General features: G+C 46.8%; 2 protein-coding genes and 1 long non-coding RNA gene across 4 annotated transcripts in view; 1 reads left to right on the top strand and 2 right to left on the bottom strand.

Annotated features, from left to right (window-relative positions):
* LOC306801942 overlaps positions 1–37,202 on the bottom strand; it is a 114,631-nt gene extending 77,429 nt beyond the window's left edge. Inside the window, exons 1-3 of the long non-coding RNA XR_013774229.1 lie at positions 37,076–37,202; positions 34,639–34,886; positions 33,885–34,001 (exon numbers count right to left, since the gene is read on the bottom strand). This is a non-coding gene — a long non-coding RNA (uncharacterized lncRNA). The remainder of the gene's footprint in view (positions 1–33,884; positions 34,002–34,638; positions 34,887–37,075) is intronic.
* Positions 37,203–81,034: 43,832 nt separating this feature from the next.
* On the top strand, positions 81,035–87,745 carry PAQR3 (progestin and adipoQ receptor family member 3). Its single transcript, XM_079305512.1, has 7 exons — positions 81,035–81,368; positions 81,451–81,613; positions 82,607–82,762; positions 83,488–83,685; positions 85,073–85,163; positions 85,456–85,604; positions 85,987–87,745. Exons 1-6 carry the CDS (start codon positions 81,184–81,186, stop codon positions 85,596–85,598), a joined length of 936 nt encoding a protein of 311 aa, XP_079161638.1. The 5' UTR covers positions 81,035–81,183; the 3' UTR covers positions 85,599–85,604; positions 85,987–87,745.
* Positions 87,746–88,198: 453 nt separating this feature from the next.
* BMP2K (BMP2 inducible kinase) lies at positions 88,199–133,697 on the bottom strand. 2 transcript variants are annotated; one of them, XM_079305508.1, is made up of 16 exons: positions 133,285–133,697; positions 116,411–116,529; positions 115,962–116,067; positions 115,467–115,609; positions 115,058–115,179; positions 113,998–114,079; positions 113,244–113,376; positions 111,021–111,124; positions 109,548–109,627; positions 108,852–109,012; positions 107,428–107,588; positions 106,663–106,758; positions 105,849–106,030; positions 104,912–105,069; positions 101,825–101,938; positions 88,199–93,116 (listed from the first exon to the last, which is right to left on the bottom strand). In XM_079305508.1, exons 1-16 carry the CDS (start codon positions 133,430–133,432, stop codon positions 91,720–91,722), a joined length of 3,306 nt encoding a protein of 1,101 aa, XP_079161634.1. In that variant the 5' UTR covers positions 133,433–133,697; the 3' UTR covers positions 88,199–91,719. The 2 variants fall into 2 exon arrangements, with proteins under 2 accessions (XP_079161634.1, XP_079161635.1); XM_079305509.1 differs by lacking the exon at positions 101,825–101,938.
* Between the last annotated feature and the right edge of the window lie 10,482 nt (positions 133,698–144,179).

Here is a 144,179-nt window from a genome sequence, read left to right as displayed (position 1 = left end):
TTGAAGCATTTCTGCAGAAAACTGCCATCCTATTACAGACAGAGAGCCTTCCCTCCAGGCCAGTGGGGACTGCAGAAACACATGCAGAGGCCAGTCAGGTCTGGGCAGCCGCAGCCCAGCGGAAATGCCGCCGGCTGTTAAACACCACTCACGCAGCCTGCGCAAAGCGCGACTCGCAGCAGCTGAGGTGCACGTGAGGGCCAGCAGGACAGCGAGGCTCGGGACAGCTGCTGCAGAGCAGCACAGCACCCGGTTCCTGGGACTGCTCTGGAGGGCCTTGGCAGTGCCTGCCACACACCACAGCAGCAACAGGCAAGGCAGAAGGCTCACCCAAGTGACATTCACGTGCAGGTATTACACACTCAGACACACGCTACCTGCAGCAGACAGTGGGCCTCTCCTGTTCACTGACGCCCCCAAGTCAAGCACTACCCATCTCCTTGATCTGACTACTTCAGAAGTAAAGCTTTACAATTAGCAACTAAAACACAACCTGCTGTGAGCAGCAGCACAGCTGGCCCATATAAGAAGAGACAGGTTATAAACCTGGCTAAACTCACTTTCCCCTTGCTCCTGCAAAAGCTGCTTATCACAAGGCAGCAACATTCACCTCCTCAGTCTGCCTTCGGGTAGTAACTCTTTTGCGTTCTGATACAGCCTCTTCCTCTCCCTCAGCACCTTGTTCTCCCTTCCCTCCTCCCACTCAGCCCACACAGTAAAAAAAAAAAAAACAAAAACAAAACCCCAAAACAATAACCCACAATAATCTTTCCATCCCTCCTGCAACCATGTGTTTATCTCTTTATTTTTAAATGTTACAGCTTCCCAACATCTGTCTCTGTGTGGTATAATCTTACTGATGAAATATTTCATGTTGTCCTTGAGCCCTCATCAATATGTCTCTGTGTTATCAGCTTAGCAGATGGATATGCAGAAGGAATAACCTCAGCTTACCTGGGTGATTTCTTCCTAAGTACATCCTTTACTTTACTCCAGGACAAGACTCACAGTTATTTTAGCAATGTAACATGATACATCTCTGTAGCAAACTAAATTCTCCCCCTAACATCACATACACCCTACTGCACTGCCATCTTCCCCACGGGATATCCAAGTTGTTCTCACTGAAACTTAGTATTTCCAACCTCATTTCATACAGACTGAATAACTCAGGGAGACACTGGGGCCACCAGAAAAGCCATCTGCCTATCCAGGAGGTGGAGCTGCACCTCCTTTTCCCATACTAGACCCCACTGGTACTGTTGATCTCCACAGCTCTTATCCAGGTGACTGTTCCTTATGCTCCTAAAGAAATGCCATTGAGACACCTCTGGGATCTCCAGCCTGCTGCAATGCTGTACAATGCACAAACCCCAAAAAATCACCACTTTTCCCACTTCATGTTTTGGAAGTTCCTCTATTCTCCATGTAGGTCAACACTCCAGTGATTATAGTAAGCAAAGAGGTTGCTTTAATACTATCTCACCACTATGGAACACAGCCTCCAAAAGCCTTGATTCTCTTTTGCAGAGGCAGGCTTTGTGTTAGCCTTCTGACATAATAACCCAAGACACTTGACCATGACATTACCCCTCACCAAACCTGTTCTGTGTAACTAAGAGGAGGCAGGTACAGATCTCGCCTTTACCACTTGGCTGCTCCTAAAGCAGAGAAACACTGTTCTGTACCCAGAAAAGCCCCTACCTGAGCAACCCTGTGACCCTCATTTTCTGAGCACTAAGGCAGGTACCAGCCCAGGGCACCGCCTGCAGCCACAAAGTGTCTGGGAAAAGAAAAGCCATTCTTTGTAGCAGCTCAACAGAGGCTTTGGTCAAGCCACCAAAGGCCGGTCAGCTCATGCTAACTGCTGGCCTCAGTCAGGCACTCAGCGTAGAGGCAAACCCGAGTGCCACCAAGCACTTGGAAGTACTCTAAGGAGGAGGTGCACTCAGCAGCACTCCAACACAGGCCAGCCCACCTGTCTGTGCCTCCAAGGCCATTGGGCACGGGGGTCCACGGCAGCCCCTGCCCCAAGGAGCAGCTCCAGGGCTGGGTGGGCAGCGCTGCTGCGGGGAACCCCAGCTCCAGAGTCAGCAGGAACTGAGCCCAGAGTGCCACAGCTCAGCCCAACACATCACGGAATGAGAGCTCAGCTGAAGGGTATTTGCTGTATGTTAGGGCATGTTGGGGGGAGGGCTTTTATTTATTTGGTTTATAATCCTATCTGAATAAAGGTAAACACATAGGGATTATAAATGAAATAAATCTGAATCAGGATAGAATGGGGGTGGGAGAAAAAAACCTCAAGAGGGTCAGGAGATAATGAAGATTATACCTCAATATTGGGATTATGATGTTAGTTCTTTATTTCAATAAAACTGGATAGAGATCTTTTATATCAGGGACAGAGCTTAGCTGTAAGGACAAAGTAATCTTCTGGGAATTATGCACACAAGCTCGACATCATTTTTATTGGATGGCTGATGAACTGGAAAACTCCAGGATAGCCCGGTTTTAATTTGTAATCTTAATTTTCATATAAATCGGTACAGTTGGAGGAAGGGGGGCAAATGTAGAGGGACTCTGATGCTGTGCTAATATTGCAGCATTAAGACAGCACACGCATTAGGCTACAACTAACTCATCTACTATCTCATCCTGTCTTTCTGTCTATCCATCTGTCTTCCATCTTCACATCTATCTATCATTGCCTCACCAAAAAAATCTCAACAATGACCCAAGAGCAGAAAAGACTCAGTGCAACATTTCATAAAGCAAGGTCCACCCACAAGACACCTACAAACCTCCCGCCTATTAACATCCAGGTCAAACTCCTGGTGTTTGAGATTTGGGGACCCTCACCTTTGGCTTCTCCGAGCACCCATTTAACACAACTGCAACACCACTGGAATGGATCATCTGGCTCCCCGCATCAGCATTTAGTCTCTGCCTCAATCCACTCGGAATCATGGGGCAACTCAGCTTTTTCTTCTGCAGAGTTCGGGTGTTTTTCCCGCCTCCATCACCTCTTTGCTCAGGAACAAGAGAGGGGCCTGTGACAGAGCAGTGGTGGGTCCGAGAGCAGAGCGCCGGTCTCCTCAGCAGCTCTGTCGCGCGGGGTTTGCGCACACAGAGCAACTATTCCCCAGCAGTGCCAGTGCCGAGCCGCACAGCCATCAGCCCCGCAATGGATTTATGCATTTGGCACGCTCGCACCAGCACTGCATTGCAGTAGCCATCACCTGTACTGCTCTGCCTTCCTGCTAAGTACCACACTCATGGCACTGATGGAGCAGCTGCTTTCACAAAGGCACCAATAACCAAAGCAGCTCCCAGAAATTCCCAGCACTTGAGCATCAAAACAAAATCTCCAGGGGGAAAACTGAAGTGCCAAAAAGATTTCTATTTCCTTATGCACGTATCCTGCAATCTTAGCCTTTAAAACATGGCCTATTGGTGCTGAGACAGAGAACAAAAGAAACACCAAATTTCTCCTTCCACTCCCCAATATGCAGGAACTGTGAAACACAGAATGGGCAAAGCCAGTTTTTACAACCTGCTCGACAGCAAAATAGTGAGTTACTCACAGAGGAGAGTCTGACTGACTTGTACATAATCTTATGGAGTAAGTTCATTTATTTTATTCCAGTCAGGAACGTCTTAAACCAGTTCCCACTTCCACTTTTGTTTCTGCGATGGCACGGTGACATGCTGGCAGAAACACTGTGTGAGCAAGTAGGACAAAGGGCTTGTTTGCCTTCCCCTGTTCCTCCTCCACCCCTGCCACATACATCTCTCCAAGTTCTTTCCCCACCTTCATCCTCTCCTCTGGAGAGCCAACAAGACACCAAAAGGAGCAGCAGCAGCAGTCACAGTCATGCAATGAACCACTAGTGAGCCTGGGAAGAGTGTGGAAAATCATGCCAGATAATGCAACTGCATCAAAGCAGGAGATCAAGATGCGTGTGATGACATCTTAGTCTCGGCTCCCAAAGAGCCTCCGAGCATCTCATCAAGCCTTCCAAAAAAAAAAAAAGGAGGCAGTTGTGTGCAGACAGACAATTCTGGCCACAAGTTAGTCAGAGGGATGAAGGGAGAGGCAGGCCAGAGATGAGGATCAAATGCTCAATTAATACAATGGCTCAAGATTAACAAGAAGGTGCCCCAAGATACTTAGACCAGAGTTATTTACAGTCATTATTCATGATTTAGAGAAGAAGCTGAGAAATGAGGTGACAACTTATGCAGATAATACCAACTCATTTGGATTAGTGCAACCCATAGAAGACTTTGAGGAACACAGAATAGATGAAAGACAGAACAATTACAGCAGTAAGTAATGAGCACTGGAACCAGTAATGTCAATGCTCCTGTGCCAAGTCCGAGGCAGAGACTACCACAGATCTGAGAAGTCAGCCAGGGTTTTTGGGACAGCAGGACAAGGAGCCTGTCTCCATAAAGGTACTGACACAAAGAACGGAGAAGTGGGCTGGAATTCATACTGAAACCTGGCTCCAGACCCAAACACGAGCACAGGTGCCCTATTAAGGGGCTCAGACGTTGGTTTTCTTTCCTTTAATGACACGCAATCATTTCAGAAAATTAGAGAGATGATTACCCTCAGCAAAGCTGAAAGCTAGTCAGACAAATTCAAGATGAAAATCCTTTTTTGTGTATTTTTGCTGTTTGTCCTTCAAACCGAAAGTATTCAACTCTATTCTTATAATAAAACCAGGACAATTACACATTTTTCCATCTCAGACGCCACAAACAAGACTTTATCCTTCAAAATAGACACCTATCATCACATATCAAACGTGCTCACACTTGGTTTTACCACTTGGCCTCTGTCACCTTGCAACAGCCCATTCTGGATTTTTTTTTTTCCCCCTTTTTAATTTTTACCTGGAATATTTGGGCTGGTTATCACTAGCAAGAAGTCAGAGGATTGCCACATCATTCAGCGTAATGTTCTCATGTTTCTGCTGCATTACTTCCTGACAGCACAAGTAAACAGAACATATGACACTTCCAAGACATTAATTTTATCACACTGCTGCATCCAGGTATCCATGGATCACGAGTGATGTTACATGAACAAGCTTAAAAAACATTTATAAACAACAAAGCAAGCTGTGGAGATCCAGGGGACAAAGAGAATTCCTTTCAAAATGACCACTAGTCTCTCATTCAGTGCATACAAGTGTAAGCTCCTCAGTTGTGAGAAAATACCCATTTTTCTATCCGTTTTGTGCAGTATTTTACAGCCTCCCAGCATTCCAACCACTTTTAACTTTGTACTAAGAAAAGACACAGAACACAACAATATTTCCTGGTTCCTCTGCCTGCACTTCTCCTTAGGACCATCACACCACTTATCAGCTGACCCAGCCCTGAGCTCCATCCTTAGTGACATTCCAGAGCCCAGGGATCCATGCCCATCCCTCAGCAAGGCAGCAAAGCAAGTGCTAGCACACTGGGACATGCCGGGAGTATGCCGTGGGGACAGATGGTGCACAGGGTCCTGGCAGCAGGGACACCTCAGCTCCAGATCACCTCAACTCTTGCAGCCCAGCTGGGAAGCTGGTCTTGACCTCCCACCTAACTCTCCAGGAAACAGAGTGTTCAGAGAGAAACAACAGGCCTTGCATTTGCACAGCTCAGACTGCACACAAATGGACACCTCACAACAACTCATCACGATGGAGGACGGAAAAATCCATGGCCCCAAAAAATAATACACTAACTTCCTGGAAATATTAAAACACCAAATCAGCTCTCACTCACCACAAACTATTTCTTGTTCTTATCTGTGCACTAGTGAATTACACTGTTTATGGCAATCAAACTAAAGAACTCATTTGAGATGAAATGATGCTTTTCATAGGCTTTACCAAGAATTACTGCCCGTAACACCCCTGCAAGCAGGCTGCCATTGTGAATAGAGAACAAAAACATTTCTCTTGTTTCATCAGGGATCTGGGTTGTATGATTCAGCACCCACAGCTCCCAGCGTAACCCAGGTTTGGTCCTTCCACTCCACTAACCCCTAGAGCCTTATGCCACGGAGGCTTAGCCTGTGCATAGTCTCAGTTACAGCAGCAGTTGGGGTTATGGTGCACTGTCTGTTCCTGGTACTAGTTCCTGTTAAGTTGCCATCAATGGCAAGGAGAAGCTACTAAAAGCTCCTTTGGGTTCCAGCTGTCATCTTGCCTCCTTATGCCATCTTTTCTTGCAATTTCAGGCTTGCTTCTTCCAAATGCGCTTAGTTAAAAGCTTTTCTTTTGGCTCTCGGGGCAAAGACTTCAGTACTAAGTAGCTTTCCCACTGCTTCCATCTAATCTTCCTATTTATCAACCTGAAGATTCCTCAGCTTTGCTAATCTTTCCTGAGACCATATAATCCCGAGAGTGATTTCCTAGGGAAGAGTTAACCAAGCTGCCTGATAATTGCCATTTGGAACTTTGGCTCTGATTTTGCACGCTATGCTCCAGGCTCAACCAGGACTGCATCATTTGGCAGCACACGACTCCATCCTGCTCTCAATTCCTCTTTTTTCTCCTGAAGGATTTCAAGGGACCTCATCTTTCAAACCCAGTATGGAGAAAAGCAATTCCTCGTTAGCCCCTTGACTCCTGCAACCACAGCAGGAGTGTGTTATCTGTGGTTAGCATCAGTACCTGGACAACAGCTTCAGGGGGAGAAAAAAGCATGAAGCTGTTCTTCAATGGAAACCTACCCACTGGAGCCCTTTTCTCAACAAGCTGCCCTCCAGTCAAAGCAGCTTTCCTGCCCACTGCACTAGACAGTGCTTAGATCTCGAAGGCAGGACTGCTTTTGTTCATTTACAAACCTGCGAAAACTTTCTCCCTCGTAAATGCTGGTTGTTCTCTAGGAAGGGTGACCAAGGACAAATCCAGCCCTCACACGGCCACAGATACCCACTGCGCTAGCACATCACCAAAATTCCTACGAGTCTTATGCCAAGTGGACCTGTACTATTTACTTTCCCCCTACTCAAGGGGGGAACAGCAGCAGAACCAAAGAAGACTTTCACGTGGATTTCAGTTGAAATAGAGCACATTATACAGACTTATTCTTTATTTCTATGTAAAATATACACAGCAGTCCCAACACTTCTCTACTAGGCTGAAGACAATGCTAGGTACCATATAAACAGTTAGGCTTTTAAAGCGTGTTTCTATATTAAACACACATATGGAAGTATTCCTTGTATCCACGTGATCCCAAACCATCTCTTCATCCAGCTGGCAGTGGGAGGCAGGCATCCTTGTATCCCACATTCAGCGGCAGGGAACGCTGTCCCTCATGACACCTTTCTTCCACCTGTGTCTAAGGGCTGCTTCAAGAACTGCCTTCCCTGTCATTTTGCACCAAGGCGGAAAAAGCAGCTTGCACAAACCCAGCTTTTTGTTAAGACTTGCTGAGCATCGATCAGCTTCAGCCTTAATGAGGGGCTTTCCGTTGGACACTGAAGTCCCTGACTTGGAGGCAGGTGAAGCCACCCTCAGCAAAGCTGCAAACCACGAGAGCAGATACAGATTCAGCACTGCCATCTCCGAGTATCAGACACAGTGAGCAAAGGCCTAGCTATTGCCAAGCATTCTGCTTCTTCACAAGGAAACTCTCAGGTGTTTCGATAGGTAAAAACAATTCTACCTTCCCTAATTCCAAATTCCTCTACCCTGCCAGCATACTTCCGGGAAAACACCTTCAGTTTTGAAGGGACACAAGCTAAGCAACAATTTCAGTATCCACCCGCATCTGGTACAATATCTTTTTAATCAAGAATCACAGGTTAATCCCAGATTTCAAAATACAATAATCATAAAATTTTTTATACGCTACACTCATTCCACAACTGGACATGAAAATACCTAATCCTGCAAAACTACACAAATTTCTGATCAAAGTATAGCAGGTAAATCAAACCTGAAATGAAAGGATTAGAAAAGGTTACTGTAATTCTTTTCTGTTGAATAACACGGAAGCAGATTTCACTGAATCTTGCTCTGTAATTCCCATCTGGAAAAGCGGCACTGGAGGAATGAACAGGTTTGAAGAAGGCCTTTCCATGACATCTGTAAAGTAAACCCTCGCAATCGGGGCCCATTCTAATCCTTAATCCAGCATCTGTCCTTGGCATACAAGGGCAGTCATGTTGATCAAGCCCCGGTACTTGGGGCAGCTACATTGATCCACACAGCTTGTTCTCTTCCCCCACGACTTTCCCAAGCCAGCTGAGAGCCAGGGTGGCGTTCAAGCTCTCTTTGCCCAGCCAGCACCGAGCCGCTCTCTCCATCAGCGCACATCCCGTCGTGCAGGGACGCCACGGCCAGCGGCGCACCAGAGACTAACAAAGGACGCTCACAGGTGCTGTTCCAAGATCCCCACCAGGGCAAAGAGCCAGCCCCTCCTCCTCCACTCCTCCCTTTTCATTAAGTCACACAAAAGGGACGCCTTACGCTAGCTCCCTCTCAAGAGACACTTGGGAGTGCGGCATGGATCCGAACTCTGCACCCACCTAGCTCCAAGGCACCAAAGGACAAGGAAACCCAAAAGCTTCCCTTCTCCTTGCAGATAATGCGAAACAGAGAAATCACCTTTTTCTTGATTCACCACGATCCAAAACATCCATAGCTGGCCAGCTTAGCACTGCAAAGCATCACAAGGGAATTTCACCTTGCTGTGCGCAGAGATGCAGCACACACAAGTTATTTGTTCTGATGTTACTGGAACCCAGGAGGGCAACAACCATTCGTGTTCCAACTTGAATTTAGACTGTGCCTGTATAAACCACTTCAGCACTCACTTCCAAGCATGGCCTTTCCAACACTTGACAGTCCTCCCGAAATGTCCCCCTCAGCAGTGGCAGAGGAATGCAGCTGCCCTGCCAGGCCTAGCTATCAGCGTGAGGGTAACAGCCTGTTCCAACACCAGCCACATCTGCAGCACTGCAGCCACCCATCCCACACCCAAGAAGCACAAAAGCCCAGCTACTGCTTCTGCATACTGCAAGTACCACATAGCTTCAGTACAACTCTCCCTCTTGCAAATCCAACAAATGCGCTGGCCTTGCATCATTTTATCCATTTCGCCTTCTTCCAATACATTAACTATTGCTCTGGCACCTCGACCTTCTCATGAAGCCAATAAAGCATGAAATGCCTCTGCGCAGAATCACAATTCATATTTTCTGTCTCCTGTGTTAATTACTTCCCTGTTTTTTTCTTCATTTGGGGGGAGAATTGACCCACAGAGCCTGTGAGAATGAACTAATACAGCAAGAAACCTGCTGTACACCTCTACTGTCCATTTCAGAGACTTTCACCCATCTAGTACTTCTTCTCTACTTATAAACTACAATTCAGGAACTAAAGAGATCCATCCCATTCTGACAGCAGCCTGCAATTTATTAACCAGGAAGCCACAGAGATGCCACAACCAGTAAATTCAGCATTTCTTTGTTTTAAAACCATGTCAAAGCCATAAAATGCTGCACTCCTGCACAATGAAAACAATGACAAAAAACAAGTAAACACTGACTCTGAAAAAAAACCAAGAGCAACCATCAGGAAGTAAAAGACACCTGTACAGTTAACAAATAGGTAAGTGCTGCCTGATGTATCCTTTTAAATTTTGTTTTTAAATAACAGAGAAAAACAAATAGTCAACTAAAAGTAGAAAAAAAAAAAATCACCAAACGCTATCAGCCCATCACACTCCATCAGTTCCTTTTCTTCACAAATAATTCAGAAGTATTACTAACAACCCTTCCTACCTAAAGATGATCTTGCTCTCAAAGATTAAAGCAGATACTCTGTACTTCAAGATTCTAGGGCCTTTTTTATTTTCCCATATTTTCCAGAGCTACTGGAAAACTGGGAATAAAAATCACACACCAAAAAAGCTGAAAGCTAACGATTTGATATTAAATGATCCCAATTTTTAATTTTGTTAGATACAACTCATCTAAGTCCCAGCTGAGGACATCAAGAGTGTCATTCTGTGATCCAGAAGGCACAACAGATTTCCTGTCATTTTCAAGGAGGAATAAAGACAAGCTGGAAGACTGCAGCCCACATGTGCTCCAACAGCACAGCTCAGAGGTTACCGAGGGCCAAAATCAGCCTCTATGCACAATACACTTCACTGTCACTAGGTTAGTGTTTGTCGCCAGGGCCTTCTGAGCATACCTGAGAAGCCCTATCAGAGGTGCCAGATCCTGAGCTCGTGGGCTGCTCCTGGTCTTTACTCAAGAGCCTCCAAGCCAGGACCTGATTCCAGCTGTAGGCAAGCCCCGAGATGGACATATAGACGCCTGGCTGAGGCCTCAGGGACACCTGCAGTTCCATCTAAGATGGTATCTGGGCACAAAGTGCCACCACAGACTTCCAGCTCTGGAAGCCACACCATCCCAAAGCTCCTGAACACTGAGTTACCTGCAGGCTGACAGGGAGCTATGGGGCACCTGGCTTCCCTCTGCTGATCCTGAAGGGAAAAACCAATGCCAGCAAGCTCAGATACAGGCTCACTCCACCGTGCTTCACCTCGTGCTCTTCACAGCTCAGTACGAACCAGGCCATAATGCAGTGAGGGTTGCCAGCCCATCCTGATGATGTAGTCATTTCCAATTGGCACTTGGGAGCAGTGAAGATGGGAGGCATTACTCATCGCCAAGAGTGCAGATGTTTCTAATTGCTTTCCATTACCAAGAATAACAGCTGTTTACATCTATCAGCAAATAATTCACAAGAGCTCCAGACTATTAAGATAACACACCCCACCTGGTCACCATCACAAGTTGTCAAGGCCAAGGTAGTGGCTGCCAGAATCCCCTTCTGCATCTCTGTTCATCAAATGACAGCATGTGTCACCTTCAGATATCCTTATGCTACCCCACAAGCCCTGGCGTCTTGGTGGCCTGACAGATCACACGGACATACGGATTCTTCATGGCACTGCAGTAAATGTTTTATGGTTATACCACAGTCAAGGGCAAATGACAGGAGCGAGGGGCTTGCAAATAACCCAGTGAAAGAAATACCCATGCTTGTAATAAAGTGGTTAGCAAGAAAGTGTGCCTTCTTGGCACACATTTGTGTGCAGAACAGCCTCTAGAAACACGCCAAGTAGCTGACAGTGGGTTTAATTTTGCAGCTCTGCTGTGCCTCAGCCAGGGCCCCGGTCAGGGGCCTGCACAAAAAATGGTCAGCACAGGAACTCACTGCTCCCCTCACTGACTCAAGCTACCTTTTCCAAGGCTGGCACAGGCCTTATGAAAATGAACTCATTTTCCTCACACCAGCCCATCTAGGCATGAGGGACTGTCCTTTTCCAGCTCTTCACACCTGGGGGCCCAGGTCTGTGACAGGGGCTCCCCACCACTTAGCCCACACAAATACGTAAGCAGCCAATTAACATTAACAATTAGGAAACAGCCAAGCCAACACCCCATAAGTGACTGGTATTTAATGAGCTGAGCAGTATTAACCATTTCCTGATTATTAAAGCTGCATTTTCATTTACCTCACAGAGCACTAAATCCACACGCCTGCTAACAAAAACCAAATTCAAGTGGATTTCTACCCTTGAATCTAAGATAACCGAGCTGACTTCTTGAGAAAGGAGAGGAAGGAAGGTAAATCCTCCATCAATTTTTTGGGTCCATGCATAAACCCCCTCCGCCAGCCATTCCCTGGCAACTCTTTCTCGTGTATAAATCTCTTGCAGAATGTATCAAATGTCTCTGGCAACAGCACTGGTACATCAGGGTCTTCTTCCAACAGCGTTTTACCCATTGCATGGAACTGTTTCCACTAGAGACAGCTTTCTTGATTATCATTTTACAGCCTAATAACTATCTAAATGCTTAAATTACTGACATACACTTGACCCCGCTGCACTTTGGCCCATGCTGAGCAGCAAGTGCTGCTTTAATTAGATTAGGATCAACGGGGCACCAATCCATCAAAGGGCCAGTGAGCTATTCCAAGGTCAATACACCAAAAACAAAAGGATTTGGACAGAGTACATCATTCAGAAGCTGCTTCTATTTCAGATATGTCACCTGTGCCCCCCTCCCAGACTGCCAGCCAACCCCTGCTCCATCCTTTACATCTTAAAAACTAGTTCTAGTTACAAAGGGTTCCCCTGTGAAGTTGCTGCACTACATGCAGTACCCCCTTTGATCCACTTTTGAGAACTGTGTTCAACCCCTCATGCTCAGGAATGGATCTCTTGTGTTAGTCCATCATGGCTTTCTGCCTTGGGAACATCCAGATGCCTGGTTGCCATCTCCTCTGCAAGTTTCCTTCAACACAGCAATCCCAGAAAAGGAATTACTGATCACTCCATGTTTTGGTCTCCCCGAGTTGTGCAGCTATTGTTGTTCTCATCACTTGTGCTAATTCAGGGCAGTGTCTCCTGCCCAGGGAAGGCTGCCAACAGGAGCAGAATGCCATTATGAGAGGAGGCTGCTGTGAGCTGCCACCATCACAGGGAATTTATCATTGCAAGCCACAAGCATAATGGACTCCTTCACCAAACGACTTTGGATACGCAGAGCTTGGCACCGACTCTGCCATCCACAGGCAATTACTAAACTGCAAACACATGTAATAGGAGCAGGGGACAGGGACATCACATCAGTGCAGACAGCCATCTCTTAGCAGCTCTGCACACACAGGCACAGGAATTCACTCCAAGAGTCCAGACTGCCTGACAGGCGGGCAGGAAAAAAAAAAAAAAACACTGGAAAAAAAAAGAAACTCCAGAGTTTTGCTAAACCCAGCAGCTCAGGAGAGAACTTAATACTGAATGTTTTTGGCTGGGAGAGTGAGCTTGGCTAGAAAAATCCAGATACAGAGGCCACAGCATTATTTATAAACCCCTGATGCCCCAACTTTCCATGTTGCTGTGCCCTACTCTGGATTATGGACCAACCCATGAACTTCATTAGGCACACCGACCTCTCCCAACACTCATTTCCTAAAAAGGCAATTTATTTTCCCAAGTGTTCAGCAGCTCAAAACTCCCACTCCAAGAACAAGTTTTTCCTTCTGTGTGGCCACGTGATCCTTCTAGGCCAAGCTAGGAAGGCAAGCCCTGTACCTGTGAATACAGACAAACAGGTGAATACAGCCAGTGAATCCAGAGCCCAGGAAAACCCTCTAGATGCTGCCACGTGAGCCTGCAGGCCCCACACCTTCACCATCAGGCTAGAAGCTCCAGTTCTTCCAAAATGGCTACTACCATCTCCTATGCTTCCATCACTTCTCTACTTAGGCTGCCTCATTTGGAACCAAACTAGGTATTTTATTTAGGCCTACACAGACTTTATAGTACAATTTCCTAGAGCCCTACCAAACTGTTGCCTTCCCATACATCCAACAAAGGAGGTGAGATCTGGATTTAGGACTCCTGCCATTTGCTTTTCTTCTGTTGCTGAGGCTCTAAGCAATCCCAGATCAGCCAAGTAAACAGAGCTGATACATGAGCAAACATAACTGTCCCTGCACATTTTCCAGCAGCAAATCAATTATAAAGATAGAGCTAAACTCATGAGGCGTGTAGACTACAATGAACTGTTACTTCCTTAATCCCTCCATTCCCCCAGAAATCCTCACTGGTTGGTGAGTGGATCAGCTTCCTCACCTGCTGTTATACAGGCTGCACACTCCCTGTGCCCTGCCCTCATACTCTTTTTTTTTTTCCTGTTGTGACTTTTTGTATCAAATATATTGCTGTTGGACATTGCTTCCTTTTGCTCTCCCATTTTTCCCTGTCTCCAGCACACCTCAGCCACTCTACCCCAACCCACCCATACACTTCTTGCTAAAGGAATGAGCAGAGCTGTGCCTCCACCCAGGGGAGACTCAAAAGATGCAGGCCATGTACACCCATGCTGTATGCATCAGCTTGTACAATCACAGGATAGTAAAACTGTTCCCAGTGGTATTTTTAAGACAATTGTTTAAAATTTAAAAAAAAAAAAAATCTATATAAATATATATAAAATAAAATCTAACAACTTGCTTGTCCTCCTAGCGGCAGCTTCCGAAAAACTTCAGAAAACTGCAACATTTAAAAACTTCAGAAGCAGCAGCTAGCTTAAGTGTTGGATTTTTCTCCCCTCCTTCTCGTCCTGATTTCCAATCCAGGCTCAGATTCCCACGTCCTCAGGCTCCCAGTGTGGCATGCGGGAGGCTGCCACCTGGTGAGAGAGCTCAGACTAGAGCGATCCAAGGGAAACGGCTTACAATTAGCAGGAACCAAGCAGCTGAGTTTCTGTCCGGGGCCAGCTCTCCTTTCCAGCCCAACTTGAGTACAGTGCCCCGGCAGCAGGAGCTGCAGCACACAGCCACAGCCCCCCCTCTACCCGCACAAAGCTCTAGCCCATAGGTTTCTTCTTCGGCACACAGTGCTGTGACCGAGTGGAAGATGGATAGATAAACGTCTGATATGTTGAGCCCTGAAAGACGCCGGCACAACCCGAGCCAATTAATCTTCCTGCAGTGCCTGCGCTCTAATGGGTGCCCAGGCAGACGCCATTCATCACCCCATACGCATCCATCAGGCTGCAGCAGGTACGGGGCCTGGCAGGGCTCTGAAACGCCTGGGGACAGGGCACCTCTGCAGCTGCACAGGGCAGCTTCTCCAGCTCATTACTTAACTTGGCCCTGGAAAAGAGGAGCCAAAGCCTCTTGCCAGCACTACTGAGCTCTTATCAAGACATGCAAAGAACACATTCTTTGACACAACTTGCTCATGTTGACAAAAAGGAGAAGCTTCTTTGCATTGAGTTGTTAAGCTCTTCTTTTTAAGGACAGGACACCCAACACAGCTTCCCAGGACGAGTGGCTGCACATTCACACTGCGTATCAATACAATGACCACGCCATCCTGAGCACTTCCACATGGTCTGGGAAAGCAGCTCCTGACACCTCATTTGCCCTCACAGAACTCAACACAGCCAGGGAATTCCCCCATCAAGGCTTAAGTGGCCAACTGGGAAGCAACTTCTGCTTGCAAATTGTTACCAGGGACCTTAAGAGGAGACTCAAATCCATCCCCATCCCAGTGCATACCATTCCACTTTTACAGCTACATGGAAACACAACCCAGCTAATGGGCACACAATACAGGAGATGCCAGAACATCCCTGTGATTTACAGGATGGCTAATGAGCACATCCAAGGAAGACTTCTTGTCTCCCATAAAACCAGACGGATGTAAGCACTGATTAGAAGCAATTAACTCCATGCAGCACTAAATAACTTCCCATCATTACCATACTTTCTTTGCCACCCCATAAGAAGTACACAGCCAAACACATGAAGTATAAAAACAGATATGAAGCCGAGGAACTTGGTACTCCAAAGACACCTTTACCACATCGGGTAGCCTGCAAGTGACAAGCCTTTTGTTTTGCTCATCCTTATGTAAATAGCCATGTAAACATCACAGTAAAAACCTATTGCTTACGGTAACCTGAGACCCACCACTTGAGTCATCACCAAAAAAGCCAAAAGGTCTGAAAACCGGGGATGGAATACTTGAATACTGACAGTGAAAATGCCATAAAGACACAGTCCAGGGAATTTAGGTCCTGCCTGCTCAGACGAGACAGACAGGAAGTCTCACGAGAGCCATCTCAGGTATTCCCTAGGGCCACCAATCATTTGGGCCTATTTTATAAGTAAGAGATTAAGAAAGAGAAAAGCAGTTAACGAATTACTGCTGCAGGTGAATGTTTAAGAACAAAGGATCCTAGGTATGAACTCTGCTTAGCAGCCCAATGCAATCAGTGCCATGAGCATAAGAATTGGTGTAGCCCCTGGGCTACAGCAGAAATAAGGCTGACATAAAGGAACACCATCATCCCTCAGCTCTAAAGACATTGTTGAATAATAAGCACCTCAGAGACCTAGCTCCCAAAACCAGCAAAAAAATTAACTTATTTGATCATCATCTTTCCCACAGGACTCCTGTCCAGTGTGAGCATCAGCAAGCAGGATAAGAGTTACATTCCAGCTGGAACAAATCTAATCTGCAACAGCAATCCAGAGCACACAGTTCAGGCATCAGTGTGAGAAATTCTGCCATGGACAGTAACCAATCAAACAGTTTTTGGAAGGTGCTTTTCCCTGACTCCAACTGCTGGCATAGCTGGTTTGTGCTGACAACAGCAACATATGAGATTTGGAGTGTTTGCAATGAAGGAATTTTCAAAAGCACTCTGCACTAGCATCTAGCTTTTCCTGTTCCATTAACCAACAGCAACAATTACCCAAAGGAATTGCCCTCAACTACATAACTGTACTAACAATTATGTTTCTACAGTAATTGCAGGATCATTCAGCTGAACTTCCAGTAAGTTTCTACAGAACAAGTGTTTCATACACATTTAAGGCTGGTTAGTTAGTATTCCTAGTGGAGATGGAAGGATTGAATATGATCATTCTCCTGATTACTCTCTGTCACTTTGCAGACTCTGCTGGTGACCAGTAACCACTCAGAGCCAAAGAGCCACTGTTCCAGTCCTACGGCACAGGTACAAGTTCCACAGGACTACTTGGCAAAGTCAGGTGTCAGAGTAAAGCCCGCAGTGCTGCTGCTAGAGGGGTCTAGTGAACACCCAGCCTCTGCTCACGGCTGCTCAATAAGCTGCCATCTGCTTCAGAGGGCCCAGGCTCTGCTTGAACAGCATTACATAAAACCAAGTACCATGACACTGCATGGAGTTTCACTTGGCTGGACCAAAAACCTCTGCAAAACACAGTTGCCCACACAATGAAGACACTGGACCCCTCAGATCATGGGGACCCATCCCCTACACAACAGGCACAAGGAAATCCTGTCTTGAATCAAAGTGCTGTACCCAGCAGTACCAGCGTATCCAGACCACCACACACCTGGAGCTCCCCGCCAGCAAGGGGTGTGTGCTGGTCAGATAGTTCAAAGCAGCAGTAGCTGGTGACATGAAAACCTTTTAGCATAAGGTATTGTGCATACAAGTTCTAGCCCCCGCTCAAATGCTTCACCACCTACCCACGGAATTAATTTCTCCCTTCCATCTAGCTGGGATTCCCCAGCGCTCCATTGGTCCCTCTCACAGGGCACCTCCAGGAGTGTTCAGCTCTGCCTTCTCTCACCTTTCCATTAGCAGCTGCAGACCGCAGCAACATCCCTCTCACTCAACACCTCCAGGTTCCCAGACTCCCTTAGGAGCACCCGCACCCTGCCACTGGAACTCGCCTCGCAGACTGAGCCACGGCAGGGCCTCCAGCGCCCATCCCCACCTTCTGCCTTTGCACACTCCCATACTGTTGTGTCAGTACAGTGAACAGAAGCTCCTGGCAGAGGCCTGTGGCTGCCTGTCTGCTCCAGCTGCCCAGGCTCCTGCAGATGACAGGGAGGTAACACAAGGCTACCGGGAGAGCCCAGTCTTTTTGCAGTGCTGCTCAACACATATATTTCTGCAAAGTCCCAGGACTGCTTGGGACTTCTCCCTACTTCCCTCAGAATAGAAAGCCATAGAGAAATGGCTTGTGGGGGGGAAGCAAAAAGATAGCGTGTGGTGGTTTGAAATGAGCAAGATGTTAACTAATTTTACTTTTAATCTTCCCTTTTGCTGCAAAGTGAGCCATTCAGGCATCACATCTTCTGCATTTTCCTTGCCTCTTTCAGAGAAGCATATTGGGGCAGAACTTGCCAGCTGTCTGCCTCCTTCGCCTTCTGCTACCATTATCCTGAGGTACCACCCCACCTTCTGGCCCTCCAGCTTGTGGGGGGGGGGGGGGGGGGGGGGGAAGAAGGAAGAGGAGGGAGGGAGGATGGGGAACGCAGTTACTCTCACAACACATCCATGGTGGGGAAGCCAGAACGAACCAGACAAATATTCCAATAGGACATGGCATAGATGGAGAGCTCTGATTTCTCCAAGCAGAGTTTACACCTGCCTCCATCCGTCCCCGTGCCCACCCCCCATGCACAGCAAGCCCTGCACGGCAGTTTCACTGTCACTGCCTTGTGACTTCATTAACCCTTCCCCATTAAACCCTCCAGTCAGACAGAGCTGCCCCTGCCCCCACCACGGGAGGATATTCTGATGCCCACACTCAGCCGAAGCAGTGACTCAAGTTGGAATGATGCATTTCACCGGCTGTGGACTCCAAGCACATCCAGCAGCCTGGCAATCCCAGCCCAAATGCTGCCTACAAGTAGGTGTAGCTGTTTGCAAAATATGCAGCACATAGAGCCTGTGTGTGGCAACAGCTCAGCAGCCACAGATGGATTTAAGGGATGTGGAGCATGAGCACATCACACAAATCTAGCATTTTTTCTATACCACTTTACACATTAAGAAGCATGAAAAAAAGGAAACAACACAGGATTTCTGCTTATCCACATGCTCAAATATTCCCCTCTGGTTTGTTGTTTTTTTTTTTTTTTATTTAATCAAACCCTGCCAATCTATCGTTTCACCTCAAACTGCTTTAACCCCTTCGGAGCTACAAGTAAACTGCATTTTAACCACCACATCATGCCCCAGTGGTATAACCAGGCAGCCTTTTTTCAGCAGTAGAACTGCACCAAATCAGACTTCCAGCCCAATCAGTCTGTTAAACTGCACAGAAACCCAAAATGCTTCATGAACAAGTTTCAAGTTTAGAAACAGGTTTTGTGTGCCTTCCCCTAAAGTTCATTTGCTCCTCTGCTTTCTCTTGTCACAGCACTCACCCAAAACCAACACAGCAAATAGAGATTACTCCATTGATGCCTTATGCAGTCAAAGACAACACGTAGGCTTTTGTCTTTTGCTGCTGCTCTTCTTCATACATCCCCTTCTACACCCATCCTCCTTGTCGAGGCCACAGTGCCTCAAAGCTCCCTGGCTGCCCTCTTTCTCTCAGCTGGATATTGTATGGCCATCAACAGTCCCATCTGACCCAACAAGCTGCTCCCACCTCTAAGGACACCACCTCACTTAAGTGCTCTACAGCTTCCAGAACTTAGCAGTAGTTAGACCTGCCACAATTCATCTACTCAATCTCATCTAAACCAGGTTTAAAACTTACGGGGGGCGGGGGGGGGGGGGGGGGGGGGGGGGGGGGAACCCACACTAACAAGATCAGACAGTTGTAATGTAGAATTCTCATCAAAATTATCAAGGTCATCACACACTGGGATGATTCTATCCTTTCTGGAAGAAACTGGAGTTTGGATTTTAAGTCCTGAAGTCTTCCTTGATAAACAATCAGCCTCTCCCATACATCACCAACCAACTAGCAAATGCCCACAAAGATTTCTGCTGACCTAAACAAGCTTTACAGCCAGAATTAGCAGGAGTCTCCAATACTTCCTTAGTGATAAAGACTGCTTCAAATAAGACTAATAAATCCAAAGAATCAGAGCTGAAAGGAAGCTCAAGAGGACCTTTCAGCCCACCCTTCTCCAAAGCAGGGTTTTCTGCACTTTTAACTCCTTATGATGTGAGATGGTATCATATATCTCCAAAGAACTTCTACAGTTTCAGTATTTTGCATTAGCTTCTGCCATCAACTTTGGAAACCCCGGGTAGGTGCCAATATCAGCAAGGGAAAAAGGCCTGGTTTTCCACCCACTCCAGCCATGGGAAGGAGTCTGAACACAAACTGAGAAACAAACCAACTCATCAGGATTTGAAATATTCCACATTCCAGACTCCAGATGCTAGGCAACCTGGAGCTTATCAAACACATCCCAACAGCCTTAAAAAAAGCCTTTCAAGAGTCCACTACATCTTATGAAACCAACTCATAGCTCACTGAATCCATGTGCTTTCCAAACTAGGTATTTGTTAATTCCAAGTAGTGACACCAGTCACAAGGTATAAGCTGTGCTCAGGTGTTACCGGTGGTCTCGTGATAATGCTGAAAACTAGCAATCCTGACCAAATTAACATCCTGAAAATAACAGGGGACCAGAAAACCACAAGTCAGCAGTCAGAGAAGCAGATCATGTGTACCAGTGCTAAAATGAATCATCACCCCAGACTGATGAGAGGACAGAGCCCTCACCCTTTCCCTCTGCACTGCTCCCTGCTTTGAAATCAATTCTTAAACCATCTGCCAGTGCAATGTAAATGAACTATTATTTTAGTGAGCAGAACTAGGAATTTCCCCCAGCTTTGTTTTAAGTACAGGTTTCTTCTCTTCCACTGAGTATATAGTGCCTTTCTTGTCCTTCCGGTATTTTTTAGATATTTAGACAAGTAGAAAACACACAAGAGGTCTTAAATATCAGTCTTCCCTAAATATCACCAGAAAGAAACACCACAAAACTACACTCAACTCCACAGGAAAAATGTGGTTCTGTTACATGCCTCCTCTGACATTGCCACCTCTGCTTGCTTTCATGGATGCCATAAAGCCACTGAAATCCATGAGGTGGCATTCATTTATACCAGCAGACACAGTTTGTATAATGACTAAGTACGGGTTCCTAGAGCTGCAGAACATGCTCCCTTTTATGCACTGTGTATTCCAGGTATGAAGAGGTACAAGTGGCCATCCTTGCCTGCACGTTTTTCTTCACATCAGCGTTTCTGAGCAGCCCAAGCAAGTGACTGCACACACACAGGACACTGCAGTTCAGCCCTGAGGGCGCCACCTTCCAGCAACGATCCAAGAGAGAATCCATGGCAGGTGTCTGAATGCACAGAGAGGTGACCTTCCCCGACACCGGCCCATGAGCTCCTCTTTCTCTCCAGCTGCACACGCACACAGCTGCTGAGTTACCCAGCTTCCTAGGCAAGACTGAGACACTTGATCCCCTACACCAGGCAGGCAGTCATAACCCCTGCGGCCACCCTGTACTGCACTGACAGCAATATTAGGAAAAACAACACAGGAAATACAGGGTGCTAGGTCAGTGAGAACACAACACCCCTCTTGCTTGAGGCTCTTTTCTACACTTCCATGCAGGTTCTGCCCTTGGCATGTTTTTATTTTCCAAACATCTCTTCCTCCAGCCTTTTGAGAACAGAAATGCTTGAACGCTACATTTCCGAGGCCCTTTATCCTAAACCGCTATTGAGCAAAGCAACCCAAGAGACGTTTCCTGCACACAGCGAGTTCTGCAAATGAAGGGTTAGAACTAGGCTCACTGTGAGGAAAACATGGCTGATGCTAAGGGGGACTGACAACCTCTGGTGTTCTTCTCTAGTTAATCTGATTACTTACTCTTAGAGCAGACAACATGAAATCCTTTTCATGCTGTTAAAATTGGGCTCCCACCAATAAGAAAAATTAAGGACTCTTCATTCCCACTGCAGCAAAAAGCATTCATTTTAAGTGCCTGCACCAGGTTTAGGAGTTTCACATCTGGACTCTACCATTAAAAACCTGCCTTGCATTTTTTTACAGAAAAAACAGCATCTATTTATACGTGCACAGAACTTTTGCTGCTATCTTTTTTTCAGCATGACATACTGTCCCTACCAAATTAAGCCCGAGTCTTCTTACCACAGTTCCAATTTTGTTTCTCATATAACACGTTCATAGCCAACTGCATCAGAACTCACCGGAAGCATTTGTTCAAGTCAACACATCTCGCAGACCCCAGACTCATCATTTGCACACAGAAACACAGAACAGGAAGGCAATCCATGAAAAGGCATTTAAAATGACAGGAGGAGTTTCATTTTATGCTTATGAACAGATTTTCAGAAGTGACTACCTATTCCATGTGTTTGGGTTTCTCCATTTTTTTCTCTAAATAAGTATTTAAGAAGCTGGATTTCAAGGCATTCCACTTTAAAGCAGTTCTCTCCATAATGGAATTGCAGCACCTGGAAAATCTTGGCTAAAAGAAATTCAACTTCGTGTGAATTAATGGTGCTCTGGAGAAAAGTAAGCAATCATCCAGATATGAAGCAGTTTTAATCTACCTGGTTCATGCACCAGAAACATATCATGCAAGCTGCGTAATTAACACTTTATATTGCAAGGGAACAAGCTTACCTTTGGAAAAGGCCACCCTCAAACTGAGAACACAGCAAAAAACAGAGGGAAGCCACTGTGCCTCGCCACAGTGTGTGTCTTGCTACTGTCCCTAACAACTCCATTCATTTTATACCTGAAGCACTGCTAAACAAAAAGTTGGAATAATGATGGAATAGCACAAACTAGACTTTTCTAAATGCTGCCACCTCTTAATTTCTTATTTGCCTCCACCACACTGATGTCTTGCAGGCTCCCCTTTAGTGCCTGTGCATGGAGCTATTAAATAAATGACTGTGTGCAGCGGCAGTGGCCCATGACACGCAGCCATTCCACACTCCCGATGCAAATGCAGCGCGATGGATGAAGCTGTCACACTGCATCCTCAAAAGGATATTTGTTAGCCTCATTTTGCTGCTGTCGTGGGCTGTAGATGTTACTCTGGCCTACCCTCATGTCAACAAGAGTTCAGACAGCACTGCAGGAAATGTCAGCATGAAACGCAGCACAGAAAGCATTCAGCTTTTCTCTACATAGCTTTCAGAAGAAAACAAAACCATTTTATTACAATGCAGAGAAAAGGCAGGCTTAGAAACATACATATATGTTCAAAAAGGTGGCTCATGCTAGGTGTGGAGGCTGAATTTCCAAGTGCTTTTGCAGTTCCATGATAGAGTTCTAACATCAGCTGCTCCAGTGCATCTACAATCCATATTGGTTGGGGATAAAGTTAGCATATGAAGCATACAAGGAATTAATAACTACCCCCTAAGTGACAACAAGAATGGAAGAGAAGCACAGCTCAAGAGAGGCTAAGGTGGCTGAGCACCTCCATGCCAGCACCACGGAGCACAGGAACCCATCTGCTATCCCCCTTCATCCATCTGCTGGGCTCTCCATCAGGACTGTTCATCCCAGCAGTGATTTCTGAGGCAAGTACTTGCGTACTCTAAACGGCTGTGATGCAACCAAAGTTACTTAGGGACAGCCACTGGAAGCTGGCAGCTTTTGACAAGCTAACACAGATAGGACTCAAATGTCTCTGAGAGAAGCCAGGATTACTCATTGTATTTCTCCTGGTAATGCAATCCTCACAAAATACCTACTTTTACAGACACCACTTCCCCCAGTCTGACCCAGTCAGCAGCACCTTAATGATCCACACACAGACACACACAACCACTCCACCATACACACACACACGCGCGCATATACAAATTATAAAAGCCAAAATAACTTTGGCACAACACAAAGAGGTGGTTGTCAACAAAAACAGATGGTCAAAGAATTGGGCAAACACTCAGAGTTCCAGAAATGAAGCTTTTGCTTTCATTCTAAATGCCACACTTCTTACCCAGCTCCAGACAAGAGGATACATGGAGCCAGTCACAAGCTCGCTTCCTGCCAGGCTTCTCTGTTTTCATGACAAAATTAAGAGTCCACAGATGGAATAACTCAAAGCTAATTTTTACACAGGTTGGTTTTCCCTCTCTCCCTCCTCCCCACAATTCCAAACAACAAGAATAACATATTGTATGAAATTAAAGAAACAACTACAAGGAGGGGGGAGTAAAGTTGCAGTGAGGTCATTTTGTTGCTATGACTTCAGTCATGCAGGGAGTTCGATTTAATTTGAGAAATTATTTCTTTCGCACCGTGCCTCAGGAAGTCTGCTTCAGCCAAAAGCCTGACAGTATCACACTCCACAATTCCAAGTTCTTATTTCCTCCTAGAAATTCAAGGCAACTATCTTATTCTTGCTCTGGCCTGTGATCCTACTGCTAACAACTTACAACAGGCCAAGCTTTCTCCCAGCCCTCTTACTGTCATTGTTTCCTCCCCTCTCCCAACTCCAGTGTAAGTCGGATTCCCACTCCTGCTGAATTCAACAGAGCCCAGTGGAAAGCAGACAAGGTAAATCCTAGAGGCTGGCTAGAGGATGCCTCCCTCATAGCACAATATATCCCAGGTACTTACTGGACACCCCTCTGAAACTGTGGATACAGGGAATCAAGTTCAATTAAGAAAAACACAGTATTAAGAAGCAGGAATATCTAGCAAAGGACGTGTTCATCCTTACCTCTTAAATAAGTAAAGAGATCCCATTATTTCTTTATCCCATAATTATTTTTCATGTCTTTCAAATGGGCATTCCCAAGAACGTGGCCAGTACCAAGGGTGTTCAAAACCTGTGGGCTGCATTAAGGCTGACCACCTCCAAGAAGCTACCGGCACTGCCTCATCAGGCTTCGCTTAATAGCAGAAAAACTGCTGCAGTGCATTTCAAAACTTAGGTAAAACAGGTTAAAATGACACATTTTAACCTGAACACCCAAAGCTTTGAGCAGAAAGGGAAAGTCACTGGCCAGTTTAACATTAACAATTTCCTGGGGATCAGTTTGGTATAAATCCAGCATCATTTCAAGAAGCTCTGCCCAAATGTCTAATTTTCAAACTGCAAATTTTTTCAGGATGAAATAGTACAGCCCAGTGCTTGATGCTGAGCCTGCACAAAGGGCCAGCAGCTGCCATGAATTTTGGTACAAGTAATGGGTTATTTGCAACTGACTGACACCAACCAACATTTAAAGCACCTGAAGAACAACAGCCTATCAGGAGACTTGGCCACCTTCCCTCCAGGCTGCTGTCAGCACTGACTGCACTGTGTGGATGCAGCAATACATTTCCATTCACCATACCCAAGGAACTACTACTCTGCTGCAGCTTGAAGCCACCATCCTGTTACACATGGCTCCGTGCAGCCCACAAGCCCAAGCAGAAGCTCTAAGACAGCAACAATTTCCCCTCAAGTGTGGGAGTACTGACTCTGTGGTGACATTCCTGGCTCTTAAACATTGCCTTCAGTCACTTTTTCTCTATGTTACACAGAGTTTGCATGTCTCCCCACCCAGCTATCAGAAAGAGCCAGTTTGCCCACACACATCCATTATCTGAATTTGCCCTCCATAAAGCTCCCATTATGGACTGAGCTGAGTGCTCATTAGCCACAGCCAACACTACAAACGACTGAGGTCAGCTGACTGAGAGACTGACCTTTCTGAGTATCATGCCTCCAAAATAAACTGCACCATCCACACCATTTGATGTCCTGGTTAATTGGAACCTCTTTTCCTGCATTTTGTCAAACACAGTAAATGTCACAGCAAATTTTAAGTGACAAGAACTTGGAAGACACATTTAATTTCCCAGTGGCATACAACAAACTAATCCAGTTTGCATTACGCTTGTTAGAGCTGATCTCAAAGGTCCAATGGGTAACTAGAGTTTGAGGAATGTTCATTTACAGATTAGCTCCTGCCCTCTGACCCTCAGCAGGAGCTTAATTTACAGTGATGCAAACTCAGCTCCACAGAGCTCCAAAGGCAGTCATGGGGAGCTGGAAACTCCTGACCAATACACAGATTCTGCTCCAGCATTGCTGCTTTGCCTCACCACAGAGCAGGCAGGAAATCTAGGGATGGGCCAGGTCGGATCCTTCAGGTCACGCTGCATCTCCCTGTGAGATGTACAGAGGCCGATGCACACTTCGGCTTGGGTGTACTCAGATACAGCTCAAGAGTTCTGACCCTCCCCTTTTCTTCCCGATCTAAGAAACCTCCAGGTGTATAAGGGTTGAACACTCTCCCACAGAAAACTAACTCCAAATGTTGATATGGATCAGAAACTTAACTCCTATCCTGAGTCTCATATTTTGTGCCTCTAAGAGCTCCTGAGTATCTTTCCTTACTAAATATGTCTTGTATTAGACCTACTCTTTTCTATCTTGGATGGAGAATTCACCTCCTTCCAAATCCACTGTACTTATTGCAGTTCAGTGACTAACCACAGGAAAACAATCTCAGGCCAGATAATTATTTAGGCAACTGGGAATTTTCCATTTCATTAGCTTTTTTCCCCACTTTCTAACTTCTACACAACTTTGGTCAGTCTGCTCTTGAAGCTGGCCATAATTTACTACAAACCCTCACTTTCAGTATATATAGTTACTTACATAAGCATACGCTCAAATGCCAGACGCAAATTTTAGGATTAGCTGACTGCTCTTAGTATGTTAAATCCCAGTGTATCTCTGTAACACAGAGATCTTCAGCTGCAGAGGGGAAATCCCAAATGTCCTTTGGAACATGAAACTTATTTTAAGCAAGCGTTACCAGGAGCATCTTTTCACAGTCCCAAATGACAGGAAATATGACTCCACATCCATGATAAATTGTCTCCTTACTGGATTTAATGGCTGCCATTGAAGACACTATCTTCCTTCCTATACAAAACCATCCCATAGTCTTTTGCTGGTTTCACAGCACCACGGAGGCAGGGTGCAAACAAGGTTTCACAAAGGACAGACCATATCCTACTCTAGGTACAAAGTCTCACTTAGACATGAAAGAAACAATGACAACCAACAATGGCAGCTCCATCCAGACCAATGCAAGATGGCCCATGGCTTCATCACCTTCCCACAGCCGTGGTTAATGCAGCTTGCTCCTTGGAGATTGCCAAGCTCTGAACAAGTGGTTGGGTAACAAGGAATAAACAAAGCTGCAGCCAGTACATCTGCAAAATCCACTAAGAGCACTTTATGTGTGTGACAGAGCAGGACTCCACAGACAGACCTGGCCACACCTACTCCTCTGGGGCTCATGGGGCTACAGATCACTTAGTCTAGGGAAAAGACAGTTCTTATTAGAAAAATAAGCAGTGAAAGACCACTGCAAAGCTGGGGACAAAGCCATAACTACAACATAAGAGCAAAGTCTTGAATCAAGCTTTTCAGAGTCATTTAGGGAACCAGAACATGACACACTTCATTCACAACTAGCTCTGATATATTTATGAGCTTTTGCATATTCCCAGAGTCATCCACTAATTCCACTATCCCTCTCGCCTTGCAGAGGTCACCTTGATTTACCACTGCGATGGGCCCAGGGTCCTTGAAAGTCAGGGGAAAAGTCATCTGCCCCTCATCTCTAAGGCCCAAAGACCAGAGAGCTTCCTCTGCTTGCTTTCAACAACTAGCGAACCAGGAAAATTTAGCTAAGTCAATTGGAAGTCATCAATGTACTTTTAAGAATTCTAAGCTCCCTTTGTTTTACACCAATTTTGCAGTAGCCTCTTTCAGAAGAATATTTGCTGTAGCTCACACCTAAGAACCACCCAGTCCAGCACACTCTGACAGAGGCCAGCAGCACACACCTTAGCAAGGGACACAGAATAAAGCAGGCCCACAGGGACATTCATGCAGGACACATAACTGGCCCCTAACAATGTGCGGCTCTGGGAGTGCCTGAGCTCAAGATGTCTTTTCTGTGTTTAACAATTCTCCCCAAGTTTCTATTCCAGGGACTCACCCAGACTTCACCCCTGCCTGACAAGCCATCACTCCGCCAAGTCAAACCTGTCTGCAAACCTGCATTCAGCTCCCCGGAGCCTTCCCAGCTGCCTCACTGCTCAGCCACACCTTCATCTCCAGCACACAAAATCATCTGTTCAGATCAGTGCAGACAGCTCACTTGAGGATCCTCTGCCACCAAAACAAAGGTCCCTGTCCTCTCCATATGTGGGAGACAGACAGCAGATGTATGACAGAGAATCCTTCAGTCTTAGGCACAGTTCTGTCACACATTTGGAACCTGCCACGGCGTGGGAAGATTCTGACACAACACGAGCAAGGCAACTACCCAGCACTGTTTCCAACTGTGCTGTCTCACAGTCATCTCAGCTCCTCGCCCAGGCTTTCCTGACAAACCCCCTCATTCCTACCCTCAAGGCTTCCTCCATCTCTCTTCACAGAAGAGTTCATTTCCCATAGGAACTACCCAGATTTCAGCAACTTTATTTCTTTGCAAGAAGATAAAAAGCAAACAGCAAAAGAAACAGGGAGAAGGGAATGGCCAAAACCTCACCGCAAGGTCAGGCACAAATTCACCATCAAACCGGTAACAGAGAAACTCACAATTAACATGTTCCTTCGGTGACATCATGGACATTCCCTTATATCCTTCTCCTTCCCCATCTGTCCCTTTGTCTCTGCGCTGACTCCCAAGAGGCCAGACCTACTGAGACACATCTGACAAGGCCTGCACAATGAGGAATAATGCACAGCAATTTGGTAAACATCCAATGGACACCCCACTTTCTGCTCCACTCCATCTCCACTTGGAAATGGATTCCATCTTTACCCTGCTCAGTAACTGATCCACACTGGTTGCATCCTTTCTCTGTGCAGCTCAATTACTAATTCTAGGCACTTGGCAGCTGGTCCGTTTCCTGTCCCATAGGAAAGGAGGACCCTGTCACATGACCAGAGAGACTGCTCTGAGAGCAGGGAGCCTTCCTGCCCAGGCACCAGGACCCACAGTTCCCAACCAGTAGCAACTGCACACTCCAACTCTTTCAAGCACAGCTTAATCCTTTGCAACTGAAAAAGCTGCAGAAGGTAACTGAACAGCTTGAAACCTCTGCTCAGACTCTCTGCTTGGGATGGAGATCGGATTCCAGCACCAGCACCTGAACACACGACCTTGAGCCTCTGTTCTTTCACTTCTTCACCACCCAGTACATCCAGTGCATACCCACTTACAAGCCAGGGCCCTCCAAAAGCAAGCCTGGCAACTCCACATTTTGCATCGCTTTAAGACCACAGAGGAAGAATTCCCATATCCTCAAAGAGCAAGTGCTCTTGTTCACCTTCTCCACCACACTTCTTCTCTAAGACACCAACTGTTAAGGCCATAAATTCTACTGATATAATTTGAAAGTCCCTTGGAATAATTTCCCTTGTTCACTCATTCTCAGCTGGCAACTTTTAGGACCACACAAAAAAAAAAATTAATAAAATACAGTCTGTAAAATACATAAAATGGACTAAGCTACACTGCTCCAGAGGTGCAAGAGCCTCATGCACTGCAGATAGATTAGCTGGAGTCCTTAGTTCTGTCCCCCTATCCCTTAACATCTTTTTCCCTGGCACAGACCTGCTTCTTCCACTCAGACTGCAGGCTCTGCAGCCCAGCTTGCCTTGCACTCTCATTTCCTCCAACACCTGACACAAGGGACTGGGCTCCAACCACCAGACATGCAAGCAGAAAGGGATCAACTCACCCTACAAAGACTCCACTTTCACCAACACATTGCCAACAACCTCTCTGGCCACAGCACATTCCAGCAGTTTACTACTTCAGCAAGAAACTCTGTAGCCACTGAGCAACAGCCTTACAGAACACAACCCTGTATGTCTCCAGCCATCATGTTTGCTCAAACATCATTTTAAGTCTGCTCGCTTCATTCTGCCTCAGGCCCAGATCACATCAAGCAGACCAAACCCAACCGGAAGCACGAGCTCTCTAAAGCCTCAATTAGCCAAGCAGAGGCTTCTGTACAACTGAAGAAGCCTCTCTAATGAGAGCTTTCCTTTCAGCTCTTTGATTAAGCAAAATGGCCAGAACAGCAAAAGTGACAGAAATGTTCACTGGGGACCTTACATTTAGCCTGTGTAGGCAGGCAAGCCAAGAGCAGCTGATGGAGGATGTCAGCACACGCTCCATGACTGAGAGCCCTGGGAACAGACAAGCAGAGCTCTGCACCACAGTGCTGCCCATTTCTTATAGCAGTTACCCCAAAAATGCCACATGCACAGTCCATTGAGCTTTGAGGTCTCTGCATCATGGATGGTTTATCTGGAAAATGGGAGCAGGACAGAAGTGCAGAGGTTTCCTCTGCTAGCAGGAGCAAAGACAGGAAGGGGAAACAAGCACACAGAGTAAGGAAAACACCATATCAAAGGAAGCAAAAATGACAAATGAAGTACAATTTAGTGAAAACTTAGCTCTTTACCAGAGATTAAGAGATTAGTAACTCTTTACCATAGGACTTTCAGGAGTCAATATCAAGGGCAGCAGGGGCAGAATCATGCTGTGTGGGTCCTGAGACCAGAGAATGGGAGGCTCTTCCATACCAAGACTTAACACAACAGCTCTTTTGGAAGAGAGAAGTGGTGGACGGCCAGGACCCTCTACAGCTCTTGGAATTCCCTTTAAACACCCTAGGCTCACAGCAAATGCAGCACTGGACAGCGCTTTTGAGTGAGGATACACTGGATACCCAGCTGTCTCTCCTTAAAACAGCCATCACCTTATTTAACAGCCCCTGCCTTGATTTCACATTTCTCCACAGCTGTCACTGAGTTCTCCCATACTTGAGCAGTACAGAGCAGCCCAAATAAGTAAGCACTGCCACTTGGAGCAGGTGCCTCCTTCTGAATCCCAACTTCACTATCTCATCCAGCAGAGGTGGGAACAATTTAGTTACTCAAGGAAAACGCCATTAACAGATTCCTTTTACACCATTCTTCTGGAAGCTAGAGTCCACTGAAATCCATGTAAAACATTAGGTTTATCCATAAGGTTCTGCAGAAGCACTGCTATCCTTGCCTCTGGAAGCTGTGGCTGTGTGCAGCAGCCAGAACCAGACGTAGTCAGGCAAGTTGTAAAGAGCTAAATGCTCACTGCCAACAGCCACTCCTGTTTCCTCTCAGGCATCGATAGCCAGAGGGTTAGCATGTACATCCTGCGCCTCTAGAAACAGTCTTAAATCGAACATTTTTGCTGCCTTTGCCCTGTCAGGCAGGATAATTTTGTAAGTCATCGACTGCTGTATGTTACGAATAATTGAAAAAATTATTTCAGATAGCTATTACAATGCTCCAGTGACATTTCTTTCACTTGACCAGCAATATCCGTAACAGCATCTATCCTCCTCAGGATTTGGTGCTGTAGATACTGTCCTACTCGAACAAATTTCCATTGTGATAGGCAATCCGCCCTGCCTTTATTTTCCCCACCAAACATTACTCAAGGAAGCAAAACTTTCCTCCTTGCTAGGCTCTTATGTCTTCCCTACAGGCAGTTCATGTATGTTAAAACATCTATCAGCTCTGTCTTCCCAGTGAGAACAGCCACCTCATGCTTTCCTGAAATTACCATACAGATTGCTTAGAGGGACTAATATGATTTCGCTTATTTAGAAACCAACAGCTGGGTAATATCACAGGTTCTTTTAAGCCTGGTTTGTGCCAAGCTTGAGCTGTCAAAAGCAGACAGGCTGGCCACAGAAACAAAAGCACAGAGTCCATCCCTGGACCACCGGGCTTGCAATGGACAGACCAGAGCAAGTTAAGACATTAACAACTAAAAATATTCTAACATTTGGCTAGGAGCTCCTATGGGAACCATGGCAACAGAGGAGGGTTACAAACTACAAGGCTTGACCTGACTGGGAACACTGGGCTAGCCCATCTTTGGGAGAACCCAGGAAAGGCCAGCTTGACAGGAAACAAATATTGCAAAAGCATCATGGAACCCCCCTGCAGCTTGTCCCAGGGGTGGCTGGAACCCGGTGAACTGGCACCTCCTCACATGTCTAAAACAAAGCTGGAGGACAGACTTAGAGTCAAACATCAGCCTGCAAGCCTGTGTCAAGCTAACAAGGTTACACAGAAGGTCCTGAATCATCACACATTAAATCAAACTCCCCTTTCCCCAGCCTCAAAATTTGTGATCGGAGGCACAAAGTTACTAGCCAAGTGATACCAGAGATATTTAACAAACTCCACCTCCTTGGGAGAAGACTCCCCAGCATAAAGCTAACAGATCACCATGAATTTTTTAAAAACAAAAAAAAAAAAAATCGGTAGGTTTGAACATCCAAGAAAAGCATCTAGAATTTGAAAATAAAGAAGGAAGGGTTTAAGGAACATTTAACACATTTGTGTTATGTGCTAAGATAACATCACATCTCCCAAACAGTTAAGTCTTCCATTGCCTTTCATTTCTCATGTCCGTGCTCAGACACCAGAGACATCAGTCAGAAAAACCCCCTTTGTACCACCCTGGCCCAAGGCACTTCAGAACACAGTTAAGCACCTGCTCAGATTAAGACCAGTCCCAGAATCCTTTTTTTCACCAGTGCATACACTCCACAACCCTGCAGGCACAATTCCTAGCAAGCTGCAAGGTAAAGGCTCCTCTTCTCTCCCTAGTTCTTAAAGCCCAATAAAAATTATTTACAGCCTCCCCGGGTTATCTGATGTAATCCTTTCCAGCTCAAGTATGACACTTGCTGGGACACCATTAAGTTTCTTATGGTGCTCTGACTAGCAATCACATCTGTACCTGACTGTCAGGGGACACTCTTGGCTGAGCCAGCCACCCTGGTCTATGCTGAGAGCTCTGAAATTTCTCAATTGAAACATTTGAAAGTTAATGAACCCTTCTAACACAAAGCTCCCACAGCTCAAGAGCTCTTTTATGAGCCCAGCACACCGTGGATACACAGGAAAAGTGCACTTCAGGCAGGCCTCTCTTTTCAGAACGCACCCAGGCAGAAGGCCTGACTCTCAGGCACAGCACCTGGCAGTCAGGACCAAAAGGCACCACCCACAGGATAGCTCGGTGGCTCTGCCACATTGGTACTCCAGGCCACACCCTGCTCCAAATAGGGTTGCCTATAATCACAGGCCTTCACTGCATGAACACATGACTGCTATAAATGGCAAATCACTCTTAACTCTTTGGAAATAGTCATTAACTCCCAGCCACCGTCCAAATGTGAAACATATATAAAAATCTTCCAGAGTCACCTAGATAGAAATGTCATTGGGAGGAAAAAAAAGACAAGGTTTTCAAAGCAATAATTTACTTACGTGCATCTTCATTTGAACTTCAGTTCCTCGTTCAGGAACACTTTCCTGTCCTGAAACTTCATGCAGTGGGACCTGATGTCAGAGCCCACCCCCTGTACCCCCCACAGTACCACATGACCACTGGTAAGCCCCAAAATCCATTAGTATCCAGAACACAGAGTCAGACACAGAGAACTGCTGCCATTTTTACAGGCATTGAACAGGTTCTTCACAGAAGGCAGGACCAAGAAAACCCAGTGCCTCTTCTCCAGAAGCACAATATTCTTCCGGCTTCCACTCATACCAGCTCATATTCCTCTCTCCCAGGCTGCATACCCAGCCCAAATGATACCATCCGGCCTGGGATACCACGTGTTTAAATGGGAGCATTGGAATGGAGGCCAGCCCATACCCAAGTGCAGGGTAGACTAGGATATCATTGCCACAGCAGAGAAAAGGACTGGCTTTTGTCTTTCAGCTTTTGGGTCTCACTTCTTTCCCTTGTTTTTTAATTGCTAAGCCTGCAGTTGGGGTAGAGCATGGGGAAGGGAGCAGAATCTGGTGAACAGCTGGGGCCTATCACTTTTCATTGCAGGTCTTGGAGAGATGTGGTTGACAGAGTGATGCACAGAGGCTGTCCCAGTTAATGACTTCACCACTCTCCATCATTATCCCCATCATTAGGAAATTAGGAGGACAGAAGGTATTTACTGTAAACCTGCCACCTCCCAAGGAGAGATAAATAGAAACTGATAAATGGGATCTTCTGGTGCTGTTCGTCTATTAACCTTCTGCTTCCCAGTTTAGGCATATGCATGCTACCCTGCCATTAATATCCAGTAATTGGCATAGCAGTGGGCAACGCGCTCGTACCTTGAGCATGGAACATCTCTGTGCTGCGTGCGTGCGCACGGCAGGCACACCACAGCTCTGCAGCTGGGGTCCGGAGGGGCTCCTGGGCACTGCTCACACCCGAGCCCTCAGGCCGAGCGAGCAGCCAGACCTGCTAGGTCTGAGCACCAGGCATGGGCTCCATGGCAGGAGACGTGGGAGGAGGAGAGGGTGTGTGTGTGTGACCAGCCCTGTGTGTGTGTGACCAGCCCTGCGTGGAACCGAGGAGCCAGCACTTTGGGACACTGGCACCTCCAGCTGAGCCGCTGTGTGTTCTGTCTGCCTACCTGTCAAAGCAGCTCACAGACACCTTCAGGGATGAGAGTCCCACTCACTGCTATCTCTCAGCATCCAGGAAAGAAGCATTTTCCTCACCATCTCAAAGACATGTGTTCTGCAAACTGCTAAAAGAAAAAAATAGCAAGTTTCTGAGGGCTTGGAATTTATGAACTTAACTTGCTGGTCAAAAGCCAGCCAAGGTTTCAGGAACCTGGACTGAAACTTCTGCAGCTCCCTCCCTATAAAAAGGGCTCTTTGCATGTGCTGACTTGCTTTGCTCCCACTTTGAAGCTCTGAAAAAGAACAAGTCCTCAAAGGGACAACTGAGCTGCTTTTTTCCTCAGTGACTGAACCCTCCAAGGCTGAAGCAAATTCATATTCAGAGACCAGGATTTTACCCATATGGAAAGCAGGCCCACATGCAGGTCAGTCAAAAAACTGCAACTCTCTTAATAGTTTCTTTCACCTAGAAGATCACACCTCCACTTTCGAAAAACCCTGACCCACTGCTACTTTCCTCTAATACCTGACATTATTAACTGCTTTACTCACCCTACCTCTAGCATTTTGCCTTCAGCCAGCATTATAGATATATATACATATATCTTCAGCCAAGATGACAACAGCATGTCTGATGAGGAACAATCAGAACAAGTTAACACAAGTCTTAAGACTCCCACGTTAGTATGGCAATATTTATCAACATGTAACCTTTTCCAGAAGTTCAGGGCAAGCAGAGGGCCTATTCTTGCATGCACTAACCTGGCAAGCAGCACATCTGCTCTGTGTTGGATGGATGGCTCCAATACCATAGCAGGTAAGCGTTGCAGGCAGGAATCACGTCCGCTCCTTCCACACGCACTCTCTTGCACACATCAACTCAGTGCCGGAAACCAAAGCCAACGTGACTGTGATGGCGAGTTCTAATGGGAACACTAGTATTAATTCCCATCTGTCTAAGCAACTGGCAGTGTCCATCAATTACAGCAAGAGCCAACTAACAGTTGCAGCTGCAAAATAATAAAAGCAGAATTAACATTTCAAGTTGCTGTCATTCACCTGAATTTTTTACAGTTGTAATTAGCAAGCTGCAGAAGCTGTCAACAATCAACATCAGCCAATCTGTCTGCACCAGGAACCCAACTGCCTGCCAGAAATTGTCTTCGACAGGTTTTTTTCTCCCCATGCTTCCCTCCATTAAAATTTTCCCTTCAAACCCCCCTAACACTCTCATCTCTTTTACCACCAGTCACTGGAATTGAACATGTCAAAACAGCGAGAGACAGAATGACTGACACTTAACTGATAAAGTCATAATTATTTCCTTGCTCCAAAGCTCAGTATCAAAACATGCTGCTGTCTGTCTCCTCAGGCCTTGCTTCCCTGCCAGTAAAGAACCAGTGCTGCAGCCCCTTCCCAATAACACGACTCTTACCAGACCCCAAACATTCCTTATGTGGAGAGATCAAGATAGTGAAAGATCCTTTCCAGCTGAAGGCCTGCTCTTTGATGAGCAGGTGCAACTGTTTCCCAGTATTTAGCAGAAGAGCTTGTTACTCAGGATCACCCAAAGGCCCAGAGCTCCCTGGGCTTCAATTTCCTTTTTCTGTTGCGCCACACCACACAAACAAGAAACAAACCAAAAACTGACAACAAGTCAAAACTACACTAATCCCAAATATTTGCTCCTTTCAGTGTCCCCCACAAACCAATTCTTTTTAAAGACCTGAGAGCACGCAAAGCATCACCCTTGGAGAGTACAAACCACCTAGAACCAGATGCTGTACTTTCAGGGTAAAGTTAGGTTCTTTGTTGGGTTTTTTCTGTAGGTTTGAGGGGTTTTGCTGTTTTTAGATTTTGAGTTGTTTTTGTTTTAGTAAATCCTCCCATTTTTAAAGCTACCGACGCTCCTCGAAACCAAGTTGTGGCAGAGGTAAGATACACGTGCCACATAGACTAACCTCTGCGTTCAGAGCTGGTTAGAATACATGAGGCGCACTGCAGCAAGCAGGGACACCTGTAAATGGCCTGGACTCCACGGCCCTCACAGGTGCATCCCTTTAGGTAATTGCTGTTAGGGGAACTTAGCGCAGCTGGGGGAGCTCTCGGCCCCTGCAGCACTGCTGTGCTCGCCACCACCACAGGCACCCGGCTGGGGCACAGCTGTGGGTAATGGGCAACAAACGCTGCCTGGAAGGGAGCCTCTAACTCTGCACTATGCTACCCGACCTCTCCTCTATGCATTAATCCATCTGCTAGCTCAGCAACCACAATGAAATGATAAAGCTACATTTAAAATAATTTAAACAAAATAACCCAAAAACAACAAACACCCCCCCCCCAAAAAAAAAAAGAAAACCCAAGAGCCTCAACAATTTGTATATCCCGCAACAAAAAACACATTAACTACTCCTTTTCTTCAGAAAGCAGTGCACAATAGATTTCATAGACAACTCGTGTAAATAGATGCAAACCCTTAATATTAATATAATTAGACTTATTAATTATAATAACATAATATTATAATTAGACTTATATTAATATAATTAGACTTAATATAGAATTAATATGTTACTACACATACTCACTCTGAATTACTATCCCTGAGTTACCATTGTTTTAACAAACTAAAACACCAGAACAGAACACAGGGCAGAAGACCTTTCCCTGCCACTCTTACACACATCATACGGATAAACTGAACAAAGAATAAAAGAAAAATCTAGCTAGTAACACAGAAATACCTGAAGAGAATATTAGAGGAAAAGTTCCTTGGCACAAACACCACCAAAAGCGCAACAGGCAAATACAAACAAAAAAACATACTATTCCAGAAACTGAGACTTAAATCTCTTAGCACAATATTGGGCAAAATCCACCTGGCTTTGCAAATCACTCCAAAGGACATAAATCCCTTTTTCCCCAGCTAAACAGTGAGGTATGCTTCCAGCCTGGGACAGAGCCTCCAACCTCGCACTGCCATATGGAGCCAAACCTACTTGCTTCCCAACATCACAAAAACCTGCTTTCCTCAAACCCAGACAGCATGCGACTATGCGACTGGGAGCAGCAGGAAGGGTACAGGACAAGCATTTGGGCTTAAGGAACCTGCACTCCCATCCCGAGGGCACTCGCAACCCCCCGGCAGCCTGAAGTACCCGGAAACAATCCCAGCCCGAAGTGAGTAAAGCCTTCTTACCGACAAAATCCAGCCGAAGTCCCAAGCATGGCGGGATGTGCGGGAGGAGTGGTTCCCAATGCGGCCTGACGAACGAGACCGGACCGGAGTTTCCCGCCGCTCACCTGAGGGGAGCGGCGCGTGACTGAGGGCGAGGCTTAACCGCCGCTCACCTGAGGGGAGCAGCGCGCGCCTGAGGGCGAGGCTTAACCGCCGCTCACCTGAGTGGAGCGGCGCGAGACTGAGGGCGAGGCTTAACCGCCGCTCACCTGAGGGGAGCGGCGCGCGACTGAGGGCGAGGCTTAACCGCCGCTCACCTGAGGGGAGCGGCACGTGACTGAGGGCGAGGCTTAACCGCCGCTCACCTGAGGGGAGCCGCACGTGACTGAGGGCGAGGCTTAACCGCCGCTCACCTGAGGGGAGCCGCACGTGACTGAGGGCGAGGCTTAACCGCCGCTCACCTGAGGGGAGCCGCACGTGACTGAGGGCGAGGCTTAACCGCCGCTCACCTGAGGGGAGCCGCACGTGACTGAGGGCGAGGCTTAACCGCCGCTCACGTGAGGGGAGCAGCACGTGACTGAGGGCGAGGCTTAACCGCCGCTCACCTGAGTGGAGCCGCACGTGACTGAGGGCGAGGCTTAACCGCCGCTCACCTGAGGGGAGCCGCACGTGACTGAGGGCGAGGCTTAACCGCCGCTCACGTGAGGGGAGCAGCACGTGACTGAGGGCGAGGCTTAACCGCCGCTCACGTGAGGGGAGCCGCACGTGACTGAGGGCGAGGCTTAACCGCCGCTCACCTGAGGGGAGCAGCACGTGACTGAGGGCGAGGCTTAACCGCCGCTCACCTGAGGGCGGAGCTCTCTCGGCGCATGCGCAGCTGAGGGAGAGGCGCGAGCCTCGGCTCGGAGGCGGCGCATGCGGGCAGGTGAGGGGCGCGTGAGCCGCGCGGTCAGGAGGCGGGGCTGGCGCCCCCTGCTGGTATGTCCGGGTACGATCCTCGGCCTTCTCCCCAGCCCAGTGTTGGAGCCTACACACCAACTAGCGCACCACACATGAATTCACATCAATAAACCAAGCGAAGGCACTACAAAAACTGACACAAGGGGAGCCTGTGAATGCCTTGAAGCTCTATGGCCTGAATTCACAAATGGACTTCAATAGCAAGACATCACACATCAAATAGAGGGCAGTAGCAAGAAACTACTACATATTTATCAAATATTCTTCTCGCTTCAGATGATGAGTTTTAAAATCGAGGAAATTCTCAATACTTGCTAATCTTAAAATGTGACTAATAAAAGAGAGCAGAACCGTGGGAGAGGGGCCTTTTTGTTTTCATAAACAGCATTTCAGGTGATTGAAATGTACCTCCTGTCTTTTGTACAATCAAAAGGAGTTTAATTCCTTTGGCCAGCTGACAATCAGGCTTCCAGCTAACTTCAATTATTATCAAAGAAAAGGGGAGGAACGGGGGTAGAGCCTGGTGCCCCACTGAACTGCACACCAAAACTGCTCTTCCGTCAGCTGACAGCAGGATTTGGTCCTAAACGTTTCTGGGAAACCTTCATAAGAACTCTTCGATTTTTCCATCCCCAAGCAAAGTATTAGATTTTTTTTTCTTTTTCTTTCTGTGTAATTAAATTCTCGCCAGCCAAAGAGGGCACAAGAGCAATCTATCTAAGGACAATCCTCGGAAAAAGGACCTGACTCATCCCCACTCTCTCCTGCACAGCAGCTGGGGTTTAATTGGGTTATTGGAAAGTATGCATACAAACTAGAGAGATCATATTTCTGATCAAGCACGTAAAATTCCTATAAATATGACCACAGTAAATATTTCACATGAAGCATAAACAGATGCAAAGCCATTTCACACACCAAAAATTTAAAAAAAATGAGGGAACTAAGCAAACATTGCTGTATCCTGGTCTACTGCCTCATACCCTGCTTCAAGGGATGCTGCTCTTACAGTCCCTGACCTCTTAGCAAAGGGCTTGGCCCTGGCTTTCACAGCTGAATATTATTTCTCTTGGGAATGACAGAGTATAACACTGAAGTGATGGGGAAAATATTTATGACTCAGAAGGGTGACTACAAGATGGCTTGAAGCATTTTCCTGCTTTTAAACTCCCAAGTCCAGGGAAGGGAAACTACAGATTAAGTCTTCTTAAACCCTATGAAGTCTGAAAGAATTGTTTTATTCTATTCTGCTCATAACAACAGCAAACACTCCCTAGGGTGTTCAAGACCCACCCACCACCAAGTACTCATGGCTAATTCAAAAAATCAAGTTGTGTTTAGACTTTTATTGTGGTTGTGGAGTATCTGGAGAGCCTGAGTGTGCTGAGCATTATGTGAACACCGCAGACTCCCTCCTCCACAAAAACTTGCCAAAATAGGAATGCTGGAGCAGGGCAAATTCACCCAGGGTGGTCCTCTCACCACTTTGCTTTTCCAAGAGAACAATACACAACTCCTACCTTCCCTCTGCTTGTTTGCTGGCTGTCCTACAAGGTCCTGCCCAGATGTTAGAGGATGCACTCCAACTTCCACAGCTGCCTCCACAGAGGAAAAACCAGGACCAAACATACTTACTGAAAAACCACATTTTCACTCTTTTGACAGCCTCAAGGAAGGAACCAGAGGAGAGGTCCAAGTTCAGCTATTACCAACCATCTTGGAAGGTCTTCCAATCCAAAGGGGCCAGAAGGAAAGCAAATCCATGTTTATTGGTACTGACTGTCACCAGTGGGCAAGGTCCACATGTCATCCAAGCACGGCTGTACAAGAACAATTACATTGTTTGTTTGATAGTGTTTGTGACAGCACCTCAGGGCTAAGCCAGTCTGAACACCTCTCTCAAAACCACAAGGGACTGGAGCCATAGGAAATGAAGTTTGAAAAACTGTACTTATCAGCAAACAGCAGTGTCCTGGAGAATGGGTTGTCGAGGGATAGAGCCTTGTCACTGTTTGCCAGGGTCCCTGCAGTGTGCACTGGGCTCAGCTGCACAGTGACACACCTGGAGATATTTACCTGTAATCCTTGCCAGTGTCCCTACCCTTCCCAGGCCAAGGCAGCTCAGGTCCTGGCACAGTGGCCAGCTCACCAAGAGGAGAGCATTGTAGGCAAGTGCCTGTGTGTTCAGACACCTGGCACTCTGATGGGCAATACTTACAACATCTTGCCCCAAGCTGGCACCCAGGTGCCTTGTTGGGGCACACCACCCTTGCAGAGAACAGCACTGCAAAACCTCAAGATGCTTTCCCCCTTTGCCAGGGAAAATGGGGCAATGTGCATTCAGCAGCAGTGAAAAGAGTTCCTAGAAACAGAGACTGGGGGCTGAGGAGGGAGTGGGTATAGGATCCTGTCTGTGTACCTGCATTTGCACCCATTACCCACACAGTGAGTGTCACCCAGTCATTCACTCACCCAGCTTCAGCATCTCTTGTTGAAGCTGCCAGCAAATATCCCAAAGATGGTAATAGTTTTGGTCAAAATGACAGGGTTCATAAAAATAAGAAGTCACTGTTTTCTTCACTCTTTCAGTTCCACTGATTATTATGATTAAAGGAACAAAGGAAACAGAAACCCAAACCAAAATAATTTCAACACGTAGACCTTTCAGCAGCAAGACCCAGCTCTAAGCTACGGAGCTCCCCAGCATGACCTGCACAGTGCCTCATCCTGAGAGTCCAGCAGACAGCGCTGGCAGGCTGGCAGGGAGTTCCTGACATTCTCTGTGACCAAAGGACCTGTGCCCTGGGTGACCCTGGTGTTTCCTTCACATCTGAAATCATGTCTAACTCCAGCAGAATCAAGTGCCCTGGACAGTGTTCGTTCCAGGACAACTCACTAGGAATATTTCTGTCTAATTAAATACACTCCATTCTCTACAGAACAGCAGATCTCTTTGATGCTGGAGAAAATATATCATTTCTTTTCAGTGAATGGTCATGCTTTTCCAAAAATGTAAATTAATTCCTGCATGGAAGGAGAGCAAGGTCTGGCCCAAAGAGCTATTTGGCACGGTCAGCTCTCCTTGCTGTCTCACAGTCGCTCCTGCACAAAATCTGATGTGGCAGCTTGTTTGAAACTTGTTTATTGGGAAGAGGTCATAAGATGAGCACTGCTCAGAACAGGTCAGGCATCTGATTAAAGGGTGAAAAAACTGAAATGCTTCACATGCATCGCTGAGACAGAAGCTTGATGAGGAGAGAGAGCTTGTTGTAGAAGAATATTACCAAGTACCTCACACAGCAGGCAGCAGCAGACTGCAGGACTGGTTAGAGCAGGGGAAGATTAAATAATTCTGCTGCTGGCATTAACAAATAGTCAGTATTGTTCTTCTGTACTTCAGGACAGGTTCATGCTGGAAGAAAGCCCCTCTCTAAAAGGCAGATAATATGAAACTGTGCCAACCCTGAAGGACTGAGAGTCAAAACAGATGGGGAGAAAGAAAAACATCTTGAAATTATCTGCAAAACAAAGGAGAGGAAGATCATCTGTTTATCCCTGGTCTTGTACCACCCCAGTAGCTGAATTCCCATGTCCTGAGCCCCAGCTCTGTGTCTGTTTCCCCAAGGCCTTCCTTCCATCTGTTGTGCTTTTTGCAGTGTGCAGGGAAAGAGAAACCCAGGGCTTTGCTACGTTCTGCACTGTTGCTCTTACACATTGCTGTCAGCTCCATGTGAGCTGTGCAGTCCCAAGCTTTGGAGGCTGCAGCCTCCAGCCTGGTGACGTTACCAGGCTGCTCTCACCACTGTTGGACTGGAGCTGTCATGCACTCCAAAAACACCAGGCAAACAGCCATGTGCTTCCTCTCCTGCTCTCACTCTGCCCTTCTCCTTCCAACTTCATTGTGACGCTATTCCAGGGAGCAGCCTGCAAAGAGAAATTCCTTGTTCCCTGCAGTGCTGGCATAACACAGTTTTCTTCTTGCCAACCTCACACACTCCTGGTCAAGCCCTGCAATGTCCTGCTGGAGGACTCAGTTATTTGCATGTGGATGGGACATCAAAATCATTTCAGAGCCCCCTGTAAATGCTGAAGTAACTGCAAGTTACAAAAAAATAACTTCCAGATTTTCCAGGAAAATGCTTAGGGAACAGTACGGAAAGTAAAGCATGAGAAATCAAAGTTGACTGAGAGGCATAAAGCTCCACTAGAAAAGCAAAATCTGATTAATTTTTCAAGGATGATTTCCAGATCAACAGCTGCAGAGAAGGGATGGCCCAAGTTATCAAGCACAAGTGCGTGGTCCTTTGCTGCTGCACCCTCCCCGGGAAGCTTTGTGGCACTTGCCAGGATCTCCTGCTCTCCTGGGCCAGTCCCCTCCCAGGAGCTGAGCTCAGCACTGCATGCCCACAGGATTACTGAATCGGCAAAGGGCTTCCAGGAGCTCTGACCCTGCATTCCTCAAACCTCTCACTCCTTAGAGCATTATGTACCTCTAACACAGAGAGCACCAAATAAATCTCTCCAGCTGTTAATTCCAGGCAGGCTCTTGCAAAGAGTTCCCTGGAGCATGAGGTGCTACTTTCTCCAGAGAACACCAGCCTCAGCTGCACCATGACCCGAGCACTCCTCTGGTGAGAGCCTAGAGCTGGCAGCAGGAAGCTCCAGCCCCCTGCTGCCCTGCAGCAGTGACAGGAGTAAACCCCCAAACCTGTGGTCTGCTCTCTACAGTTCCACACAGGAGCTGGCAGACACCACTGATGCCACTTAAAGTAGGATTGTTGTACATTATGAGCTGGGCTCCCAGCATGCAAAGCACTGGAAATACAGGGAATTTTTAACAGATACCAAGAAACCCTCAGGTGAGGCATTCTTATTATTAAGAAACCAGAAGGTCATGAGAAGCCCAAGTAAGGCAATAATACTACTTCTGACACATATGTTTTGCCTGCAGCCTTCAATGCAGTGGTTCTGAAAATGCAACCAACCAATCAACCACATCAGCATCCCACACAGCTCCTCACCTCTTATCATGGTGAACTCAGCCCTGGGGAGAGCACAGCTTGGCCTGAGAAGCACCCCAAACATCTCCTATTTAGCCACACTCCAGCCTGAATAGGGTTTTTGCAAAGTAACAAATCAGTGTTAGCTGCAGACATTACAAAGCAGATTCCCCTTTTGAAAAAACCAAGCCAAAAGTGTTCTGCTCTAAAATTAGAGAGCAAAGCACTGGAAAAGTGAGAAGGACACAGGAGATTGTGCACCCTCATGCCTTTCTCTTCTGCTCTTTATAATCACTTGAAAGACTCCTGCACATCCCCTCACCCCCCCCAGTTAGGCCACTGCTTTCTCATGCACTCTCACACTCCCCCTGGCTCTCCACTGCAGTCTCCAGCAAAATGTCAGAGGAGAAGTGACAAGCTCCTGAGGAACGGAACGGCTCGTTCTGTTTGAATATCGCATTAACCCAAAGCTCTGCTGCCTCATTTGTCAGCTTTTCCAGCCCTCTCCATCTCTGCAGCCCCCCTGACCCGGGTGCTCTGGTTAGCCATGATCAATGTGCACATTTGTGGGAGCTCTGTGCACGCCGCTGGACCCTCGGCCTCGCCCGCTCATGCAGATAATAACGGCACTTCCACTCACTTGCCCATAGCTCCAAGCTTCATTAACCAGGGGGGATGTCACCTAAAGTCCCTTTAACTGTCTTTGCCTGTGCCCATAAGGGAGAAATTGGCAGTGCTGAAGAATGGGGTTGGGAATATGAATAACCCCTGGTTTGGGGGTGCAGTGGATGTTGGCAGTTGCCTGAGCTCCCTGCAGGAGCCTCCTCGCTGGCATGGGTGGGAGGAGAGGCGGCTGTGCCGAGCGGGCAGACTGCACAAAACCACCCCTGCTCAGGTACTGCTCCCAAAGGAATGGTTTTCCCTGCACAGAGCAGGCTCTGCACAGAGAGTCCTGTCAGTCACTTCTGCTGCTGGCAGGCACACTATTTTCCACCTACCCTAAAAATGAAATAAAAGTCTGATAAAGCAGCACAGAGGAAAAAAAAAAAAAAAAGACAGAAAGAAACTAGGTATTTTCCCAAAGCTATCAAACTCAAACCCCACAACCCCCCAAATGCAATCTTTTGCATTTCTAGGCCATGCCAGATATTTCCCTGACAGGCTGTTTACAGAGGTCTGAAACCGAATTATGCTAAAAAACTACAGAACTACTTCTTATCTGCCCCCCCCCCCAGGATGTCCGGGACTATTCTCATCCAATCCCTGAGGAGCTTTCTGCAGAGCTCTTTACAGACCATCCCTCCACTCCCTCGCTGGGTCTGAGCCGGGAATGTTTTCCAACAGAGCCTTAGGCAAGCCCTGCATTTCTTCTATCCCCCATGAACATCTCAGAGTAGATCCTCCCATACACTTCAACCAAGCAGTGCTTGTCCTATTACAGCACATTCCATGATGCAAACAGGCTCCCAGTGATTGCCACAGACTCCAGAGCAGGCTCACGCACTGTCACTTCTGCTGGGAAGAGCTACAGATTCAGGACAAGCAGGAGCCCCTTCCTTTGGGAGACTCCTGACCCCAGACAGAATTTCCCTTGCCTCCAGAGCACAGCCCGCAGAATGAGCCACTGTCTTTAAAACAAACACTCCAGCATTGTGCTTCTCATTAGCCCCAGACTTTTGTCCCCTTATTCATGGGAAGGAGCACCCTGGCCACGGAGCAGTCGTTCCAGTGCTCTCCCTGAATAGGGTCTTGTTTCTCCGTCGGAGCCCGCGGCTCTGCCGGGCTGAACTCCCCAAACTGCAGCAATTATTCTGGCTGAAACAAGACACAGAGTGCATCGGGATCAGGCCACAAAGACTCCAATAAAGGCAACAAGCACGTAATAGAGCCCCATGACAACTGATCCTTACAAAAGGCTGTCCTTACAGAGTGATGCATGGCAGGAGTTTTCAGTCCGGTGCTCCCTGCTTTATCCGGATCCAGTGAGCCCTGAAGCTGAGATGATTTCTGTGCTTCACCCATGGGACAGACTGACAGAGGCCAGCAACCTCAGCAGAGACACTTCTATCCCAAACCTGCCCTTCCTGTCCTGATATAAAAGTCAGGGAAGATCTGAAAGGAGGAGCAAGAGGGAGGAAAGGAATGCTGGACACACAAAAAAAGAGGGGGCAATAAAGATGACATGCTTGTGCTGTTTGAGGGAAGGCAACCTGAATATGCAATGGGAGTTCAGCCTGAACCCCAACACCTGCTGGATGCAATGGACTCTGAAGTGTTGTTTCAGAATTAATCAAGTCATTTAAAATCATAGCTGTAGTCTCCATTCACTACTCCTGTGCATAAACGCACTGATCCCGATACTCATCCATGTCGGGTGACTTGAGCAATATATCACCATAATTGCCATTTTAGGGCTGCAAATTGGAGCTAAAATAACCAGATGCAAAAGAGATGGCCATATCATACTTTCAAGATGGATCTACAAAGTTCAAGGAGAGTTCAAGCATGGAAGAGGCAATAGAGAGGGGTCAAGTGTAAGGAGATTGTTCATGTTCAAGAGGAATTAACTTTACAAATATATTGTTTCTGAGGTGGTAATTGTACCATCTTACAGCTATTCATACCTCATTGAATCTTTGCATTCTTCTCAGCCATTAGAGTGATTGTTCCTCATTGAAATAAATTTGATTTTGACAAAATATTCTGTTTTAAAACTGCAGCCAATTTCCCAAAGATCTTCTGCTTTACAGTAATTCCTTCTGGAACCTCAGAGCACAGAACCAGGTATGAGATCTTCAAACTACAGGCTTAGTATCCTTGAGAGTAACAGAACTCAGGGCTTAAGATCTCATTAAAAAAGAGCCTTTAGAGTGCTGCTCTGGCCCAAATAATACAGTGTGGCTGTCGGCCTGGTCTGGAAGCTTCCAAGTATTCAAACACTTCAGCTACCAAACACTACCATGGATTTCATGGTTACCAACACAGAAATGCCTTTCAACAGTCAAGGGCAGTCAAGGATGCATCCATACAACTTGATGAACAGAAGTTCACATGAAGAGCCCAGGTCAGTGGTTGTCTGAAGAAAGCAAGTGACAGAGCATCAGGAGCATCAAGGCAAAGAGCGTAAGGGCAGGAACAAACTGTCCTGCCTTGTTTGGCCAAGGCTTACAGCCTGGTGATGCCTGCCCCACAGGAATACAAGCACTCCTGCCCTCAGAAAACAGCAGTCCTACACACCTCTGCAAACCAAAAAAGGCACTCCAATCAGCTGCAGGGCAGGTGCCTAGGGAACTTCTAAGCCTCTCATCTGCAGTAGTTTAAGGAATTGCTTATCTTTTACACTTCAGAGTCAGGTGAGCCCATTAATTGTGTTTATCTTTCCAGCTTCAAATTGCACCATTTAAAGTCTGATTCCTGCTTATTGCTGAAGAACCCCCAGACCTAGAATTACTGTCAGCATCTAGCAAGTCACTTGCACAGCCAGAGAAAGTTGTGCATTGTTCCTGTGAGGCTGGGAAGTCTCCCCTGCAAAGCTGTGATTCCAGCATGCTGCTGCTACACCCCCAGCAGACAAAGGGGCAGCTCCCAGGCCTGTAAATCAGCCCAGCAGCATTGTGCAGGGAGAGCCGTGCTAATCCATCCTGCCAGGAGCCGCTGACCTGAGCCCTCCCACAATGGCAGTGCAGACAGCTAATGTGCTATGGGTTACTTGGTAATTCCTGCAGCATAATTGGCCAACATGGAAACGGTAGCAATGATTGAAGTTCATAACTAATTGCTGCCATTACCCAGACAGCATTATTTATGATTAACTGCATGCAGTAGGCCTGATTCTGTTTCACTCACATCTCATTCTAGGCAGTTGTTTGACAGGTAGCTGGTGATGTCTCCCTTCTGAAAGAGGCTCACCCTCATGGCTACAATTGTGTTTTCAGCATATCAGTTCTACATCTCGCTGAGAACACCAGGAAAGCAAGGGTTGAACTCTAGGCTGAGAGGGGAAAAAGTCTGCATTTAACTTGCTCTTTGATTGCCTGACAGCAGAACTCTTCCAGCCCACTCCCGGTAATTCAGGCACCTTGCTGACCTGTCTGCTCCCATGTTTACCTAGCTCTCAGGTCAGGTGGGACTTCTGCAGCCTCACTTGAGAAGTTCAGCACTGGCAATTACCTGTGTTTCAAATCCTCACACTCTGCTTTGCATGGAATAGGAACAGAGAAGGCAGATTGTCTCAAGAAACTTACATGCCATTTACAGATCAAAATAAATGGCTTTCATTTCCCATTTCTTCCAGAGGTCTGGCTGTTGAGTTTCAGCAGGACTCCTTGGGAACTGGCCTCCCTTGGAAGTCTGCTTTCAGTTCTGGTGCTCAGCACAGAAACCCAGCTGGAGGGAATTTGGCTCAGGGCAGCATTATTCGGGTGCTGCCCTAATCACAGATTCACACACAAACATACAAGAATGTGTGTGCGCACATACATAAAATGTATGAAAATCAAGTCTCCATAATGTGCCCCGGTTGGACATACTCATTACATTTGATGCAGCCAGGTCAGAGCCTGGAGTCCCTTGCACAGAATGAATAGTTGCATGTCTTCATTTTACTGAGAGGCCTTGCCTAAAAACCATCATCTGCAGATGGTAATTTTTCTCCACCTTTCATAAACACCAGCCATAGCACAGCCCTCTCTCCCCCTCTCTTTTTCTTATTCAGGATATCAGGCAGATAAGAGTTATCAGTAAAGGTCATCCTCAATTTCTGTACAGAAATGATCTGTCTCCGGTATGTAATAAACATTTATCCATGCCTTTATTAGCTATATTGGATCTGACAGTTCTGTTAAACCATTTTCTTTCATTTTGCTAGGTCATGACGGTTAATGCTGCTAAAAAATCTCATCACTGCTTTTGATCACTGTATTGTCTTCCCAGCATTAGCAGGATTTTGTAAAGGTAAGCACTGGCTGGAATGACCTATTAAAGTTACAGCCCGTTGAGCTCCTGGCTTTTTTCTCCCCACAATAAAAAGCGAAGCAGTGCAAAGCATAAATTCTACTCTCAGGGTTATATTTAGTTGGGCAGCTGACATTTAGGAGAGAAGCCACTTCAAGCCCACTTTGCATTGGTTTCGCTCCATCTTTTTCACATCCTCAGGTGTCTGAAATGGTGCTGGAAGCCACAGCGTGGCAAATGAGCACAATTAGTGGGACCAGGGGGTGATGTCCCAGTTAACCCCCACCACGCCAGCAGCATGTCAGGCAGCTGCTCAGAAAGCAGTGGCTCAGCATAAAGCCACATGAAATACTAGTGAGTATGAAGACCCTGCTGAGCCTTGCCAGAGCCAGGATCTGCAAAGGCAGAAACAGGAATGCAACTACCTCTCATGTACCTGGGCAAGGCATATGGCATATGGTCAATGCCAGTCTCCCAGCCTCTGGAGGAAGTTCAGTGTGAGTTTAACCTGCTGTTCAAAGCAGAGGCCCCCTCAGCCTGCTCTCCTGCCAAGGACAGCAGCCAGAAACAATGGGTTCACAAGGCAAAGGTATCCCTTGTCATAGCTGGTAAGAGAAACCTGTCCTCAGAAGGAGCCTGCACTGAGCTGTGAACAGCTTACACAGAGTTACAAAGCCCAGAAGACCTACAGGGGGCAGAACCGGGCAATATGGGGATACTGCAGCCACAGTGACTGCACTGAGCTACCTTACATCTGTAGCTAAAGACTACCTTCAGCCTGCAGCCCTGTTTTCAGACTGTAACAAGGGCTTGCGATCAGTGGTACAAAAAAGCATATCATCTCTTTCTGTAAGCAATATATGGCTTTTCAATTTTCTTGAGCAGCCACTTATTCAGCAGCAACAACCCACGCTGTTCTGTTCTCTGCTCCAGCTGTACCCAGCTGTAGCTTCACCAGCTTCCAAAGGAGAACAGGAATGGATGACTGCAGCAACCCACAGGAACAACAGCAAAATATTTTCCCGGTCTCCACGACAACAGGCATATTGAAAAGACAAGCCTCTCTGACTGCTTCTCCCCACACTGGCCATCTCCCTGCGTCCTGCCGGTCTGTGCTCCCCACCGTCCGTGCGATATGTACCTGCGGCAGCAGAGGACTCCCACCTTCCTGATGGAAAGGTTGTACACACAGGGGCTGGTGTCCCTGCTGCCAGGACCCTGGCCAGCCCCAGGGAAATGCACGAATTCCCATCGCTGCCTTTCCTCTTGCCAAAAATACCGCAGCTTCCAGCAAAGGAAGATCCAGGGTGTTACCCTGCTGCCCAGCCGGCTCAGCCCAAACCTGGCTGCCGGTACGCACACTCCAAGGGAAGGGTCTCATCCCTTGCTCCTGGGTGGCCTCCCGGTGTCAGCAGCTCCCTGTGATAATTCATGGCCAGGCGCAGCCAGCGGCGAGGGCTCGGTGGCAGGGACTGCCCAGACTCCATTGTCCTTCTCTCCAGCCCAAGCTGGAAGGGCAGACAATAGGCACACGGCCTCAGAGACGCACTCTGACCCCAATGCCTCAGACCACCGGGCTGCTGGACAAGGGGCAGGACCCCTGTGGTCATGGGAATCTCCAGCCTTTGTTTAAAATTAACACTGTTTGCTGGTGAGCTTGGCCAAAGCTGGCTCTGACACTTCAAGGTGTGCATTCTCAGCAAGATATGCCCACTCTGGATACAGACACATGAGCAGAAAGACAGAAAGAGATAATGCCTCAGAACAGCTTTTGGATGAGCAGCTACCAGCTGCAGTTTTTCGTATATAGCTTTAGTTCAGCTGGCAAACCAAAATTTGCCACTGAGCCTTTCATATTACCAACAGGCAAATCTGTGTCTTGTTGAAGACAGCAGCTTAGGCCCAGGGCTCTGTTTCCTGTATTCTGCTTAAACACAGTAAAATGCTTTTTGTTGGCTGACAGCAACTCCCATGTTCCGGAGAATTTGTGCTCATCAGCCAACCTTGGCCAGCTCACCTTGTACAGCTCCGCCTCTGCACATCCCACAAGGACTCAGAGGGGGTTATGGAACAAGTGGTTTAGAAGGGCCAGTCTTCCAGGAAGATGACAGTCCTGACTTCTCTATGACCAAGCAGATTTGTGCAAAGTAATGAGAACACCTCATGGACCAATTCACCAAGTTATTTGTCTTTGCAGTGAGAAATGTAATGTATCTGTAACATGTGTAACATGTGTAACATATGTAGCATATGCTGATGGACCAGAGGACAAACACAGTGTTAAAAAGTGACATCCATACTGGATAATGCAGCTGGTAGTTAATGACTAAAGTATGTGATACTTTATATCCACCGAGTCAACACTGAGCTGATCTGCCTTCCCTGGTTTCTGCTAAGCAGGCTGGCAAAGAAGGAGAGTGGTGAATCAAATATATTTAACACAACCTTGAACTAAATTACCTTGAACTGAATTACAATCAAAATCCAAAAGCCTGACTCATTTTAATAGTTAAGCCACTCATTTCTAGGACTAAAAATAAAAACATAACCCCCAATCCAGCCTGAAGTCATTACCAGCATGATCTATTTGAAGTCTTGCAAGTGCTCAAGGAATGGTGCTGGTGATTTGGCCAAAGCAAACCAGGCACTCAGCAGCTCTGTACAGGCCCAGTATGAGAAATGCAGAACCCTGTATGAGAAGATTAAATTATTTTGGCTTTTACAATGGGGGGCACAACTGAGAGTGGCCCCCTTCCTCTGCTGCCCTGGCTGTGCTACTCACTGCCCTGAGCACTCACTGCCATACCTCATACTGGCAGGCTTTGATAATAGTAACATTGTCAAGAGAATAGCAGGGAAGTTTCAGTAGAAACTCCGTATTCAAGAGTCAGCTGTGCACAGCCCCAGTTGCTTTCTCTAAGAAGATTCCTTGAAAAAGCAAAATTCAGCCAACTTCTAAGGGGAAAAAAAAAAAAAAAAAAACCCAAAACATTATTCCCCTCCTCAAAAGCAAAAAAAAAAGGAAAGCAGGTTATTGGACAAGAGCGGGATGAAGACATTATTACATGAGTTTAAATTTCTCAAAGTTCTCAAAGGCATTAGGTCACTGCAAGCAAATAACATTGCAAACAGAGAAACAGGCCTTAAATCAGAGAATAATTACCTTTGTGAAGTTTCCTGATTGCTCTGATTGACTGTAAGAGTCTGGGAGCTTTTTGCCCTCATAGGCCTTCTTGCATAGCATAACCAGTCAACAGTTCAACTAAGGTGGGACAGAATGTGTTTTTTGGCAAGAATTGTACTATTGCTGAAGTCCAAAAACTCTGTATTTCTTGGGTTTTGGCAAACCCGCTCCTTTGTGCGCACAAAGTAACAGATTAACAAACGAAAGGAGAACAAAAAAGTCTGCTCCCTCTAGTCTTTGTCCTTTCTCCCTGTTTCAGACTGTGCCATCCTGAGTTAGCCAGGCTTCAGAACTCCTGCCAGAAAGCCCAGCAAGGTGAATGCTGTGCACTGGGCCCTGAGGGCCCTGGCAGCTCACCCCCTTTGCACTGTGGGCGCCCCAGCAGCCCACAGCCCCTGAAGGGCTGAGCTGTGTCAGCCAGGCAGTCTTCATCTGCTCCTCTGCGCTCGCTGCTGCTCCTGGTCTCATTCTACACTTCAAATAGGTTTCTTTTTCAAGTCAGCTGAATTCAAGCAGTTTCTCCAGTGCTTTACACACCTCTCCAAATACATTGAGACATAAAAATGAGATATTTGCTTCTACATTCAGGAACTTTTGTCAATAGACTGCACTGAGCTGTGCTGGTCTGTAACCTCAGCCCCAAAGCCCTTTTCCCAGAGAGAGAAAGGATGAGAGTTAAAACCACCTCAAGCAAAGCCAACCTTCACTCTCTCTTGTTGACAACTCTGAAATCCTAAGAGGTCCATATATATTCCTTTATAATAACTCAACTTACAGAGCGCAAGTCACAGCCCAAAAGGCAGGTGATGGGTGGGAATCCCACAATATTACATCGTTTGTCCTGAGCAGGGTTTATATGTTTCTGGGCCCACCTTTGCAGGAGCCAGAAGCAGGTAGTGGAGGCACATAAACCTATCTGTGCTTCCCATAAATTGGGGATGTGTCCCTTCACTGGTTGGTGTCCTGTAGAGTAATTTATATGGCCAGAGTGACATCAGTATAAATTACCAAGCAGTGAAATGCCTTCCCTGACTCTCATTAGCAGTGCACTGCTGTGTGAGCAGGGACCAGCACAGAAGATGCAGCACAGAGCAAAACCCCACAGGACTGAGTTGGAGCCTCAGGCCAGAACACTGGAAAGAACATTACTTGAAGGTGGGAGGCTACTGAGGGAATAACAATCTCTAAAAGAAAATCAACAGCAATGAGCAGAGTTGGTAGCTAACTGGATATGACTAGAAGACATAAATACTAAAATAAGAATGGCAAGTCCTTCCCTTGCTTCTGGCAGTACTGCCTTCTTTGGAAAGGTTTGAAAGGCAGATCAGAGTGCTAATAATCCATCATTTCCTCCCATGGACCAATCCAGATAATGGTGTCCCATCACCACCTCCTATCAGGAGACTAAAAGGCAACAAAACATTTATTAAATGCTTTCAAGTACACCCTATAATTCTGGCAGGGTAAAGAGAAATATATAGACATTGTGAACAAAATATGTCTCAGCAGCACAGCCTCACTGCCTCAGAAACACCAACCCCAGGCAATGGGTGACCTGCACGCTCAGCTCTTTCTGCCTTGGCACTCCTGTGCCTTGGACAGCCCAACTCCCATAGGAAGCCAGGGAAGGGGCTGCCTCGATCCCCAGTACTGGGAGGAGCACTCCCAGCTCGAGTCAAAAGAGTGCAAAGAGCCTGAAATCCCTGACAACTTTGTTTCCTTCTCCCTCTCGCCAGGCTCTGCTCCTATGTCTGAGCTGTGAATTCCTACTCTGTCACTCACTTGCCCTTCAGGACTAACAAGTGGACATCACGATGCCTTGTGGAAGGAAAGGTATCAGCAGAGCATGGGAAAGAAATCCAAGGGAGACAAAGCAAGGAATAAACTCCAATGTTTTAGTCCAAAACGTAGGAGTCCTTATACAGCACACAAGTTTTGAGGGGGTTCCTGTTTTTTTTCTGGGTCTTGGGCAAGCAAGGGAGCAGGCATTTTACTGGGAGCTGCTGAGTGTGGAAGGGCAACTTCAGGATTCCTGCCCACAGCCCAAGTGTATCCCCAAGCTGGCTGCTCTCTCCTTTGGGAGGGGCACTGTGGGATAGGCAGGAGAGGGGGAAGGAGGGAGGCTTTTCTTTACACTTGTGCTGTGCTGAATGTGGACCATCTGTGCCCCCAGCTGGAGTGCTGGAGATGGTCTGGCACTTGAACCACACCATATTTACAGATCTAAACACAAATGGCTACTGCCTGATTGTTTCATGATTCATTAGTCAGACAAGCTCTCCTCTCCCGCCAGCACAGCTGTTACAGAGTAAACCTTTGTCACTTAATAGGCCTGATTATTACTTTCCATCAAAGGTATTGATCTGTGTCATCTCTACTTAAGGGAAAAGGGGAGAAGCGAAGAGGGGACCAAAATGTGTGGGGAAGCAAGGGGGGGCAGTTCCAAAAGCGTGCCATTTGGGAGGCGAGCAGGGCGGCGGTCAGCGCGCTCCCTCTCTGCTGGCTGCCGTAGCCGCGTTTCCCTTTGCCGCGCTGCCGGGCCACTGCTGCACATGAAACGCCTCACGCGATGGGCGCTCCTTGCGCCCACCACGCTGCTGCAGCCACACAGCATGGCCGTGCACCTCATTGCTCGGCCAAAGACACCATCTGAAGCGGCAAACAGCATTTCTATTGAAATAAAAATCAATTCAGACAAGCAGCAGAATGTAAAAGTACAGGTTCATCTCCAAGCGGCACTGCAGAGATTGGTGGCGAGACTTGGGTGAGCAGCCCCAGGGTTGAGTCCTTGGCTCCCCGGTTTATAGCCGTGGAGAAGCTGGTCCTTTTTGCTCTGCGTGGGGCTCGGGTGGGATGTGGCTGTTACATCATTGCCATGCGGTGTTTTACCCAGCTTGAGAGCTCCTCGCTGCTCTGCAGCCACCTGCCAAGCTGCCACTGCAGAAACCCAGGCTTGTTGTGGATTCACTCGCTCCACTGGCAGGAGGAGGTTTACATCAGCCAGACTGAGAGTTTCACAGGTCCTCTGACTCCCCAGCACTGCTACCAGCAGCATTTTTGCTTCCTACTGCACCCAGCGTGCCAGCAACCAGGGAGGCTCTACATCACATGAGCTCCACATCACAGCTGCTGTCAGTGCAGCCCAGTAAGACCCTGCAGAGACCCTGCAGCATTACCAGCAACATGTCCTCAATTTCACTGCAAAACTCAGACAGCAACTTCTTCCTGAATACATCGCAGACTACACCCCAACACCAGCATTACAGATCCTTTTTCTTAAGTTAACCGGCACTGCTGGTTGGGGTGGATTTCCCACCAATTTCCAACTCTGATGCTCTCCCTTCCCTGGTGTTCAAACAACCTCCTTGGACATCCCTGGCAGGCACCAGGAGCCTAAGGCCTGATGACATGACCTACCTGCCGTAAGCATGGCTCTGACTTCTCTGCAAAAGGCAGCAGCAACAGCTGGCCAAGTCCATCCCCAGATTTTCCCTATAAATACCTATGTTGCAGCTGGTATAAATTGCAGCAGGGCTTTGTCAGGTTCCCTCTGTGAGCCTGGTGAAGTAGTGCCCCTCGCAACTGAATTGTGTCATCAGCCCAGGACACCTTCCCTGGGAGGGGAGGGAGGGAAGGTAGAAAGAAAAAAGGGAAAGCTTCAGGTCAAACGATTGATTACGGCTCTGAGTTACAGGGGGCTATTGATTTTTCATTAAACACCATGTACTGCTGTAAAGCAGAAAAAAAGTAATTCATTGATCCGAGCTGTGGGCCATGTTCACTTATTGGCTTCCTGCCACTTCCCATTATTCCCAGTTCTAAATGTATACTGAGGTCAGTTCATTCTCATCATTGCCTCCTGTCACCAGAAATGTCTCTCAGTAACTATTAGTTTAATCGCCCCTTTCTTACAATGATAATGAGTGGTAATATCCAGCATTATGGCAGATTCACGAATATTATTCCATGTATTCTGGTGTTGCATTCCACAATGCTCCAGTTAAGGGTCTGTCAGTGTCTCCATTACAAAGCCCCCAGCCTTGAACTTTATAAATCACTCCTCAAAATTTGCTGCTGGCAAAAGTAGAAAGCAAAGGATGTCTGGATGCTGGAGAGAATATTGCTGGAACCGCACTCTGCAAAGTCTTTCTGGCCACAGTTTAGCTGCAATGAGTGAGAGCTGGAAAGGGGAGAAAAAAAGGGGGAGAAAGAAGAGGAAGTTGTCCAGCTGAAGCTGCTTTTCCCAGTGGATTAAAATGCCATCATTTCACAAGCAGGATGATCTCGCTGCTCCGTTGGACGGCGATTCAGGGACAGGCAGACTCCTAGAGCTGGTACACAGGCGGCAGCGCCGTCCTGCTTGCTCAGAGTGACACTGGAAATCTGAGCATGTCTGCTCTGAAGCCTTGGCCTTGTGTCTCATAAGCTGCACTCCAGAGAGCTGCCAGTGCAGGGCCAAAGGCTGAAACCCTCAGAGATTGGTAGCACCTGCTCAGCTAAAACCTCGGCCTGGGAATAACGGTGGGTACAGCTTTGGTCAACAGTTGGTACCTGATTCCAGCCCAGAGATTTAGGGGGAAACTGGTCAAATTTGGGATTTACACCCACACCTACTGAAAACTTGCTGTTTACAGTGACAAGCATTCCACAGAGGTGACACTGGAACTGGATGCCCTAAAAGCAACAGTAGGCTCTGAAGTGTTAATATCAAAACTTTGTGCTGATGAGGATTGGCTGAGGTGAACAGTCATCAAGAAAGAGGAGGAGAAGTAGATATGACAGGATCCAAAACTGTGCAATGATGAGAGAAATGAGCAAATAGAAAGTGCCTCCCAGCTGCCTCCAGCAGCACAGAACCAGGGCTGAAAGATGTAACTGTGACCAAAAAGACTATTTTTAAAAAAATAGCCAGACCATACTTTTCTAATATTTAAAATATTAAAATATTTTCCTCGTCCCTAAGATCAAAAGAAAAAAAAAGAGACAACAAGAAGCACAAAGGACTGTCAAGTGGCCATGCATTTTAGGCTACTGTAGGACTTCTTACACTTCTTGATTTATAGTTTTATATAACTGAAAGACTCATTACAGGAGAAAATAGAGAAATAAAACAGATGAACACCCAATCATTATGTAGTATTACAGAGATTTGGTAGAATAACTGTCAGGTGGACCCTACTCCAGCATCTACTCACTGCTGGTGGAGCCAATAATGACTTTTCTCTGCCACCATGCTCCAAGGAGTCCAGTCTCAAGCTCTGACCAGGCTGGACGAGCTTACAGACCACTCCACCCCTGCACATGAGGTTGTTGTTACAACCACACCTGCACATGCTGTTACACACAGGCCAGGTTTGGCCTCTCTTGCTATAATTTCAACTGAGTGCTTTTGTCCCTTAGCCTGCAGGTGCCAGGGCCACCCTCCCCATCAGGGTTCCATCACCAGGAGCCACTGCTGGCACAGGCAGAACAGCCACAGTAAGGGCACCCCCAGTGCCACCCAGCCCAGGGAAGCCGCTCTCAGGGACAGACTCCAAAGGGGCAGCCAGAGCAGGACTGAGGAGTGTCCTCTTGCCCACTCCAGGAGGAAGGGACCCCTGGGAAGGAACATTTACAGCAGACACCTGAGGGAGCTCTCTGTTTCAGCGGGGGTCGCTGGCCCCCCAGCCCTGCTGGAAAACCAGCCCCAGCTCCAGACACGACAGCAATCACTCATTTGCTTCCCCACATTTTCTCGCATGAAGTGGCTTTTCCAATGTGTTCCAACACACTGCCTCCCCCTGAAGCCAACCTCCTGCCCAAGCTCTTCACAGTTTGTGGTGAAGTAGAGTATGAAACCCGCTTATTCCTGCTTCTGCGTCCAGAGCCTGTTTGTGAGAGGTCAAGTGGGGCTTGGAGGGCCATCTGGACAGAAAAAGAACAGCAAATTCCTACCAGGAACTTACTTTTGTGCAATAGGGCTCTGCAGAGGGAGAGGGAAAGGTCCTACACATGAGGCAGAGGTGGTGCCCACTGTAAATGAACTCTAGTGAAGAAAAAAGCTAATGGATAGGTTAAGGGTGTAGGAATAAGGTAGAGGAAGATGGCAGAGACAGCAGTGATCAGCCTGAAGGCATCAGGTGCAGCCCAGAGGGAGCTCTCCATTCTCAGAGAATGCTGCAGGGATAAATAATACCTTTCTTACCATGCACATTGTCCATGTCAGGTAGTTATATGGCTCCTATTATCAATAAGCACTTGGAAATCTCTGCTGTGTTTATCCTCTCAGCATCCTGACAAGGGAGGGGGAAACAGTCTTTGCAGATAGAGCAGGTTTGCCTGGATAGATCTTGAATGTGGCAGGGCAAAGTGAAGCCAAAGAGAGCAGGACCCAGACTGCTGGAGACACTTCAGCCTCAGGGTATCATTTTGGAGTCAATGTGCAAACACATCTGAGGACTTTGACCTACCTCAAGCTCACACCAGGAGCCTACAGCAGGGCAGACTTAGCTGCCCTTAGCTGTTCTCTGGGAAATGTTACTGTCATTGCTACTCAGACAAATGCGCCCAGCACAGACAGGAGCATCCTGCACCTGCAGGGCATTCCCACAGCCTTCCAAGAAGTTAGAGCCAGTTCAGAGCTGTTGCTCTGGCTGCCCGAGCACTTCCCCTCTTCCAGAAAGCCCCATGCCTGTGGGAACCAGGTCATTTTAAATGCATTGGTTGATGCTATTACAGATCACCCTAGAAATGAAGCTCTTACTGGCAAGACCTGTTTATTCCTCTAATATCCCCACCTGGTGCCAAATAAAGAGCGTTGGTGTCACATCATTTGCAGAGGACACAGAACCTCTGCAGAGCTGCAACCAACAGCCCTTTTTTTGTGCCAGGACATAGCACACATCCCGGGGTAATAAAGGCTTTGCTTCATGCTTCAGCTTACCTGGGCTGAGCCTGGGATTCAGCACTGTATCCAGGCACAGCTCTGACTCCACAACAGCTCCCACCTAGTCTTGCTGTGAATGCTTCCAGATTTTATTCACATTTTTAACCCTTAACACTCACTGTTTAAAAACAGAATTAAAAGGAAGGGAAAGGGAAAGGAGAGATTAAAGGGAAAAGGAAGATAAAACCCCTTCAGACTCAGTGGCTTCCACTTCTCTGGTAACTTTTGTGCAGACCAGCCTGTCGTAACCGATTCTGAGAGCACTGACACATTTTAAGACACTTCAGCTCCTGCAAGGATCATGAAAAGAGGTTGCTTGTTGGAGAGTACAAACATCTTACTTCCACAGCAATTTACAGTCCCTCTTCAGAGCAGACCCGCCTGACTCTCACTCAGTGCTTCGCCACCCGTCCCTGCAAAGGGTCTGTTAGAGCCCACGAGGCTGCAGAGCATCATGAAATATGTGTGTGCTTTGTCAGAAGCATGGCCTAAACACTTATAGTGCTGTAAATATCAACTCAACAGCTGCTGTGCCTTACAGTTCAAGGTAAGGCAGAATAGCTGACGTAAATTGTGCCAGTGTGCTATCAACATAAAACAACAGGGCATGATCCATTACCATGAGCCCTGAGCGTTGCACATCTGTCTTGACACCACTGAGGGTTTGACACCCGTCAGTTGAAAGCAGAAAATACAGCTTGCCCAGGGAATTGTTCCGGCCCTGCACCAGGGCGCTCACCCCTCCACAGAGCAGGCACACAGCACTCTGCTCAGGAAGCATTAAAGGATTTGGGCCATGACACACAGGCAAATATGCTGATCTGTTCCACGGGAAAGTACCTGTCAGGATGAGTCTCAGTACAGCTGGGTGCCTATGCCAGCACATAACCTCGAGCACCCCCTTGAAGTCAGCTGCTTGCAATTTCAATTTATGCACACGCTTATGCTGTGTTCATTAACGAGGGCAGGCTCAACCAGGCTCTGGCAGCCCCTGCCTCCCCACAGCCCTTCAAGCAGCCTGAATGGCGTTCCTGCTCTCAGCAAGCCTGGGCCCCAGTCTGCCCTGCACCACAAGTGCCACCGTGCCATTACCTGCTATCAACTGCACTGATTTTAAAACCTCTCCCCTGTCCTGAGGGAAGGCTGCTTCCTTCTGAACAACAGAAGGCTAGGTTAGACTGTTATGGAATGCCAGCAAATATATGGCACTCATCAAACAGGGTACAGTTCTGAAGGCTCTTGTGGCAAGTGGACACTGAGAATTAGGGATACAAGACATCATCAATAACCACCTTCCTTAGCCAAGCCTTTCATGATCTAAGCATGGCTCAGAAGCCAAGATAAACATAAGCCACTCTTTAAATAAAGTCCTTTGCCCTAAAGATTTTTTAATGGGCTCTGACCTGACAGAAACCCTTGGCTTTTGGTTGTTCCTCACATTTTAAAATCCCAAGACCTTTTCCCTGTCCTGCTGTGACAAAAGTCTTTTTGTTGAAGCTTAACTTAAGGTACCTGTGCAATTCTGGTGACAGCATGGATGGCATCCATACACAGAGCAAAACATGTTGCTGGAAAATCAGAGTGGGAGACAAGTGTGTGCTCAGGTCCCCCTCCAACACATGGGCAAAGCACTTGTCTGTCCTGGGACTGGGAAGGACTTTAGGATGACTGGGTTCAAAGGGATCCAATGAGACTGCACAGCTTCTTCAAGGTAAAGCTTCAAGGCTGATCATTGTGGGATGTCAGTCTAACCTGGTTCAGAGAGTTCAGGTGGTACAAGAGCAAGGCTGAGCCCCAAGCACATTTCCTATCACACTACAGCCTGGAACACACCTAAGTGCCTGGCTGAATCATGACCAGAAATCATGAGAGCTCAAGGACAAGGTGTGCCTAAGGTCACCACTCCTCCATACCCATTCTGCAGCAGCACCACTATTCTGGACACCACAAACAGGGTTACTGATTCTCACAGATAATCAGAGTTTCCTTACTCAGGCTCCAACCTTCAGGCTTTGCCCTAGGGAACAAACAAGCAGAGGCAGGCACAGCAGGTATGTGTGACTGCTGGTGAGCACTGAGTATTGCCAACCATTATAAAACATTGGAAAATAGCAAGCAAGGCTTTAGCCAGTTAAAACAATCCTTCAGGGAATACTACCAATAGAAACAAATACATATGCAAGCAAGAGCAAGCTGCCTGGGAAAGAGAGCACTTGGCCTCCAGTGTCAAATAAAGCACAACACTTACACTGCCATTGGTCCAGCGTTAAGTGTATTACTTCACATGCATATATCCCCAAAAGATTCTTCCTGAATATCTACATAGATCTTATCCCCTCGTGTTCAAAACTTTAATGCAGGATGGCAACGTAATGCTTGTGGTCTGAATGAGGAGTGACTGGTTTTGCTTGTCTGGAAACAGTCCAGATTTCTCCCTAAGGACCTGGGAGCAGAATTTGTCCATGTGCAGACAGACATCCCCCAGCCAGGATGGTAATGGCAGTCACTTGTGATTTCTCAGGAGCACTCCAAGTCTAAGTTTAACCATCCTGTGTTGTACTGTGGATTTGTCTTAGACCTGCTTGTTCATCCACCCCTGCTGTTGGTGCAAACTCAGTTGTCTCTGTCCCAGTCCTCTCCTCTTACAGGAGAGCTGTATTACTCTCCTGAGCAATCCTGCTCCATTTGTCTGTGAAACAGTCCTGTCCAGAGCGAGGGGCAGGGCGAGTGAAGGGCTCCACACAAAGTGGCAGTGCTGTGCCAGGAACAAAGATCCCAAGCAGGGGTCAGCAGCACAAGTGGCTGTCACCACGTCAGCCCAGCACTCTAGGGGCTGAGCACTTCCAATTGCGATTCAAATCTGCCATGGAGCTCATCATGTTTATTTAGGCATTAAAAGCAATTTCCCAAGCACATGGCTGTCACATTTAGACACAAAAGGCTAGACTGTAATTAGGACGTATATGACCTCACTGGCTTTAATTGGGAGAAGCCGGCATCCAACCCATTTCCCAGACAGAAGCAAACTGGCATTAGGAGGGAAGTTCGGTGTCAGCTGGTAAAACGTGCACAATACCTGCTGTAATGGCTTCCAATTCATCATCAGCCCCTCCACCATCAGGACTTTGTCAATGGTTCACTCATCAATTTGCTCATGCACCAACACACGAGATCAGGAGACAGATACTGTGTCACAGAGAATGATCACACAGCAGGAAAAAGAAAGGAGGAAAAAAAAAAACAAAAAAACAGGACTAGCAATTTCTGCTTTGGCAAGGCAGCAAGGTGGGCCCAGGGCCAATGGCAGTGTTAGCCCAAGGGGCTGTAGCTCTGCTAACTTTGCACCTGCTTATGCAGGTCAGAATTTAGCCCACCAAGGTTTGCTGGAATTCAATGCACAACACAAAGAAAATATTTAAGACTGAAACATCCCAGCCAGCAAGAGCCAGTAGTAAGGAAAAGTCCATTTGTTGTAGGAAAATGCAGCAAAGAGCTCTGAATTCTGCTACACGTGTCCTGCTGCAGAGAAGGTACAATGTTGGCCTGTTTGAAAGCTGCCAGCCACACCTCCAGCTGCAGTGCACTGCTCCTGCCTGCGGGAGAGGCCACAGAGCCACCACGCCACCCCAGACACAGCCAGACCACCCCAGGGACAGACAGGTGCTTCAGTTATTCCAAACACAGACCTTCAGCCTCCAAAGGGATCTGTGCTCAGGCCCATGGTGTCCTGTCAACCAACCTTCTCCAAAACTGGGACAAGGGTGGGAAAAAGCTACTGTATACAAATTACCCATAATCTTATAATCAGTATTTTTTACTGTGATAGGAACAGAACCAATTCTGCGACACCAAGAATGGGGGAAGTTCAAGAGATGGGGCAAAGAATGGGCAAAACAAGCTTTAGAGAGGCTCACCTCTACTCTGTCACCAAGAACCACTATGTCAAAACCATGTCCTCTGTGTTTTGGCTGAAGAACACAAGATTTTCACACCTTTGAAGACAGATACCAGGTCAGTCCCTGATATCGCCAGGAAAAAGTTCTGATTTTTCATGCTTCGGGAATTTCCACTACTTAAAAATAAACATATTAACAGTCAGATAGAAAGAAAAACTGACAGTGAGATGGCAGAGGACGGTTTTTACATTGGTTTGGGTTAAAAAACTTAGATCTAAGAACATTTTCCAGAATTAAATACTTACTTCCAATCTATATCAAAAATTACCAGCAGATTTCCACATTTTTCTTTTTCTCTCTGACAGATAAGCTAAATACTTGGTGTTTCCTGGCTGACAGATTTCACCAGGTCAACAGAAAACATAAGTGAAGTCAGACAACTACTCAGGCGCAAGGAAATGCACCAAGTAGGTGAAGATCAAGAGAAAAGATACCGAACCATATCACATAATTAGTATGAATTCTGTTCTTAGCACAATTAATCAGCTCTAACACAAAGAAACTGGCCTTCAAGAGACAGCCACATCCTGCACTAGCTGCAGAAGGCCTCTTGCTTTCTTCCATTGCTAATTCCCTCCTTCATGCCTCTACAAAATAACCTGCTTCTCCATGTGCCTTCTGCTGTTGCTGTCTGCTCTCGTCCTGCTTTGGCTGTCCTCTGGCATTCCAGCTCCTGGGGGTCATCCTGTCCTCGCGTCCCAGTCCCCCCCGGACCGACAGGCCTGGCAGAGAGGAGGAGCTGCTCGGTGACTGCAGCACGCCTGATCTGTATTCTGAGCCACAGCTGCGGGACAGACCCCGGCCAGCCTCCAGCCACAGCTCCAGGACACAGAGCCGGGCCAATGAGGGAGAGACGCTGTCTGCTCCCCGTTTCCAGCAGACATAAAACACAACTCCCAGTGCGTGCTCCCAATGAAGAGGGGCTGGAGGGGTGGAATTAATAGCTGCCGCGCATATCGCGCGCAGGATTGATGAGTTAAATAAGCGACGAACACAAAAAGCACACGGGGCAATGGCAGAGGGAGGCAGGAGGGAAGGGGCAGGCAGCGGCCTGGAGGAGCTCCGGCAGCACGGAGCCCCCCGCGGGCACCGGAGCCTCGGGAGCCGCGGCCGCTGCCGGCGGGCACGGCGGGCACGGCCCTGCGGCCCACAGACACGCGCCCACGCGTGGGCAGGGGCGGCAGCCCGGGAACACGCCGCCTGGCATTGCACGTGGACAAGGAGCGCAAGAGAACATCATTTCTTTAAACTCATCTTGCATTCAGTCAGCTGCATATAAATTTCCCTCTATCTCATCAAGCTCTCACTGTTTGGCCTCCTCTGACTGATATTGGCTCATCATACTTAATCTAGGGTGAAATTTCCTCGTCTGAGCTAAATTACTCGCAGCCATCAAGGGAAACGATATTTATTTTTCGTGGGGCTAATGACCTGTCCCCCGGACCCACCCACTGATGGTTATTTACTAGGGCCCAGATGCTTGGGCTCAAAATGAGTGCTAATGTCAGCGGGGGCCATTCCTCATCCAGGGCTCTGATTGAATTGGAGCGATCCCATTGACATTGACTCGGTGACTTTTAAGGCCATTACCCTCAGCAAGAGATGAACCTCTCATCATTGCTCCGACACTGACAGCTGATTAGCGACAAATTACAAGCGGGAAGAACCTAAGACTTTGTTGGGTGAGGAAGGGGAGGGGGGAAAAGGTGGAGGGGGAATTTGGAGGAGGTGTGGGGAAAGCACAGAGTCGGGGAACTTGGAGCAAGGAGAACAAGAGAAGGAAAGAATGGGAGGGGACAGCAACAGCCAGAAGCTGATGCAGCCTTTGGGTGGATGTAGAACAGGGCCCACAGCCAAAGGTTGCAGAGAGGCCAAGAGACGTCGGGACTGCAGGGAGCCAGAGCCAGAGCAGGGCTGGGAGGAAGAACCTCCACTTCCAGTCAGCGTGTGAAGAGCAGACAGCGGGGGCAAACAGAGCTGGGGCAGGCAGACAGCCTGGTGGCAGCTGTGTGCCAGCTCTCAGGAATCACACATCCTGTGAAAACAGAAAAGCCTGCAGGAGAGGAAAGACGAGAGCTGCCTGACAACCCTGACATGCATTTCAGCTGAGGTCTTTATTCTCAGTGCTCAGCAGCAACACCAGCGTGGCCGAAGGTACTGCCACTGTGACCTATTTTGCCAAGCACACTGGTACCCGAGTTTCTCTTTCCACTGCTCTTACATGACTGAGGTATAAAGTTTTAGTGACTCCAGGTCACACAGTTTTGGTTCTAACCACAGACACACAGACATTTCTGCTGTCAAACACGGGAGCCTCCGGGAAACCACACCAATCTCCTGTGCCAGCTCCCCAAACAGGGAAGAGTGGGTGGGTGTTAATTTTAAAGCTAACAGAGAAAGATACCATACCTTAAAGAAAATGCTACCCCGTGCCTATGGCTTTTAACTGGATGATCTGTGGAGCAGACTGTACTCGCCCCCTAAGTAAAAGAGAGTATTTTCAGTGACCCCATGAATAATGGAGCCATCCTGAAAGGCATTACAAAGAGGCTTGTTGCTCTGCAGTCCTGCCTAAGCAGGCTCATCACACTTTACAGCTCACTAAGCACCGGGTCCATATCAAAGAACAAGTGTTGTGAAATACAGACACGAAAACGCTTGCGAGGCTGAACCCCCACGGTCACAACTGCCCTCTCTGAAATCAAACCTGGCTCCTGATACCTGGCAAACAAATGCAGTGTGCCTAAGTGCAGCCTGCCTGAGGCTGAGGTCTGAAACCCCACAGGCACCTTCAGCAGCAGCCATGGCAGTTTGAATCTCAGCCCCCAGCTGAAGGAAAGCTGCTCTGAGGGACCACAAGCATGTGGCTGAACCTCCCCTTGCTCCTGCTTTACAGCTGCAACTGGCACCAGTCTGCCACTGCTTCCAAGGAAAGGCAGCCAAAGCAGCTGCGCTGCTCTCCGCCTCTCTGCTCCACACCAATCCTTACAGTGATCTCAGGGGCTCACTAGAAAGGGTAGCATTCCCTGACACCCTAAAATCCTCCTGGGAGGAGCAACAAGCAGTGCACTGGGCCGGTGGTACAAGTTACTGTGTTTTATGGCCTGCCTGGAGCACCTGTGAGCTCAGCTGTGCTGCTGGAGGTCTGCAGCTACTCCAGCAGATGCAGAACCCTCACTGCAGAACTGACAGGGCTGCCATCGGCCTTGGATAGAGACGACCAGCTGACACATACTTGGATGCAGTGACCAACCAACAACCCTACACAGTGCTCTTCACAGCTACAAGCTTTGTCCCACCTCCTGTCCTCCAAGTCTGGACAGGACTCGATGGCTTCCTCAGAACATCCTCTGATGGAATGTAGCTTGGCTTTTTGACATGAGCGTATGCAATGCAAGCTAATGCAAGCATAGCAGCATGAAAGATGTGCTAAGGGATGAATGTCTGATCCTCATGAGAAGTTCCGTGGCTTTGAACTATCCTAGTTGCAAAATTTCCACCTCAGAGACCACTCCATGGGCTCATCACCCTCACTGAGGTTTTCCTCATGCTGCCAGAGTTAAGTCTTACTTTTACCTAATTTCTACCTGCCTATCCAGAGCACTCCATCAGCGTGCAGGGAACCCACCTGTCCCTTCAGCACTGGCCAGCCTGCTATGGGACAAAGCTCTCCCAAACCACCACCTTCCAGCTCTGCAGCACAACCCTCCCCTGGAGCAGGACAACAGCAACCTGGAACACTCAATAGAAATTTAATAAAACTTCTATGGACAGCAGGATGGATTTGATGAGCTCTTTTGGAAGGGAATGCAAAGAAAAGGTTCACCAGCTTGCAATAATATTGAGCAGATGTGGTGTACAGGAATGCATACGGCTTCTACCCTAAGAAAATCTTTCTCCAAGAACAGGAACAGAGGAGCTTTTCTCCTTAGAATTAACCTCTCCAATAAATGCAGCATTGTAGGGGATTCGTCATCTCCTGGAACAGAAATCTGAGCAATTGGAGCAGGTCTCGTTGTTGCCTGGTCAAACAAAAGACGATCCTTTCACCAACAGCAGCATCCCAGGTCACCAAAGTGCATCTCAGAGCTCACAGACAGTAGAAAAGATCTCACATCTTCCCTTTAAACACCCTAGCCATTTGTTGTAAGGCGTTCTGAAGAAGCCCAGTGCCACGTGCCAGTGGGAGGAGGTGTGAGCCAGGCTGCCAGGTAGAAGCAGCCCGTGTCTCCGGCTGTGCAGCGCAGCAGGAGCTGATGGAGTGCCTGCCTGCCTGCCTGCGCTGCACAGTTGCTGGGGTGGGTCTGCCCGACCACGCATCCAAACAGGCTAATGCTCCCCTTCCCAGCCTGATTGGTCAATTTAGGTGACATATTTTGGGCATCTCTGCTTACTCAGTGACTGCAACTTGTACCCCGTCCACAAATCCCCATCTGCAGCTACAGATGGCCCTTTTTTTTCCCCCCTTCCTCCCTTCTCCATTGTGTAGAACAGCTCTTGGAGGCTGCAGAACAGAGGCAGGGATGCAGGATTGCTCTGCTCTGCCACACAAGCTAATCAGACATTAAATTCATCACAAGTAAGGAAACCCCAGTTTGGAACCTGCAAACTGTCCACTGTGCAGCCAAAAGCCCCTTTCTCCAGGTCTGGCTCGTGCACAAAGCATGGCCCAAGAGCAGCAGTTAAATGCTGTTGTAGGACAAACCAGGAAAAAATCCTGCTGAGTTGCTAACTATGCAAACTTGATTCTTCCTTTAGTGTTTAAAATACTTTATGCCACACTTTGCAAAATATTCTCTTCTTCTGCACCTTATGAGGAGCAATAAGACTTACTCCAACCTGGGAATAGTTCTAAAGCCTGGAAAATCTGGTAAAATGACACAACACAATCCACTTTTATTCCTGTTGCAAAATACCTACCTGTCTTTTTCCCACATTGCCTCATTCCTAACTCTTCATCTTCTATTTCACTAGAAGTAGAAAACAGCTAAACAGCTACCTTAGATAATAAAGACCTGCTTCACCACTCATTTAGTCCCATCTCTCCTAACCTCTAGTGAAACAGGACCCAGGGCAGGGAAAATGAGTTAAACAGCAGAGAGTAAAGACACAACTGTTTGTACACACACTCGCCTCTTTCACAGCACCTGTGTGCAAAGAGGAGGTAATTTACATGTACAATGCTCCCTAATGCTGGGCTCTTGGTGCTGCCAACCAAACTCCTCAGCCCCAGGGCTTTTGTCTAGGAATGTATTCGTTGTTATTCTTTTGCCTAGGAGAGTAACTGTGGTTATTTCTCGTGGTTATTTTTCATGGTTATCATCACTGTTGCCTTCAAAGCAAACAAGCAAGGGCGCAGAGCCTAACCATGCTCCAGTTCTGCAATAATTACAAGTGCTTTTGCACTTCAGCTGAGGCAAAGCAAGGCCTTGTCCTCCTCCCTACATTTATTACAGTCCTTTACACTGTAAATACATCTATTTCTTTCTTTTTTCCTTTTTTTTTTTTTTTTTTTTTTTTTTTTGTAAGCATGTATATTGCAAAGTCCTGGCCCACCTTGAGCACCATTAGTGACATTTATTTTACATTACTCCTAGCCTGAAAACACATTTCATGTGATATTTTGCCAGCTGGGCCCAAAACTGTTAATCCATTTTTAAAATGCAGACCATTTTGTTTTTAATCACACACTTCTATTTTGAGTTGGGTGCACTGTAATCCATGGAGTTCTGTAATTTTCCACTTCATTTATTTTGGATTTAATGAGCTGGTCATAATGTATATTTCCAACTGAAATGACTGCCTGAAATGTGGAGCAGAAAGTCACAAAAGTAAAGAACTTGGGCAGAGAACATTGCTGTCTGAAGTTTTACGGAAATAAATTCAGCAACATTAATATCTGGAACTATAACAGAGTGAAAGCCATGATTAAGTGCTGATTTTCTGTTTTCAAAAGCTTTTTAAAAATATTTTAGTGCTCACTGTTATGTTAGGCTGAAGAATTCTTGGTGCATCTCTGCACAGCATCTGTTGGAGCCATGATTTTTAACAGTGGAGGGGAAAACCTCTCCTCATTAGAGCCTTAGGTGCAATTCCCATTGCAATCAGCCCAGGAAGACTGGGATGATCCACCTCCCAAACCAGGCTCCTATCCCCCATTTGGGCAGCTAGGCCAGGGACGTGATTTTGGAAAGCTCTGAGCCATCAGAATCTTTTAAAGATGCTTGAAAATTAGGCCCCTTAATTAGATGTACAAATATGGGGCATTGTTTCATACCTTGAAGTGCATTATTTGATGGCTTCTAGATGCAAACCACTTTTCCTCTGTTCCAGATGAGCAGGAATTTCATACTAAGCAATAGCAAGCAAAAGTTCCACCTGTTAAATGCATGTGTATGCCCAATGTGTATTCTTCTCTGTGTGTATGCTCCATCTAAGCATGGAGAAAGGATCCCAGCATGTTATACCTATGAAATCCTTTTTAGTTTGCCACAGAGGGCAGGGATCAGACATGTACAAAGTAGCCTTGCTTCATGTGAAAACACATGGGGTTTTCATCTTGGTTAATTTTAAAATAATCCTAACAGTTGCATCTTCTTGCAAAGCAGCTCTTTAATTACAGCAATAGGTCCATCACCCCACACCCCATTCCTGGTCAGTGCCACAGAGTGCCAGAGAAGAGGCAGAACTTCCAGCAGCAAACTAAGACAAACATTGAAGTGGTTAGCAGGCACAAGCCAAACATTGTGTTTGGTATGGCAATCCCAGCCATGATCTAGCCCAGCCAGGATGTGCCATCTAGAGCTCAAGAGGAAACTTGGCAAAAAATTCCTAGGCTGTCTCTTTAACGGCAAAACTGCTTTTAAAGATGATGTTTAAAATATTAGTTTAAATGCTACATTCACAGTCCTGTTCTGCAAACTGTAAACAAAAGCTGATTACCCGAAGACATTTTCCTCTGTAATTAGGTTCAGTCCTCAGTTTTAAAAAGCCCCACATAACTTGTAAGGAAAAACAGTCATGTGGTATATATCCCCTGCTTTCCTCAGAGCCTCTGAATAATGTGACTGTGCTAATTGGTACCCATTAGGGTAGGAATCAGAATCCCACTGCCCCAAACGCTGCCTTTTCCTGATAATTACAGTGCTGGCAAATACCCCCCCCCCCCACAATTTCGGGGCTAATCACAGTGAATCCCGTATACAGTGTGATGCTACATTATTCAAAAAGGTAATGAAATTCCATGAAACATCAGATGCAGCAGGTACACGAAGATAATTCTGTTTTTATAACCAATTTCAGTCAGATAAATACTAGAATCCTTTCCAATTTTCCCCCCATGAAACTAAAGTGTCACTGAGATTTACAGCCCCCTCAAGTTCTCTTTTCAGAGGAACATTCATTTACATAAACAGATAATCCCAGATAAAAATTTCTATTAGACAAAGGTGAAATGGATCAATTTTCTCTGCCAAGACAAATCTTAAATCTTGAACAGATAGGGTCATTATTACACCAGGCCCATTTCAGAAATAATGTGTTAAAAAAAAATCAGCCGATAGCAGCCATTTCCAGCTTTCCAATTATCTTTAAGAAAAGCTTATTCTGTGGACAATAAAGCACATTACTGCACAATATGATACAGTCCATAAAGATCACAATGTTTTATGAAAGGTTAAAGAAAGCTCAGCACATTTAGGGGAATGTCATAACCCACAAAGTCTTTCAAGACTTAGGCAGATCCCCGTGCAGGCTGTGCAGCGCCGTGCCGTTCTCGGGGTGCTGCCGGGGGCACCTGGACACGGGGGTGCGTGTGCTGGCACCCGGAACAGAGGGGCTGCCACAGCTCCTCTTCCCCTGGAAGGAAGCCAGTTCATTACCTGTCCCTTCTCAGCCACCTGGGGACGAGGAGTGTCCTCGATGACACTTGCCACGCTCACGGCGTGCCCCTGCCTCTGTCCTCATGACCAAAGGGCTCTTCTCAGCCCACAGGGACACCTGGCACACACAGAAACACGGAGTGAGGCCCCCGTGCTGCCTCCCCCTGCTGCACCTCCGCCCCAGGCTGGGCTGGGCACTGATGGGGCAGAGGCAGAGCCCCAGCCTCTGCTCCCCACCACCTGCTGTGGCTCCCCTGCAACGGCAGAGCAGAACATCCACCCCTGCAGCTGTGTCCCGGCCCAGGCCTCTGGGGCAGCAACAAGGGCAGGAATAGCCTCCTGCAGCAGGGAGGCCACGCTGCTCTCCAGAGCCACACAAGCTTGTCAAGCCCCGGGGAATGCAGTTTATGATGGGTGACAGTAGCAAGGAGAAAGTGCCAGAAATCACTGCCTAATAGACACAGCAGTCAAAGCAAAACAAGCAGCAACTTACCTGACTTGATTTTTCATCCAAGAGGAATCAGATTTATTTGCCATTTAACTAACTGCTCCTTACAGACATCACAGACATCACAGGGAGAGGAGTGCTGTGGGAGTGAGTGACACGTGGCTAGTGTCAGGAAAAAAGATCCCATCACAAGAGATAACCTGCAGGAAGGCTTTATCCTGTTCACGGCCAAATCCTGTCCTGCAGAGCCCTAAGCCTGCTCAGGAGTGCAGGTGATAAGGCTGCACAAATCCCTGGGAGAGTTTTAGGCACCCCAGGAACTTCAGAGCTGGGGATCTGCTGTCAGTTGCTCTGAAGTATGAAAACCAGACCACCTGAAATAGAAATGGACAGCAAAAGGCACATCTGGATGTGCCTTTCCAAAGCCTTACCCTATACCGGAGCATCAGGCAAAGTTATTTTCATTTCTTCACTAAGAGCACCACAAGACCACGAGGTGAGGACCTGGTACAGTGACTTTGTCTGAGGTATTCTTTTGCTATGATGGATCTTGTGGACCAAAAAGCCCAGTGGGACAGAGGCTGCTTGTCGTTTACCCTTACAGCAGCCAGCATCCAGGACCTCTGGGTTCTCTTCTGCCTGGTCACTCCCAATAGATAATGCCAAAACTGTGAAATATCAGCAACTCATTCCTCTGAGGAAGGAAGGCCACAATCCCTCTAAGTGCTAAAAAGGGATTTCTTGACTTCTCTTCAAGGGTCTTCTGGTTCAGCCACCAAAACCAGAGACATACCAAACCTGAAAAGTCTAATGATATGGAATCGCTATTTGCTGGTAAAACAAATCACTGCATGAGCAGCAATGAAAAGTTCCTTCCTACACTGCTAGAAATGTGAATACCTTTTAGCGACACAAGAAGAAAAAACCTGACAGGACACAGCTGAGCCACTGGACTGTTCACTATAGCTCTGATCACTGCACAAAAGTCACTCTACAGGAGGGCCCTTGGGTTACTCAAAGAGGGATCACTGGATCACTTTTCAACATGAGACTCACTCCCAAACTCTTATAAATAAAACAAGATACCTGCTGCAACCCAGAAAAAAACCCCAATCAACCCAAGCAGGCTTTTCCTACAAACCAAGACAACAGTGGTAGATCATGCTGGGGTCTCATCTGCCCCCATTGTGCAAACCTTCAGCTGAAATTTGAGTAGCTAAGGATGTAGAAATCACGTGAAAAGAAAAACAACATTTATGTTCAAAAGTGTCAGGGGATGTGATTAAAGCTGTCAGGCACAGCAATCGGCATGGCTTCAATACACAGAACTTGCCACTCACTAGAAGACAGTACATGCCTGACTTCATAATTTCATCAAATTGCTTTCATTTTCAGCCTAGAAAATCTTCCACATAGAGTCATACTTCCTTTAACTGCTACTGGAAACTTTTTTAATGTGTGGAAATACTTGCTATTGCCATTGCTGGCATATCAGTCATAACATCTAATGGTGTGGAGATTGTTGCCTTATAAAATTCACAGCTGGGTAGCTACATGGCTCAAGGCTAAAACCTATTTTAAAATCCAGTATTTTAGGAGGGAGGAGGTTTATTAAAACATTTTGCCCATTAAAAATATATGACATATCATCGGTCATTCCATGTGAAGCAGTGCCAGCCCTTTTTTAGGCAGTCCACTTGGGATGACTGCTGAAAACCTGGCAAGCCTATTTGACAAGTCCACATCCTAATAACTTACCAGTCCATCAAAAAAACCCCCAAGTAAACTAACAATCAAAAACCCCTGCAAACAAAAAACCCCCAAAAAGCAGCCTGAAAGAAACTCACCAGTGCCCCTGATGTAGCATGCCCAGAACTCACTCACACACAGAGCCACAGTTGGTCTCTTCACGCTGACAGTCACACACTGACATGCTTGCTTGATCTCCTCATGGCACAAGTTACACTGAAATAATAATGAGGCTGCAGGTTTTCAGTTGGGTTTTTTGTAGCTTTTTGGTATGGGTTTTTTTTTAAATGAAATGTGGTGAAGAGAGAAATGTTGATAAATGTTCCTTCAGCAACTCCAGAGGCATTTGGCATCCACCTCCATGAGCTGATGCATGTCTTAACCTGGAGAACACAAAGATGAATACTTGGAGGCTAAACAAAAAACCCAAGATTGCTGTCTCTTTGACCATTCCCCACCCTGCACTCTGTGAGGAGAGCTGCTGGCACTGCACAGGAAGGATCCCCTTGTCCTGGGTGAATCTCCCTCCACAGCGAGTATTCCCACTGACGTCAGCAGGATCACCCACAGAGGGACTGCTGGCCAACACGAGTGACCCCACCTTTGAAACAACTGGCACATCAATTGTAAATTGAGAAAATGGTCTGGAAAGCTCTGACAAAGTTGAAAAGACTTGGATACAGAGAGATGGATGTGCAGTCAAGGTGATCCGTTCTCCTGGATTGTTCCTGCCCATCCTGCAGCTCCCTCTCCCTCTGGCTGGTTGTGATCTTCAGAACCACAGCCCTTCTCAGCTCCCTGCCAGACATGCTTCCGTTGGCATCTTGCTTCCTGCAGCAGCAGCAGCAACAAGGCCAGGCAGGAACTAAGAGGTCTCTTCCCAAACCTCTGACACAGCTTCTGGATAGCCAAGGAGGTGAGGATGAGGGCAGACCGGGCTGCCTGAACTTGAGCAGGATGACACCTTGGATGTGAGGTGTCAGCCGTGATCAGAGTGGTCAGGCCCAGCCAGACTCCTCTCAGGTGGCAGAGTTAGCTGCTCTTCCTCCTCAGTGTGCAGTTCAAGTCACACTGCTACTGCAGGAGAGGTTCTTCTGGGAAGTTAACCCAATCGTGTCCTGTGGTCCCAAGAAAACACAGCCTGTCCAGTATGTCCTGCTTCAAGTCCCAGCTGAGTCTTTGCTTTGGACCAACTCTCCAGCAAAAAGAACACCATGTTTTATACTTGCAACAGAAATGCCAACACTGCTAACAACCAGGAAAATAACCCTGACTGCATTGCATATCCCTTTGCAGGAAAAAGCATGGATACTGTTATTCATACTTGTACTGTACAAATGTTCCCAAAATGTCAGTCTTCCCTAATGACCCTAAAGAGACTGAAAATTAAAGTGCAGTTCTGGGCAGGGAAGCGACTCTATTAAAAAGAGACAGAGAGAGCCCATAGCTGTTCTGAGCAGCCTTCCAAGTTCTATATATTAACTAAGCCTATGCACCAAAGCCATGTTTTTAACTACTGTCAGCACTGCGGAGTCACTCCAGCAGCAATCGAGCAAGCTGTTCTGCCTCATGCCTCATCACCATTTCTCACACTCTGCATCAAAGCACCAACATTAGCAAATTCAGCTGCCCTTCAAACTCCCAGCTCCAGTCAGGGGGAAGCATCTGCAGCCATTCAACTCCTTTGCGAGGCTCCTGACAAAAGTTCCAGCTTGCCAGGAGTACCCAGAGCAGCCCAGCCCAATGGCTCTCCATGACACATGGCCCTAGGACAGGCGAGGGAGCTGCAAACAGCTCCACATTCCCACGCTGCTCTCTGCCTCCCACACCACACCCCTCCCCAGCTGCAGGGATCATCTGCAGCTTTCAGGAGTCACTCCTGCCATTCAGCATGTCGGCAGCAATCGGCCCTCAGCGAGGGAAGAGCGCACTTCACGTGCTGGTAAGATCACTTCCCAGTGACACAGCACAGGCTGACACAACAGCAGCTCCAGCACTGTGTCTTCTGTGGAGCACAGAGCTTTCATTGCAGCAGTCACTCCGACGGCACAACACCGTCACAAGGCATCCATCAGCTTAGCAGACTGCAGGAAAACAGGAAACAGAATCAAGATGGGCTTTGGGCAGGGGTTGCAGAATTTGAACTCCTCATGGCTCAATGTGCACAGCACAGACAGGGAGTTCAATCACTGCCTCGTTTTTCCCAGACACTGGGATGACTGGGTTACTGTCATTCTGAGGTCACATAGAAAGCAGGAGCAGAAGTAGAACAGACTTCTTGAGAATGGTAAAATTCCAGTGCTCTGCAGCCACTTATGGGGCATGCTGGTGAGTTTTATATGACTGATGAGATACAATACACACTGCATGATTTGTGAAAGGAAATAGTAAGGAGGGTGCAACTGCAGAACAGAAGAATATTCCAATAGACGCTCCTCAGAGTAGGAAACAATTTTCTGTGGACCTTGCTTCATGTTTGACAACTTTAACAAAATCAACATATTCACTTAATATGTGGAAGTAATACAGGAAATGGTCAAATAATTTGATGAAAAAAGGCAAAAATCAGGTAGGAAAGCAGGTCGCAAATTCCCCTCCCTCTCTTCTATGCAGAAAATTTTTAGTCCATGTAATAACTGAAAAGGAGCATGCCAGGTCTCCCAGGTCCACATGGAGATGGGACTGGGGCATCTAATAGCATGAAAAGTGGACAAACCCAAGACACTCCAAAGTAAGAGATTAAAAGCAATTGCAGGACTTGTTGTAGTGTACTTGGCTCTTCATCAACTTTCCAGCACTTCCTAATACACAGCCTCCTCCTCAGCACTTAAAAGTCTCCAAGATTTAATGAGGCTGGACAGAGAATGAGGATAAGAGAGGGGAAATTACCTGGGTAACTTCAGATGATCATGGAATTCCAATCTGAGTAATCAAAATAACTGAGGAAAACCTATCCAAAGACAAACTAAGTAGCAAGGGAAAAATCCCAATTCCGGCAGGCAGGTGACAATATCCACATGCAGTGAGCCAAACTAGACAATAATTTCCTCCTCTTTTCCTGGATCTTGCTGGAGCATTTTTGGAGGCGAGGCAACCTTCATTTTGATATCACTAAATCTCAAACTATATCACTGTTACTTAGCAGAGATTGTGGAATTTAGCAACACAGATAGGAAAACAAACATGATTTGCATGTGTTCATCTTGGTGAAAAAGCAAGCGAAAAGGAAGTGCATAAGATCATCCCAAATGGCAGTACCCAGGCCTTGTGGGGGATTAAAGTAGAGCTTCGTAGATCAGATTAAAATGCCCACTAAAAGTTTGGAAGGAGCTTTGGGAAAGGCCCAATTGAGTTCAGCATAGAAATCCTCATGAGAACCAAATGAGAACGTGTGTATCTGTGATCCTACATATAACAACATTCAAATACTTGGAGATATCCATCAGCACCAGTGGGGCTTTACAGCAAAATCCACAGGATGACTTTACAGAATGGCTGGGCTCACTTTTGAGTGCCTTAGAAACACAATCTCCTTTGGAAAATTTGCTGTCTAACTCCAGTCAGGTGAGAGGAGCCTCAGACTTCTACAGACACGGTCTGGCTCTTTCTTTGGCATAGTCCCAAACCCACGTACTTCTCCAAAATTACCTTATGGAACAAAGTTGTCCACAATTCCTGGAGTTTCACCCTCATTATAAATAACATCAAATGAATTTACCCCAAGTAGAGAAGCAAAACATCTGTAGTCACAATAATTGGTCTCAAAATGCCTTCTGTTGTGGCACTAATTCCAGCTGCGATAAAATTTTATAGGCAGACTTCAGTTAAAGACCCCTTTAAATATGAAAAACAAGAACCCCAATTCCAATGAGCCTAAAATTCAGGAGTCCACAGAAAGGACTTTTTTTCCTCTATCATTTGCTTTTCCTCTACCAATTTCACTGGAAGCAGACTGTTGTGCTAAGAAATAACACCCACATGATTAAATATCTTTTCGAAGTAGCTTCTCTTTCCCTAAAAATCCCTTAAGTTCTCAAAAAAAATCCTTTATTGTCCCCATACCACTTGCACCTTCAGAACACATCCAGAAAAAAGCCATTTGTCAATTACTTCCAGATCTTTCAGTTCAGGACTCTATTGTGCTGCACAATTGTTCGTGTGCATCTGCTTGACGGAGGGAAAAGATGTTGCTAAATTGGCAGCAGAACAGTGGGCTGGGCAGGAGAGGTGCCTTCTCCATTGTGTGCGCAGGGCGGTTCTGCTGACTGCAAGGGCTCACACAGCAGAAAAAACCCAAATGCCATCCCTGCTCTTGCTATTGGCAGCTGCTCTCTTATCACCAAAGAGAATTTATCACACCACTGACAGATGCTGAGATTCAGAAGCCGGAGCTGAAAGCCAAAGGGATTGATTCAAAAAACAAAAACACCTCTTAAAAATTTTTTAAAAATAAAAAATTAGGAAGAGCTCTACCAAACCAAGTCACTTCAGTGCATACATCACATGGCATCTCTCCATGGGGAGAGGAAAAAGAACCGAGCTCCCATGCAGATGCCAGCAGGTCTGTCTGCACTCACTGCTGAACCGAGGAGCTGCAGGAAACCACAGAGAACTTGGCCACAAAATTCCTAGTGGGGACACTAGAAGGAGAGAAGACCTTCAGGGAAGAGGACCTTGAAATCAAGCCTTCTTGGAATGAAAGTAATTATCAAACACAAGATGCTTGCATTCCTGGTGTTGTCTCATGAGGGCAATTGGTGGATCAGGGCTGTCCTGGGATTTCTGTTCTTGCACTCACACACACACACACACACACACGCACTCTCTCTTTCCCTTTCAAAGCCTCTTTGACTCCTGCCAGGCTACAAGTCTTAGTTCCTTACATGTGACTCCACTGTGTACCAAGATGCAGGAATCCATTGCACAGCTGCTGTGTCTCCTTCCAAGAACTGGAGACAGGATTCCTGTGTTGTATATGACCAGGGGGTTTCATATCTCCCCTCCCAATGCCACGCATGGCCTGGTGCACAGGGACACTCCATGCACACCAACAGCTACATGGTCTCTGTGGCCACAAAACAATGCCTGTACTTCATCCACAAGTTTTGAAAATTGCTGCACACACATGCCAATATAACCCCTCTGCTTCCTGTCCCCAGGGAAAACACAATTGTGTTTATCACAAGCAAAGAAAGCCTGAGCTATCCACCAACACTGCTGTAGGCACAATGCAAAGGAAGACATGCAGCGCCTTCCACCAACACTCTTAGGGGTATTTTCCTAACTAAGGCAGCCTGATAAAAGGTTTAATTCCTGGGCACTAACCTGTCCTTTCTGGAAAACTCAGAGCAAGCTGAATTCTCCCAGAGCAATGGACTCCAGCAGTGGGGAAAGGAGTCCCAGAGCACCTCCCATTTCCTTACTTGGAACGTGGAAAGCCGAACAAAACTCAGGAGGAGGCATTTTGCCAGGCACTTCATAAAAGGACCAAAGTGGGAGCCACGGCAACTTTAGGAACAGCAGGAGCACCCCGGCGGGGTGAGCCCCGAACTCTACGGAATGAGGATGAGGAGGCAGCTGGCGGGAGGCAGGCCCAGGTACGTGGAGCAAGGCTGACACCTGCAGGGAGAGCTGGGCATGAGCGGGGAGGATGCCCGGACCCACGCGTGCCTCCCGTCAGCCACCTCCCCCCCGCTCAGCAGCACGGCCGGCTGCAGATGGGGAAAGAAGAGGCGGAAAGAACAGTTCCAGTGCCTCAAGAATCAGCACCGAGATTATTCCCATCCGTTCAGCTTTCAAATTGAAGCACTTGGGGCTTTGCTCACATTCTGCCATCGACATTTGAGATATTTGGTTGGGATCATTGTTCTTCCCCCGGGTGCTCCCTGGAAAACCAGAGCATCGATGGAACAGGGCACAACAGATCCTGGAATCTCACACAGTCCGACCAGGTTTCCTTACCAGCTCGGCTCAGGTTTCCAGTGGCAGAGCCCCACACCTCTTCTTCCCTAAATAATTTAAATATGGTGCAGACACCGTAGCAGCCTGAGCTGGTGCCTCGGGAAGGTCCCGGGACAGAGGATTCTCCGGGCGTTTGTCAGCTCCCGGCCGAGCCCCCAGAGCCCGGGAGCTTCCTGCCGAGCCATCGGCTCTTGCAGTCTCGGAGTGCCGGGTCACCCGTCCGGAGCCGCAGAGCCCCGAGCGCCTGGCCGGGCGCAGGGCCAGGTCACGGCTCCATTCCTCCAGCCTGGGCACAACCCGCAGCTGCCCCCTGAGCCACCTGCTCCCAACGAGCTGCTCAGCCGGCAGAGACAGTTCGGCTCCTGGGTGACCTCCCCCGCCACTTCTCTGAAAGCCTTCCCTACCTCTAGCTGCACAGCTGACTCCAGCCACAACAGAAAAGTACGGATCCTCTCAAGCGCATTCAGCTGCTCTCCCAATTCATCTCATCTGCCAGTAAAATTCGAGATCCAGTGTAGGAATTAGGGCAAGCTATTTACTTACCCAGAAAGGTCAATTTCGGTCAAATCTACCTCACACAGATGGTTAATTTCAATCCCTTACACATACAAAACAGTTGTTCAATAAACTCAAAATAAATAGAGTAAGTAATTCATTTAAAGCTGCCCTAATTGTTTCTCAGTTTTCCCTATTAATTTAACCTGTGACACTCACCCTATCAAAGCTTCAAAGCTCTAACTTAATAGCCAATTAAACCTTCTTTAGAAAAAAAAAAAAAAAAAAGTGCTGTCAGCGCCAATTTCTTGTGACTGAACCCCTTGAAGAACTTGGGAGTTCATTTAAATTGCACCGGGCTTAGAACCAAAATGCATTTTGCAGGTATAATGTTCTCAGCAAGCTAATGAGACAATGGAAATTAAGATTAATTAAGGTTTTAAACTCGGTGTGAGCTTTCTGATCACCCTTTGGCTTGACAGAACTGGTTTGGTGCTGGAGCAAACAAGAAATCCCTGTATCTGTCAGCGGGATAGACAGGAGTGCACACAGTTTTTCCCCAGCTCACATGGATCCAAGGTTCTCTTCTCCTGCCACAGCAGCCGCGGCTGAGGATCTTCCTGCAGTGTATTCTCTCTGTGCTTCTTTCCTAAATTATTCTTACTAACTTCATTAGTAGAAAGCGTGGGTGAATGGGAAATCCTGAACCAGAGCAGCAGAATGAAACAGAAAACAGAAACTAAGTAAAACAGAGACGAACCATTCTGGGTCAGGCTCCAAACACATCCTGGGAAGCTGAAACACAAGCAGGTATCCTCAAGCTAAGCCTGCTCAATTATTGTGGTGAACAGGAATCCTCTGAGAAACTCCTGGAGTTACATGAGGGGAAAAGGGTACCCTGCACACAGAGCAGGAGGGGGGAGGAGCTACCCGCAGGTCTGCAGGGGCAGGAGCAACAGCGCCCCGGGGACACTAACAGAAAGAAATCCCAGTGAATGATTGATTGGCACAAATATTCAAGAGCTGCTGCTGCTGACCAAATCCAACTTAATTTGGGGAATCAAATGACAGAACACAGATCTGGATGTGACACAGCACAGCTGGTTCTGTGGAACACCTGGACTTGACCGTCAGTGTGGATTTTGAACTCCCATTTCCCCATGTTTTACTTCACATTACCCATCTGTGTCATGAGAAAACCCCACGCACTCCTCACACCCTCTGGTTTAATGAAACCCAAGACCTTTGCAGGGGCCTTCCTGGCACAGGACTGGCATGGAGGGTCAAGTGAACCAAGGTTACGCTGCGACACTCTAGGCTGAACCTTTGAAACCAAAAGTCTTATTATACCTAGGGAATTACTGCTTTCCCCCCACTGCTTATTTTTGGGGGTTTTGTTGTTTGGTTGGTCGGTTTGTTTGGGTTTTTTGTTTGTTTTTTGTTTTTTGGGGTTTTTTTGTTGTTGTTGTTTGGTTGGTTTGGTTTTTTTGTTTTTTTGTTTTGTTTTGGTATTTGTTTTTTTTTTTCTTTCTGGTTTTTTTTGGGGTTTTTTAATTAGCAAAAATAAGCATTAAAAGCAGCTGGTAAACAACATACAACTTTTCTTACTGAGGCAATGCAAACTTTTGGAAGAGTTTTTCTACTACTAAGACATTTTTGGTACTTCACGGAGTACAGAGGGAAACAAGCCCCCAAAATGCCAGCAATCATGATCTCAGTTAACTGGAGACTACTCTTGCACAGTGCAATTGCAATTCCCACAGGGAATGTGAGCCCTCAGTGTAGTTTGATCTGACAGTGCTCCCAGCCTCTTTCACTAAGGTGTGCAGCCTCAAACCTACCTGAGAGGAGCGCCTGACTGGCCCAAAGGCATGTCTCTGTTGTTTCTGAGGGCTGAAGGGTCCAGGGGGGCCCCAGGGAGTCCCCATGGGTTCAGAGGTTCTGAGAAGCCCTCGAGAGCCCCAGAAGGTCGGAGGAGTGCGAGGCACACCAGGGCTCTGAGGAGTCCAAGGTACCTCAGGGGACCCTGGAAGTCTGAGGGGTCCCAGACTGAGGCGCCTCAGGGTGTCGCAGATGGTCCCGAGGGTCTGAGAGCTCTGAGGGGCCACTGGAGTATGAGATGCCCTGGCGGGCTTCGTCAGGTCTGAGGGGTCCCAGAGCTATGAGGGCTCTGAGGGATCCCGGGAGTCTGAGGGGTGTCCCGGGGATTTGAGAGCTCTGAGGCACCCCGCGAGTCTCACGGCTCTGAGGGGTCCCGGCCGGTCCCAGAGGTCTGAGGGGTCCCGGGGCGTTCCGGCGGCTCTGGGGCTCTGAGGTGTCCTGGAGATGTGAGGAGCCGGCGCCGCCCCGAGGGTTCCGGGAACTCTGACGGGAGCCGGCGGCTCTGAGGGCTCTGAGGCGTCCCTACAGCGCCCCCTGGCGGTCATTCCCGCCACAGGACGAGGCGGAGCCGCGCGGTGACGCTATCGGTGGGCGCCGCGCGCTGACGTCACCACGGCCGCTCCCGGCGCCACTCCCCGCGCCGCTCGCGATCCCGGTCTCGATCCCGGTCCCGGTCCCGATCCCGGCCCCCGGCCCGTGAGGGCGGCTCGGGGCGGTCCGATGCGGCGGCGGGCAGGATGCACCAGAAGCTGCTGCGCAGCGCGCACTACATCGAGCTGGGCAGCTACCAGTACTGGCCGGTGCTGGTGCCCCGCGGCATCCGGCTCTACACGTACGAGCAGATCCCGGTGTTCCTGAAGGACAACCCCTACATCACCGATGGATACCGCGCCTACCTGCCCTCCCGCCTGTGCATCAAGAGGTGAGCGCGCCCCGCGGCCCCGGGCCCACCCCCCGCCGCCGCCGCTCACCGCCCGCCCCGCCTCGTGTCTCCTCTCCCTCAGCCTCTTCATCCTCTCCAACGAGACCGTCAACATCTGGAGCCACCTGCTCGGCTTCCTGCTCTTCTTCACGCTGGGCATCTACGACCTGACGGCCGTGCTGCCGGCGGCCGGCGCCTCCCGCGAGGACTTCGTCATCTGCTCCGTGTGCCTCTTCTGCTTCCAGGTGGGCGCCGGCTCGGGGGCGGCGAGCCCGTGCCGCGGTGCGGGCTGGGCGCTGCGGGCAGCGCGGCGGGAGCGCCGCCGCTCCCGGGGAAAGCCCGCTGCGCTTACCGGCACTAACTGGGGACAGCAACACAGCTGGCACGGGAGAGAGGCCGCGGTAAACACGTGCGCTTGTCCGGGCTGTGTCTCGCAGCTTCCGCACTTTGAGGGGTTCTGACGCGGCTCCGGGTGCAGCTGGAAATGGCCAAGCACCGGAGCACGGAGATCAGCCGTGGCCTGGTGGGCCACAAGGGCAGAAGGGCTGGTGGCCTGACTTCTTACTTGTCAGATAAATCTGTTTCCACAGCAGATTCCAGGCGTGTCTCCAGTGGGCCACCGCAGCTCCTGTGAAGCAGTGTTCTTGCAAGAGCGCAGAGTGCAAGGCACCATTTGTGTTCTCTGCAGGGTACAGGATGCCTTGTACAGCCACAAGTGGGAAAAAGTCCCTTGCTGGCTAGGAAAGCACTGTTCTAGTGCTCCTCCCTGCTCCTGCAGGTTACAGAGAACCAGACTTCTCAGGGAAAGATCTTAAGGCAGTCGAGGAGCAAATAAGCAGCCTGTGCGGAAGCGTTAAATTTCTGTGTGCTCCCTCAGTAAAGGCACACCGTGGGTGCTGGGCACTGAGGGCAGATTTGGGCTTTGGGCTCTGCCTGGGGCAGTTTGGCCCAGCAGCATTCATCCTCCTCCTCCTGTCCTGGTGCAGACGTGTCCCCCTGGAGCGCTGTCAGCTCACTTGGCCCCATGAGCCCCCTCTCCTTGCTTGTGCCTGGTTGTGATGGTGTGCAGTGTCCTGCTCCTCTCCCCCTGCCAGGCTGGCTTTACGGCTGGCAGGGATCACAGGTGCACTGCACAACACGGCACGGGCTGGGCGCCTGCTCCAGCTGCAGAGCTGAGGCTTGCTGTGCTCCCTGCTCCTTTCAAGGAATTAGCCCTTCTCCTCTGGCCCTCGGCGTAGGTCTGCATGCTTTGCTCAGTCGGATATCACCTGTTCTGCTGCCACCGCTCCGAGAAGACGAGCCGGCGCTGGATGGCCCTGGATTACGCGGGCATTTCCATCGGGATTCTGGGCTGCTACGTGTCAGGCGTGTTCTATGCCTTCTACTGCAGCAACGTGAGTCAGGAGCGTGTGTGCCTGCAGGGCTTACTTCCTGTGGGCTCACTGCAGTTTCTGTCTGCAGGAAGGGGGGCTCAGTGCAGGTGTCCAAAGAGAACAAGAGTGGGGAGACAGGGATGAAAACTGGAACACTTGCCCCTGACCTCAGCAGAACTGTGCTGGCTGAAGGGACAGGTAAATGCAGGTTTTCCTTTCCAACTGTTAATTTTACAAGCCTCAAGAGAATATTTACATTTCTCTCAAGGCAGAGAAACTTTACAGGTCCAACCTGTATCCAGTGCCTGAGGCTGATCATGGGATGTGTCTCATCACAGGTACTTTATTCAAACAGCATTGCCCATGAGGTAGCTGCTATGAGGCAGAACCAACCTTGATTCTCTCCATCTAACAGAGAATGAGTAAATTAATTCCTTGTCAAGGCCTGCTGGGGACATGGTTGGCCATGAGCTGAACTGGGCTGGTGAAGCACAGATCCACTGAAAACATTTGGCGCAGGAAGTGCTTGGAATAAAGGATGTGGTGCCAGGGGTCCCTGAGCAACAGTCCCTTCCCTTCAGTGCCAGCAGACAAACACAGGGCCCTGCACTCAGACCCACCAGTGGTGACCACAGCAGGGACAGGCTGAGGCATCGCTGTGCTCAGTCACTGAAACTCTGCCCAGAGCTGACTTGTGCACGTGATAAGAAACCCACAAACTTGCCTTTGTTTCTTTCTGCCCTCAGTACTGGCGCCAGGTGTATTTGATCACTGTGCTGGCCATGATCCTGGCAGTGTTTTTTGCCCAGATTCACCCCAGTTACCTCACCCAGCAGTGGCACAGGCTGCGCTCCGTCATCTTCTGCTCCGTGTCCGGCTACGGAATCATCCCCACCATCCACTGGGTTTGGCTCAATGGCGGCGTTGGTGCACCCATTGTCCAGGTAAAAAAAAAACAAACAAAAAGGAAATAAGATTCCCTTTTGCTTTCACTTGCCATCTTCCTTGAGTTCTCTTACTCTGTGGGAAACAATGGGTTAGCAGGAGGAGTTAAAATTCCTCTGAGGAGAGCATTCTTTTGGTCGATATGATCCAAATGGGAACATTAAGAAATGTGTTGAGAGAGGGTAGACAGCTTGAGAAGCTTCACTGTGCGGTGCTGCCCTAAAGCTTCACAGTAAGAAGGCAAGCAGGATCCAGGAGTGTCTGTGCCTGGCACCCAGCAGCCACACCCTCGCCAGGGCCGGGGGCAGGAGCTGAGGTGGCTGTGGAGCAGGAAGGAGCCTGTCAGGCTGCATGAGTGCTCAGGGCTGGCCACCTCCACTGCTCCAGAGGGCAGCCAGGAGACACTGGAATGATTATCTGTCTCCTATTCTGTTCCCTAGCATGGCAGCATAAATCCATTTACCTGCTCAGCTCTCTGTCTCCTACACAATCCTCCTGTAACAGCTCTTCCATGTTACTATTTTCCTGTTTGTTTCACCACTTGGAATTACACTGTGAAAGCAGCAGCACAATACAGCTAAAGACAGTCCATTGTGCCCCAGTATGAACCACCTGAAATCACTGCACTTACCCAGGAACACCTGATGGTGCTGAAGGAAGTGCCTCTTTTTCATAGTGAGCACAAACTGCACCTGCCTGGGCTGGTCTGGATGGATGGCTGTTCCCTAGGCTGAGGGTTCAGCCTGGTCCAGAGCCACTGTGGAATGTGGCAGAGCACCACTGGGAAACAGATGTGGCCTTTGTACAGGGCATTTCACACTGGCCCTCTAAAATTCATCAATAGCAGTTGTGCCCCCACAGTTCACCATTTGGCTGCCTCTGGGATAGCAGCATGGTGGCTGTGGTTCACATTTTGTTTCCATACTTCAGAAAAGTGGCCCACTTTTGGTAACAAAACATTCTGGTAACAAAATGCACCTGGTGCCTGAGTCGCTGGTTTTTGACCACCCAGTGTGAGCAGTCTTATGGGTTCTGGTGGTCCCAGCACGAGGGGGATGTGCCGTTCGGTGTCCCTCCCCCTGGCTGGTGTGGGCAGGCTCAGGGGAGTGCCAGGTGGCCTTGCACAGACAGATGCTACGTCTGCTGTCCGCCCAACTGAGTAGCTTGCGTTTGGAAGCAGTAAAATAATGGAATAAAAACGGTTTCTTCTCACTCAGGCTTTCCCAAAGTTTGGCGTGTGTGTGCCTGTTGGATTTGTGCATAGCTAGCACGGGCAGGGAAGGAAGATTCGGTGTTGCCATGCCTTTTTCCCTTTTTTAGCTTTAGGGACATTTTCTTCTGGTTTTGCCTTCTAACAGAATAGGAGAGCTTCCTTTTCTTTTGCAGGAGTTTGCCCCCCGCGTATTTGTCATGTACTTCATCGCTGCTGTAGCTTTTCTCTTCTATATTTCCAAAGTTCCAGAAAGATACTTCCCAGGTAGGAAATTCTCTTCTGGCTGTTTTTTTTCTGCAGTTAAGCTTCCTACAGTGTCACAGTCCTTGCTCTGGGTCCTGAACTTCTGGGAGAGAACAGGCCGACCATGTTCCCATACAGAGTAAAAGAGTGGGAAGAGGCAGAAAACTTCCATCAAGTTCGTTAAAGAACTTTCCCTGCCAGCCCTCGAGGGCAGGGTATGACAGAGCTCTGCAGGAGACTGGCTGCTGCTTGCACTGCGCACGCTGTGGCAAAATGTAACAGCTGAACTCCGTGCCCCTGTTGTCCCCCACAGGCCAGCTGAACTACCTGGGCTCGAGCCACCAGGTGTGGCACATCCTGGCAGTGGTGATGCTGTACTGGTGGCACCAGTCGACGGTGTACATCATGCAGTACCGACACAGCAAGCCCTGCCCCGAGTACAGCGCGGACCTGTGAGCCAAGGTACGGCCGCTGCCACCTCGGGGAGCGCGATTCTCTGACCACAGGCTTCAGGAGCCCGGCCTGCACCTCTGCCCCGCAGCGGCTCCTGACTGCTGCCAATGGCAGCCACTCTGCTCACTCTGCTGCTGCACTGCACAAGGCTCGGGGGAGCTGCTGGGCCCTTGAGCAGTTGCAGAGCAGGCTGGACTTAGCCCTCCCACATCCCTTCCAGCCCAGTGTCGCACTCAAACCATTTTTAGTACTTGTCCCTAAGTAGCCTTTTCCTCTGGCTTTTCTCAGGTTTTCAGTCTGCTTAGCATTGATGCGGATGTTGTGGAAATCTAATGAGTTGCCAGTTACGTGTGCACAGTGATTTACCTTGTTTCCCTTCTCTATTTCAGAGCAAGCACAAGAGGATTTGTGACTCTGAGGGTCTGGAGTTCATGTGATGAGCTGTGCTGTCAAGTACTGAGGCAGTTCCTTTCCGGACTCCTGGACTGTTACGCCTTGCTGGGACAAAGTGTTACTGCGAGCTTTGATAAAACAGCAGCACTGCCTGGGACCTGAAGAGCATTTCCTTCTCAGCCAGTTCCTGCTCTGCAGTCAAGTACCAAGCAGCAGCTCTTCCTGGAGCAGGAGGCTGAGCTGACTTGGCATGCTGATCCCAGCAGGCTGTTCTGGTGCCTGGCAAACATCAATGGCTCAGCCAAGGCTACTCAGGCCTGGACACCAGGTTCTCAGGTGGTGTGCACAGTTAGGAGAACACTTCTGACAGCGTGCCTGGAAAATGGTAGGAACTCTGGGAGCCATTCCTGGATCCAAAGCACAGCCCTGTGGGCTATGCATCCTTCAGCCTTTGTGTGGAAGATGTGCTTATGCTTCAGCGTTGGCACAGGAACATATGAACTGGAGTTCAGTGGGTTTGTGTCCTGCTCTGGATGAGCTCTTTGCAATTCCCCTGGAAAATAATAACACATAACATCCAGTACACCTAGATCTCCACTGCAGATCTTAAAAGTAGCCTTCCCCAAGGAGGGGTCATGTCATTGCTTGAAGGAATTTCTCTAGCCAATTATCTGGAATCAGTATTCCAAAATATTCCAGAAGTAGCACTAAGCCTGCATGTCCATGGTTGTTGCTGTTTTGCAGTCAGTGACCCTGCTGGGAATGCCAGCTCCTGACCTTTGGCCTTTCCCTGTGTGCAGCATGGTACTGCACTGTCCTGTCCTGGCTGGCAGCGCTGTCCAAAAGGTGTTGCTGCCACAACCCTGCCACAGTGCAAAGGCTGGCTGGAGTTTCAGGATGCGCTGTGGACCATCTCCTGCTAAATGAGCACCAGGGAGCCATGAAATACACTGGTGATTGCATAGCTGCAGCCCAGCACGAGCTCCTGGGCTGCCAGTCTTCCACAGAGCATTGAAATCCTCTGGACTTGGGGGTTCGAGGCAGTGATGCTGCTGGGACTGATGCCAAGTGACTGTGTCCTTGTGAGAGTCACTTCCTCGGGCAGGCAGGCTCTGGTAGTTGCACAAAGCTGCCTCTCCCTGGGCCAAGGCAGAGGAGCAGGACTTCTTCTCTGGCCAGGGTGTGCCAAGGGGATGTGGAGTAGACATGGACACTTACAGATAAGCACCTGAACTCCTTGGGCATGGAGAGGGCAGGATACAAAGTCTCCTCATGTACTGGACAGAGATGCGGTCTGTTTAGGTTAGAGGGTGCTTCTGGTGCTTTCTTGTTGGTTTTTTTTTTTCAACTCTGGAAACAAGTATTGGCAAAACTGACCCTGCATTAATGACTGAGCTCCCAGAGCTTTAAGCCTTTCAGTGTAAACACTGATTTTATAATGATTTTTTTTAACTTGACCGCCAAGCAAGTGCACTAATTGCTACTACTGAAGCCTGACAAGGAACTCGCAAGTACAAAACTCTGTTTCCAGTGTTATGTGTACAGTCATACTTGATGCTCTGAAATAATACTGACTTTAGCACTCGCTAAGGTATTTTTTTAATGGAAACTCTTAACTACTCTATCAGTTTTCACCAGATAAACTGATTGCCAAGCTGTGCATTTTTACCTGACACAATTTATCAAGCTGCATGATGGTCTTTGATGTACATACCAAACCTAAAAATAAATTCCAGTTCATTGGCTTTTCCCTTGGAGTAACATTCCTGCATCTTGTGCAGCAAAGCAATAGCTGTCAATGGCTCAGCCACAGAACTTGTGCCACATCCTGTGGGTTACACAGACAGGGATTTCTGGGGGAGAACCTCTAGCTGAATTTGCTGATGAACTCAGCTTTTTTTTCTTCTTTATTAACAGAGTCTTGCTGCTTTTTCTGTTCTTGACCATTTCCATTCTTACTTCAGCTCATCCAAGGGTAAAAATCAATACAAGGAGCACTCCAAAAACCTGTTCCGGTAAACAGCTGCAGGAAGGGCTCACACCTCATAGTTCTGTCCCAAAGTGCAGAGCTCAGTCCACAGCACTGGCTTTGGGAGCTGTACACAACCTTTGGGCAGCAAGGCTTTAGGAGTAACACTGAACCGAAGGAATTCAAAGGAACACCTGATCCACAGTGGGACACAGCAAGATGATTGGGCAGCCAGTGCAACTACTTAAGACACTTTTTACCTAGGAACAGCTGCTTACAGCTACAAAATGGTTCAGCAGCAGCAGCAGCACTGCTTATAATAAATAAATGAAAGCCTACACATGAATACTTAACAATGCAGTGTTGAAGAGACCTGCAAAGGCACTGTTACCAAGTTTATTTAACAACTCCAAGGATTTTATGATATACATCAGCTTCACAAAAAAAGTTAAAAAGTTCTCGCTTTAGTAGTACACAAAAAAGCTGTAGAAACTCCAAGTCTAACAAGAAATGGAAGTGTAGTTCAGGCAAGTGCACTTAAAAGCTGAATGCCAGCAATTTCAAAACAGTTTTTATGCTCTTTAATTCTAGGTGATGCCTCAGTCACAACTTTAGCCATATAGACAACCTCTTTGATTTCCTTTCAAAATAGGCACAGTGGAGCAGTAACACAGCAGCCACCCTTGGTGCTTAACCCATATTCACTCCAATCACAAACATGATTGTGGCTGCTGGGTTACTAAAACCACAGCAACTCCAAGGGGTACGTGATGTGTGCGAGCATGTGTATATTTTATATATACTTCTTATATATAAAAATACACGATATAGTATAAAAAACTCCAGATAAACTCTTACTCTCACAGTAGCAAATATATCAACTCATTTTCACAGTACTTGGTTTTACTAACTGGGACACCCAGAATGGTTATAAGCTATTTCCTCCAGCGCTGGTGCTCACAGAGCCCCCCACACCACACAGGGCAGCCAAAGCATTAATTACATTAATTACACACTTCAGGACCCTCTGAGTCTGCAGACAAACACAACTACCTGGTTTTCCTTTCCATGACCACAACCACTAAGGGCTTCTTAGTACCTTGGGTCAGACGTTCTCTCCAGCGACTGATCCTAGGAGGCCTGTGCTCAGTCCCTCAGCATCCTGTAGGAGAAGCTATAGGAATCCACTGGGATTTCTGTCTGGAGAGGGCAGCACGTACATGTCTACTGCAGCAAGGGCTTTCCTGATTCCAAGCAAGGACACATGGCACCCCAGACACCCTGACATAAGGCAAAGGATGTCCCATTCCCTGACAGCCCCACATTTCACATCCTTTGAATAGTGGACAGTGGCTGAAAATAACCCCAAACATGGGTTCAGTTCTGTATGAACTGCATACACCAGGCAAAGTCGGCGTAGCAGGGTGCACCAATCTCACGAGGACCATGAGAAAGGCTAAAAGAACTAACTAAAGAAACAAAAGCTACATTTAAGCAGACGCCTGACTGGTGTCTCTGGTTTGTTAAGGCCATTAGGAGGCAGATATCGTGGGCGATAACGTGTGCCAGCTCTGGAGTCCCAGGGCTCTGATCTCTCCCTTCAGCTTTGCTGTGCTGCAGTGTCTCTGCACACAGGCCCTCTGCCAAGCCCCCTGCCCCCTCCCCAGCCTGGGGTCTGGGGTAAACCAACAGCACGTGAGCCCATTTCCCATCCCTAATTGACCCGATCCCTTCTCCCACGCTGGCTGTGCCGATGCCCAGCCTCCTCCCTGCAGCTTCCAGCCCCACCTCTCCTCCCCAGCCTGGGGCCAACCCTAGCACCACCTGCATCTTTAACCCTTCCCGTGGCTTTCCCACTGGGAAGGCAGCAACAGCGTGCCTTTGGTGAGGACCAGCCACATTTAGGACCACAGTTTTAATCTCATTTTATGTCCACCCCACTGCCCCATTTGTCAGCTCACTCTGTTCCAAGAGCACTTCAGGCAGGTAACAGCTCTGAAGGACATGGAGAAAGGCAGCTCACAAGCATGCACAGAGAAAAAAAACCAGAAGAAGACCATTAACCTGAGTGTCAGAAATGCTACAAAAATTGGCATGTGCTTCTTGCAGCCTTTGGCACCAAACAGGTGAGAAGAGCAGTAATAAAGCCTGCGAAGTCCTGTGTTGAAAGATTTTTACTCAATCTCCTAAGAGCATAACTTCTAAGCCTGGAAAAGGCACACTGAAGCAGGCACAGCTGGAATATTCCACTTACACCCTGTGAGAAATCAAAGTGAGGAAGATAAAGGTAGCTGTCTGCACACCATCGCTATGAGCTACATTCAGATTCCAGGCTAAGGGAAGCCATCTCACAGCCTAGGGGGCATTTTATCAAAGTGATCCCAAAGGTGCCATGTGATTTGTTCTCCACGCGTTTTCAGTAAATATCGTAAGGGACCAAGCTGCCCCTCAGAGATCCTGGGATCACAGATCTCCTGTATATCCAGCAGGACGCATCCGCTGAGAAGAGAGCACAACCCTCAACATCTCACTTCACCTGCCAAGCCAAACACAAGCAGTGCTGTCCTCCACGTGCAAACACCCAGCTACTACTCCTCAGCCTCCGGGGGAGCAGGACAGAGAGGTGAGACAAGCCCAGGAGCCACCTCCTTCCGTGTCCCCATGGGGTGCAATGCAGCTCCTGCTGGAGCACAGCAATCTCAGTGCATTCAGCAAACCTTCAAAGAGCATTAGCTTACAGTCATTTCACAAAACTGCTGTGGTGAAAAACCAACAGGTTTGAGACAATACACATTTTCTTAGCAATAAAAATCCAAGAGGAAAACAGACACAAATCCCAGTTTGTAATTCAAATCAATCCAATGGTTGTACCTCACAGTCAACTCCACAAGTCATCTGAAACACTCCATATGCGCTCAAGGACAGCCCCTCTTCCATTGTGCTGAGGAGTCTCCCAAGTGCTGCAATCCCAGCCACGACCCTGCTGGCTCACTCCCCTACACATTCAGGCTTCTCACAGATCAGTAAATTATCTGCTTCTTCAGTTTTGACTCGACATTTCCAGTTTGCTACTTTTCATTAATGGCACTTACTATTTTAAAAAAATTAAAAATTGAGGCACACAAAAAAAAAATAATCTGCCTTTCATCTCTGTAGCTGCATAGATGTCTACAAGGTCCCAAGCCATAACTGTGCTCTGGAATTCTGGGCCACAGTGCCTCGAGGATGTGGCTGACTTATTTTTATGATTAATAAAGGTAGTTTTCACCTAGGAAGCAAAGACTTAGCTATTTCCATCACCTGGATATCAGTCTGTCTTGGTTCTTAGGTCTGCTGAGACAAGAAGCACCGCAGTTCATCAGACCCTTGGACATATGGAAAACACTTTCCACGCGCCCCCTGCGTCTTCCACCGCAGCGGGGCGCACGGCAGAAGGATGGAAAGGCAACACCAAAGTGCACAATGACAGCTTGTCCCAGGGCCCCGAGTCAGTGACAGGGATTCACATTCAATTGCTCGTTTCATTCTGGGAGCCATCTGCCATAAGGAAACAACACTCATGATTTCCTTCTCTTTTTCTCAAAAAGACCCAGATCAGAATTTGCCATTATTTGCAATTCCGTCATGCAGGCAGGCTGCCGCTTCCTCAACCTGGGCAAGCTGTACAAGCCAGGCCCCCGGCGTTTCAGCCACATAAAATACTCCACTAAACCTTTCCTAAGGGCCCGGGAGAGGCGGAGTGGGGGAAGCCATCGGGAGCCTCTACTGTTTAGAAGGGAAGGGAGCTGCTCCGAAGGGATCGAGCTCCAGCGGCTGCTGCGGCTGGCTCTGCGTGCTCCGCACGACCAGCTCGGTGAAGGGCACGGCCCCGAAGTCGTCGGTTTTCAGCCCGTCGGCGGCGCCGTGCAAGGCGCCGTGCCTGGCCCTGCCAGCCGCCAGCCCCGCGCCGAGCTCCGGGTGCTGCGCGTGGCGCGCCAGCTCCGGCGGCTGGAAGGGCTTGGCTCCGAACGGGTCCAGCAGCGCCTCGTCCGCCTGCAGAGCGCCGCCTCGGTCCCTGCCCTCCGCCAGCGCCACGCTGATGTTCTCCTTGGAGTCAGAGATGGTGAGGAACTCGTTGCTGCTCTGCGAGTCCCTGCGGCCGGCCCTCCTGTGCCGGCGGGCGCGCTCCGGGGTGCGGTAGCTGGGTTTCAGCCCCTTCTTGCTGCTGGTGGGGGTGCCGTGGTGGCGCTTCCCATTGCTCTTGGACACCTCCTGCTTCATGCGCCTCTGGCGGGAAGACAGCTTCTGCAGGCTCCGCTGCTGCTTCACCTTCTGCTGCTGCTGGCTGCCTGCGATCTCCTCGAACGGAACCAGCCCAAACACATCCTCTCTGCTCCCAGCAGACGTGGGGACAAGGGACGGCTGAAACGGGGTGCAACCAAAGATATCCACGCTTCGTGGAGAGGCGGGGGAGAGCAGAGGCTCCATCCCTGACCCCTGCCCATCTTGCTGGGGCACCTTTTTGCTGAAAGGAGCTTTGATGAAAACAAAGTCATCCTGCTCTTGGCTTAGGCTGGGAAAAGCCACCTGAGAAGAAGCATCTTTGTCCATCTTCTCTCTCGGCTGAGGCTGCAGAGTGAAGAAGGGCACTGCTCCAAACACGTCAAATTCTTGGCCAGAGCTGATCAGCGCGCTCGGGGCCTCGGGCGGGGACACGGGCACTGAACTGCGCTCCGCGATCTCACCGCTGCCCACTCCGTCTCTGAGCCGAGCGCTCGGCAGCCCTTCCGCACCTTTTTGCTTGGTTCGGTCACAGTCAGAATCAGAGCTCTGCTTTTCTTCCTCCTCTTCTTCCACCTCTTCCTCAGAATCCATGAGGAGAGGTCGGTGGCCTAAGTTCTCCGGTTCTGTATCGTTGTCATCATTGAAGTCCCCGTTCTCTCCGTGCAAGACTTCCTCATCGTCCTGTTCTTCTTCTTCCTCACTGCTCTTGGGAGAAGGGGGATCAGATTCAAAATCACTCTCTGACTCCTCGCCACCTTTTGTCATGTGTCCCTCTGCACTTTTCCTCCCTGCCCGGGGATCTCTAAATGCATGGCTCAGTTTTCCAGCCTTTGTTGGGGTCCCTAAATTATTCCCTTGATGGCTGGCTGAGTTATCCACTTGCTTTCCAGGGGAACCTGCAGGTCCAAAGAGAAAATAAAATGAAAATTTGAAACATACTAAGGCAAAACTTACTCCACACACCCCACAGTCACACATCCCAGGAACTGATGCAAACATATATCCTGTACTTAGGGACGGGAATGAGCTAAAAATCACATCTGACATTTCAAACAACACTCATAAAATCAACAGACAGATCAGCCAGCTTTGCTTCTAAAGCACAAGGTGCCTGGAAATACAGTACCAGTATTTGGGGGCCATACAGAAGAGGCTAATGGACACATCTGATCTCTACAGAGATCAAACCCAGTCATTATACAGCCACTCTTCTCTGGGGAAGCAGGAGGTAGCAGGAATTAAACACCTGAATTTTCGATATATATTTTTTAAGCAGACAGGCTATTTCTTGATATGCTTCTGCTTTGACAGTCTGCTCAGGCAAACAATGTGCTAGTCATGACAGCAGCTCCTTGTAGCTTGTGCAGCAACTGTGACACAAAAGCTCCAGCTTTACCTCCAGTTTGAGAGCAATGCTTTCTGCATTGTGTGTAAATGCAGCCTGCCAGCTCAGCTTCTTGAGGGCAAGGAAATTGATCTACTTGTTTTCCTCTGCCAGCTTCTCCCCACTGTTCACTGACAACAGGAACTGAAAGAACAATTCACTGAAGAGTGTTCTGTGCTGTGGTTTCCTTGGGAACACTGGAAGCAGTAAAAATTTTGCAGCAGTCAAAAAAAAAAAAAAAAAAAAAAAAAAAGAGGTTGCAAGCGCAGGCAGAATAGGGGAGGCTGCACCCAATCCAAGTCAATATCCTCCACTTAAGGCTTTGTTACACAAACACTGACATTTAACTCACTGCATGTGTTCAAAGGATTGAAAAAGCTAGGGATGGCTACAGGCATCTGCTGTTTCTCCAAAAATCGTCCTCAGCCAGAATCCAGCTCACAACTCTTGTTCTCACAATATACAAAGTATTTTCTCAGCTAATTCCTTCTTTCATAAGGAAACTAGCATGCAACTTCCAGGCCAAGTTGGGTTCTTTTCTTTCTATGCTCCAGTTTTACAAGAGCCATTTATTTCAGTTTAAAGGGAATTTACAGTGATTTCGTCATCCATCAGCTTCCTCACTCCTTTGCAGTTACACTTAAAATAATCAAAATTCGGCAGCAATACAATTTATGTAAGGATTTAAAAACAAGAAGACCAGAATGACTAAAAACATCAGGTGATTAGGGCTTTGAGCTGTTTCTTCTTGCCTTCTAGTGTCAGATTGCTTCTTATCTACTGTAATTTTAAATGCTACATATTTGCTTTACCCACTAAATTAGAATCTGGATTATTTTGCTGCTTACTGTAGATTTCCCAAAGGTACAGCCTTCACATTGCACTATATAACCCCCCTAGCCTGCAAATCCCGCTGTTTCCAATATTTGCAGGAACACTAATGTTAGCATAAATGCAAATAGATTTAAAAGGGACTGCTAGGTTAAATGTTAACATGTACACAACACAAGGCCCAAACCTTTTCTCTGTGTCCATACCCACAAGAGTTTACAGTTCCACAGAAGGGTTAGACCGTTGCACTTCATTTCAATATGCAGCAAACAACCAATAAAGCAATTTTTTTTCAAGGAAGAACTGAATCAGAGTTATCTAACACCCCTGACTTTATTTGTTAAGTGCTGCCACGGTGAGGGTCCCCAGAAAGGCAAGAGCACCAGGCACTGATGAGGCAGAAGGCTCAAGCTCCAGCAAGAGCGGCTGAGCTTCCAAAGGGGCTGGCTGAGGCCCGAGGGGCAGCTCTCAGCCCTCTGCAGACTGATGGTACAGCAAAGAGGATGTTCCCCACAGCACACTCCAGGCACTGGCACCCCGGCTGCTCCAGCACCCCACAGACCCACCTGCCATTCACAGCTTGGGCTCTCACTGCTAACAAACAGCAAATCATCTTGGCAATCAGGCAGGAAGATAGCCCAGCCTGTCCAGCCTCAGGTTTCCTCTCTTCAGTCTAACAAGCACGGTCTCCAGAGGAACTCTGATGAGCAGCCCCTCTTGGTGGAGACATGCAGCCACAGCAACACAGAAGCCAGGTGTTTTCCCCCTGCACTTGGAGGTCTGCACCACTCTCCCAGGAAACGCTGACACCTTCCTGGCTGACAGAGGCAGACACAGGCAGAGTGCTTGAACAGCCAATGAGAACACCAACAGTTTGATGGACGTGTTGATTTCTCTTTGCCCACAGCAGTCTGTCCTGGACCTGATCAGTTCTGCAGGCTCTTGCTCCACTGAGGGCAATGCCATGGCATGCTGGACACAGCACACACCAGCCTTTGTGCTGGCAGTGTGCAGGAAAGAGAAGCTTAAGGTGCAGATTTGTAAACATCTGTCCCTGCACATGAGAAAACATGGTCCAAAATACCTCAATTTCGAGGCCACTCAAAGACACTGCAAGAAGACTTTTTCTCATTCTAACACCATCCCCAAAAACTGCATCTCAGCAGTTATTTCTGAGGAAGGTCTCCAAATTTCTAGCTCTTCAACTGAGATTGCTCCTTCTCCAGTCTCCTTGCCAGAGCTACCAATGTGACTTGCTTACTGCAGCAGGAAATCAGAGTCTAGGTTTATGTACAGACCGGGAATTATCCAACAGTGACTAGAAACTCAAAACCTCCACTAAGAGCTCATCACTATCAGAGTTGCAGAGCCTTCACATATGACCTTCCACTGACAATGTCATTTGGAAAGCAGGTAGCGCACAGCAGATGACACTGTGAACATCAATTGCTCCCAATATGCGGGTTTGAAGAAAACTTTTACTCCAAGGAATATTTCCAAAATGGTAACATCACTGCTCCCACACTGGAGCCTGTCAGGAAAGAACAAGTATCTTCCTTTCTCCTTCCGTGTGTGTGAAGGAACAACCAGAACCACCTGCTTCAAGCAGAAACTATGCTAAAATACTCATGTTGCACACTTTTAGCCCCACCTGGCCAAGCCTAAGGGAACAAACCATGTCTGCACCCACCTTTGCAGCTGCAGTGGCTTCAGGTTAGCCCCAGGAACAGGGATAAAACTGCATCAGACAGGAATCAAAACCAAAAAATATCCTCCCTAGAACTATAATGTTTTCCACTAAGATAGGAATAGTTTGGTCTTCTACACTACAGTTGCCCCTGTTTCACTGCTAATGAAGTTAGCAAGTGAAACAAAGAGCACTATACACAGAAGCAATCCCCAAAAGGAAAAAGCCCCTGCTTACTGACAATTGAATGCTCTGGCCAAACAGATTTCCAGACTCAAGTGTTGTGTCCCGTTGATGTCATGCAGCCTTGTCAGGCTGCACTGCTGCAGAGACGTTCAGATAAACATCTATACAGCAGTGCTGCTGCACACTGGTGGCAACATCTGTTTGCAATGTGCTGCGCAGATTACCACACTTCTAATCAGGTTTGCAGCTTGCAGGGAGCAATTTTTCTTTGCTCAAATGCAAGCCAGGTGGAACATCTTTAATCATATAAGAAGATCCCAATCTTCAAGGAAATTTTCTGTCCTGATGTTCTTTTTTGAGACACAGGATTATAAGAGGATGAATTCCTTCTAACAACTGCAGTAATTACATGCCTTCTGCTGGTTCCTCATTTTAGGGTATCACGGGGATAGCCCAAGAGTGGGGCATAAGAGCCTTAAGCTCCCTTGGAATTGGGAACATACTGCCACCATCATTTCATAACAATTTGCCACATGTCAGCACAAGGATTACCGGCAGGCTGCAACTAAATCTGCACCAGTTCTCTGACAACAGCCAGGGCAGCAGCTGCTCAACACTGTAATGGATTTACACGTCTTATCAGCTCTATTTTCGAGAGCAACAAAAATGGAAGAATACCACACTTGTGCCTGGCAGTTATTCCTTTCTTCTAAATAATTACTCCAGAGGTTAATATGCAATATAAAAAAAGAGTGCAATGTGCCCACGGCTGCTTCAAGATCTGAGAAAAGTTTTTAAAAATTGGATCATTTTGGAGAGAATACACAGAGCCTTGGCAGAGCCCAGACATACCACTTATACTATGATGGGTGAACAATTTCACATTACTTAGGTAGTGATATCTTGCACAGCTGAAGTTTACAACGATCTTGATACAGGGAAATATTGTGAACCTACATTCAGCAAGCAGTATGAATAACTGAAACCACAGCCAAGGAGGTACAGAGTATCATCAGCAAAGCTTTCTGCAAACACGGATATTGATAAAAGCTTACACTGCCAAATTACCTAAACCCAAAATGCTTTCCAACAGCCAGATCACGGCACAGGTCATCTGGGCATCTTTAATCAAACAACATCAGCTGTAAAAGAAACATGAACTGTTGGCAGGAGCGTTTTTCACATTTTAAAAGCGGCTCAAGTCTTTTTTGTTTCTTCTGGTCTGGTATTAATCACTTCTTATTAAATTCTAGCAAGCTGTGTCTCCTCTAAAGGCCCAGAGTACCTAGTGGCCCCAGTACAGAAGTTGCAGTGGTTTCACACGGTTAGAGGCTGCACACAAAGAACAACTGAACGCACGATCACCCCCCGTGTCTGTCCCTGGCAGGACATCACTGTGACACGGTGCACGTCCAGCAGCACCTACTGCAGCAGGGCCTTCTCAGGGCTGTGTCCAAGGCTCCAGATGGTTCCCATGGCACTGCTGTCTGCCACACAGCCGGCTGGTTTTCTGCAAGAACACGCAGCTGGGACAACACACACCACTCAACAGAGCCCCTCCTACTCCAAAACAGACACCTGCAGCCACCACTTGAAGACACCACCACGTGACAGTGTGTGGGAAGCCTGGAAGTCAAAGGAAGCTGCTACAGAACTGGACTCGCTTTTATTCAGTCTCTGCACACAGAACAGGCTGCAGTGGCTGGGAATGGATTACCCATGGAGCCTACAAAAACCAAGAGACTTGATCATACCCACAGGACACATGATCTGTACGACATTCAGCAGAACTGTCAGCGACATGACCCGAACCAGAACCCGACCCCGAGATCCAAGCCAGGCAGCAGTTCAGGGAGATTCTTCCACAGGAGCCAAATGCCTGAAACAGCTTCAGGCAACACTTCCCAACACCTCCACTTCTCACACAGCCCATCCGTATGAATTTGAGTGTTACCTCCATTCTTGTATTCCTTCTGGGAATCGCAGTATTAAGCTGAGGGAAGCAAAAGGCCCTTCTAGCCCGGCCTCATTCAACAAATCATTAGTGCAAATAAGTGCAAGGCACTGAGTACAACTCACCAGCCAACTGTACTGTATTCATCATCATTTGAGAGCAGCACAGAGCTTCTGAAACTTCTGAAACACTTGACAATAAGAAAGGAGATTTACAACACAAGCTGGTTAGCACACACGTGAATCAAAAACTTCCATTTCAAAATACTGACCACAGGAGATGTTTCTTCCACTGTCACCATCCAGCTCAGGTGTTCCAGAACCAAGACCTGTTTTCCAAATGTGATGTGCCTAAATGCCTCGGTGCTGGCTATTTCATTGTGCTATCTTCACTCTTTCATTAAAAGGTTTGCAACGTAGGGTTTGTTTCTATCAGATCAATCACTGGAATTATTTCCCAGGCCAAGATTCTTTTCCAGTTATCTCATGTCTTAGGGCACTACAATTGTCCACAAAAATTAAGGCATGAAGTAGCGTGTGTAGCAAGTTCACTTGTGAGAACACTTTTAATAGGATACCAAGGCTGAGGGACAGCCAGAACTCCCCAGGCTGAGAGGAACCCAACACCTGTGAGCTTATCTCACATCCCATTCCCTCTGTGCACACCAAGGGACACAAGTGGTGCCGCCAGATCTCCATTCCCACGGGACAAAAACAAGCACAGAAGGTCTAACAGACGAGCAGCTACAGTCCATCCAGGTGCAGGTTTCTTCTCCTGGTGAGCCTTGCAGCAGTGGCAGCCTGAAACACCCTCTCAGCTCCACAGGAAATATGCCAAGTGACAGCAGCCCCCAGGCTCTGCAGCGATGACTGAAGGCTCCCAGCTGCAGCCTCACCTTCCCAGACACATGAACACACCTGTGGCACTTGCTTTGCCACGGAGCAGCACTCGATGTCGCAGGGCCGAAAGGTGACACGTGACACTCATCATCCTGCTGCTCTCTCCAGGAGTGACAGGGCTCAATCATGAGTGAAGAGCTGCCTTCAGCACAGAACCCTTGAGCCACCAAACCAGGAGGAATCCTCTAGGTGACTCAGCTCAGCCACAGCCCACATACAGTTTATACATCAAACCTAAGCCAGAGCAAGAACAACCGAGCAGAAAAAACCCAACCAACTGCGGTCAATACACTGCAACACCACTCCAGTAAGAACCGTCACTTTTCAAGAAAGTCAATTTTATTTACTTCAAAGATGCCGTGTTTATAAAGCCAACATTTCATTTTACTGTAATGAAGCAAGTCAGAACTCAGAGTCCTGGGGGAACAGTGCTAACACACTCCCCGTTTGGCCCAAGACACGCTACAGTAAGGAAATCAAACTTGTGCTTTAACGAGATCCCAGAGTCTCTGACAAACACTGGAACTGCAATCAAAGTATTAAATCCCTGCTCCACTTGCCAAGCAATCACCTGCCCTTGGATGCCCTGAGTAAAGGTTTACTTCTCAGTTACATGTTTCACAATCACAAAGAACAAACCAGAAAGAACATGTCACACAGCAGTGTTAAGTACAAGTGCAAATCAAAATATTAGGGAGGGACATGTGTTAAATTTGCCCCACAAAGACCTCAGCAAGAAATTAAGTATGTCCAAGTCAAGAGCTTTGTCCTTTTCTTAGCTGTCTTGCAACATCTCTTTTCAAGACATGACCAAGAACAGTTCAGTGAGGAACACAAACCAGCTTTTAAAAGATGAATATTAACATTGAAATATTTATTGTACCTGATTTGTTTACTAGGTGCAATTCACAGTTAACACATAAATAGCAATACCTTTCTTGAAATCAAGAAGTATTTACTCTTGTTTAAATGCCAGTTCCAAGTCCACAGGAAAAAAAGACAATTGAAAAACACACGATTTTTTTCCCAGTGCCATAGCTCAGTTCACAACCAGCTCAACATGTCTCAAACAGCCTGGTTTTTCAGCCATGACTGAATTTCAGGGGATATTTGCTCCCCTTAACAGAAGTATCACTACTCATTTATTTTCTTTTAGTAGGTCAAGAATTAAAGCTTGGATTCCAAGTAACAAAAATAAAGCAACTGATACAACACAGTGAGGACAACTGTTACAATCTAAAGTTCTATTATAGCCATCTACAAAACCCAGCAACAATCAACTACACTTCCAGGATTCCAGGTGTGGAAAACAATAAAATATCCTCTAGACACAAGTGTATGAATATTTGTCAGGAGACTGAGTACTTGAAGGTCCCCATCTTAAATGGAGAGTAAACTATTCCTATTCATTTTCCACGTAAATTCAGGCTCACCTATAAGTCAAAGCAACCTCTGGAGTTAAGATGCCAGGAGAACCTTTCCCAACAGCACCTGCAGAGCAAACCCTTCTTCACTTAAATGGCCTTGGCATGGCACTGAACTACTGAACACAAACAAGGGGACAGAAAGCAAACTTGTCCTCAGAGAGCAAAACAAAACCACACACTAAGAACACAGTGCTAGAGCAAGCAGAATGGATTCAGATCTAGGGACAGGAGCAGCCATGGGCACAGAGGGATTTTCACCAAAGGCTTGGCAGAACACAGCAGTGTTACCCTGTCCACCCTCCAGCACATGGAGCATTGGAGTACCAGGGAGCCCTTGGCAGTCCTAGCAGAGCATCTCCAAGACTGCAAGATGTGAAAAGTGAAAGAAAACACAGATACTACCTTAGGCTGACCCCAGCTGATTTATTTTAAGGCACCTTACCTGAGCTTTTGAACTTCCATAACAACACTAGCTACAAGTCATACTAAGGCACCTTTATCACACAAGTACTTGCAAAAAACCCTGAGTGGCTCCAGAAGTGACTGATGTTCCTTTTACCTTCCAACTACCACACAGGCTGTACTTTGCCAAAGGTACCAAAATAAATACTAAAGTGCTGGTCAACCAAATGTTAAAACTGTTGCTTAAGTTGCAGGATGATGCAGTTTCTCACTCAAAGCCCACATAACACATTATTTTTACTTCCATTCAAGGTTAACATAAGCAAAGCTGAACTGAAAAGCAGTAATTAATGCCCACCCTCCCCATGTACAGTAAATGTAAAATGTTTGACTCAACTTGTACCAAAATTGTGCATTAAATGCATAGGAGCTTACTGTCTTCACCTGGCTGGACAGCTGACTACAGAAACAGTGTGAGCCAGAAGCAGGCTACAGGGAAGTAGAAAAATTTGGCCTCAGCAAGGGATTTGCCTTCAGCAAAAGCACTTGTGGTTCTGCCCAGGTGATGCCCACTGCACTGGCCCAGCAGAACCACCCCCTACCCAGTGTGTGCCAAGGCCACACAGGCACCAGGATCTGGGCACACAGGTGGTGTTAAATTGGAGGTAATGAGCACACCACCCATGCATCCCTGCAGCCCATGAGCTGTTGGAGGCAGGGAGCCCTTGGCCATTCTTTGGTCACTCAACTGCTGTGCATACTTCAGCAGATGCACACACCTAGAGGAATGTATGTGTACAGCTATGAGGTAGTCATGTCACAGGTGGAACTTGCCTTGCTGAGAAATGAAAGGAACTGAACCAAAGGGATCTTCAGGAGGACTTGTGTGTGGAGCAGCATGTGGCTCCACATTCTTATCTGAAGATGTTCTCCTGTCCACCAGCCTGTCTGTAAAAAACAAAATGAAACAGAACAAAAAATAAAGTAAAATAAAATAAAAATGGCAGGACTTATACCTATGCAAAGCTATGCACTGTACAGGGTGAGGGAGCAACATCTTCACTGGCAGGGGATTTGACAAAGAAAGGCTTGTAAGAAGCACAGCTCTTGCCTGCACAGCTGCTCTGGGCAGCTCCATCCTACTGCAAGAAGACAGGCAGAGTGCCTGGGAGGCTCTGCAGCCACATCTGTCCCTGCTGGAGCACCAGGGTGATCCCAAGTCTTTGTGCACTGCTAGGAAAGCTGGGCTGGGGAATGTTTCCCAGTGAGAAAGCAGACTCACTCTTTTGGATCCCAATTATGCACAGATCATTAAGTGGTTACAGGAGCCGTTTAAGAAATCTACTTCTTCACAATGCTGTCAGAAATGCAGCATCAGATGGCACTTCTGGCCCATCACTAACTGATGATCACAGCAACACCAACAACAGAGAACCAGCAAGAGCCAGGAGCTCCAATCTGTCATTCTGTGCCACAGCTCCCCACAAAGGTGCTCGGTTCAGAAATGCATCCAATTGCACGTTACCTTGTACTGCAGCCACCATCATTCTACTAGGAAAACACCAAGCATAAGCAATGTATTCTGCCCTAGGAGCTGGATCCCTTTTTACAAGAGAGGTGACTAATCACCCCAGCAATACCCATCACTGCACACACTGACACGAAGCCCCTCAACACAGGAAATCTGATGGCAATGCCAGCCTGACAAATTGTGGCAACATCCTCCTCCTCTAACAAAGGCTCTGTATATTTCCTTAGGTGTTACTGTCATAAATATGTAAGCTTTAAAAGCATTTGCCAGATTTAGAAACATCTTTAATTTATGTATAAAGCATCAGCTCAACAACACAAACTAAGTTTCTGGGAAGAGAAAGAAAGGATTCATGTTTTGAACACTAGTCAGCACCACAAACTTACACACCACTGTGAATTATAAAGTACAGGACAGCAGTTGGCTTTAGTAACAGAAAAACAGAACCACTAATTAAATCTGCATCTGCGATTCTCTTTTCTCTAGATGGCAAAAAAGTTACTTAGTACTCAGCAGCCTTTTTCCCCTCACAGGAGACAGTCTACACCTATACAACCTAACTACATATCTAAGGAAATTACAGTAAGCCTTATGCAGTTAAAGACAATTTTGTAGGTACAAGACCTAACTTTCCAATCTCCTGATCTCTCATTACTCCAGCCAAGGCTCAGAAAGTACTAGTAGACAAGATGAGGTATAATTGTTTCTGCTTTGAGTGCAGCAAAGGCATTAGCACAGGCACTATGCTCACAGGGCCTTTGGTAGCTTGGCATCAAAAGCCAAGTGAGCAGCCTCTGAAGGCTGGGATGTGTACTACATGCACACACAGGCACCAACCACAAGCACTGCCCCCCTGAGAGACACCAGGCAGGAGCTCAGAGCAGCCCTAAGGCAGCCCAGCCACACAGACAGGGCTGCCAGCTAGTGTGCTGCTGGCAGGAACTCAGCTGGGCTATTGCTGCATTTTCTCTCCCTGACTGACTGAAACCCCTCATGCTGGTTACTGCTGCACAGAGCTGTGCTGCTGGGCTTAGCTCACTGTTCAGATACAGCACACCAGTGTGTCACCACACCCAGCTCTCTTGGGCACTGAATCACCTTAAAGAGCTGAGCCCAACATGCACCTTGGTTGTCATCCTCTTTGGGCCTTGCATTGGTTCAAAACCTGTGGCTTAACTAAATCAATCTTGTCCAACTTAGATAAGTACTGCCAGCAGTCCAGCAGTCCCAGATTCTGGAAATGGGTGGTGTTGTGCTGACCTTTGGCACAAACTAACCTGCTCCAGATTCACGAGTGCATTACTCCAAAGGACTAAGGGCCACATCTGGAAGGAGCACGTCTACACACACTCAATTCTACTGCTGAAACAAATCCTTAACTTGGGACTTGGAAGGAATGCTTCATTTCAGCTAGTACATGAGCCATTTTTCCCAGCTACCAGCGAGACATTTGACTGGAAAATGTGTGCAGGCTACATTTCCATCTCAAAAACAGCAGTCTAATTTGATCCCCGCAGGATACAAGGGAAAAGTAACAAGCAGAGTTTCACAAACCCACCCAGTCACTTTCCAAAAGCATTAACAGGTAATGTGCACATCTACTAATAAAATACTCAACTGAAAGCAAAAGTATTTTTTCAGTTACTTGAAATTTAACTTTACTGTACTTTCAACTGCAAGAAACTTGCTGATAGACAGCCAAGAATATACAATCTGTTTTAACATTGTATCATCTTCCAAGTCCCACTAATAAATCTCAACAAAACCAGTTATAGGAAGAGCAACTAACAAGCATGTGTTCAGCAATTAAAAACAGAAAGTAATTCCAAGTAAAAACCATGGAGATAACTGACTTCACGAGGAAAAAGTTTATTCAACTATTGCCATATCAGTACAATAAACCAGCCCTTACATGTAGCCACTCAAAAAGGACAGTACAAAACATTAACATAATGTAGTAGATCAATTTTCTTTCAGGCATTTTCAAAGGACATATCAGACCCACAGAATCTTCTGCTCTGGTGTGCAAGAAAAAAGCTGGAAAGGAATAAGCAAGCAGCCAGAATTCTCTTTGCATCTGACAACATACCTCTGCTGCTGAGAGCATCTTGGCAATGAAGGTGACAGAAGCAGTGTAGAAGAGCTAAGGTACTACCATTTTCTGCAGTAATTGAGCCAGTAACTACCAGTTTCAGCCGGTGAGTTCCTATTGCACATGTTCTCAGAAAGGAAAAGGAAAGAAGACAGGCCCAACTGTGCCCTCAAATGCTCAGAAAGAATGTTCTGTACACAGCCTGCACGGTCCTTGGACAGGCAGCTGTTGGAACTGCTGAGCAGCCACAGAGCCCTCACTTACTGGGAAGCAAAGTAAGCCTTCAAGCGTCCCTTACTTGATCTCAGCAGGTCAAACTCTCTGTCCAGCAGCTCCTCCTCTGTCAACTTGGAAAAATTGTCCTCTCCAAAAGGGTTCCAACCTGACATATCAGGTGGGTTACTGATGTTCTGCTTCGGGTAACTGGCAATCGCTTCAGCATCAGGAATACCGGACCTGGAGAGCCAGTTCAAGGAAGCAAATGAAGAGAAACACAGCAGGATTGGTAATCAGGGTCAAAATCTGAGACATGCTTCATAATGCCAAGTCCTACACACAACCCTAAGAGCTCAGCCCAAAGAATCCAAAGGCCAATTTAAAAGAAGCCTAACAGGAACCTATACAATTATATAACCTGGTTTCTAACATCAGTGAAACTGGACAACTCTGTAGGTTTTTTTTATTTTTACACCAGAAAGGAAGGGGATTTTCATTACACACACTGTTGTCCACAAGAATTAATGCAAGAGTCATCATTTATTACCATTTATTAAGCAAAGGCAGGTCCCAGGACCATGCTTAGGTGTACAGTCACGTTACATATTCAGGTCACATCTCTGAGCACAGCAGCTGGCAGCCCTAGCACATCAAGGCCAACTACAAAGCTGCTCTTAACAGGGTGTTTGAAACCCCTTTCAGAGGCACATAACCTCATTCAACACAGGCTACTGGCCATCCCAGGCCAAGCAGTTAGCAGTCAGTTCCTGGACTAAGTCCATGAACAAGAAATACTGGAAGATAGATACTTTAAGAAATTGTACCAGGCTCATCTGTTAAAATGTCTCACTTTGCTTCCCAAAATATCCTTTACCACTGAACACCCACTGTCCAACTGCTCTAAGTCATCTCTTACCACCAAAGCAATTAACTTCCGAGAAAAGGATTGGCAGTGCTAACCACAAGTAGCAATGTAAGGCAGGAGTAACCCCCAGGCTCAGCTGAGCCCCAGTTCTCACCTGTTTGTAGGGTAGGGAGGATCTGCCGCCGTTCCCCCACGCACTGGGAGTGACCTGGGGTAGGAGATTAAGGCTGGTGCAAAGTCTTGAGGAGAAGTGATATATTCAGGGGACTGCAGCTGCTGTGCCCGCTGCTGAGCCAGCACCTGCTGCTGCAGCAGAGCCTGCTGGTACTGCTGCACCTGGGGACATCAGAGCAGGGTTACCAGAGCACTCCTGCAGCCAAACACACCCCCCAGCACCCTCCAGAACACAGGGCACAGAGAAACCGCTCCAGCAGGTCAGTGCAACTGCTCCTCTTTTCCAGCATATCATGTTTGTCACCATCACAACCCGAATACACGCTGCCCCAGCACTGCTAGTCGTGTTGTCATCATACTGGCAGCCTTACATCTCAATACAAGACTTCAGCACCATTTCTCCTGATCTTTAAAGAACAGGCTATGCCAGTTAGCTCTCCTGCTTGTCAAGAGAGAACTGGACATCACTGTCTTCAGCCACTTTGTCCAGTAACATCTATCTGCTGCTGTGGCTGGTACTGCACACATGATCCAAGTGTATTTCAAACGAGCACAGACCTTCTTATGAAACTTGGGACAGATCCCAAGCTGTTACTAATACCCAAGTGCAATTCCAGACAAGCTAGTTTGGATTAACTTCCTACCATCTACATATTATTTTAGATGCCAAACTGCACACTATTTAGTATGTCCACAGCTCAGTACAACTAGCCAGGAACTTCTCTTACTGCACCTACACTAGAGATTTACAAGCACAGGCCATATTTTAAGACTGTACCATCTCTGTGACATACCATGGCAGGATACTGTGATTGGGCAGGCTGCTGCTGGTACACAGATTGCAGCAACAGCTGCTGCTGGACCATCTGCTGGTGCACTGCTTGGTGATACTGGAAAGACAAAAAAGAGCTTTAAAAAGTAATGATCCCCCCTCAGAAATAAGCAGGTACTTTAATTAATGCTTCTTCTGACTATCACATCTATGACTTCACAGCATTTTTCAATTAAAACATCATATACTCAAGAACCACCCTGCAATCCAGTCACCACATTTCAATCACTCTGCTAGGAAGCTTTTTCCTTCCCCTACTCCCCAGCCAATTCTTGACAAAAAAAAACCAAAAAAAACCAACCAAAAAAATCCCAAAAAATCCAAACAAAAAACAAACAAAAAAACCCCAACTACAACAAAAAAAAAATTAGACTACATATTCAGCACTGGTGCAAGTACAACTATCTACTGCAAACACAACAATCACTCCTAACATTTATCCTGAGCTCCTTTACACATGGGTAAAGCCTTTACGTCACACAGTGGTGATGCAAAGCAAGATGGAATTCAGGGTCAAACTGCAAGAACACAGCACAAGGCAAGCAAATTTCTAGGACAAGCATTCCAGGGCCAATGAAAGGACAAAGCAACAGCAAGAAGGGACAGGAGCTCTTTCGGCTGGACAAGTCCAGGCAGCAAGAGCAGAAGTGCTGAAGTGGCACATGACTCCAAGGGTTATTAAGATAGTGAATGAGCCCCAGACACGTGTCTATGAGAACTGCTGTACCTGCTGGATATAAGCTTCCTGCATGGCGGGCTGGTGCTGCAGGTGGTGCAGCTGCTGCAGTCTCCAGTCTCCCTGCTGCAGCTGCTGGAGGACCCTGTGCTGCTGTGGGGTGGCCCCCTGGGACTGTGAGATGTCTTGTCCGGTCCCTGGTCGCGTGGCTCCTGTGACAGAAACACTACTGGCATCCAACTCCTCAGCTTCAGCCAGAGCTCTCCCTCCAGCTGACACTGTCAACTTCTCTTCCCCTTCTGGCAACCAGGACACCTGCTAGATACCAAGCTGACTTCTTTGGAAGTAATTCCAGGCTTGCAAATGAACCATTTCTATGTGCAAGATGCTGTGGAGCTTGCTCTGGTCTCATGATGGCAAGCTGCCTTCCAGACTTGTGCTTTACTAACACATTACACACTGCAGGATCTCAAACCCCTACCTCAAAGCATATAGCTTTGTATGCACTCAACACAGATGTATTTTGAACTTTTTTTCCCCCTAAGAAAACTGTTAGCTCACCCATCAAACGCCCTTAATCAGAACAGCTGATTACTTTTGCCATTCAATTGCTTTTGCACCTTTTAAGAGATGGGTGCTACCATAAATTTCTGTCTTGCACCAGGTGTTTTATATTCTGAAGTGCCCACGAACGATCCGTTCCTTGTCATAACAGAAAAAGGATGGACATTATAGGGATCCCACCTAGCAAAAAGAACTTACACCTGGGACACCAACATTATCAGTGATTAAGATTTTTCCAATACCATCCCTCAAACTACTCTTTCTTTTCTGCAGCAGACACATAACAGCACAAAACACAATGAGGAAGTGGGCTAGGTATAAATGTCAACTATTTAAGTGAATGTTTGTCAGAGCCATAGCTCCCTCTGAAGGAGAAAAGAACAGGGATTTTTCTAAATCCCATTTCACTCGCCTGAGTCTCCCCTAATTCCTCCTGCACCCACAGTGCCGTGTGGAATGAATCTGTCAGTCATGAGAGAAGTGATACGGTTCCAGCTTACGAATGCCCCCAAAATATGGGTGCTATGACTTCTTGAGGCACAGGAGAATATTTTTCCTACTAAGAAAAACAACCCAGCTTGATATGGAAGGGCTCTGTACTTTTTGTGACTTATTCACAAGTCAAAACAAGCGTGAACTTCTGTCTGCAGTGGGCAAGTTCATTCAAAAAACACTGTTAAGCACAAGGAAAAAAATACTTTCACTTCTCAAACTGCATTCAATTTTTGTGGCAGCTCAAATTTACAACTCACACATTTGGAGTCTTCCAGAAATGAAGATCTGGTTTTTGGTATATAAAAAAAATAAGGCTGATAAAACTGAGTTTTAAACGTTATCTCTAATAGAGCAAGAAGAAGAAGAGAGGCACAATTGTTTCTTTATTTTGGTCCATCCTTAAGACTGTAAGTTACCTTTCTGCCCACGATTAGCAAACTCCCCAGGAACCTGTACTTTGACAGGAGTTGCTGAGCTCTGGATCGCCAGCACACTGGTAGGGGCAGTGCTCGAATTGGCCTTTGGTCTTTGTCGCGGTGCAATTGAAGTTTCTGTTGGTCCAACAGCATCTGTTATTCTGAAAGGGCAATTTTTCCCATGTAAGATGCTTGATGAAAAGACAGCTATTTCTACTTCAGATTTGACACAGTACATCTCATAATAGCTGAGTTATGTCTTAATCATGTGCTGCTCTACTCCTGCACTGCATGTAAGGATCTTAAAATTTGCTTCCTAAAACTCCAGCCCTGTGCTTGAGTCCACAACTCTACAATTAGAAACAGGAACACTGTTCATGTGAACAAGAAATAAGAGAAAGGAAAACATTATGTGTTAGGTCAAATTATTTCTACTTCTACTTATTTCTTATGGTTTCTGTTTCTCCTTTTTTGCGAACACAAACGTCATCATCTCTCCCCAGATTCTCATTATATTGAAAAAAGCAAAGGAGTGGAATCCAAAAAGACCTGAAGCTCTCAGAAATACAGTTTATCTAATAACTTCTACTGAGGTAGTATTTAATGTATTAACAAGCATATGAAAGCAGATTTACATAAACACGTAGCTGAACAACATTTAGAGAAAGAAAATGTAAAATCATATCCTCTGCTCACCTTGCTTTTATTTGGCTTTTTCTAGCAGCTGCCTCACTAGCTGTCATGGGTTCAGGAAGACTTGAAGGGACAGGAGAATTCTTGGGGAAAACAAATTTGAATAAATTAAAAAACCAAAATCCTGAAAGAAAAAAATTCATTACATATTGAAGAGGAATACTTGGATTCAAGACCTGCACATTACAAGGCTTCATGCAGAACTTAGCTGTAGATGAAAAAAGTTTAACTTAACAGCATCTCTATATCCTTTCAACACGTTGCAGAAGTGAAACAGAACCTGACTGGTCCAACTTTTGTCAACTGCTTCACTTCATTTACACTGCCAGCTATCAACAATAAGGTACAACCTGTTCTCCAAGCACTTCTGTGTGACTGCACACACACTAACTTCAGCCCCAAGCTCTAAAGCAAAGCCCAGTCTTTGGAGTAGACTGTTTTTAGCACATTCCACTCTTCCACCAGAACAAAATTCCAGAAAACCATGCAGCACAAAAGCTTTGATGAGCTTTTACCTTATCCCCGCCTCAGTCACATTCCTGAATGAACCCCACATCACCTAGACTGTTTTACAAGGAATATGGCAGTTTGGGGCAAAGGAGGAAATCCATCACCTCTAATGACAAATGCACATAATGAATGCAAATCTAAATCAAGTCACAAATAATACAGACAGCTCATTATCCAGTACTTCAAGACTCCCTGGTTTTAGTCTGCGTTTCCAAAAGGCAACACTCAAATTTACTGAGAACCTCCTTCTACAATGAAAAAGGTAAAAAGGAATTCAAAGGGATCTCAGAAAATTCACTTGCCTGTCTCTGAAGACAGAGATTACTGTAACAGATAGCTGTTGCAAATTCAATGTTGAGATGAATTTTTCCTGATACTTGTCTTGAGAACCACTTGATAATGCTCAGCATTAGCTAAAGGTGCCCAAATTCCATTGCAATGCAGATGTAATTAGATCTGTGAAGCAAGTGATCTTGGAGCCCAAGCTCACACTGCCATGGAGCAAGGGCAGGAAGGCAGGCTGACTCAAGGACTGCTCTGTTTGCTTTCCAACTCACTGGAGTCCTTCCAATGGACTAACACAACTGCTGAGGAAGCCTAAGTCAAGGGTTTATCCAGAGCAAACACGTGTGTTTGACACTCCATTTACAATATGAACCCTTCTATTGTCACCAAGGTTAATATCTGCACATTTGTATTGACTGCATTGAGAGATTACTAATGGTAAACTCCTGAGCCAGGCATTGATATGGCATCAACAGAGTCCACAAAGCTGTGCCCAGAAAATGAACAACATATTTTGTTTATAGACAGCTCATAGTAAGTGTACACAACATCAGCCTGACATGTTCTCTGCTCTGTGCTGCATTTAAGAACCAGGCAAATGACAGAATTGACATGATCTCTCCACTCATCTGACACCTACGTAACATACTGAAAACACAGAAGGGAGTCAGGAGTACTTACATTAATATTAGACACTGGGCACTCCTTTTTGGCAATTTTAAAGGCAAAGTAAGATACTTGAAAGATATCAGGTCTCTGCTCTTGATCTGGCTCAAGCATATATCCTGCAAAAAATTGATAAGACTTATCACTGCTAGATCACAGAAAGCCTCTTGAGACACTATGCTACCATCAAGGAAAAAATCCAGCAGTTCCACCAAATCAGCTTACCACCCCAGGAGTCATTTGCACTCATCTTGGGTTTGGGGAATTCTTTAAAAAATACTTTTTGACAAGTCAAATAGCTTATAGGGTCAAAACCAATTGCCAAACATGTATGCTGCTTCATACACTGACACACAGCTGTGCAAAAGGGAGCTAAACTCAAGTAGGAATTGGTAACTGCAAAAAGAACAACAAACTCACCACACTAACATTTTACAGGATTAATACAAAATTCAATGTTGCTACAATGAGATTGACAGGTCTTACTAAATCATGCTAAGGCTTCTGTCTGTAGGTTTCATTGATTATGAACAACTTTGCACATAAAAAAATACAGTTGCATGAATAAAAGGACCTTTACCTGACAAGACACACAATTCCTGATGTTCCCTCCCAAACATTTGTTTGCCAAATTAAAAGATATGGTGTTTTTCCAAGAAATCAAAGTTACTTCATTGTCTCTCCAATATAGCATAGTACGCATAATCAGGCAATCTTGCCTAGATAACCAGAGAACCTAAATAAACAATAAAATACACTTTCTAGAAACACCTAAGCCTCTAAGAAAATGTTCTGCTATGAAGCAAATGGACATACAATGAAAATATCACTTCTCACTTTTGATGAGCAAAGTGAACTACACTTGCACAAATACTCAGCAGAACAGCCAACCTTAGACTTGATTTTACAACAAATCGTCCATAGTTGACAAAATATCAGACAGATGCTAGAGTTTTTTGCACAAAGCCATTATTTCATGTCCTGCACAGCTCACTGCAGGTTTAATTTTTAACAGACTTTACAAAATAACGGATTCCAGCACTCAGTTGCAGCACCTTGACATGGAAGGAGAATATGTACTGAAGTGACTCCTGCTACTTGATTCTGAAATGCTAAATTAGTGGTGGGGCATGTTCAGCTTGTTCCTCCCCAGCCCTTGCCTTGTAAAAGGGCAGAGATGAAGTCCCAGACCCTAAAATACTTTGCATGACCAAGCGCAGCTTTTTATGACTTTCACTACAAATTGAAAGAAGGGAAGTTTACAGAAGGACATTCTGCCTCACCCACATATATTCCATGCCAATATTGCTCCTCTTGGCACAGCCATTCATTGAATTAAAAAATCTGCATTCATACCTAGGAGAAAGGATTAAAACCCATACTCTTCTTAGAAAAAAAAAAAAAAGAGCAACACTGTGACAGAGAAAAGTATCTAAGTCATTTGAAAATTCATCTCATTTTGTCAGTACTGGCAGAAGGCAAGTGCTTACTATCCTAACTGCTGTTTCTCAATTATAAATGTGCACTCAAAGTGGTTTGGATTTGGTACTGCCTATTCTATGAAACCATAAACTAGGTGGCCAACACATCCATAACTGAAAGTTGTAAGAACTCCTACTCAAACCTTCTGAATTTTTCATATGCTGTCCGTCTTACTCTTTCAAGTGAGCCTACGCCAGACTGAAGACAAAAACAATACCGATGATTACTGTCAATATTAGCTCCCACATCTCTGTGTCTGGGTAATAGATGAATCACAAGTGTCAGAGTTGCTTCTTGTCCAAAATTTTCCTTCACACTTTGAGCTTACAAACTTCTGCAGAGCTCATGTCTGACACTTGGGGTTCCACAAAATTTTCCAGGCTTTTGTTCCAGTATAAATCATGCAACCAGTATTACAATTGTCCCCAGCGCAAATAATCTCAGCACACTGAGCTAAAGCTGCACTTCAAAGTTACCTGAACACAACTGTCCAACCGAGACAGAAAATACTGTCAACAGACGGACACGGTACAGAAAACACACACTTAAGAGCAAAAGGTATCAGTAAGTAAGGCTAAGTAATTAATGGAAGCACTCTCTGCATTCAGGCCATGCCCTTGTGATTTATGGACAGCCCTGAGTCCCAGAGGGAGAGCCAAGCGTGCTGAGCTCTAAGGAGGCAGAGGGGAGCTGGCAGGTGCCTGTGGCCGGCCCCCGCCGTGCCGGGCGGGCTCGGGAGCCGCTCAGTGCACGTACTTATCAGGCCGTGAACGCCGTGCGAGAAGCGCGAGCCGTCCGGGATGGTGAAGCTGCCGTCGCAGATGGCAACCTGGCTCTCTCCAAAGGGCAGCGAGAAGAAGCACAGCTTGTACAGCAAGCAGCCCAGGGCCTGGAACAGAAACATCCCTGTGAGGGGAGCGGAGCAGGCCCTTGCCACCGCAGGGCAGCACTCGCAACACGCTGCACCTGCCTGCAGCGGGCTGCACGCGCCGATGGCACCAGCTGACAGACCCAAAGCAGCTCTGACAACACTTGCTCTTCCGCTGATTCCGGCAGCGGAGCAACTACAAAATCGGAGCACACCAAGAGCTGCGTTCTCCGGGTCGCATCACCCACAGATAGCACTATTCTCCGCACTCCATTTCGTACTTTCTTCTTCTCTGCACATCAACTAATAAAAATACCTTTCTTGATCGTGCTGGCAACAGCTTTCCATAAGAAATCATTGGGACTACCAAGCAGAAACTAGAGCCAACATAAGAAGAGATGTTTTAAATCACATCCCCTTTCCTTTAAATTAAAAAAAAAAAAAAAAAAAAAAAAATCAAACATGGGACTCATTTTAGTTACAAAAATGGTAACTACCTAAGATATCTCTACTGTTCCATGTTTTATATCTGCCCCATGTATTTAGCTTTTCAATAATTAATTATTCAGTCAGTCAATGCTGGTTTTAATGCCCTCTTCCTTAACCTGTCCCATGTACCATACTATCCATTTTTTTTCTTACCCAGATATCTGCCTTGGTAGTAATTGGCTTTCCTCCATACAGATTGATCATCTCAGGAGCTCTGTATGATAGTGTAGTGTACCTAGCAACATAAAACAGAGAGGACATCACTAAAACTCTTGCCTCAGAAGTGAGAGGGTGTTTTCCCAATCTGCCATGCACACAACAATCACACAAGTTTCAGAAATGTGCCTGGAATTATCTTGCATGATCCAAGTCATTCCTGCATTTGCAGCATCATAAATAATATCTGGAGCAGCAATATAAACTGTCATACACAAGAGGAAGTATGAAGTCGGGTAAAATTTGCTTTTAGTGTCATTCTCCCAAGGCACAGACTCTTCCAGACTGACTGTCGTGGGGGGAGTAACTGCTGAGTCCCACAAGGGCTCTCCCTGTGCCACCGAAACATACAGAATGCAGATTTTAAAACTAACATCCCAAAACCACTGCTGAACTGGTAGCTCAAATACTTCATAGCTGTACAAAGTCTGTATCACTTAACAACTTGAAATCAAGCAGCCTGTCTTTTCCTCTCTGCAGTAGTTAGCCCAGAAGGGCAAAACCAACGTAATACATGTTTTCAAGAGTGTGTCTAAGGTAAGGTGAAATATTTTTCTGATCAGCATTAGGAGAATGGACAAGGACCATACTCGATAAAGGATACTCTACCTAAATCCAGTGCAGTGCTTATTTACATCACTTTGTGATATCTTAGCAAGCACTTGCTTAGCAGCATTAAAACAGCACAAATTAAAATTACCCAACTCCTAAAATGGCCAGGAGCCAGACATATATTTTTGAATAATTTACTTTCCCAAGAGCATGCCTTTCTCCAACAGTTTTATTTTTAAGAATCTGTTTTGAAAAACCATCTGTGAATAAACGGAGGAAATCTTACCAAGTAGTTCCAGTCATTTACTATATTTACGTAAAAATTAATTCAAGATCAGCCATTAATTTCAATTCATTAGTGACACATGCACACCACACTACAATACATGGAGTTTCCTGGGAGTACAGTCATTGCTTATGACAGATTGCCTAAAAATAAACTTACTTTTTAATTTCTTCTTCAACCATATTAACACCATCTTTTTGAGGGTTCAGGTATTTGTTAGTGGCGCTGCCAAAATCACAGAGGACGTAGTTCCCGTTATCATTTAACAATAAATTCTCCACCTTGCAAGAAAACCAACACACAAAATGTAGGTTAATATAAAAGCATTACCTTGCAGGTTAAGTGTTACTCCCTGTTCTCACACAAACAGGAAGTTTTCTGAAAAATCAACTGCTAAATTTGGTTTTAACAGTAAATGACGTCCTATGGTTAATGCCTGTCTACAGCTCCACCAACAGCAGGCTCCCAGCTAGAAACCTGTGTTGCCTAGAAGCCTCTCCTATATCCTCAATCCTTTTCAAGCAGATCACTGCTTTTAGGCTGTATTCTCTTACAGTGAGGGTCATACCTTCAGATCCCGGTGAACTATAGGTGTTTTGCACTGATGTAACCGGGCAACAGCTTCACAGGTGTCACAAAATATTCTCATGACTTCTGACTCAGTAAAGCCTGTCTGCAGGCGCTGGTTCATCTGGTTCACAACTTGCCCAGCTAAAGAAACAGGACAAAATTCTTTCAAGTCATTTCTATCAGCTACAGAGGTAAAGACCTAGTTATATGCTTTAATTCCACAAATACAATGCTGTCGACAGTTATTGTATTTGAACAAAGCAAACCTAGTTTTCTAACTGCACACTCTTGTATCACCCTAAACAGAAAAATCATTAGCTCAAATGAAAACAATCCAGACCCTGTGGCTGAAACATGTTTGAAACCAACTGCTGCAGACACAAATTCCAGCTGTGACACGTGTTAACCTCTTATAGTAAGGGAAGAGTTTGAAGTGAAATCACAGGCGATAGTACAAACAATTTCCAGTGTAAACCTAGGCAATGACTGTTACCTCGACAGTACTCCATGAGGATGAGCACCTCCCACACGTTATCACTTAGTGAGTTGACAGCACAGTCCAAATAGCTCACAATGTTCTTGTGCCCAGATAACTCTTTCTGAAAAAGAAAATGCACATTACACTTCAGTAGAGAGAGGATGAAGAGCAATTTTCAGTTGCCAGTGCAGCACTGGAAAAAATCCCTTTTGCTTCGGAACCAGATTACAGACCAAACAGAATATACACATTTGATTTGAGGTATCAAATACATACTTGAATAATTCCTTCAGAAACGAATCATACACCAACCCCAAACCCTAAAGATGAGTTTCTGTAAGTACTGGTGGAGAATCAGGACCAGAGGATCAAAAGCAGGAAGTGTCTAGAGACCCTGGCCAGGCCTTTGGTGTGTGTGGATGACCAAGTGACATGCTCTCCAGCCCCAGCCCAGGCCTCCTTACCATGATGGTGATTTCTCTCTTGCAGACGTTGAGGTCTGGCACGTTATTCACGCACATTCTCTTGAGCGCGCAGCGCGTCCCGCTGGGGGTGCGCACCAGGAACACCGTGGAGAAGCCACCTGGAGAGCAAGAGGGCAAAGCAAACAGCTGCTGAGCTCCTGGCTGTTCCTCTGGCCAACAGCACTGAGGATGAGCAGCAAACACTGTGTGCTATGTCACTGAGCAGCCAGTAACAAACACCGCAGCAGTTCAGCATTCCTTACCTCAACCCATTTCTCTCCAAACAAGTATTCGTGACAAAAGCATGGAAGCCTTACTATTTTCTTACAACATTACATGTTAAAAATGCGTTTTCACAATCAAAGGAATTCATAAAGCACAAAACAACCTAAATATTGATATATCAACCCTAAAGTGCTCAGAGTGATTCAAAAACCTGAATCAAGTGAATGAGAATTAATTCCCTAAACCGACATTTTAGTATATAAAAATTAAAATATTTAGACAGTCTTGAGACTCTGAAGAAGTCATGTGACTTTTCAGGTTAGCCCCAGACAGCACAAGCAGCCAGCTGTAGAGAATGGCTTTTATTTCAACCACACTGAATGTGCAGAGCAGAATTAAGCATTCTCTTACAACAACTCCCACCAGGAACATTCTCAGTCCTACAGTGGCATGAACTGGGAACCACACAGTCAAGCCCATTTCCCAGTGTGGGGTTTTTTTTCTCTCTTCACTGGTAGAGAAGAATCAAGGAGGAAGGAAATACATAAGTGAAACAACCAAGCACACAGAAAGTACTTCCCATACTCAGGAAAACAAAGTGAAACCAACACTGTGCTGGTTTTGCTGCCTCCTGTTAGTCCTGCCAGCAGCACCTCAAGGCTCTCATGCACAGCTTCCCACAGCTACAGGAAATCCACCTCACAGGAGAGCTCACGTAAATCCCAGCTGCCCTTAACTGCTGTGTGACCCAAAGCCAACAAGTGTCACAGGAACTCTGTGCCAGGGCAGGAGCTCCAGTACACCATCAGGACACAAGGGTGCAAACTAAAACCATTAACTACTCGGATAATCAGGCAGCCAATTGAAATGCACACATTGTATGGTACCCAGCAGCATCTGCAAGCTGGATTTATTAAGTATAATGGTCCTCATTTGATGCAAGCCTCGTGCTTGAGCAAACAAGCACATAATCACTGCCACTCAAGAAGCTAAGTTTCATTAAAGAATTTTTCTTTAAGATTAAGTATTTATTATTTTTTAACTTAATTCTCATGTAGTCAAATGACATGTTAGGCTGTGAAAGCAGAATTACTGCCAAGTTTAATCTAACAGCCTCACCCCAGGTTACAAAGGCTTTCCTAAAAATTCACAGAACACCCACTCTTAACAGCTCAAGTTGCTAACACTGAACTCCAGCTGGGACTGAAACAATCCAAGAGGGCTCCAGCTTGGGAGATTCTGCCAGAGTGATGTGGAGACCTTCGTTAGCCGAAGGGTTTTTGTACTAGCTTCACAATACAAGTACCTGGTTTTTTAAACACCAATATTAGACCAAAAAGACAAAGCAATAGCCAGATAAAGCAAAGGACTCGTGCTTAGAAGGTAATAATCACTTGCTGACTTGAAATTCTGTCTGAGTAGCAGGAAGACAAAGCTGCAGGTTTCCAGTTCCCCCGACACGTGTTGTGCTGCAGCCGAGCAGACAGGACTGGGCAGGAACCATCAGGGGAACCATCAGCCCCGAAATGCTGAGCCGAGCGCTGCTCCCGGCACTGGGTGGCGACACCGGCCCGCCGCCGAAGCTGGGGCGAAAAGCAGCGCTGGTCCCGCCGGGCCAAGGAGCAGAGCCCGACCTCCAGCGGTTCCGTCAGTGAACAGCAGCGCTATACAAACCCTTTCCCCGAGAGCCAGGCGGCAGGCACCGCTGAGCAGCACCCGACCGGAGGGATGAGCCGTCCTGCCAGCAGTCCTCACCGCTCCCCTCGCTGCGCTCTCCAACTCAGCTGCTGTCTGCCGTCCAACACAAAAAGGAGCTTCATCTCTTTCACTCTGCCATTCCCACCCTAGTCACTCGAAGTTTAAATCCCCCGAAGGACAGCCACGTTGCACTTCTCCCTGGAATGCTTAGGAAGAAGCCTCTCTACAGCACCTACAGTTATATAAACCAACAGGTACTTAGAAGAATTAAACTCCTTAAAAAGCCCACACACCTTTCTTACCTTCCTTTCCTTCTACTGCCTTTCTGTCACCTTAACTATGCACTTTTGGGATCTTATTATCAACTAACCAGCAAAGATTTGGGCTTTTTGCTGTGCTGTTTTGTTTGTTTTTAATGAAATTCTACATCAGTCACATGTGTTTCGTTTTTTCCTACTTGTATTTAAGGTCAACCTTAACTAATTTCACAGGCCTCAATATGCCATTTACACTTTATCATGTTACATTCCTGAAACTCAAACCAGGAAACAGTGGAGCTGTCAGAATTCTAAGTACCCTATTTGCTTACTCAGGTAGAACAAAATAAGGCTGAAAAATCTTCCAGCAACTTTACCATCTTTCAGACTGTCAAGTGCCATTTTGTGGAGACAGCCTAGAATAATATTAACAAACATATTCTGAATAAAGTTACACATGTATATAGTGACAATACCTTTTTTTAAAGCCATACAGATTGTTTTGAAACATACAGAAGCACCAAATGCTGCTTCTCCAAGTAGTGAATTCCTTGACTATTTATTCAAATCTGAAACAAACAGTACAAAACTTGTGGCACAAAAGAATTTTACCACTACAGTAACACACAGCAGCCACTAATCACATCTGTAAAAGCTGAACCAGAAATGGCAGCTACTACACTATAAATGGTTCCTTACAAATCCACTAAAACTTGGCCCTTTTGGAGAGGTCACTGAGTTTTTAACATCCATTTCCATTCAGACAAAAATACTCCAAAATATGCTTTGATTAAGGTAATGATTATCTAAAAGCACATTTTCAGATATAGTATTTAGATCTGGTTTTTCTGCACATTTCAAAACCTGAAATTAATGATGAAACAATGTGTAAACCAACAGATCATAGTTACTCTCATGTGCCCATGCAATGTGAACAATTAGGTATTTAGGAACCTCCTCAACAACTCAATACAATCTTGGATTCAGGAGGACAATTTTTGAAGACACAAAATACCAGAGCTGGTAACTTACTCTGAGAATCACTTGATCCCTGGGCCTCTTGCACAAGCCTGCTTCCTGTTAATTCCAGACCTTCCAGATCAGGATGATGTGCAGCCAGAGATGACCCACTCCAGGAGTGACCTGCCTCCCAGAACAGCATAGCCTTCCAAGCACTGTGCACTGGAGAGAACCACTCCATGGACTACGAAACCACAAAATACAAAGTAAGGCCAGTTCAAGCACAAATGCCTTCAAACAGGCTCCCAGCAATATGAACAAATTAGACCTTACTTCAAGTCCATAATGAGAGCAGTAAGACTTTATCAAATGCTTTAAGCATCTTTCTACCAGTGGGGGACAAAACACAAAAACTCCCAAAATAAACAACAACAACAAAAAAAAAAATCACCCCAAACAACACTCCCATCCCAACTCTGACCTCCTCAGCTGAAGTGGTACTCAGACACTAAAGAAAGCAGTGTCCAAAAGCAAAGGGAACGAAGAAGCAGCTCCACCAAGTCCTTTCCAGTGCATTGCATGCCTGGGAAGATGCCACAGAGGAGCTGCCCCCTTGCCCAGCCAAGCCCCAAGCCAGGTGTGTGCTCACTGCTCACCAGCAATGGAGAGCAGTGATGGTGTTCCTGCTGAATGCAGGCAGCCACCACATGTACACGTGCACCTTTCTGTACTTTCACACCTGTGGTTTTCTGTGCATGCACATGGGCATTTTTAGTGGAGCTGACCACACGAGCCTCAGCCATGAGCACTGAACACCAGGCTCTGAGACACAGCTCCACCTGGAATTACATCTGACAGATGCTGCTCCCAAGCTCAAGCCCTCAGCATTCCCAAACCAAGAACAGAAAGAGATCCCTACTTCTCACATGCTCCATTTCTGCACACACATTTCAGAGTTCAGTACTTGTCCACTTTATTTTAAGCACGCAGACAGTGCATTCCAAGGGCCATAGAAGCGCTCCCTTTCCCACTGCCCACACAAATTCCCACCGTGTAACAAGCTGCCTATCAGGGCTGGTTTAGACAAGCAGCACTGTTTTTCTCAAATTGGCATCCGCTCCTACGGCAGCCCTGGGAAAACAGCAGCTGTGAATCACATCCCAGCAGGACACCACGGGCAGCCACGGCAGGCAGGTCTGCCACACACCCTACCCTCCTGCTCATGGCACTGTTACCCTGCCACAGGCATGGATGTTTGGATTCCACTTCTCCCAGCATCAGGTGCAGGCCAACCTCACCCAAAAGCTCTGACAGAAGCACAGAGACTGTCTGGGAGATCCAAGACATTTTAAGTTTCTGAGCCAGATGGGAAAGCTGAATTAAGGTCTGCTATGGACTTCTGTGAAAAGCTTCTGTATTTATTCACACCCGTGCACCAGACATGTCCAAGGGCCAAACGAGGTACTTCAGAGTTGGCCTAGTGAACAGCCAAAGCAACAGAGCTCTGTGTCCTGCAGCTCAGTCCATCACCATCCCACCCGCTCCTCTGTGTCCAGGTGACTTGCTAGCTGTGTTTGACTGCTGCTTCCATGGCACCTCCTGCCTGACAGCCTGGGCTACTTGGCTGCTAGAGAAACAAAAAACACCCATTTCCTCAAGCAGATTAATTCCCTGACACACTTGCAATTCCCGCAGTAAGTTTAAGGAAGATCAAAGGAGACTGACTAAAAAGCTCACCTAATGCATGCTTTGTTATAAAAAAGCAAAAAACAAAAAAAACAACAAACACCCAAGCATTTGATACACCCTGCAAGGAACATATCCTCTGTACCCAAGACAAAACACATTATTTCTTAGGGTAAAACTGATGTCTTCTTATAGTCCGGCTGGAAAAAGACCAAAAACCTCTCTGTATTTCCATCTTCAACCAAGCTGCTTGAGACTTAGTCACAACCACTGTACTACTTTCATGTATTACATCATCACCACCTCTTTCTGTTCACTGGAAAAACAAAATCTAATGCATTTACCTCTATAACAATATTTAACAGAAGCTTGCATTTTAGTGAAGTAACACTTCCTTCCTGTCTAGAAGGAAAGGACAACAGAACATGACCAGCATGTCACCAACAGTTCAATGTATTGACTGTGGAAATTGTTAACCTCTACTCACTCATCATCTGTGCTTTTCTCTAGAAAGCTTTTCAACTTACCCAAGACATTAATAAGACACTTACAATGAGCATCCATTAACAGTTTACAAAAAAAAAAATCCAAGACCTGAAAACTTTGAATAGCAGTTTTATCTTTTCCATGTCTTCCCTATCTCATGTCTCTGTTCACCGAACTCAGCTCCAGCTGTAGTTTGGCCTGACCTGAAAACAGAGTGAGCTGAAAAACCACAACAAAGGCAGGGTCTGTGCATATAGGCTTGACAAACTCAAGAGTTTGCCATTCTACAACAGTGAGGTTAGGAACATGAATTCATTTTGTTTTATAGATGCATTTCAAATGTCATTCACTACCTCTCTTTTGTATAAAACTTGATTTTAGATTCAGTATAATCTAAAAATGGAATATAGTCACAAATTAGTTAAATCGGTAGGCAGATATTATATCAGCAATTAGCAAATGCCATGACTTACTTGGAACTGAACTGAAGTGTCACACCATATAGTGACCACCGAGTTAAAAAACCAACCCCCCCCCGCCGTGTTTAGCAAGCTCTCAGCAGCTCTGCAGCCGGGGTTCCATGTCCCCCGGAGGCAGGGCCGGAGCTGTGATTTCCCCGTGGAAGCGCCGGGGCAGGCAGGGCTCTCAGCCCGCCCGAGCCGCGGCACAAAGCCCCGCGCAGCGCCCGGCTCCTGGGGCGCTGCCAGCCCTGCCTGCCGCACACAGACGAGAGCAGCAGGCTGCAGGCACAAAGCAAGCCGCTGGCAACGCCAGCGCCACTCCACACTCCGGCAGATGCCACAGCCAGACTCTGCTCTGCTGCTTTCCTCAGGCATCTCACACGTGTCAATTAGCGAGAGCAGCCCATCTCTGCCCTGCTGGGAAGGGCCTGCAGCCTCACTCACCTTCACACTTCAGCACGATTCACTGACCATTTCATCCAGGAGCAGGACTAGAATTAGACTGACTGATGGGAATTAGTGCTAAAACACTCAGCGAATAATTAAGAAGGATTTTCATTATCTTACCTCACAGTCTTTAGCTGGCTGCAAATACTGCTGTACATTTAAACTCTGCCATACCAAAGAAATATGCTGAGATACAGACTTACCTGGCATAAGAACAACAGGGGATAAGTAAACTTTTAAAGCACAATATCTGAGATCTAACCTGTTTACACCAATAAATAGCATCATGAGCCATTTTAGACAATAATACTTCATTGGCACCTGCATGGGAACAGGCTCAATGCACTTGAACACTTCAAATTGCATGTACAGCATCTCTGAAGACTCTGCAGCACTTCTGCGTTTGAGATTTCAAACTTCACACTGTAACATTTGACCATTTTAAAAGATACACTAAAATTTTGTAACAGTCTAAGCAGTCTGACAATGTAAAATAAACAAGCTACACTGCAGTGGCAACAGTATGCAAAATGGCAGAGTCAAGATGACCAAAATGATTTCGTATCTCTCATACACCTCCTGTGTTTCAAGGAGCCAGCCAACAGTGGTAACTCAGAACAAGGCAGTTATTTATTAAGCAGACAAATTTGCAAACTCATGGGCTTGGGAAGTCTCAGAAAATCAAAATGTTAGCACCCATCTACCATCTAAACTCAAAGATGTCCTTGAACAAAGACGTCTCCTCTTAAAAACACAGCTATACAACTTGATGGCAGTTTAACAAAACACAAGTCCTAAGAAAAGCATGACATGCTTAACGGAGAAATCAAATATTTGAAAAAAGCAGAAAGCTGGGAGGATAACACTGCAAAGTCACACCAAGATGGATGGAACTTGAAGACCACAAGACTAAACCAAGTAAGATGCAAACTACTTCTTTTTGAGTTGCCAAAACAACATAAACTTGCCTTTTCATCTTCAGATTGCCTAAGAAGATTCTGGATAGCTCCTTCTGGGAACAAATACTCCAGCTGTTGCTTACACAGGTTCTCATGAAGTAAAAGCCAAGTGATGATCCATCTAAACTCACAAGTTGAAGGTCCCAGCTCTGTACATTCAGACTGTGCTACTGAGCTCTATAGAGACACAGCAAGGCTCCAAGGACACCATTATTTCATTTGCTTTTCTCCAAACAATTTATTTTCCTGCACATGACACACAAACCAGAACTGATCCCGTGCCCAATGCTGACACATTCAATTTCATTCACTCTTCCTATTCTAGTCTCATGAACACACATTACATTCAGGTCCGGTTGTTATAAGTACATGTCAGCAGAGCACAACTTAGTGCCTTACATTCTGTAATGATCTATTTGCTCTGCACCACTCTTGGAGTTATATAGTTATATCTAGTTCATTATCCAGAACAAGAAAAATCCTGTTTAGCAACAATTTCTCTACATAAAAGCACATTCAGTTTTTCCACCTGCAGGAATTGCAAAAGAACATAAGAAAATGTCATATTAATCACTGACTTCCAAAGCTATTTTTTGTTTCCTAAGAAGCAAAATGCTGCAACAATTACTCATTACAACTGCTACTGAAAGACAGGATGCACAGATAAAAATCACAGCCAGAGTAACAAATTTTTTAAAATAAGCCAGTTCAACAGAAATGAAATAAATCAGGAATTGGACCATCCCAATGTTTTGGCACATAATTGGTAGAGACTTGCCTATTGAAGTTTCTAGGCACCACAGGAACAAATCCACCCATCTAAGTAACATGCAAGTTTGGAAGGAAGCCCAACACATACATGACTGAATAAAATTTCCTCAAGCCCTGTAAGATCAGAACTATCTTAGTTTTGTGTGCGGCAATTAAGGCACAGCATGTTACAGAAGGGATGAGGAAGAACCCATCACAGAGCCAGGATGTCCCCAGCTCTACCTGTATCTCTTGTACTGACTCACATGACTGGGGCAAATCCTTTATCTTTGTTTCTCCATCTGTGGAGTAATGACTCTCCCCAGAACCAGGGGATGCTCTTCCATCAATGCAGCAATGTGACATCTCTTGAAGAACAAGATAAAGGTTGCTGAGAGATGCTTGCCATCGCCTGAGTCTCCATAATCATTTCTTCAGTACTGTCACCACCAGCCTCAGAAGTGAAGCCCATCTAATGACCAGCAAGGCTAAGGAAGACACTTGTATCTTTACAGGGAGAGCACTCCATGCCCGCCAATTTTCAGTTCCATTAGACAGGAGTGCTTTAACACCTGATGCCTACGGACAAAGCAGCATGTTTGCTGCTATCAAACCTAAATAAATTCCCTATTTCATTAAGACAGTCACCTAGGATCAAAGCTGGGTTTGTTTTATTTCCAGTTGGCAACCTTCACTTTTTTATTTTCCTCCACCCTGCTTCTGTTCAGAGATCCAGTTTCACAGATGAACCCAATCATATCCAAGACATCCCACTGGAACTAGAAGAAAGTAACCAGCCTAGACAAGCTTGAGCAAGGAACATGTGAATGTGGAGAGGAAGGGAAAGGCTCCTATTTTCTTAACCAGGAGACAAACACCGAAAGAGACTGAAATCCACTCCCAAGACTGACGGGAAAGCAGGAGAAGAGGCATTCCCGCTCTCTTCGTGCCAGCAGCTAGACAATGATGCAGAGAAACCCAGACACTCCTCAGAGGAGAGCAGGGTTTCCATTGGCTGGAGGAGCAAACTCAGGCCGAGCCGTCTCTGCCACAGAGCAAGAGCCAGTGTGGGTCAGGTGCTGCTGCTGCTCAGCACCGCTGGGAGCTGCAAATGACCCTCAGACTGAGAGCTCCGGGCATCACTGACAGGCAAATATCCCCAACAGCTCAGGAAGCAGCTGCTCACCCAGCACATTAACAGCTCACACCAAGCCCATGAACACCAGTGAGGAAACCTTCCATTTGATGATGGATGCTTGCAAACCTAACACTTTCTCAGGCAAAGGACAGCATCTGAAGCAATGGAGTTACAACCAGGCGGGTGATTGACTCTGCCTGTGCTCCAGGTTAGTCCCCAGCTCTCACGCTGCCCCTTGGCAGGCACAGAGCATTCACAGTGTCAGTTAACACAGCTCAGCTTACAAACACCAATTCCTCTGACTGTGGCAGCCTGCTCAGCTAGAATATTACACAGGGAAAAAATAGCTACAGCAAGCAAAATATAGCACAAGGTTAAGAAACTAGGAGAATGCAGACAAAACACTGTAAACCAAAGCAGTGTCAGAGACAAGCAGCACAAACGGAGCACTCCCAATACCTCCCCTCCGAACCAGAGGTGACATCTATTCAGCTGAGAGACATCTGTCAAAGAGCACATGTGCACACTTACACAGCAAACCAACATCCACAGCTGCACGAGCAGCTGAGCTCCCACTGAACATCCTTATGCAATATGACATGCTCGTTCTGCCCTGATACTAATGCCAGGTGGCTCAGTGACCGTGCTGCTCCCTGGACACTGACCCTATCCCCGGGGGTCACTGCAGTTCCCATGCACAGAATCACTGCAGGAACCCTTCCCCGTGGGTTATACAGCTTACTGACTGCCAGCTCTGCTACTACACTAACAACAGCCCACAGAAATTCATATTCTCTTCCCACAATTACTGGTTCCTACTTAACGTATGTCTGAAAAGGAATTCTACTGCTTTTATCCAACAATTTTCCTTTTCCATGCTGACAGGCAAAACACTGAGATTTAATAAAAAAGGAAAAAATAAATTTTCAGTTATACCAGTAAAGCACACCAAAAAAACTTTAATATCCTGTACAGCTTCTTTTAAAGCTAAACCACGTCCTTCTCACACACAGCTAACACAACCTCCATTCTTCCATGCTGCCTTATGCTGTGAGGGTGACCAAGAGCTTCCTCCTGCAACACACCTGCACACATACCCTTTACGACTCCAACATCAGCATACTTTACCTAAATGCATCTGCAAGGAGAAAGCAGATGGCACACGCATTGGCACATCTGTCTTTCCTCAAAATTTGGCAAAGCAAAGATGGCTTGAGTGTGTCTGTGATATTAACATGATTAAGTTCCTACAAATGAAGTTCCTTCTCCTGTAACTATCTGACTCTCAGAAACTAGCCTGAAAACTCAGCTCAGAATTGCTAGATTCCCAAGTACTTCCTCTTTCCTTAACTACTCTGGCCAGACAAAAACAAAAGGGGTAACATCCTCGGAAAAGACTGTGTGCAGTGAACAGAGGTGAAATACGACCCGTGCACACACAGCCGGTGCAGGAAGGAGTGTCCGCAGGGCACGCAAGGACTAATAACTAGATAATCAAAGAGCATTAGACCACGTGTCCTAAGACTTGAACTTGGCACAAGCTGTACAGCAAACGCCTTTGCCAGCCTCCAGATGTTTGCCAACCTGTGCATTTCTCCACCCATGTCCCAGAGGCACACAGGAGCTCTGGAGAGCACAGCACGAACAACTGCTCTGCCCAGAGCCACCGCAGTGGTCAGCACAGCAGAGGTGTGCCTGACAGCTGAGTTACTGCTTCCATTCTGAGCTCTACTTCATATGAAAGGAGACAGCCACCTGCATGCTGGTGTAAAGAGCATCTCACACAGATCCCCACACTGCTTTTGCCTGCTCATTACACAGAACACAGCTACGCACGCTGCACTAGGCAAACAACACTTTTTTCACACTGTGAGCTGTCTGCATGAGGCTCAGAAGGCCCAGGAAAATCCCTACACAAACAGCACAGCCTCCCCATCTTCCACCTCCCACCAGTCAAAAGCTGGTCTATGATCACCACTGGCCAGTCAGCAGATACACTTCATATAACCCAGCTGTGACTGTTTTGGGGAGTGCAGAAGAGCTTCACGTGTATTGTATTATACTTTCAGCCAAAACAAAAGTTAGTTTCAACTACTCACACTGCTTTTCCTCCCTTGTATCTTGAACTGGAACAAACAGTATCTGCAACTCCAATATTAGCAAAGCAAAACTGCTTGAGACAGAATAACAGGCTTGACCTTTACAGTCATGTGCAAACAGATTCAGAAATGTTACACTCTGGAAAAAAATCCACATGACCAAACCCAACTCAAATTCCACGAGTTAGCTTTCCAGACAGCCTTCCAGCTCATAATCCACCTGAACAACTGAACTACATTACAACTGAAAATAAACCAGCAGCTTCCACAGAGCAGCAAGTCACATGCAATAACCAAATTAATGAAGAGCAGTACTGTACATGTCACCTTGTCTCAAAGGAGAAGACTACCACACCACAGTCACAACAGAAGTAGCCTTGCACTAGGTATGTTCATAACACCTGCCACAAAAAAAAAACCAACTCTCCCAGAGCTCAAAACTGGGGCCACATCATGTGGAAACACTTGGAATTACTAAAGTTTATAGATCCATGACAATGGCACCTCTCTCTATTTACCTCTCCAGAACAAAGAACAACAAACAAGCCCCACCTTGACAGGAGATGAAGCAGTGTCAGCTATACAGCAGCCCACTTCTGAATTTACTGCAGCTGCTACAGCTGTAAATCCTCACAAAACCTCACTCTGGGGACCAAAAATGACAGCATAAGAGGTTAATAAAAGCAAAGAGAATCTTATGCACAACACAAAATTTGTTTATTTGCATTATAAGGTGAACCGCTATTGCTGAGCTATAAGGTAGAGAAAAAAAAAAAAAGCAGAATATTCAAGACTACCCTAATTTCAAGAGAGGTTTGAAAGAACTAAAATAAACAGCATGATTATCTACAAATGCACAGCACAAGAGCTCACAAAATAGGACCAATTGGATTCCTCTGCACTAAGGTGACATTTTTCTTAGGCATTGACTAGAACAGTAGGAGTGTAAGGACAAACCAGATCAGAAGAGTTATCAAGTACTTGCAAAGACTACACAGAATTAAAGTTGAACAGCAGAACTCAAAAGCAGCTCATCCCTTCACAGGTGTGAGACTGGAGGAATGGCTGGCTGGCTCAAAGCCAGCAGGGTGTGGGTAACCGGGTGAGCTCAGCACAGGTGAGGCAGCCCTGCTCCCCCTGCTCCCCCCGAGGCTCTGTCACTCTGTAATGGCCACAGTGCAATAGCACTGACTGACCCACAGCCCGACACAAAACGGCGGCCACTGACCCATGGCCTTACCCAAAACAGCAGCGACTGACCCTCAGCAAACCAGACCTGAGGGAAGGTTTTCTACAGGAGAGAGTCAAGCTGAGCCCCAGAGTGGGCAAATGGGGAGAAAGCCACTGACTTGCTTGGGCTAATGAGCAGTTTGTTATTGAACCTCCTGAGAACTGGTGGCTTCTCCTGAGTATCAATGAGAGTGAATCAGAGCACCTTCCCCTAAACCTGACAAGCAGGCTGGTTCACCAGAAACGACTCCAAGAGGCTGCACCCTAAGAAAAATGATAAAAGAGAGCATGACATTTCCAGTTTTATCTAGCTTTTTTCACTTTGTCTCCCTATTGAGAGGCCCTTTTCACAGAAGACTATGCTTTAAGCACATTTACTAAACAAATCAAACATTCGACTATACAAACATGAACTAAGGAACTTACAAGTACCTCACGAAGCACCTAACAAATGAACTTGACACCACTTGAGTGTCTTTTTCCCTGCCTCTCCAGCACAAGGTGACTCAGAAAAGCAGCAGGCTCCTAAACCGCAGCAGCAGAGGCTCCCCAGCACAGCCGCAGACTCGCGCTTTATCAGCCCGGACGATGAAAAACAAACCAGCGCACTCACTATCACACAACTTCCTCCCACATACACCAGGGCCAAGGCAAGTCACAGCACCAAAGCAGCACTGTGCATGGTCACTCTTTCCTGCGCAGAGCTGAAGCGCTGCTTGCCATGCCCTCGGGTACCCTGAGGGCAAGGGGCACACGCAGCACCCGCCGCTCATCTCACCTCCGCGCTCCTCAGCAAGGCGCTGGCTGCAGCAGCTGCTGCGGGGCACACTGCACAGCACTGCTATTCCTGCAGGTGCAGCAGCATGTGCCCTCAGATCCCACTAACAACTCCCAACAAAAACAACACGCTGGCTACGGACACCCTTCCCCACCCGCTAATCATCCTCCGCACCAAGCCCGAGAGTCCACAGCCCTCTCTTCAGAACAGCTCTAATTGTCTCTTTCTTGCTTCATCTGCACCTGTTAGAAACATACCCACACACTCAATTACAACACTTCCCATAACCTCTTGGTCTTTTTGTGGTCCAAAGGCAACTTAGAACCTGGCAAAGTCTTTATTCAATTTAAACATCTCGAGCCCTGCCAAGCAAACAAGACAGTAAGACAAATGAGCATCTTCCAAATCCTACCTTTGTAGCAGGCAGAAAAAACACATCCACTGCAGTTACTAAGCAAAAAGGTCTTGGTGAAGTCCAAGCCAAGGCAAACAACTAAGTAAGTAGCATCATCATGTCAAGCCACAACTTTTTATCTCCTCCCACATAAGAAAAAAATAGTTTGAGAACTTGCTAATTTTCGTTTTGCTTTTAACTCTTCATAACATAACCTGTTCTGGATTGACACTTGAGAGAAATTTTAAAGCATGGTTCATACCTGGAAACTTGCAGTTTGCTGCACTTTCTGAACTGTTATGTCTTTTTCAATACTGGAGTTCCCCATCCACCACCTGCAACTTTCAGAGAACTCCCCGTATTTTAATTTTATTTCACTTCCCAAACTCCAGCTGCATTGCAAATACTCTGGTTCAACAACAAGACAGAAAAACAAGGCCTTCACTCTGTACCAGTTACTTATCCCACATATTTCTACCTTGCCCTCAAAATGGACAGGAATTAACTTTCTATATCAAGCCTTAAACCAAATTAACTGCTTTTCCCCCCATCCCTGACAAGTAAAAAACATTCTTCCATGCAGCAACATACTAGGATATGGAGACCAAGAAGTCATCACAGGACAGATGTGTTAGATCAAAAGAAATCATCTATCAGCCTAAAAACTACAGCTCTTCAACTTTACACCTTCTTTAACTTTACACCTTCTTTAGCCAAAAGGATGCATTTCCTTTAAATACCATTACACTTGACTCAAAACAACTGGACTATAATGTTCCACACTTCTGCCTGTGGAATGCTGCAATAAAACCATTTTGTCAGAGAGTACAGAAAAGCATCTGGAGAGCAACAGCTGTATCACCATGAGAAATCTACCCAAAGATGCCCCAGTGCAGCCCAGGAAGGTCATTACAGCCGGAGCTTTTCAGTACCACTACTGCCCGTCCTCTAGTTAGCAGGGGCCTCAATCCTCCTCAACGCCAGCAGCTGCCCTCCTAAGATTACTCACAGCAAAGTCAGCAAAGAGGGTGGGGGTTAAATAGCTTGCATCAAACAGACATACAATGCCAGTGATTCTAATAGCTAATAAAAACACAACGTACCACGCCTCTGCTAACAGAACACTGGACATCTCCTCCTAAATAGATTTGCTAAGTTCTTCAGATTCATTAATTTCATTTATCATTAACGCTTCATAACACAAGCTCTAACTTGGATTTAAGCATCTTAAATGCTATTTCACCAGCACTGAGTAATAGGAACTACCTGACAAGTTTACAAGCCTCAGTTAAACTAGGTTTTAGAAACTGAAAGAAAAAAATGCCTTGTGCAAACAAATAGGATAGGAAAAAAAAAAAAGTTGTCTCTTCTCGCCTCCCAAGAGAAAGATGATGAAGCAGGGGACCTGTAAAGTGTTCAGCATTAATAACAGGTAGCAATGTGACTAATGCAGCAGCAGTAACGCACAGTTGTTAGTATTAATTGTCGCTGGGGCACGGGCTGGGCTGCTGGACTGCCTACAAGGCAGCCCTCGATGGAAAGCTGTCTTTGAGCCACGGAGGCGGTGTCAGGAGCAGCCCAGCGGCTGCGGACACTCGGTCACAGCGGCCTTTCCCCGGCGGGGCGGGAGCACACGGCCCGGGACACACGGCTCCGTGCCCTCCAGCCCTGCACCCGCGGCACCTGCTCCTTCCCTGTCCGCCGGGCCCCTCCCTACCCGCGCCCCAGCGCGGCGCGCTGAGCTCCCAACACGCGCGACCACTGCACGGCCCCAGCCGCGCGTAGCGCTCCGCCCGAACATCCCCACTGCCGACAGCGCGCTAGGCGCAGCAAAGAAAAGCACTACAAAACACCCTCACACTCCCAAGGAGGAAGTTACTGCACACAACGGTTACATGTCAAAATTTGGACTTCCCCTACCCACAAGTGTCCTTAAGGGCTACCAATTTGTTTCTGCCAGCTACAGAAAGGAAAAAAAACCATCACCTGTAGTGACTATAAACAAACAACACGGTGGGAAAACTTGTAATAAAGTGCTACACTAAACAAAGCACTATGCAATTTCTCTCCTTTCCACTACATACATTTTCTGTGACACCTCCTCAATTTGTTCAAGAGCCTATTGTTTTGTGGTTTTGTTCTGTTTGTTTGTTTTTTTTAAAGTCTCTATCTTGCCATCAGCCCTGCCAAGACATGACCTGCTGTCAGACCATAATGACCTGTAAGTAGTTCCCAGCAAGGATCACCCAGACTTTGGGGCAACCAGGTACACAGCTGGCTAACTCCTGACATCATCCTCGCACCCCAAATACAAAATACTGCATTCTAAATATTGAGCACTAAATCCACTTTTCTATGAAAGTCATTTCTAGACAGCAATGACAATATAAGTACCGCTTACATGCTCCCATTCCAACTAGCAGTATTATCTGCATGCACTTGTTAAAACCACATCCTAGATGTCCACCAAGAAATGCACATGATCAGTGAAAGTTTACTAGTACACTTATGCATGAATATACTTACCACAGTGTAAGCAACACACAGACGGAAGTGACAGAGATGAATTATTTTACCCACCACATCCAAAGCAGTGCAGAGTAAACATTCAGTAACTATGAGATACACTGCATGACTAGCCCTGAGCTCAGTGACCTGGGAAGTGAATTACACTTTACACATCTCGTCAAATTACCTGCTCTGGGAGATGAACACCATACTGTGTCACACACACAGAGCAAAGCTCAAAAATGGCTGTGTTGATGGTCCCATGCCAGCCGCTAGTGAACCAGTACAGCAAAGAAAAGTGCAACTAACCCTATGGCTACAAAAATCCACACAACTCTTCCTTCGGCCCGACTGAAAGTCGGACGACACAAAGTGCAAGTTCACCGCAAGTGCAACAGAAGCCGAGCACCCCGCAGCGAGGGGAGGCTCTGCAGCACAACCTGCCAGTACTGCACCTCCACTCGTGACCGTGACACCAATCTGCTGCCTTACACCAAGGAACAGCGGGGGGTTTTCTGGTCAATTTTTATTTCTGTTTTTTTTTCTTCCCGAGAAAGCAAAAGACGCGGGCTGACAGAGGTGCCAGCGACACCTCGCCCCGCCTCACTCACCCGAGGCGGCGAGCAGGGGAACTCCGAGCGCCCTGAGGAGCCGCGGGCCCAGGGAGCGGCCGAAGCGGCGCAGCCCAAAGCCCCGCAGCCGGCTCGCCGCGGGAGAGCGGCTCCGGCGCCGGGCGGGCCCGGCTCCGACCCCAGCCCCGGCCCCGGCCCGTCCCCGCCGCCCCGGGCCCGTACTCACCCTCGGCAAGCGGCTCCTCGGGGGTCACCTGGTACCGCCCCACCGCCAGCGCCCTGCCCAGGGCCACGCCGCTCCCCGAGCCACCGCACGCCGTCCCGCCGCCGCCGCCGCTCCCCTCGGACTTGGGCATGCGGGAAAACTTCTTCATGGCGAGCGGAGCCCCAGGAAGAACCGGGGAGGAACCGGAGACGAGCGGCGGCGAGGGGGTTGCCCCGCTTCACATGCCGGCCGCGGCAGCCACTTCTCCTCGCCTGCGGCCGGCTCCTGAAGAGGAGGAGGAGGAAGAAGGGGGAGGCCAGGAAAGGAGGAAGGAGCAGCCCCACACCGGGCGGCCGGGGCGGCTCAGGGGACGCCGCGCGCTGTGCCGGGAGCGGCCGCCCCGCCGGCGCGCGGCCCTACGGCGCAGGCGCCGCCCCGCCCCTCGCCAGAGCGCCCGCCCGGCCGGAAGTGCGGCCGGCCCTGCACGTGCCGCCGGAGCGAGGCGCGGCGCGAGACCGCCCCGCCCTCGCGGGACCCCGCGGTTTCCCGCCCTTGGGGTTCGCGCGCCCCCTGAGGGGAAAGGGCGGGAAGCCGTGAGGGGAACGCGCCCGGCGGGACGCGCACCTCGCAGATTCCCTCTCCCAGCGCTCTCACGGCGCCGATCGTGCTCCACCGACCCCGCCCGGACCGGGACACGCCCTCGGGAAGGAGTCTGTGGGGAGCAAAGCTGTGTGCCGACGGTGTGCTAATGGTCGCCGTGGTAAAAATGGCTCTGCACGCCGAGTGCTGTGGAGCCTCTTGCCTCCGGAAGGGAAACCCCGGGGGGTGGCGGAGTCTCCTTCTTTCCAGACGTTCCAAACTCACCTGGATGCTTCCTGTTTCAGCTCTCGAGGTGACTGTGCCCTGGCGGGGGGGTTTGACTGGATGATCTCCAGAGGTCCCCCCCCCCGGTGCCACTGACCACTATGATTTTGCTGCATCTCAGTAAAAAGAACGTATTTGCTAATATCCACTGTGACTTTGAGAGTATGATTTGCTTTAAGGTTACCTGCTGATTTGGCCTTGGGGTCCCTACCCTCACCCTTGTGTTGTTGTTCTTTTTAAAGTAAGCGGTTGAATTATTGCTGTAGTTATTTATAGGCTGGAGAACATGATCCCCGTTGTTACACTGGGATTAACAGTGCTAATCGCCGTCTCGGCATCCTGGAGAGCACAGAGATGCCGCTGGGGCAGCTGGCGAGCAGAGCAGGTGTGTGGGCAGTGCCCGCTGCCTGTGCTTTGTGAGCAGGGCTGGCTGCTCTCTCAGCAATCTCCAGCAGCCACCGCGCCCTTACAGTGTCCTGCAGCACCCTTCTCCTCAGACTCAGCAACAAATGCGTTTTTCCTGGGAGATGCCAGCGTGTCTTTGTGGTAAGGAGTCCCTTTTATTTAACCGCAGGTCAAGGAAGTTCCAGAATAGAGAGTTTTGACAACTCACTTAAAATCAAATGCCTGACTCTCCAAGCAGCTGAGTGATAATTTAAAATATGTGAATAGGGCCCTTTTCTTATTTAAATCCTCGCCTGAGCAGAACAACATTGTGACATTTCTAGAAGCTATATTAATTTCCAGAAAGGAAGAGTTGTGCATTATCTTTCACTGAAACTATGAAACCCTACGTAAACTTTCCTCTCTCTTGCTGATGTCAAGGCTCTCCTTTGGTTCAGGCAGAGCAGGGATGCTTTGGAGCCAATACTGAACTTTCACTGCATGAAAACAAAGTCCCAGTCACCTGCTGTGTATGACTGCACCACAATACTAAAATGCTTTGCTTCTTCCTTCCTTTTGTTCCTTGGGGTCTAAAATGTAGATACGCTCCTCCCTTTTAACTAGTAGTTGTGATGGCAGATCTATACGGCATGTAGGTGATCGACCTCCTGGCTGTGTTCAGCTCATAGCAGCCATCTGGAAGGTTCTGTCCCAGTCAGTGTCACAGGAGCAGGTCTAGAGGGGTTTCTAATGCAGCACTGAGTGTGCTCTCCATGTCCAGACTGGGAGGGCCACTGCTGGTGTCAGAGGGTGCATCCATAACTTTATTTCTCTGGAACTCTGAGTCCCGTGAGCAGTGCCTGCCTCAGAGCTCTGGCAGTGTCCTGTCCGTGGGAGCAGAGCCAGGCAGCTCCAGAGACTGGCTCACCTCCATCTGCAAGAACTCTGCCTTCTAGAAGATACTGCAGTGTTGAGCAGACCACTGTGACTCCTGTGAAGATTTATGGAGGAAAGCTCTAGCTGAGAACACTGCTTGAACATGAAACACCAGATATGTCACGTGAGCTCGGAGCGTGAAACGTGATGGTTTAATCCTTTTTAAACTGAAGAGTTCAAATCCTGGCACCTTGATACTGTTTATCAAGCATTTCTGTCCTCACCTCTCTTCCTACTCATAACTCTTTCCTCTGTACAGTACATAAATTCATTTTAAATCAATCCCATGAGGATAAAACAACTTCCTGCAAAAATATTTAAAATCCCTTACAGAAAGTATTTATTAAGGCAAAAGAGAAGTAGAAAACTTCCTTTGTGTGGGCGTTGTTTTGGAAGCGTCTCTTGCTGCTTCTGGATAAACTCTTTTCATTCTAATAACTCAAACTGAATGTTAGAAACAAAAGAAAAAAAAATTATAGAAATACCTCCTTTATGTATTAAAACTTTGAAAGAAAATTTCTAATAGAGGATCCCAAGTGTTCAGCAATTACTGCAGTAAACTGGTTTTTTGTCTTATGTGGGTATGTGAGGGTTATTTTCCATTTTGTAACAATTCAGTCAGTGCGAAGCAAGCGCTGCCAGAGAGTGGGTTTGCCCAATAAGCTCTTCTAATTACTTTTCTCCTCTTATTGCTTCATTGTTGCCTGTTTTGCGTCTGGTCCCCTGACAGCCATGAGAAACATCATTTTGCACGTTTAAGTAGCTGTACAAACTTTCTATCTTGGTAAATGCTGCGTCTCAGTTTGGTACTGCTGACCCTGATGCAGTCTGGTTTCAGGCACGGTTACTGAAACCACACAAATTGTTTATGATGAGCAAAAAGCTAAGAAAACCCCAGGAGACAACTGGTTTGGGTTTGGGTTTGCATTTTTTCTAGGATGAAGTCATATCCCAGCTCCACATCTTAAAGGCAGGAGTAGCAATGAAAGACTATTTTGCTTTGCTTTATTATATACACAAAACTGCAGAAAGAGTTTTGTCTGTTGTGAAATATCTTGGCATGGAAAATATGTCGATGTGGGGGGGAATAAAAGATAACAAAAGTAACTGGAATCACTTGGAGCAGAGTGGTGGCACAGTCACAAGTCCTTGAGAAAGCAAGTGCATCCTCTGAAGGCTGCTTGGGTTTGGAAGGTCTGAGCAGCCCTGGAGGCTTTGCAGTGACCTTGTGAGCAGAGGCAAATTTCCATTCCTTTCAGTTTCTATCATGCCTTCTAGTAGGGAAAGAAGCAAGTGGAGCTGTGGGAAACAACCGGGCTGCTGATTTCCAGCTTTTAAATGGAAACAAACTGAGGAGACAGCTGGTGAAAATATTCAAGGTGCAAATAGCTGACATCAGCTTTGGTGACACCCAGCGCAGCTCTCATTGACACTGAGGTCAAGAGTCTTTTATTGCAACACTCAGGCATTTGTACAGCATCGGTACCAAACAAAATATAAATTCCTGGTTGAGATGACAACCCTTGGTCCATTCAAAACAGCAGGAAAAGTGGGGAAAACAAAGGCAAATGTGCTTGTAAGGGTGCTTGGTAGAAATCTGAAGGGGAGGAATTGGGAAGATCTTACCATGGGTTCAGAATTGTTTGCATCTGACCTGCTAAATTGCTTTACATTAATAACAGTCTGTTTTCTTTCTGAAACAGAACAGTCTCCAGTGTTGGAGCTGATGAGCAGGCCTCTGACTTCATTTGGTAGGGCAGTGTGTTCTGCTTCCTCTGAAAGAGCATTCTGAGACCCCTGCACTTGGCCTCTTGCAGGTGAGCTCTTTGCCTTCTTTGTCCAGGTTCCTGGCCATGCCCAGCTCACCATCAGTCCACTTGCTCTCATTCTTTCTTACAAGCAAGGCCTGATCTTCCCCTTGCTGTAACTAGTTACTTTTGCAGTCCTAAAAATATCTAAGGAGTTTATTTTATAGAAATGCAGTGTGCTCTGTGCAGCCTTTTTAAGGAAGGCTGCAATCCCAGCTTATTTAATGAGCAAGCCTTACAAAGTTGTTCTCTTCCTTGAAAACGTTGCTCATGTGACTAAAACACGTGGCCTTTCTCAGCAATTCCTAATCACGGTATACACTTTGTAAAAGGCCTGCTGACAGCACACAGAGATCTGGCTGGTGGCAGAGTGTTCCCTTCCTGAAAGCTAAACTTTGTTACAAGAAAACTAAAATAACCAAGTTCCGACTCTAATGCTGCTTTGCTGTTTCTACAGCTGCTTTTGAGATAAAAAGGACAAAAGGTGAGTGAAGGTCAAGCACAAGTGATCAGCCTGAATGGCATCCTACTTCCACCAGCATACAGATTAGACTGTAGCATCCTTTGTTTAAGCACTTCTGAGAACTAAATGCGTTACTTTGTAAAAAGTATTCAAGTGTCACTGAAAAGCCCCAAAGGCATACTTGTAGCAGTGAAAAGTCTTGGAAGAGCCACAAGCATTGAGGTTCAAAAAATAATTTTATTTTGAATCTTTTTATTTTACTCTATTTTCAGTGGTAGATTTTACTGTTGAGGATTGTTCTATAAAATGAGCAGTGGCCTTTTCCCCTCCCACCCCACCCTGGTGTATTTTTTGAACCTTAGAGAACTGCAGTAATAACTCTGGTTATTAGTCCTTATGCTAAAAATTCTTACTTCTTGATATATAGTCTTACAAGCTGCCAGAGAGGGGAAGAAGCTCCTTGGAACTGAGAGCCTGGGAAGAAAGAATGGCTTTTGGGTCACAGGTGAACACTGTGTGTGCTTCTGCATGTTAAACTACACTGACTACAGGTGTCATTGCTGGCTGACTCCTACCTTTAAAAGCCCACTTATAAATACAGTTAAGATTGCTTTAAAATGGTTTAATTTTGCAGACAGGTTATTTCCATTCACGAGTTGTCAGGTGAGGGCACATTTCAAATGCTATGCAGGTACAAACTCTTAATTTTTGCTTGATTAGAAAAATTGTTAAGAGTTCTGCAAGGTGTTCAGCCAATGGCTCTTGCATCAAGGCTAGGAAAAGGGAAGAATTTTGTCTGGTCTCATTGAAAGTTCCATGCCACAACATATTTGGTGGGAAAGATGGAGAAAAGAGCATTGCAGCGAGTGTCAGCCAGATGTAAGCGGATAGAGAAGCACTGTAATGAGTGCTGATGGTTGTGCAGCAGCCTTTCCCTTCCTGCAATGGGCTGTCCATGGTTGCACAATGTGAGCGATGGAGACAGGGCTGTTGCTTACCCTGGTGACTGCCATTCCATGCTCTGAGGCACAAGTAATGCCATGGGTGGGTCTGGGCCACAAGGGGGAAGTCACTTTCTGACCCGGGTGGGAGAGTGGTTCTTGGGGAAAGAGCTATGGTGGAAGTCTGTTATTTGATGTAAGGTGTTATGTACGAGAAGTTGGTCTGTGTTTCTTAGTGTTTACTACTAGGAAGACAGGAATAATTTGTCTTAATCTAGAGGAGAGAAAATTTAAACTAGACAATGAGAAAACCTTTCCTGTAATTAGAATGTAAGGAATCAATAGAAGAGAACTCATTAAATGCAGTATCCCCATCAAAAAGGTGATGGAAGCTTTACATTTGTCAATGTTCTATTGATTTTCTTTAAAGCTTAATAGATAAGTATTTGTTCAGAGACAAGGCTGAAGTTGAATTGTAGGTACACGTAGTGGAGCTGAGGAGGTTCATCTGAACTCGGTATTTATACATATGCATTTGTGACAAGGAAACTGACTCAGCAGAGCTCGATGTGACCTGTAACAGAGATGTTAGGAGCTTTAGACTCAATAGTTCCAGCCTGCAATGTGCTGGCTGCTTTGTTTTACTCTCCTGTTCGTCTGTGCTTGGTTGGAATGGACCTTCAAGCTGCCATAATGTGGAATTTACTGAGGACATTATTTCAAGTTTTGTTGCAAAGTCAATGAAGTAGTATACCTTAGCTTACAAAACACATGAAAACTAGATTTAACAGTAAAAGAAAGAAGTACTTGTGTGGCAGAAGGACCTGCATAGGGCCATAAATCTGGATTTGTGACCAGAATATATTTGGAAAAAGGCACTGTGAGCTAAACCCAGCAAGAGTGTAAAATGTTTTCCAAGTTCACTTTTAAAGTTTGCTTGGAAGTTGAAAGATGATTGAAACAATCTGACGAGCCTTGAAGACACATTTTTTTTCAGAGCATTCATTGGTTTTCCTAATTTATTGTCTTCGCCTATAAAATTGTGTAATCAGTTTTAAAAATATGCTTTCTGTGTTTTGTCCTATTTTTTTCTCAGTTTGCAATTGCAGTAATGATTTCTGTGCAGGATTCTGGCTTATCACTTCCTTCTAGCCTTGGATTAGTCTCTACAAAATGCTTACACCTAGTCACTACTGTTTAAACAGATTAATGCATACTATCTTTGTGAATTCAGACTTGCAGTGTCCTTGAGAGGAGATGAGTAAAAGCAGTCTGTGGAGCCATGAACAAAAGCTGGGTGCTGCCCACTGTTGCTGACTGGGCAGCACTGGAGACTGCAGCCAGGGTGAGGGACTGGCCCTTCATGAGTAAATCCTGCAACCTCCCAGTCCGTGTGCACTGCCAGAGGGACAGCAGCACAGACTGGTGTCTGACTATCCTGTGGGAGCAAGGGCACGATTTCAGGGACAGCCCACTCTGCACCGTGCCAAGTCCAGCTGTGGCACCAAGATCCAGCAGGGATGGAAATGGGATACACATCAGCTGAGAGCTCATTTACTACTGCCTACAGTGGTTCAATTCTGGGGGCTCCTTCACTGCAGCGTAGCAGGACCAATTCAGATGTGAGCTTCATTAAATCACTGCAGTGTGCACATTGCTCAAGCAGTTTCTAAACTAATGTAATTAAATCAATCAAGGCTGAGTCCTTATTCAAACTGTCGCTCAAGCATTTCATCTGTGATCAAAGAGATCATTTCTCCCAGCTCCCTGTGTGCCATGGGTATCCCTTGAGTACAGCAGGGCACTCATGTTTATTTCTTGCTTTCCTGCCCTATATCAGACTCGAGTGTTTAGAAAATATTAATCAGACAAGTCCCACTTACAGATCTAGGGCAGCCTTATGTCTGCTACTTAAGCTGCTGTCTGTTAGCATTACTATATGAAAACCCAGTAAAAGGCTATAGGAGGAAATCTGGTAAAGATTGGACTGGGCACAGCTGATAAGGCCATGACTCTGATATTGATATGTAAAACATGAATAAGATAAAAGTATTTCTTTAGTATGCTCTGTAGTTGTATTAAAAATAAAAAAAAAGGCTAATTAAACCCAAAAGCAGACAATTTGAGCTCCCTCTGGGATAAAGGTATAAGTACACAACAGCAGGTAGACATAAATAAAGATAGGAACTATTTTACCTATGTATATAATACTGGACCAACCTGTATAACCCTTTCCCACTAAGGTCATGGAGCTTAATGGTTCAGGTAGATGCAAAGGAGACATCTGCTTTGATAACAAGAAGACTCAATTACCTCAAGCAGATTGATGAATCATTCAGTCATCAAAGTGTAGTATTAACTTTAGTGCTTCATGCAGGTGATAGAAAAGGTGTCTTCATTATTTTGATATCTGTTGTATGCTTTTTCCTTTTTAGCATCTGGCGTGATGCACATTCGAAGCCTGGGTGAGTCAGTGTCAGTTACCAAATTATACTTCACATGGCAGCATATTCTGATTGTTATGTAAACCCTGTGGTTTACCTAAAAAGCTCAGCTCATCTGTTTGCAGAACATGTATCTGTGTGTGCTAGAATTTTTAAGCAGTATTAAGATGTAAACATTTTAAAAAAAAAAACCCAGTCCATTTATTTAAAAGTAAAATCTGTTGTCTTCTGCTGGGGGAAATAATGCTTTTTTTTTTCTTAGCTTTCTCATATTTGACGCAGTTTGAGAAATGAGAAAAAATGTCTCAGTTGTGCTTCATTTAGTTTGAAGTTGTTGATTCAGTAAGTGTCACTTCCAAAAATGTTTTCAAGCCTCACTGTCATAATGAAGCCAGACAGTTTTCAGTTAATAACTCTGGAGTTATCTGGAAGAACACTGGCTGTGACCTAAGAAAGCAGAAACTTCCTACATTTCCTCCAGGCTGTTTCCATCACCAAGAGGTCCTTATTGACAGTAGCATCTGTGCTTAAATATCTCTCTCCATAATGTATATTCAGCTGGGAATACATCATTCCATAGATAAAATACCAAAAATCTCTGGCTGGCCTTCTGCCAGCCTTAACTGCTTCTGAGATTATTCTGCTTTGCACAGAGAACACTCTGCTTTGCACATAAAGTGCTTTAAGACATGGAAGAATACAGAGCCTAGAGTATCTTAACATAGGCTTGATAGAGAAGGCACCTCTGTCTACCCAAAAGCATCTACCACATTATAATGCACTTGATTTAACAACAGTATGGCTAAAGTCACAGCTTCTTGGGGAAAAAGAAAATCAGAGATCATGCTTCTAACATCTCACACTGGCCAGAAGGCCTCTTGTATCACAGAGTAACAGAACTAGATTTAAGTGTGACTTGAAAAGACACACAAAGATGTGAGGTAACCCTAGACAAAAGGTGCTCAAGAGCAAGCATATTAGTTTGTAGTTCTCCAGGCAGTCTCTTTTCCCAGGGTTCTCCCACTACTTCCTGTGGATTTAACTGATTTGTCACCACTACACCTACCTTCAGAGGGCCTGACAGGTTTCATATCCTGTGCAATTCTTGGCCACTTGCTTGGGTTTGGAATTTACTGCTTCCGTGTGAGACTGGGACACAACCTTGTGTGCCTCACCATGGAAATGTTATCTGTCCACTGACAGTAGTTCACATGATAAAGGTGCAACCTGCTCCATATCACATGGTTCACCCAGAACCTAGATGAGCAGCACTGTCACTGTCTTCCCACTCCCACCTGAATTGATCAGCTCAAGTGCACACAGCATTTTGCAAGGGCTGAAAACCAGACTAGAGTCCTGGCTCAGCTGCCAGAGCCTGGGCACACAGCCTTGCCCAGGGACAGCTTCCTCTTTGCTAAATGAGTAACACTGGCAATCTGTCGGTGGTTTTCACTGTGTCTCTTCCTGCCCTGGAAGCTGCTCCTTGTTAGTGTTCTGTGGTCCGGCCGTGTCCAGTGCCTGATGACGGCTTTGCAGACAGCTGCTACAGAACACAGTGGGAAGCACAAGGGAAAAATGGGTGCATGGTCCAACAGCTGCTCTCCAAAGGCCTTCTGGAGCCCAATGCACAGCGAGCATTTGTACCCAGCTAGAGACAGTCTTTTTGCAGCCATGGTGCCTGACAAAACAAAACTCATCCCCTCTCCGCACAGTCCAACTGTTTCATAACAGCTGGTGTTGCAGCAAAACCCCCATCCCTCCAACTTGTAGCAGAGTAATGCAAGGTGTAGCACTGCTGCTCTGCTCCTGGGACCTGTTATACCAAGGCCTTCCAACCCATTTCAGGATGGATAGGAATCTAACCAGTGGCACTCATGTCCAATACAGAGAGAGCCAGGTTACCCACGGTTCCTTACTGACGTGCCATTTCTGTTCACGCTGCCATTCACACACGGAGGATTAGGATAATATATAGCTACAGCTCCTGCCAGTTCTGCCTGGCTCTGCCCCCAGAAGATTTGGAAGTTTTTCTCGAAGCTGACATTGGTGATGGATTGTCAGTGACCATTCAAACAGCCCAGTTCCACAGGGTTGTTCTGCTTCCTGTAGTCACTTGTTTCTCCTGAAGATGCCATGTACCAGGAGCACTAATCCTTCAGGAAAATCTATTTAAGTTGCCCCTGTAATCAGGTGTACAATAATGTATAAACTTTAAGGCAGACAGCATACTCCCCATGCAAAGAAAGCAGTTGCATTTGCAGTGTGAAGCCTGCAAGACAAGTTTTCCTTAAACCTGCCTCCTGATAAGCAGAGAGCTTTAGCAGGGCTGTCAGAATTCCCTGAAGCAAAGGCTATAAAGAGGTAGTATTTGGCAAGCACTGCTGTCATCTGCAAGACTGCCTCTTTGATCCTCCTTACACTTGTGTAATCATGCCAACATCTCTGCAAAACAGAGCAACGGAGCTCTTGCACAAAGGTGATCTTTGTCACTTGCTTTTTTCCTCTGATGGAGTTTTTGCTTGGTGACTTCTATTTTTATACAGTATAAGAAAAGTCCTGCACCTCCTGCTCTACAGTCTCTACCTTTGTATTGCAGCAATTACCTGTGTTACAGATATTGCCTTGATTTCTCACTGTATTTCCAGTACCATATTATACTGCACAGCAACTGAAAGGTAATTAATGAAGTCAAGTAGGAAACCTTGTCCTGAAGAGTCACCCATTGCCAAGAGCTGATTTGGCTATGCCAAAAGCTGTGATAAAACTCCAGGCAGTCTCTTGCAGGGACTGGTTTTCATGTTCTGCCAGGACATTCATGTACCTTTCAGAACACTGTAATTGAAGACATTGGTCAGACAACATTAATAAAAATTCAGGAGTGTTTACTATGTGGACCTCTTCTGATTTCTGGACCCTGAAGCAGCCACACTCCTGATCCTATTTGCCATGTTCTTTTCAACATGCCTATGAGTTTATTATCAGAGGATTAACACAGAAAGTTAATCTTGAGAAAAGAAACAAGCATGGGAGGTTTAAAGAATTTGAAATCTCCCTTAACTCCTGTAATACAAATTTT

Source organism: Erithacus rubecula (assembly GCF_903797595.1).
Source record: "Erithacus rubecula genome assembly, chromosome: 5".
Lineage (NCBI taxonomy): Eukaryota > Metazoa > Chordata > Aves > Passeriformes > Muscicapidae > Erithacus > Erithacus rubecula.
Note: the sequence above shows the minus strand (reverse complement) of the source record. Positions and strands in the feature narration are given on the sequence as shown.

Excerpts from the sequence above, each read along its gene's own strand:
- PAQR3 (XM_079305512.1), top strand. The coding sequence starts at position 81,184 with ATGCACCAGAAGCTGCTGCGCAGCGCGCACTACATCGAGCTGGGCAGC. Across the intron at positions 82,763-83,487 it reads ATGCCTTCTACTGCAGCAAC|TACTGGCGCCAGGTGTATTT; the intron begins GTGAGTCAGGAG and ends TTCTGCCCTCAG. Across the intron at positions 85,164-85,455 it reads TCCAGAAAGATACTTCCCAG|GCCAGCTGAACTACCTGGGC; the intron begins GTAGGAAATTCT and ends TGTCCCCCACAG.
- BMP2K (XM_079305508.1), bottom strand. The coding sequence starts at position 133,432 with ATGAAGAAGTTTTCCCGCATGCCCAAGTCCGAGGGGAGCGGCGGCGGC. Across the intron at positions 116,068-116,410 it reads AGAGAGAAATCACCATCATG|AAAGAGTTATCTGGGCACAA; the intron begins GTAAGGAGGCCT and ends TTTCTTTTTCAG. Across the intron at positions 115,610-115,961 it reads CCTCATGGAGTACTGTCGAG|CTGGGCAAGTTGTGAACCAG; the intron begins GTAACAGTCATT and ends CTGTTTCTTTAG.